We start from the raw sequence: 140,307 nt of genomic DNA on the forward strand, positions 1-140,307 counted from the left end.
CACAAGTCCCCAGGCTCCTCTCCCTCTCCACATTGGCCTTTCCACTTGCATGCCCTTGCTTTTTCCCCAGGGCCTCGGAGGCACTGCCCTATCTGCCCTGAGCAGGTATACCACACCAGCAGAGGCTTCCCTATCCTGCACCTGCTTTGTTTTGCCATATGGTCCTCCAACTGAGGCTCAATGCCAGCCAGGGCAGGAAAGACTTTGAGACTCTTACCTCTAGCTAACCACCAATAAGCTGGAAATGAAGCTATAGCTCAAATGGTAGAGCATCAGCCTTAAGTCAAAAAGCTAAGGGGTGGCCCAAGGACGTGAGCTCAAGACCTAGTAATGGCACTAGGAAAAAAAGAAACAGTCTGTCACATCAATGAGGGAAGTCATTGGCCCCACCCCTCCTGCCCCAGACACCTCCCAAAACAAGCATCCCAAATGCTCCTTGTCAGGAAAGGCTGGTGCCCGGCCCTGGCCTCACTGGACTGCCCCTCAACCTTCAGATCCTGGCCATAGTTCTCCAGGAGAAAGCAGGGCTTGCCCAGGTCCCAGGTGTGGAGGGAGGGACTTCTCACAGTCCCCTGGGGCAGCAGACTACTTGCTAGGACACCAGGTATCTGTGCACCTGTGCTCTGAGAGCCCGCTGGGCCAGGGACACTGAAGCTCCAGCTACTCCCCTGCAGAGGAGGCTCCACTCCCTTGCAGGGGAGCCTAGTTATATTGGTGGGCGGGGATGACCTGGTTGCCAGCAGCTTCCCTCCTCCCAGGGCTGGGACTCCAGTTCCACATGTTCCAGGAAATCCAGGCCACGTTTCCCTCCCAAAGCCCCCGCCCAGAGGGACCCCCTTGGGAAAGACACAGCATTTTTGAGGAAAAAGGGTGGGAGGGGTGTGGGAGAAAAAGTCACACACACACACACACACACACACACACACACACACACACACTCTGGTTTGGCCAGGAATGTGCTGGGGGTAAGTGAGAGTCAAGTGTCCTGTCACAGCACAGCTGTGTGAGCCAGAACTGGGCACACGGGGTAGGGTGGGGCTGGGACATACCATGGGCAGGACACCAGCTGCCAACCTGCTCTAGCTGGCAGGTGGGGAAAATTTGGAGAATGACCTGGCCAGGAGCCCAGGCACTGGGCTGTGTACTCTGCCACCAACCCCCATAGACTTGGAAAAGTTCCCCCATGGGGTTTTTTCTCAGTGGTCTGCTTGAATGAAGGGGGACAGCCAGAGGAAACCCCAAATCTCTATGTTTACTAGCCTCTAGCCAAACTGACAGCGTTCTTCAAGTATGACCGAGGGCCAAGAGCCATGGCAGGGTCTGCACTTCACATTAGTCCCCATTCTGTTACTTAATGTGCTATTAAAAAGGACGTTTGCCCGGTGCCCCATGACTCAGCCTCTAATCCTAGCTACTCATGAGGCTGACATCTGCGGATTGTGGTTCAAAGCTAGCCCAAATAAGACAGTCCGTAAGACTTTTTCTTTCCTTTTTTTGGCCAGTCTGGGGCTTGAACTCAGGGCCTGAGCACTGTCCTTGGACACTTTTGCTCAAGGCTAGCGCTCTGCCACTTGAGCCATAGTACCATTTCCAGCTTTTTCTTTGTATGTGGTACCGAGGAATCAAACCCAGGGCTTCGTGCATGCTAATCAAACACTCTACCACTAGGCCACAATCCTGGCCCCAGTCTGTAAGACTCTTATCTCTAATTAACCACAAAAAGCTAGAAGTAGAGCTGTGGTTCAAGTGGTAGAGCATGAGCCATGAGGACAAATGTTCAGGGAAGAGCCTAAACCAAGGTGAAGCCCCAGTACAGGCAAAAAATAAATAAATAAAATGGAAGCTCACGTGTCACTGCATAATATCTATGTAATAATAATGGTTAGGCGTATATTCAGTGTGGCGTACTGGGCCCTCGTTCCCTGACACCAAAATGAATGAATGCAAACAATAGTATAGCAAGAGAATTTCAGTATCATCGGCTTCCTTTGTAAACTTATGTACTTCATATGCTTACAAAAGATAAGCAATCTACCACCCATTCACCAGTGCCCCAGAAGTTCCTGGAACAAAACAATCCATATGGCCACTTTATTTATTTATTTATTCATTCATTCATTCAGTGCCAGTACTAAGGCTTGAACTCAGAGACTCTAACTCTTGCTCAGCTTTCTTCCTCAAGACTAGACAACCACTTGAGCCATGACTCCACTTACAACTTTTTTTTGCTTTTTTTAATTAAAGATAAGAAACTCTCAGATTTCACTGCCCAGGCTGACTCTGAACAGTAATTCTCAGATCTCAATCTCCTGAATAGAATATTTTTTCTCTTCGCTTATGTTTTCAGAAGAGTCATGGTTCTGGGATGATGGCATGGCTTCAGTAGACAACACTGTGTTTGCATCTTTTCAGGCCCTTGAGCTGGGTGCTGGTGGCTCACGCCTGTAATCCTAGCTGCTCAGGAGGCTGAGATTTGAGGATCACAGTTCAAAGCCAGCCAGGCACAAAAGTCCAGGAGACTTATCTCCAATTAACCACCATAAAACTGGAAGTGGCACTCTGGCTCCAGTGGTAGAATGCTAGCCTTGGGCTGAAGAGCACAGGGACAGCGTAGGCTGGAAAGTTCATATTCCAATTAACCACCAGAAAACTTGTGCTGTGGATCAAAGTGGTAGGGCACTAGGCCTGATCAAAAGAGCTCACAGGCAGCAACCAGGCCCTGAGTTCAAGCCCTACGACCACCAGCAAGAACAAACAAGCAGAGCTACTAGACAGCAAAACAAAAACTTCACAAACAAGATTCACAGCAGCACAGGGGACCAGTGTCCCCATAATGCCCCAAAATGAGGGTGCAGAAGCAAACCTGCAGGTTCTCAGGATGCATATGGAACAATGCGGGTATCTTATAGTATTTATTGTACCAGATTTCTAGTAAAGTCTCTACCCCAGTTCTGGAATCCAGTTAGTGGGGACACAGATAATTACACCAACATGTACCATTTCAGCTGTGACAAGAATAATTCTACAACTTCAAAATTCTGACTTAAAATCCATGCTTGAAATTTTTAGTTAAAAAATTAAAAAAAAAAAAAGACTAAAGCTAGGTGTATTGTGGTGTGCACAGGTAATCCCAGCTCTGAGGAGGCTGAGGCAGGAGGATTAAGAGGCCAAAAAAAAAAAGGAATGAGAAAGGCTGGCAGACAGATGTGCCACACTGGTATCCCAGGCCAGCCACCCCTCTGCCTCTAGACTCAGGCAGAGTAGGTAGCCAGATGGCCCCAGCCCAGGTCGCCACCTCCTGTGCAGCGCAGTCTTTCCTTTCCTGGTGAATGGTGAACTTGAGGTTGAAAACGCAGGGTTATCCCAGCCAGAAAGCCCTTGGAGCCACAGATGGAGGCAGCTACTCGAAGAAGGAAAAAAAAAAAAATTGCCTTTGGGGCTGGAAACACTGGTTCAAATACCAGCATGACCTCAAAATCCACATGTGAGCTAACAGATCTCAGAAAGTGGACGGCAGACATCCACCCAGCTTCACACAGATCTACAGCAGTCTGCTCCTCTGCTGGGTTAGGGCTAAGAGTCCTTGGCTCCCCCAGATGTGGGGATGAGGGTACAGATGTTTGTTAGGCTCTTTCTTTTTGGGGCCCTCAGGCAGCAACCATGGCCAGTCTTAACTGGCTCCCAGGAACAGCCTGGGCACTAGGTATCCTTAGTCTCATTTTACAATGGAGGAAACGGAGGCCTAGAGAGGAAAAAATCAGGGCCTAAGGTCAACAGCCCTCACACTGTGACCATGGTCACTAGAGAGGACACCTCAGTCCCCAGGGCAGCTCTATCCCAGCAACTCAGGGGTGGGGCCAGGCTCCCTGTGAACAGGCCTATTTTTAGACTAGCTACAGGGCCTAGGGGCTACAGCCAGGAGTGACAATGGGGGGAAGGAGGTGTGGCGGCTGGCGGCCACCCCCGCACCTAGCAGCCGCCCATTTCCTCGAGGAACCAGGCTGTGCACAATACAAGGAAAGCCAAAAGGGGAGCTACTGGGGGATCCTGGGGAGGGAGGACTGACCTGGCCCATTAGGGCAGCTGGGAGCCTGGAGGTCTCAAACCAGGGGAAATGGACTATTAGTCCAGCTGCCTCGCTGACCAGGATCACTCCTGCCTTATAAGCACGCACCCTCTCTCAACTTACCTGTGGAACTCTTGTCTCATCTCTCTGTCTCTCTCTCTCACACACAAAGATGTTGGATTCACTCTTCACCCAGGGCCTGGGTCACCTCCAGTCCTATAGCCTCATGGTGGTGGTGGGCAGGGCTTTGTGAAGTGAAGTCCTGTGCAGGCCAAGCATGACCAAATTTGGGGAAATAGACAAGAACATCTTACACTCTACTCTGCCAGATCCTGGCCCTCTGAAAAGGGGTGTCCTATCTAGGGAGCCTGTGACCCTGGAGCTTCCAAGAAAGAGTTCTAAAAGCTTAAAAGTGGTTCCTTATGGCCTTCCGTGACCTAGAGGGACAGGTCCAGTTGTGCAGAATAGAAGCCCACACGCACTGAATTTTCTGGGATTCTCAGGGGTTCTTGCCCTCCCACTTTGGCTTTGCCAGACATGACAGACCCAACTCTGGAGTATGTCTCCCCATCTTCCTTGTCTGTGTTTATGCCTTACCCCCGTCACGGAAGTCCTTCTTCACCTCTAGTTCTCCCATTCGTTTAAAGCACTCACAGCACAGATGGTGGCACTCTAATCCATTGTCACACCCCAACCAAGCCCCACATTTGTTTCCCAACACTTCTGGAGTGAAGTTTTACATTTTCCTTGGAGGGCTTCCCTCCTGGTACTGTGGTTGAGACCTCATCCCACCTTTCTGGTTGCTCTGCCCAGTGAAGCAGACACTTTCTAGAACTTGTCAGGAATGCGGATTTCTCAAGCTGCTTGGGTGCTGATGGTCCATGTCTATAATTCTAGCTACTCAGGAGACAGATCTGAGGATCGAGGTTTGAAGCCAGGTAGAAAAGCCCATGAGACGCTTATCTCCATTGAGCTGTGGCTCAAATGGTAGAGTGCCAGCCTTGAGTAAAAAGTTACAGGGCGGTGCTTAGGCCAAGTTCAAACCTAACACTGGCACAAAAACAACATAAAACAGAATAGGACTGGGAGTTTGGCCTAGTGGTAGAGTGTTTGCCTAGCCTGCACAAAGACCTGGGTTCGATTCCTCAGTACCATATACATAGAAAAAAGCCAGAAGTGGTGCTATGGCTAAAGTGGTAGAGCTCTAGCCTTGAGAAAGCCCAGGACTGGCAAAAAAAAAAGAAAAAGAAAAAGGAATATAGAATTCTTCCCCCTACGTCACTGGTACAGCACACACCAAGAGTGTGCACAGCACCTGTTAACTTCACACCTGGAGTCAACACCCTACAACATAGAAACATGACTCAGCATCGCCATCTGGTGGTGTTTCTCAGGAACTACATGATAGCCAGAGCTTTCACCAAAAGCCCTTTGACTTCAAGGTATCAAGAACTTTCTGCTCCAAGGGTATCATAAGCTTTCTACATGGACAACAGGTGGCTGTTAACAGTGTGTGACCTTGGCATATAGTAGTGAGTGACAAGGAAGCTGGTATCTTGAAATGGGCCTCAAATCCCCAAAACAAGAGGATGTGAGCCTAGGATTATATGCTGTGTTCCATGCAAACAGTGTTTAGGGTTTCTTGTTTCTTTTTTACTGTTACTATTTTTTTGTGCCAATACTAGGGCTTGAATTCAGGTTTTGGACACTATTCCCTGTTCCATGCAAACAGTGTTTAGGGTTTCTTGTTTCTTTTTTACTGTTACTATTTTTTGTGCCAGTACTAGGGCTTGAATTCAGGTTTTGGACACTATTCCTTAACTATTTCACTAAAGACTGGTGTTCTGCCATTTGAGCCACAGCTCTACTTCTAATTTTTTTGTGGTAGTGGTTAATTGGGGATAAGAGTCTCATAACTGGCCTCATGAATAGCTATAGAATTATAGGCATGAGTGCCGGGAGTTTAGCCTAGTGGTAGAGTGCTTGCCTAGCATGCATGAAGACCCGGGTTCGATTCCTTAGAACCACATACATAGAAAAAAGCTGGAAGTGGTGCTGAGGCTCAAGTGGTAGAGCTACAGCCTTGAGAAAGTCCAAGGACCGTGCTCAGGCCCTGAGCTCAAGTCCAGGTCTGGCAAAAAAAAAAAAAAGAATTATAGGCATGAGTCACCAGCACCTGGCTGTCCTGGGATTATTTACAATAACTTGCAGACATGACTCATGGATCAAAAGAGGACATAAATTTTCCTAAAGGCCAAGGTATTCTCTTATAACAACCACCTCAGGAGATTTTATGATGGTAAACTATTATGTAACCTATACATCTTATTCAAATTTCATTGATATTTTGAGATCGTACTGAGATTTGGATCAAGTCTCAATATCTACTATTTGAGCCATGTTCTTATCTCTTTCTGCTTTATTTTTTCAGATAGTATCTTTCCAGCTTTTACTGGAACCAGCCTTGGACAATTACCCTCGATTATAGGTGTATTTGCTGGAACTGTTTCAAATGCTGATCTCTTTGTGTGTGTGTGTGTTCTTTGTCCTACGGCTTGAATTCAGAGTCTGGGTGCTATCTCTGACCTTTTATGCTCAAGGACAACGTTCTACCACTTGAGCCATGGCCCTGCTTCTGGCTTTTTGGTGGTAAATTAGAATCTCACTTTTACAGGGCGTGGTGGCTCACATGTGTAATCCTAGTTACTCAGGAGGCTGACATCTGAGGATTGAGGTTCAAACCCAGCCTGGGCACTAAAGAACTAAGAAGGTGAGACTTTGTGTGTGTGTGTGTGGATCATGGGGCTTGAACTTGACCTGGGCACTGTTCCTGAGCTCTTCAGCTCAAGACAACTGCCCTACCCTTGAGCCACGCCCCACTTCCTGTTTTCTAGAAGTTAATTGGAGATAAGAGTCTCAGGTCTTTTTGTGCCCAGGCTGGCTTTGAACCTTGATCCTCAGATCTCAGTTTCTTGAGTAGCTAGGATTACAGGTGCGAGCCACTGTGCCTAACCAAGAACAGGAGACTCTTATCCCAATTAATCACTAGAAAATGAGAAGTGGGGCTATGGCTCAAGGGCAGGGCAGTAGTCTTGGGCTGAAGAGCTCAGGGACAGTGCCTAGGCCCAGAGTTCAAGCCCCATAACCCACTGGCTGGCTTTAAACTGATCCCCAGATCTTAGCCTTGTGAGTAGCTATGATTACAGGTGTGAGCCACTATTACCAGGAACACTGGTATCTTTGGCTGCAAGTGAAACTGACTTTTTCCTAGCCTAAAATCTTTTTTGGTGTTTTTTTTTTTTTTTGGCCTGTCCTGGGGCTTGAGCTCAGGGCCTGAGCACTGTCCTTGGGCTTTCTCAAGGCTGGAGCTCTACCACTTGAGCCTCAGCACCACTTCTGGCTTTTTTCTATGTATGTGGTACCAAGGAATTGAACCCGGGTCTTCTTGCATGCTAGGCAGGCACTCTACCACTAGGCCAGGCTCCCGGCCCCCAGTTTCCCCTTTCTACATGAAGCCAATGTCTGTACCCTGGGATAAGGCTGAAGATGCAAAGAAGTGCTGTCTTTCCATGGCATGCTCAAGTCACCTAATAAATCTCCTTTTTTGTCAGGCACCAGTGGCTTACACCTGTAATCCAAGATACTCAAGAAGCTAAAATCTGAGGATCACAGTTTGAAGCCAACACAGGCAGACAAATCTTACATCCACTTCAAGTGGCAACATGACAGCATTGAGTGAAAAAGCTAAGGAACAGTGCCTAGGCCCTTAGTTCAATCCCTAAAACTGGCACCCAAAAAATTGTTCTCATCCCTTCACCATGTCTCTGTATTTCACATATGGTGGGGGGGGGGAAGTAACTGAACTATGATATGGGACTCCCAGGGTTTAATCTAAATCCCTGGTTTCATCTAAGCCACCTAAAGTCTTGCCTGCCAGGAAGCCATGGCAGTCACTTGTTATGCAGGGCTTGGTTCCCAGTTTCCTCTGCTTCTCAGCACTCCCCCAGGAGAACTGAGATGCTTTCTTCACTAGGACTCTGGCTGGCTGCTTCTTCCCAGGCCCCTTGGCTGTCCTGGTCTCTTAAAGGCAGATTCCCAAGGGCTCAGTCTCTACAGCCTCCTCTCCTCCCCGCACCCCCCTCACTGTCCCCACTTCCTTCAATCTCAAGTCTTTAAAAGCCATTTTTGTGCAGATGATGTGTCATGACAAGACACCACGTCCCCATGGCTTCAGCACCAGCCACGCCATTCTCTCAACAGTTATGAAAGCTGGAGGTCAAGGTCCAGGCACAGTCCAAGGTCAAGTTTCAGTGAGGCCTCTCCTTCCTGACTGCTTGGCTGGCCTCCTCACTGTCTTTGCTCTCAGCTTTTATTGTATGCACTTCTTGGAGAAAGGGGATTTCAAGACTCTTCCTGGCCTTAAGGAGATGCCAGTACTAATGGTGTACGACTCTGCACTTAAGATTTCATTTAATGATATCTTCATCAAGGCCCCATCTTCAGTCATGTTGAGGATCAGAGCCTCAACACAGGAATGGGGGTGCATGATCTCAGGCCTGGACCTCTCTTCCAGGCTCAGACTCATGAACCTATTTTGTGTCTAAACATCTGTACTTGGAAAAATGAGACGCTCCCAAACTTAACAAACCCCAGATAGAACTAATTCTTCCCTGCTTTCCTGTTGCCCAAAAAATGTTATTGGAAAATTACTTCATTCGGTTTCTCAGACCAAACTTTTTTTTTCTTCCTGCTTTTGTCTCTTTCATAGTGCTCTACTCCTAAGCTACATCCCCAGCTTCTTTCTTTCTCTTCACCTCATAGCCAACCAACCAGTAAGTCCTGTGCTTTTACCATGAAAACTCTACCCAAGCTCTAACGAAGGTAAAACCATCACAATCTGTGCATTAGGGTAGCTGCCTCTTAGCTGCACAAACCTGTTAAGGGCACACATCTGTCACACACCCTCCGGCTCCTTTGTACCTGTGACATATCTTCTTCTCCTATACTTGGTATAGGTACAAACTAAGTATGATGGTACATGCCTATAAACCCAACTACTCTGGAAGCTGAGATAGGAGTATGGAAAATAAAGGCCAGCCTAACAATTTAGCAAGACCCTGCCTCACAATGAAATTAAAACATATCTAGGGTAGCTGGGAGTTTGGCCTAGTGGTAGAGTGCTTGCCTAGCATGCACGAAGACCCGGGTTTGATTCCTTGCTAAGACATACATAGAAAAAAGCCGGAAGTGGTGCTGTGGCTCAAGTGGTAGTAGAGCTCTAGCCTTGAGAAAGTCCAAGGACAGTGCTCAGGCCCTGAGCTCAAGCCCAGGACTGGTAAAAACAAACAAACAAACATATCTAAGGTAGAATACTTGCCCGACATAAATAAGGCCCTGGGCTCTAATCCAAGTACTATCAAGGATAGTGGCACCCTTTCTAGTAGAGGAAAAATTCCAAAGGAGGCTGTGGAAAACATGAGATCTCTAAGGCCTAGGCTAGAACTCACATACCTATATTCCACCGGGCCCAGCAAGTCCCTAGCCAAGTACAGGAGGGAGTTGGCAGGGGAAGGCACAAATATCTGTAATTAATATAACTTGCTACACAATACATAGCACTGTATCCTCTTTCCCTGTGTACTTTTTTCTTTGGGGGGGGGAAACAGAAGGAAGGAAACTGAACTCAGGTCCCTGAGCTCTCTGTCTCTTTTATTGTTTTTTTTGTTGTTGTTGTTATTTTGTTGCTGTTGTTCTTCACAGGGCTTGAACTCAGGGTCTGAGCTCTTTTATTCAAGGCAAGTTCTCTACTATTTTGATCCACAGTGCTATTTTCAGGTTTTTTGTTTTTGTTTTTGCCAGTCCTGGGGCCTGAACTCAGGGCTTGGGCACTGTCCTTGGGCTTTCTCAAGGCTAGAACTCTACCACTTAAGTCACCACAGCACTCCACTTCCGGCTTTTTTTGGATATGTAGTACTGAGGCATCGAACCCAGGGTTTCATGCATGCTAGGCAAGCACTCTGCCAGGCCATGGTCCTGGTCCTACTTTCAGTTTTTGAGTAGTTAATTGGAGATAAGAGTGTCACAGATACTTTTGTGCTCAGGCTGTCTTCAAACTATGGTCCTCAAATCTCAGCCTACTGGGTAGCTGGGATTACAAGGATGAGTCACCAGTACCTGGCTTCCTTTCATTCTTTTTACCATATGAGCAAACTGATGCTCAGAAACATCATATAAGTTGCCAAGTTTATATTGCTAATAAGTTAACAGGTAGAATACAACCAAGTTAGAAGCACCTGTATACCAGACCAAAGGGTTTGACCTTCTGTGCAGTTAATGCAGGGCATGACAAGTCTTAGAAAGGAACAGGTGGTTAGTAATGTTTCCTCCAGGACCATGTGCAGAGCAGAGACGAAATTGCAGGGCAGAGATAACAAGGGACTGGGCTGGTAAGGGGAAAAATAAACTAGTGAAAGCACAAACTAAATAGAAAAAGACAGAAGTGAGAGACAAGTTAAAGGAGATTTATAAAACATTTCTTTATGGAATATTGAAAATAAGATTCACATTTGCTTTATTCAAATCATACAGACAGAAATGTTGAAAGTTCCCTCCTTTTTTTCTCTGTGGGGACATGTCCTATTCATAGTTTGATAAGCCAAGGGTGGTAGCACACACTTATAAAATCCTAAGAACTCAGGATCTAGAGGCAGGAGGACTATGAGTTCAAGGCTAGCATTGAGTCCTATTTCAACATGCCAACCACCCCGCAAGAAAAATGATTGTCAAACCCTTCCTGAACTTTATCTAAAACTCTATGACACATAGTATTTGTGTGTGTGTGTGTGTGTGTGTGTGTGTGTGTGTGTGTGTGTGTGTGTGTGTATCTGTGAGTGTGAGTCTGCCTGTGTTTGCACATGCCAGTACAGTCTTGAAGTCAGGGCTTCACATGGTCTCTGAGCTTTTTTTTTTATTATCAGTTGTGGAATTTGAACTCTGGGCCTGGTCGCTGTCCCTAAGCTCTTCAGCTTAAGGCTACCAGCCTACCCCTGGACCTGGGTGTTGCCCCTGATCTCTTCAGCTCAAGGCTACTGCCCTACCCCTTGAGTCTCAGCCCTACTTCCCGTTTTCTAGTGGTTAATTGGAGATAAGAGTCTCATAGTCTTTAGTGCCCAGGTTTGAACAGAAATCCTCTAAGATTCCAGGCATGCGCCACCGTGCCCAGATCATAATTTTTTTGTTTTGTTTTGGTCAGTCCTGGGGCTTGAGCTCAGGGCCTGAGTACTGTCCTTGGGCTATCTCAAGGCTAGAACTCTATCACTTGAGCCACAGCACCACTGCTGGCTTTTTCTATGTATGTGGTACTGAGGAATTTATCCCGGGTCTTTGGGTATGCTAGGCAAGCACTGTGCCACAAGGCCAAACTCCATGTTGAACTCCATGTTGCTGGGCACTGATGGCTCACACCTATTTACTAAGGAGGCTGAGATATGGGGACCTGAGTTTAAAGCCAGCCCAGGCAGACAAATCTGTGAGACTCTTACCTCCAATTAGCCACCAAAAAGCCAAAAATGAAGCTGTGGCTCAAGTGGCAGAGCATCAGCCTTGAGCAAAAAAGCTAAAGGGCAGTGTCCAGGCCCTGAATTCAACCACCAGTACCAGAACACATGCGCACACACAAACCTACACATACACATACACACACACACACACTCCATGTTTAGTTGTACTGTTTATTTAGCCAGTTCCAAACTCATTTTTCTAATGATCATGAGTTTGAAGCCAGCCTCAAAAGTTTGAGATGCCCAAAAGAGAGAAAAGGGTGGGGCTGAGAGTTTGGCCTAGTAGTTAAAGTGCATGCATGAAGACCCGGGTTCGATTCCTTGGTACCACATACATAGAAAAAAGCCGGAAGTGGTGCTGAGGCTCAAGTGGTAGAGCTCTAGCCTTGAGAAAGACCAAGACAGGGCTCAGGCCCTGAGCTGAAGCCCAGGACTGGCAAAAAAAAAAAAAAAAAAAAAAAGAGAGAGAGAAAAGGGTATATGGCTCAAGTCTTGAATCATCTGCCTGGCAAGCACGAGGCCTGAATTCAAACCATAGCACCAGCAATGGAAAGAGAGTTTATTTCTAGTCTGTTGAATCTGAGCTGACTGGGCTCATAGACTGATTTTTTGTTGTTTTTATTTGTTAGTCATGGGGCTTGAATTCAGGCACTGTCCCTGAGCTTTTGTGCTGAAGGTTAGCACTCTGACACTTTAAGCCATCGCCCCACTATTAGTTTTTTGGTGGTTACTTGGAAAGTCACACAGACTTTCACGCCTGGACTGGCTTTGAACTAGCCATGATCCTCACATCTCAATCTCCAGAGTAGTTAGGATTATAGACGAGAGCCGCCTGTGCCTGGCTTTCTGGACTGGTTTTAGTGCCGTAGGGCTTCTGAGCCAAAATTTCAAGAAGCCTTCCTGTTTTTGTTCTTCATCATGTAATGAAGTCGGAGCTGGCTTACTGAAGAAGCCACATAGAGAACCAGTTGCACCCAGCCAATTGCCAGTCAAATGAATGAGGCCAAACAGAGTAGGCTAGCTTATGGATCTGCCTGACAGCAAATGCAGAAGCAGTTTCTCAGGAGAGCTTATGAGATCTTGCGGGACAGGAAAGAGTAGCCCTGGCAAAGACTGAGATGTGTCCCAACTGCAGATATGAATCCCCCCCCCCTCTGCCTCCCCGCCTCCTAGTCCTGGGCCTTGAACTCAGGGCCTGAGCACTGTCCTTGAGTTTTGTCAAGGCTACAGCTCTACCACTTGAGCTACAGCATCACCTCTGGCTTTTTCTATGTATGTGGTACCAAGGAATTAAACCCAGGTCTTTGTGCATACTAGGCAAGCACTCTACCACTAGGATAAACTCATGACCCAAGTGGTAGTTTCAAGCCACTGTTTTGGGTGACTTGTTAAGCAGCAATAGAAAGCTGACATACTTAGGGTGTTTTGTTTTGCTTGCTTGTTTTTGCTGATATTGGGGCTTCAGTGCCGTCACTTAGCTGTGTGTGCAAGGCTGGTGCTCTCTCACTTGAGCTACAACTCCATTTCTGGCTTTTTGGGTGATTAATTAGAGATAAACGTCTCCAATTAGTCTTTTTTAGGCTGGTCCCTGTGTCAATCACACCATATCCCTAGGTCCTACTATCTGCCTTGTAACAAGTGCTCAATAATTGTGAGTGGAATATACATGAATAAAAGCAAGGAAAAAGAAGCTTCAAGAGCAGGCACCTGTGGCTCATACCTGTAATCCCAGCTATTCAGGTTGCTGAGATCTGAGGACTGCAGTTTGAAGCTGAGGCAGGAAAGTCCATGAAACTTTTATCGCTAATTAATCAAAAAGCCATAAGTAGAGCTGTGGTTTAAGTTGCAAAGTGCTAGCCATGAGCAAAAATAAATAAATAAATAAAATAAACCTCAGGGACAGTACCCAGACCCCAAGTTCAAGCCCCAGGACCCTCATGAAAAAGCAGCCACAGCTCCAAAAGCCAAAAACAAAAAGTCCAAGGTCCACAAAATACATGGATGACCATTTCACAGAAATTTTGGGATTACCATATTTAACTTCTTCAGTTCACAATGGAGAAACTGAAACCAGGGAGGAGGAATGATATATACCCAGTTCGTGGACACTCAAGCATATTCAGAAATGTGGACACTCAAATATCACAGAACTGTCTAGCAGATCAGGTCTAGACAAAGTCACTGCCACCTTCCCATGGCCATCAATACATGTCTTCAGCCAACACCACTACTATCCCAAAGGGGAAAGAAGAGCTTGTCTCTTTGAGACCAGCAGTATAAGTCAGGTGACAAACTGTGAAAGAGCTGGAAAGGGTGGAGAGACCCACCCAGGAACAGGTAGTCATTCTGAGATAGCTGGGAAGAATGGCCGGTACAGAAATAACTGAACCTCCTAACCCCTCGGTTCAGCCCTCACACCTCTGCCCTAGTAGAGGTGAGGCTAACACTTAAATACATTTCTGTAACACCTACATCTGCCAGCTTTTAGAAGGGCCTGCAGGGGACAAGGTGACGATAACATCTAGCTTTGTCCACTGGAGGTTCACAATCTGGTGGAATAGGCAGACTGTGGACCTCAGATGGCTGAGTGTTGGTACCTAGGTCTGGCAGAGTACAAGATATCCCCAGAGGAAGACTTCTGAATTGTATCTGTTCAATGAACAGATACAAGTTATCTAATCCAGGAAGTTAGCAGTAACAAACGGACAGTCTAAAGGGAGCAAGGTAAATTGTTTTGTTTGGGGTGGCAGCGTTGAGAAGTTTAGAGGAATGTGACAGAAGAGTAGATTAGGAAGGAGGGGTTTGACCCCAAACTGGAGAGCCTTGATTGTCAAGCAAAAATGGTAGTACAAGAGAGAGCCACGGTAAAATTTTGACCAAGAGGAGTCCATGATCTAGTTTTCAAAGTAGAATGTGCAATGTGAGGTCCAGGAGTGTGGCCTAGCATGCACCAACAAACCCTAGGTTCCGTTCCTCGCTACCACATACACAGAAAAAGGTAGTGGTACTTTGGCTCAAGTGGTAGAGCAAGCTAGCCTTGAGAAAGCCCTGTGTTCAAGCCCCAGCGCTGGCAAGAAGGAAGGGATGGAGAGGGAGAGGGAGGGAGAGGGGGGGGAGAAAGAAAGAAAGAAGAAAAGAAAGAAGGAAAGAAAGAAAAGAAAGAAAGAAGAAAAAGAAAGAGAAAGAAAGAAAAGAAAAGAAAGAAAAAGCACTGTGATTGCTCGGAGGAGGTGACCCTGGAAAGGAGTGCGCGGATGAGAGGCGGATGGGAGGCGGATGAAAAGGCGGAAAACTCAGGGCAGGCAGCTCCAGATAGGGACCCGGAGGGAAGAAGGAGCTGGGCCTCCGGCTCTAGAGCGCTCTTACTGTCACTCCCCAGACCCCGGCGCCACGCCGCTCTCGGAACCCAACTTTCCTTCACTTGTGCCAAACTCCAGAGTTTGGTCCGAAAACAGGAAAAGTGCGGCTGGAACCTTAATCCTAGAAAGAGGGGTCAAAGCAGGAGGGACTTCAGCTCCCAGAATGCCTCGTTGCACAGCTCCGCCGGTCGCGTGGCCCCCCGGGCAGACGCAGCGCCTCGCGGCCGGGAGAGACGCCCCGGCAAGGGCGTAGTGCGGGAAACTAGGCACCGCCATCTTGGTTTGGGCCAAACCAACTGTAAGCCTAGTAGGAGGTCTGGTGTCCTCCGTCTCGTCCGTCACCGCAGTTACCACAGTAAAACGCTGTTCGTTTCTGGAAATCTTACCATTACGTTTTACGTTGAGAACTCCTTCCCTCTTGAGCCCAGTCTCTACCTGAACCCTCCGGGAGGCAATAGCCTGTCCCAGCATGGCCGCGCCCAGGTAGGTTCCGCCGAGGGGAGGCGGGACCGGAAGTCACTTCGCCCCGCCTCCTGGTATGTGGGGGCTTCCGCTTCCGGTAGCGCGGAGGCTGCAGCCTCGCTCTGGTCCCTGCGGCTGGCGGCCGAGCCGTGTGTCTCCTCCTCCGCCGCCGCCATATTGTCTGTGTGAAGAGAGGGGAGAGCGGCCACTGCCGCTGCCGCTTCCACCACAGGTACTGTGGGGGCCGCTAGACGAGGTCCTTAGGGGGGCGGCGGTGGGCCGAGATAGGTGGCGGGGCGCGGCCGCTGCTCACGCTCTCCGCGGGCTCCCGAGCGGCCTGTCGCCTTCCCCTGCCCCCCCTCCCCCCAGCCCAGGTCCCTGCAGTCCATCGGGGAGGCCCGGGGCCACCCCCGGGTGGTGGAGGGCCAGGAGGGGGGGCGCCGAGGCCGACGTGAGGGCGGGACCCCGCGATCGGACTCGGGCTTCTTGCAGGAGGGAGGCTGGACGGGGTGGAGACTGGGGGGGGGGGACCCACTTGGAGGTGGGGGCCGGCGGCGGGGCGGGGGAGGGAGTTTTAGGGGTGGGGTCTCTGGAGGGGGCGAGCGGGGCAGCTGGGGTGGGGGCCTCGCTAGGGTCTCTGGGCGGGGCTGAGCTTCCACTCGCAGGCTGAGTGCGAGGTGGAGGGGACAACCTCCACCCCCGGGCGGGATTGCTGGGGAGAAAGGAGTGGAGATCCGTGGAGTGGGGCGCCGCGGGTTGGAGCAAGGGTTGGAGCTACTTTGGAGTTTAGGTGGGGGGGGGGGGGAGAAAAAGCTATGGAGTATGAAAAGCTGGCCCAAGAGTATCCCGGTGTTGGTGACCTTTTGAAAGAGCCAGACTTTGGGATTTTGTTTCTTGTTTTATGTGGGTACACACATATAATTTTATTCACTTCTGGGCTCTATCTGGGTTAGGTAAGTGAGGGGTAAAGCTTCTGTAGTTTGTTTTGGGGAAGCAGAGTCAGGACGAGAAGAAACGCTTGTCGCCTTTCGCTTTTGTAGGGGAGGAAAGTTTGGAAAAAGGTGACAGGTTATTTGGGACGAGTTGGATGTCTTGTAATGGCTAAATTCTGTAGGAGGATGGTACGGAGAAAGGAAATGAGACTTCTTTCCCTCTGAAATGTGACAGTTTAGGCCAGTGGTTAAGAACTAGATTTCTGAGGGTCTCAATGTCACTGTTACTTAGCTGTGTGACCAAAATTCTGTAAGCCTCAGTTTTTCTATCTCTAAATTGTGGTTGGTGATCATTTTTAGCTCAGAAGTTTATAGCAATGAGTAAATATGGAAATTGTACCAGGTACTTACTACAGTGGTGGTCCTGCTCAATAGACTTATCTGTCAAGGTTGTTAAAGAGGCTAACCTGTGCATTTAGGATTTGTCTGGTCTAGGTAGTTTGTGGAGAATGGCATCAGAGCTGGTTGTGGTGGTTTACACCTGCAGTCTTAGCTACTCAGGAAGCTGCTAAGTGAGGATAGAGGTTTGAAGCCAGCCTAGGCTAGGAAAGTCTAAGAGACTCAGCTCCAATTAACCAGTAAAAAGCTGAGGAACAGTACTGGGGCCTGAGTTCAACCCCAGTATCAGTGTGTGGGTACACACATATACACCTTCAGAAATTATCTCTTACAGTAATTGCAAATCAGTTGGTTTAACTGGTTTGATAGGTCTGGTGATAACATCCGAGGACTGATACTAGTTCTTTTCCATGGCAATTTGAAAAGTTCACCTGTTGAAATTTTAGCAGAGCAGGTTTGTCCTTTGGTGACTCTCAAGCATTTGGCTTTCATTTACTATGGAGGATATGTAACTTTGAAGAAACAGGAAAAGGCTTTGCTATTTACTTAGATTGATTTTATAGTAGTGTCAAAGATAGGTTACCCTCTGGCTACCACCCTACATTTTTGAAAATAGAAGGGGAACATGGAGTAATTTTGAAGTTAATGGGGAATTGCCTTACTTTTTGAGGGTGAAATAGGTGACAACTACTTTTTTTTTTTTTTTTTTTTGCCGGTCCTGGTCTTGGGCTCAGAGCCTGAGTGAGCACTGTCCATGGACTTTCTCAAGGCTAGCACTCTACCACTTGAGCCTCAGCACCACTTCGGCTTTTTGCTATGTATGTGGGGTACCGAGGAATTGAACCCGGGTAAAAGCAGAAGATCTACCAGGCTCACTTACCAATTACAGAAAATGTGAGATAATAAATTTGTGGTATAAGCCTTTGTGGGAATTGGTTATGGCAGCAGTAGAGTACTTGTGTAAATTTTGGTACTAGGAGTGAGGTGCTGTTGCCTGAAAATGGAAAGAAAGTGGGTGGAGGCTAGAGTTTTGAGGGATATGGTAGAACATAAAAAGAACTAGAACTGATGGCTAGTAGGAATTTGAGTGTTAATGACTATGAGGTGAAAGTGAGGTGTTTGTTATGGGAAATTGACAGAAAGGGGGTCATTAGTACATTGTATCAAATAGGCTTAGAATTGTATGTTGTGGTTGTTTGGAAGGTAAAATTTCTGAGTGGTAAACTTGGATGTTTTGCTAGGGGGTATTTCCAGCAAAATGTTGAAAGTACAGCCTGATTTATTTGTGGATGTCTTTCTTCTTAAGGGAGTGAACCCCTGTGAAATTCATGCAAAGCCCATAGGCTCCTGGTAGTTTCATGCTCGCAGAGAAAAGGGAAAGAGAAAGTAAGAGTACTTATGTTGAGACGTTCCCAAGTTTTACTGAAAAGATGCAAACTTAGAAAACTACTCACATGTGAATGTGCTGGTTTTCATTAGAAAAAGAAAAAAAGAAAGGTGTCTTAGGTGGAATTGAGAGGTGGTTCCAAAACTAAAGTGAAGCCAAAAACTGCAGAGGATTTTTCTCAGACTATGAAATGAGATAGATTCTATAAGTTTAACATGAGAGTTTTAGATTTTGTGTCAACATTGTAGTGGATGAAACCTTTGGAAAACTTGGGATGGCATAAACCCATTTTTCATATAGGAACGATGTAGCTTTTTGGAGGTCAGAGGGTAGACTGTGGTAAGCAGAGTGTCTGGTCTCTTGAGTGTGTTTTTTGGCTGAAAGGACTTTGTAGGGACTTTAAGGTTGAGTATCTTGAAATACAAAGATTTAGTCAGGCGCAATGGCTCACACCTGTATTCCTAGCTACTCTGGAGTCTGAGAACTGAGGATCAGGGTTCAAAGCCAACCCGAGCACAAAAGGACCTGAGACTTATTTCCAATTAACCTCTAGAAAAAAGGAAGTGGGGCTTGGCTCAAGGGTAAGGTGGTAGCCTTGAGCTGAAGAGCTCCAGGACAGTGCCCAGGCTGAGTTCAAGCCCCATGACCCACCCACCCACCCCCCCCCCAAAAAAAAAATTCAAAGATTTGTCTGAATTTTTTGAGTGGGTCCTGTCTCATAATGTATGATCCTAAAAGAAAAAAAAATTCTGTTTGAAGTCAGAAGAGATTTGAAGCCTGAGCAGGATTCAACCTGCTATTCCTGGAGAGGGAACCATGAAAACTATAAACGCACAGTGTCTAGAAGCAAAGGTCAGGCCTCTTCCAGCAAAAAAAAAAAAAGAAGACTTCGGTGTTACACCATAGGAACTAAATTTGACCAATAGCTTGAATGAGCAGGAAGTTTCCAGTAAGAGATCCCCCTTGATTAGGTCTTGTTGTAATACCCTAAATAGAATCCAGCTAAGACCACCCACCTCTGGTCTGTAAAACTGAGATGATAAGTTTATGTTGTTTTGCTTGTGATAATTTGTTTTAGCAATGAGAAAACTAATATTAGTTTTTGCTGGTTTTATTTCAGAATCTGGGGGATTTTCTAGAGAACAAAAGCAACAACGATTGTTCTGTAAATAAGTCTTGGAAGACTTCACAGAAAATTGGTATTGAGTGGATCCTAAGCTTTTTCCTTGGTGCTTAAATATTTTCTCATTGTCTTTTGTCATAATTTGAAGGGGCTAGGTAAAACTAGTTTTAGTCATTAAAGTAGTATGTTTAGCCGTTTTTTGTAGCTTAAACATGGAAATGGGGCATATGTTTTTGTAAGTTGATGAGTTATATAGTTGTGTTTGCTCTGATGTCTTCCACTTCTCTCCAGGGTAAAGATCTTTTTTTTTTTTTCTGTCATTGTCATTTGAGGTTAGGAGTCAGATTTAGATATTGTAACCATGGAATGGAGTTTCTGGCTTTTAAGGTCTTTTTAGCCAGGTGCCAGTGGCTCACTTCTATAATCCTAACTACTCATGACACTGGGCACTAAAGTCCATGAATGAGACTCTATCTCCAATTAACTACTAGAAAACAGGAAGTGGTGCTGTGGCTCCAGGGGTAGGGCAGTAGCTTTGAGCTGAAGAGCTCAGGGACAGCATCTAGGCCCAGAGTTCAAGCCCCATGACTGGCAGGGGGGAAAAAAAGATATGAGGATCCTGGTACAAAGCTAGAGCAGGCAGGAAAGTTAAACTGGAGATTCTTGGTGCTCGAGTTAACTACTACAAAGTTAAAGTGAAAATGCGAAGTGACAGAGTGATAGCCTGGTTGGGGGGGGGGGGCACTAGCGATAAAGACAAGCCTAAATTCAAGCCCCAAGACCAGCACACACTTATAAAATGTGGTCTCACTCACCTTAAGTCAGAGCATGGCAAAAATAAGACTTTAAAGAACCAACATTTTAGAGTATGAAGGTCTTTTAAGATTATCTGTTTGACTAGAGTTTAGACTCTAAACTTTATAATGAAAATTGGGCTTTCTGAAAGGTTAGTGGATAATTGAGATATGAGTAGTTTTAGGTAGTGTAAGTCTGTGCTTTCCAGATCGATTAGCTCTGGTTTGGGTTGTGGGTTTTTTTTTTTTGTTGTTTGTTTGTTTGTTTTTGAGATAGTCTTGCTTTTTGTCTGGGCCAGCCTGAACTGTGATACTTCTGCTTTATGCTTCTCTCAGTAGCTGGAATGATAGACATGTGCCACTATGCTCAGATAGGTTGGGGGTGTGGGGGGTGTTTCATAAATTCTAATGATTCTTCTAATCATTCCAGTCTCTGCCTCCCAGGTAGCTAGAATTATGGATGGGAACCACCCATGCCTGCCCTTTAGCTGTTTCTTAATAGAAATCTAGGCCAGCTAGTTTTTCAAATAAAGAAATTCCTATGGGATTATTAAGGAAAATTAGCTTCTGTCATTGCAGCAGGATAATTTGCATTGTGGTTTAGATAAAAATATTGTACCAGATGGGGCCGGGAGTTTAGCCTAGTGGTAGAGTGCTTGCCTAGCATGCACAAAGATCCGGGTTCGATTCCTCGGTACCACGTACGTAGCAAAAAGCCGGAAGTGGTGCTGAGGCTCAAGTGATAGAGTGCTGGCCTTGAGAAAAGTCCAAGGACAGTGCTCAGGCCTTGAGCCCAAGCCCAGGACTGGCAAAAAAAAAAAAAAGAAAGAAAAGAAAAAGAAAACTCGGTAGACATAGTTGTTGACCAAGCATACTCTGTATTAGAGAAATCAAAGATTGAGTGTTTTTCTTTTTATTTGATTTTTGTTTTTGTCAGTCCCAGTGCTTGAACTCAGGCCCTGAGCACTGTCCTTGGACTTTCTCAAGGCTAGAGCTCTACTACTTGAGCCTCAGCACCACTTCCAGCTTTTTTCTATGAATGTGGTACCCAGGAATCGAACCAGGGTATTCGTGCATGCTAGGCAAGCACTCTACCACTAGGCCAAACTCCCAGCCCCTGGGCATTTCTTGATATAGCTGTCTCATTAATGTTCTATAAATTTTAAGAAAACCATCGTGTTAAAAATGAATGAAGGGACCAGGAGTGTAGTCTCGTGGTGAGATTTGTGCTTGCTCACACATGTGTATGTGTACCACATACACAGAAAAAGCTGGAAGTGGCGCTGTGGCTCAAAGCAAAAAATGTCCAAGGACAGTGCCCAAGGCCCTGAGTTTAAGCCCCAGGACTGGCCAAAAAAAAAAAAAATGGAGGTACATATTTGTAGTCTGTCACTTGGGAGGCTGGAGATGAAGAATGAGGAGTTTCTGGGCTCAGGTTAAACCTCAGAACTGACACCAAAGCAAACTTGTTTAGCAACTCCAGAATTATTGCTACATTTCTTTTCAGCAGGTTTTATATTATGGGCCTCCACATTTTTGTCATGGTAGATACACCAAACTGGTAGTTTTTGTTTATTTGTTTATAGTTTTTGCTTGTCTTGTTTTTGGTCATGGGGCTTGAACACCTTTCTGGGCGCTGTCCCTGAGTCTTCAGCTCAAGGCCACTGCCCTACCCTTGAGCCAAGCCCCACTTCCCATTTTCTAGAGGTTGTAGTTTTTGCTTGTCTTGTTTTTGGTCATGGGGCTTGAACACCTTTCTGGGCACTGTCCCTGAGTCTTCAGCTCAAGGCCACTGCCCTACCCTTGAGCCAAGCCCCACTTCCCATTTTCTAGAGGTTAATTGGAGATAAGAGTCGCAGGTCCTTTTGTGCCCTGGCTGTCTTTGAGCCTTAATCCTCAGATCTCAGCCTCCTGAGTAGCTAGACATGAGCCACCAGTGCCGGCCCAAAGCTCTTTTTTGTTCAAGGTTACTAGCATTCTTCCACTTTGAGCTTCTTGTTTTCTGGTTGTTAATTGGAGATTAGAGTCCACATGGAGGCCCATGATTGGTTCCTGGCCAATCCTCAGATTTTAGTCTCCAGAGTAGCTGGGATTACAGATGTGATCCACTGACACCCAGCATTGTCAGCGTTTTTATGCCAACTTTTGCTTCTTTTTATTTTAGATAATAATTTCTAAGAAAACAATGATTGTGGGTCTAGGAGCATGGCCTAGAGGTAGAGTGCTTGCCTAGCATGCACAAAACCCTGGGTTTGATTTCTTGGTACCACATATACAGAAAAAGCTGGAAGTGATGCTGTGGCTCAAGTGGTAGAGCACTAGCTTTGAGCACAAAGAGACCCAGCCCCTAAGCTTAAGCCCTAAGACTGGCAAAAATAAATAAATAAATATTGTAATTAAGGGGTAGGGGCTGAAGTGGAATTTAGAGTAGCCTGAAATTGTTAGCCAGGAGGTGAGGGCAGCAGGATGGTGGAAAAGAGCTCCACCTTTCCATGGAGAGTTGAACAGAAGGTTACTTACCCTCTCTTTTCTTTCTTTCTTTTCTTTTTTTTTTTGCCAGTCCTGGGCTTGAGCTCAGGGCCTGAGCGCTGTCCTTGGACTTTGTCAAGGCTAGAGCTCTACCACTTGAGCCTCAACACCACTTCCGGCTTTTCTGTATGTATGTAGTACCAAGGAATCGAACCAGGGTCTTTGTGCATGGTAGGCAAGCACTTTAACCACTAGCCCAAACTCCCGGCCCTACTTACCCTCTCTACCCTGGGTTTTCCTCATCTCTGCAGTTGGGATAAAAACTGCCATGAGGAACTTACTAATCTCCAGTTTCTTCATCTATAAAATGAGATTTAGTAGCTCCTAACTTCAGAGAATTCTTGGGAAGATGAACAACAAAAGCATCGGTGATGATATTATCAGGATTACTGTGAGGGTTTAAGGAGATAATTTATAAAGTGCTTAGTTTGAGTAACACTAATTCTTTTCCTTCCCTGTTGGTAGAGGTAATGTGTATTTTACTGGTTGTTTGTTTTTTAGTAAGACTTCTTGCTTCTGTATGGCTTGTTGGGTGGGTGAGGTACTGAGTTGCTATTTTAGGAGTGGATCGGTATGTAGGTCACTTTCAGTATAGATTGCCTCAGTTGCTTAAGTACATTACATATTGTTGGTTACTAGTCTTGGCAGATCTAGCTAGTATTCTCTTGCTTTTAGATAGTGATAATCCTGTCTCAGACCCAGGAAAAATTTTATGTTTTCTCATGTATGGACATGTGGACATGAATTAAACATCTCATTCTCAATGATGCTGTAATTGCAGTTTGGGAATTACTCAAAATTGTGTGTTAGAGGTGTATTTTCAGGAGGATTCTTTCTGTATTACATCATCTCTGTCTTGCTTTCTCAGTGAATCTACTGACTAGCTTTGTGTTTTTGTTTGCATTTTGTGGTTCTGGTTTGAACACAGGGACTTGGCTTATTTATGTGGGCTTTCTACAGTTGAATTATCATCCTGTCTTAACTCTGTATTCTTAAGTCATAAACCCCTTAGGCAGAGCACACACTTGTCTTTATTCCTACCTTAAAGCTGTGTGTTTACAGCTGGATGCTAGTGGTTCACGCCTGTTTTCCTAGCTACTCAGGAAGCTGAGATCTGAGGATCTTGATTTGACCATGAGACTCTTACCTCCAATGAATCACCAGAAAACTGAAAGTAAAGCTGTAGTTCAAAGTGGTAGAGCAAGTGGTAGAGCTCTAGCCTTGAGAAAGTCCAAGGACAGTGCTCAGGCCCTGAGCCCAAGCCCAGGACTGGCCAAAAAAAAAAAAAAGCTGGGGCTGGGAGTTTGGCCTAGTGGTTAAAGTGCTTGCCTAGCATGCATGAAGACCCCAGTTCAATTCCTCGGTACCACATACATAGAATAAAAGCCGGAAGTGGTGCTGAGGCTCAAGTGGTAGAGCATTAGCCTTGAGCACAAAAGTTCAGGGAAAGTGTCCAGGCCTTAGTTAAAACCCTATGACTGACCTACAAAAAAGTATATTTATAATTGTGTTGAGTAACTATAAATGAACCATCTATGTTGGGATTGCTTTCATCTCTTAAGTTATTTATTTTTGGTAGTACTGGTATTTGAATTCAGGCTCTTGAACATATTAGGTAAGTGTTCAACATATCCTAAACCTTTTTTTTTTTCTCCTTCCCTCCTTTTTCTTCCCTCTCTCTTTCCTTCCCTTCCTTTTTAGTAGACATAGGTTATGCAGAGGGATTTGTTATAACATTTTCATGCATGTTTACAGTATGTTCCACTCAGTCTTACTTCCTCTATTCTTTCCCTTCCCTGCTTTATAAAACAGTTACAACAGATTTCATTTTTCCATTTTGTTACATGCAGACAATCTAGTTCAGTCATATTCATCTCTTTGAGTTCCTTCTTAGCCCAGACTATTTGTCTTTCCCTGTCCCCAAATTCCTAAGGATCAACAGTTTTCATTGAGCTTCTTTATGGTGTCTTATAACTAGTTGCAGGGTATCTCAAAGCTACCTACCGGCTATCTCTCTTTTCCTCCTTCCCCTCCTAAGTAGTCCTTTAGTTAGATTCATGTTCTGTGTTTATTCATATATAATTATGCATATAGACTTTATGCATGTGTCCATAAATATGTAAGTCTTTTAGGTCTGGTTTCCATATATCTTGTTTTTTGAGCTTGTCTTGCTCAATATGGTTGGTATCTTCCAATTCCATCCATTGTCATTCAACTGATATGGTTTTTCTTTTATTAATAATTTTCAATTGTATATCAGTGAACTCTGTGCTGGTGTTGCTCTCATCTTTAAACAATAAAAAGAATATTGCCTAGTAATTACAATATAAGTATTCAGACATGTACTTTCTATATAATTTATGAGATTGTCAGTATCAAATAAAATATTTTATCACTGTAAACTTGCTTTCCTGACCCATTCATTTTCCTTCCAAAACTTGCATGTTATGCATTTGAGGTAGTGATGAATTTTCAAATATCACAGCTAAGGTACCACTCACTTCCTGTGTATATGCTCCTGTTCCATGCAGACTTGTTTCTCATATCCATCCTTTAAGACAGTTTTTGGAAAACATTTATCAGGTGACCTTGTTCAAAAGTCACTTGGAAAATTTTTCATACAGTTCTGCCTTGGTGACCATCTCATTTAGGTAAGAGAATAATGTTATTGGGTGCTACTGGATCATGCTTTTAATATTGGCTACTCTAAGGCAAGGCACTAGCGGCTCATGCCTGTAATCCTCACTACTCAGGAGGCTGAGATCTGAGGATTGTAGTTCAGAGCCAGCCGAGGCACAAAAGTCCATGAGACTCTTTTCTCCAATTAACCACTCAAGCAACTTCAGAGGCTGAGATTTGAGGATCATGATATAAAGGCAGCTTGAGCAGAAAAATCCACGAGACTTTATCTAGTTAACCAGCAAAAGATTGGAGTAGAGGCATGACTCAAGTGTAGAGCACCAGCCTTGGATAAAAAAGCAGAAGTGTGTGAGACTTTGTGTTCAAGTTCTGTTACTGGTAAATGCATGTGCACATACACATATACACATACAAATGACACCACTCTACTTTCTACACTTTGGAGAATTCCAGATATAGTGAATTTTATAAAGAGCTGTTTAGATATTGAATACACCTGGGCTTAAATTTGTCCTCCGGTTAGTAATCTCTGATTTTGGCAGATTTCTTTTGTTTGCTCTTTTGTTTAATTTTTACCAGTCTTAGGGTTTGAACTCAGGGCCAGGACTTTGTCTTTTGCTCAAGGCTAGGGCTCTGCCACTTGAGCCACAGCTCCACTTCTGGCTTTTTGGGATAATTTATTGGACATAAAAGTCTCAAAGAGCTTCCTACCCAGGGTGGCTTTAAATGGTGATCCTCAGATCTCAGTCTCCTGAGTAGCTATGATTACAGGCATGAGCCGCCAGCAGTTGGCATTTTGGTAGTTTTATTAACTAGTGAGCCTGTTGTCTTCTAATGTGGAGTGCATATCTCATCCTGTGGCTAGTTTTGAGAGATAGTAAAATGGTAGCAGTAACTGTTGTAGATGTAAGTGCTGGCTTCACTTTAGATTACTGTAGGTCTCAAAGTTTTCAATCTTTAGGTTCCAGAGGATGGTGGCTGGTGGAATAAAGTTTCACATTGTGACTTGTTTGTGTTGTGTGCAGATGCATAAATGGCCTTTTTTTTTTTTTTTTTTTTGCCAGTTCAGAACTCAGGGCTTGAGCACTGTCCTTGGGCTTTCCTCAAGGCTAGCGCTCTACCACTTTAACCACAGCACCACTTCTGGCTTTTTCTACGTGTGTGGTGCCAAGGAATAAAACTTGGGTCTTCATGTATGCTAGGCAAGCACTCTACCACTAGGCCAAACTTCTGGCTTATTAAATTGCCTTTTATTATTAGACTCCCACTATTGCTCCTGTAACCTCAATACTTTGATTCCTTATGGGGCCTAAAGATGGAAAAATGAAATTTACACAGATCAAAAGTTTTTTAATTTTGTTTTGCTGTATGTCTTAGTTTGTTGTGTGTTAGAAATACCTGTGTCTGTATTGGCTTTTAGAACAAGGATGTATCTTTTGTAGGTAGAAATAAAAGATCCTAGTAGTATGTTTGGAAGTAGAATCACCTGAAGTTGAATATCCTGCTGATTTAGGCAAGGATTAAGTCCATAAATCATTGGGAATTGTGTGTAGATTTTCTTTTTTAAAATTATCTTCAAATAATTGGGCAAGGGAATGTCAATTTAATATGTGTACAGTGTTTCTTGATCAGAACTGCCCCTTTGATGTTGCTTTTCTCCCGTCTCCCCCCCCCCCCCCCCCCCCCCCGTCGGTTTTGTTCGTTTGAGGCAGTGTTTCACAGTAGTCTAGGCTAGCTTTAAACTTGAGATCTTCTTGTCTCAGGCTCCTCAAGTATTGAGACCTTGTCTTTGCCTACTTTATGGAATTTCCCTGGGGATCGAACTCAGGGTGCTAATAAACAAGTACTACCACTTAAACTACACACCTAGCTTTAAAGCAAAACAAATTTTAATTCATTTACTTGTGGTGGTGCTGGAGATCAAACCCAGTCTTGTGCCTGTTAGGAAAATGCTATACTATTGAGCTGCATAATCCAACTGTTAGGGATATTTATAATTGGAATTTAGATCTTTAACAGATTTAAGGGGGGAGGGGGTAAATTTAATGTGCACTACTTAGAATACAACTGTCAATGAGAAAGGAACTACCATTTACTTTCCTTTAGTCCCTTTGTGGATATGTATATGGATGTGTTCACACGTGAGAGTGTACTGGAACTTGAACTCTTGGCCTAGGCACTGTCCCTGAGCTTTTGTGTTCAAGGTTAAACATTTTATCACTTGCTCTACAAAGCTCTACTTTCAAGTTTTGTGGGTGTGGTTAATTGGAGATCAGAGTCTCATGGACTTTTTTGTGTAGGATAGCTTTTGAACCAAGAGTCTCAGATCTTAGCCTTCTGAGTAGCTAGAATTAGAGCAGGCACCCTGTCTCTCTCTCTCTCTCTCTCTTTTTTTTTTTTTTTGCCAGTCCTGGGGCTTCAACTCAAGGCCTGAGCACTGTCTTTAGGCTTTTTTAAGGCTAGAGCTCTATCACTTGAGCCACAGCACCACTTCCAGCTTTTTCTATGTATGTGGTACTGAGGAATCAAATCCTGGTTTTTGTGCATGCTAAGCAAGCATACTACCACTAGGCCAAACTCCCAGCTGCCCTGGCTCCTTTTTTAAAACAAAACAACAGTCGGGTGCTGTGGCTCAAGTCTGTAATCCTAGCTACTCTGGAGGCTGAGATCTGAGGATCAAGATTCAAAGCCAGTCCAGGTACAAAAAGACCTGTGACTCTTTACCTCCAATTAACCCCTAGAAAATGGGAAGTGGGGCTTGGCTCAAGAGTAGGGCAGTAGCCTTTAGCTGAAGAGCTCAGGGATAGTACCCAGGCTAGTCCAAGCCCCATGATTCACCAAAACAAACTTATAAAGTGGTAATACCTTTGTACAACGCCTTAGTACTAAAAATGAAATTACATATATTGAGCTGTAGTTCAAGTGATAGAGAGCGCTAGCCTTGGGCCAAAAAAAAATCTTGGAGCTGGGAGTTTGGCCTAGTGGTAGAATGCTCGCCTAGCATGCACAAAAACCAGAGTTTGATTCCTCAGTACCATATACATAGGAAAGCTGGAAGTGATGCTGTGGCTCAAGTGGTAGAGCTCTAGCCTTGAGAAAGCCCAAGGACAGTGCTCAAGGCTTGAGTTGAAGCCCCAGGACTGGCAAAAAAAAAAAAAAAGCTTAGAGAGAGTACTCAGGCCCTGAGTTCAAGCCCCGGAATGCTTCCTCCTCTCCCCTCCTCCCCCATACCCCAGAAAAGAAAAAAGATAATTATCTTTTGCTCCTTTGTCAATACTGGGGATTTAACTACTCAAGGTCTTGCACTTAATAGGTGGGCACTATAACACTGAAGGCATGTCTCTAGCCCACTTGATATTCGTTTGATAAGTGAGAATGTTACTATGATCACAGTCTTGAATTGGTTTTGTTTTTTTTCCACTCCCCCCCACCCCCCACCCATTGTAGGGCTTGGGTACTGTCTGAGCTTTTATACTCAAGGCTAGTAGACCCCTTTGAGCCACAGTCCACTCCCACTTTCCTGGTGGTTGATTAGAGTCTCATGGACTTTGCTGCCCAGGCTAGCTTTAAACTGTGATCCTCGGGCTGGGAGTTTGGACTAGTGGTAGAGTGCTTGCCTAGCATGCACGAAGACCTGAGTTCAATTCCTGGGTACCACATACTTAGAAAAAGCCAGAAATGGTGCTGAAGCTCAAGTGGTAGAGCTCTAGCCTTGAGAAAAATCCAAGGACAGTGCTCAGGCCCTGAGCTTAAGCCCAGGACTGGCAAAAAAAAAAAAAAAAAAAAAAAAACTGTGATCCTCAAATCAACCTCCTGAGTAGCTAGGATTACAGGATTGAGCCATCAGCACCCAGTTAAATGAAAATTTTGTCTAGTCTTTTCTGGATTGAACCCAGAATGTTATACTTGCTAGGAAAGTGCTTTCCCATTGTACTACATTCCAGTCCGTGGTACTAATTTTGAACTCTGCAACCTAGGCAGGCCATCTACCATTTCGACATGCCTCCAGCAACACTGTGAATTGAGGCAGGAAAATGAGGTCAGTATAAAGTAAAGGAGGGAAATTTTATAATTAGCTATTGGGGGGGGCTTATTTTTGTGCTGGCAACAAGACCTCCTGAAGAAACTATATTAGTTATGTTTCTAGACAATACTTGACAACTGAAAGAGATGATTACATAGCTCTTAAAATAAGGGTGGTTGTGAAATGATTTTCTTACCCTAATGTACAGTTTTTTGTTGGTTATGGGACTTTGAACTCTAGACCTTGGCATTGTCCCTGAGCTCTTCAGTTGAAGGCTGAAAAGCACAGCACCCCTTCCAGTTAATTGAAGAGTCTCATGGACTGTAGTGCCTGGCTGGCTTTGAACTGAGATCCTCATATCTCAGTCTCCTGTGTATCTAGAATTACAGGTGTGAGCCACTGTGCCCAACTTAAGGTATAGATTTTTGACTACCAGGTCATGATTTTCTCACTTTTTTTTTTTCTTTTTGCCAGGCCTGGGGCTTTAACTTGGAACTTATGCTGTTCCTGAGCTGCTTTTGCTCAAGGCTATCACTCTACCACTTGAGCCACAGTGTCACTTGTGCCTTTTTTTCTTTATATGGTATGAGGAATGGAACCCAGGGCTTCATGCATGCTAGACAAGCCAAGCACTCTATCACTTAGCCACATTCCCAGCTTTAGATTAAACACTTTAGTATTGGATACTTAGGAAGCCTTTTAAAGGTTTTCCTGTTAGTTCGTTGGTGTTTGTGGTTCTGGAGGTGAACCTAATTTGGGTATACCAAATTATTTTGTTTTGTGATGTATGGTATAAACTGAGGGTCTCATGCTTGCTAGGCAGAGGCTCTGTGATTTGAACCGCATTCCCGGTCCTTGTATTTTCTTAAAGCAGTAAAATGAAGCACAAATCGGTTAGCTTCTATAAAAGTTACCCTCAGCTGACTAACTCTGAGTGCCACTGTTTCTTTTCTGAGGCTGACATTTTATAATTATTAATCAGACTTGAGGTTCACACTGGAATATAGCTTCAAGCCTACGCTACATTGCCTCTTCCTTTGAGGAAAGAATGAGATGTACTTAGTGTGAATAACTTAATTTTTAAACACTTTATTTAAATTACCAAATTAATCTGTTTAAGTGGAAAAGTTTTTTAAAATGTCCATTTCCAGTCTGTGTGTGTAGCTCTCAGTAGAGCATAAATTTGCCCTGAACAAGGCATTGGGTTCCATCACTTATCCAACATACACGCGCTACACTGCACAAAATATCAAATTAATAAATTTGCATACTTAGTGGAGAACAGGAATTGATCACTGAAAGGGCTTTAGGAGTTGGCAGTAAAATATGATAAATGAAGTTGCTTGGGCTTACAAGTAGCATTTCTAGTGTTTTTTTTTTTAAAGTTGGGGCTCTACCACATTGAGCCACAGTTCCTTGACTTTCCAGCCCAGGCTGGCTTTGAGCTATGATCCTCATATTTCAGTCTCTTGAAAAATTACTTTTTTTTTTTTTTAAAGAAATGCTTATAAAAAATTTAAGTTGGTAGCTCATACCTGTAGTCTTAGCTACTAAGGAAGTTGAAATCTAAAGATTGTGGTTCAAAGCTAGCCCAGGCAGGAATGTCTGAAACTTTTTGTTTTTTAGCTAGAACTAGGATTTGAACTCAGGGTTCTGGACACAGTCTTTGAGCTTTGTCAAGGCTAGCACTCTACCACTTGAGCCATTGCACCACTTCCAGCTTTTTATCTATCTATCTATCTATTTATCTATCTATCTACCTACCTACCTACCTATTTTTTTTAATCTATCTATCTTTATTTATTTTTGTGGCCTGGGCACTGGTCCTGAGCCCTTCAGTCAAGGCTATCATCCTACCCCTTGAGTCACAGTCCCACTTCCTCTTTTCTAATAATTAATTGGAGATAAGAGTCTCAGGGTTGTTAGTGCCTGGGCTGGCTTTGTACCACAGTCCTCAGATCTCAACCTCCTGAGTAGCTAGGATTACAGGCATGAGCCTACTGCACCCAGCTCCACTTCTAGCTTTTTCTCTGTATGTGGTACCAAGGAATTGAACCCACGGCTCTGTGCATACTAGGCAAACACTCTATCACTAGGCCACCCACCTGACGACTGAGCTTCTTTTACTAAAGGCTAGTGCTCTACCACTGGAGCCACAGTGCCACTTCAGACTTTTTCAGTGTATATAGTACTAAAGAATAGAACTCAGGGTTTCCTGCGTGCTAGGTAAGCACTATAATAACCTGTCAAGCTTAGCTGCCAAATTGTTTTTATTTTTTAAAAATGCTTAACCTGTTCAATCTCCCTGCGTGTGGTTATTGACTTAGGGTGAAGACATAGGGTGATGACCACTGCATGTGGTGTTCACCTTTAAAAACTCAGCCCCACTGAAACTCAGGGATGTACTCCTATCAGCCCCAAGGTGGAGAGCAGAAGCTCTGCAGCTATTAAAATGACTTCTTTTTTTTTTTTTTTTTTGCCAGTCCTGGGCTTGAGCACAGGGCCTGAGCACTGTCCTTGGACTTTCTCAAGGCTAGAGCTCTACCACTTGAGCCTCAGCACCACTTCCGGCTTTTTTCTATGTATGTGGTACCGAGGAATCGAACCCGGGTCTTCATGCATGCTAGGCAAGCACTTTAACCACTAGGCCAAACTCCCGGCCCCTAAAATGACTATTATTTTGGTTCACTGACAGTAACCAATTGGGCACAACTAAAAAGTAAGACCAGGTGCAGGTGGCTTACACCTATAAGTTATTCAAGAGACTGAGATATGAGGATCATAGCTCAAAGCCAACCTCGCCAGGGAAGTCCAGGAGCTGTGGCTCAAAGTGGTAGAGTGCTAAACCTGAGCAAAAAAGCTCAAGGACAGCACATAGGCCCTGAATTTAGGGCCTGGAAGCAGCACGCACACACGCACACACACACACCTGAAAATTTTATGCATAATTAAGAGCAGTCTCTGTGTGTGTGTGTGTGTGTATGTGTTTGATTTGGGTTTTGGTTTTGTGCTGATACTGGAACTTGAACTCATAGCACTTTACCACTTGAGCCACACCTCCACTTTTGGAGGTTATGCTTTACAGTTTCTTATTCTTTTTTTTTTTTTTTAATTTTAATTTTTATTATTTTAAGTAGTTGTTCAAAGGACTTACCATTCAACAAACTCAGCTTATAAATATACTATATCTTTATCTATGCCATCCTTTCATCTCTTTTCCCACATTCCAATACAATTTCTTTTTTGTATATGTTTGAGTATGTGTGGGTCCTAGGGTTTGAGCTCAAGGACTGGGTGCTGTGCTTGAGATTTTGTCTTTGTTAGTGCTCTGCTACTTGAGTCACTGCTCTGCTTCCGCCACCCCCCTCAGATTCTGGGGCTTGAACTCAGGGCCTGGGCACTGTCTCTAAGTTTCTTTTGCTCAATGCTAACACTCTACCACTTGAGCCACAGTACCACTTCTGGCCTTCTCTGTTTATGTGGTATTGAATAAGCCCACTTCTCTCTCTTTTTTTTTTTTTTTTTTTTTTTGCCAGTCCATGTGGTAACAAGGAATTGATCCCAGGGCTTTGTACATGCTAGGCCAGCACTCTACCACTAGGCCACACTTCCAGCCCTCTTCTGGCTGTTTTGATGGCCAATTGCAGGTAAGCGTGTTTCACAGACCTTCCTGCCCTTGCTGGTTTCAAATTCAATCCCCAGTTCTCAGCTAGCATTATATGTGTGAGCCACCAGTGTCTATCTGCCCAGTCCAATTTCTAGTTTTAGTGTTTTTCATCTGAATGGTTCTGAGGTAACCTTCAAAACTTTAATTCCAGGACTGGAGGCAAGGTTGAAGTGGTAGAGTAGCTGCCTAGCAAATGTTGAAGCCCTAGAGTTCAAATCCCAGTACTGGGGGGAAAAAAAAGCCAACAACCAAAACACACTAAGCTTAGATGTTAGTTTTTCTCTAATAGCTTTTTCTCAAGCACTTAAGATATTTTGTAAATAATTATTGAATGAACTATGATAATACCCTTCGGTTGTCTACAGATCACCATGACTTCTTGCCTTCCCTGAATTTGTCTGTGGATGTTTTTCATTCTCTGCAGCAGCCCTTTAAATATGTTTTCCTCATATAGCTTAGCTATTAGCCTCTAAACCAGATTGTGTTGTGCGGTCAGTGCATTGTTAACATATTACTTGTAGAAATCTTTGTACTATTTGGGTGATTATGAGATCTTGTTTATTTAGGGGTGAGAAGAGTTGCTTTGTTTGTGATGGAAACCAACAAACAGTTTTTAAAATAAAAAAACTGGGGTCGGGAATGTGGCCTAGTGGTAGCATGCTTACCTAGCATACATGAAGCTCTGGGTTCAATTCTCCGAAACTGCATACACAGAAAAAGCCAGACGCGGTGCTGTGGCTCAAGTTTTACCACTAGCTTTGGGCAAAAAGTGTCCAAGGACAGTACCCAGGCTCTTGACTTCAAGCCCCAGGACTGGCAGAAAAGAATAAAAATAAAACTGTGGCTGGGAGTGCTTGCCTAGCATGCATGAGTACAAAACCAGGAGTGGTGCAGTGGTAAACTGAAGAGCTCAGGGATAGTGCCTAAGCCCAGGATCCAAGCCCTAAAACTGACTCCCCTCACCCCCCCCCAAAAAAAATCTTTAACCTGTCTCAAACCTAATATACTTTGTTTACTCGATATTATACTTGACCCACATGCTTCTACACATTTTGCTTCTTCAGATTCACCCAGCCACTAGGTTGAATACTAAGCCATGGGGCCGGAAGTGTAGCCAAGTGGTAGGTAGAGTGTCACCTAGCATGCACAAAGCCCTAGGTTCGATTCCTGGGTACCACATATACAGAAAAAGCCAGAAGGGGCACTGTGGCTCAAGTGGCAAAGAACTAGCTTTGGGCAAAAAGTGTGTCCAAGGACAGTGCCCAGACCCTGAGTTCAAGCCACGGCTGGCAAGAAAAAAAAAATTTTAAGCCAGGCTCTACTGTCTCATACCTACAATCCTAGCTACTCAGGAAGATAAGATCTTAGATCAGAATCTCAGTGCAAAGCCAGTCTGGGTAATAGGAAAGTCCACTAGACTTTTATCTCCATTTAACTAAAAGAAGGCTGGAAATTGATGTATAACTCAAGTGGCAGATCACCATCCTCAATGACAAATCCAAACAAGTGCAAGGCCTTAAGGACAAACCCTAGTGTGCACACTTGCATGTGCGCGTGCACACACACACAGTGACCACAACTAACAGTTATTGGTGAAACCCTGTTTTATTTTGTGTATAATTAATGAAAGCCAGCCACTTGAAATTCATGTGAATGCCTTTCTTACTATAAGGAGTTTATTTTTATGCTTTAACAGTAAACAAAGTGCCTTAAGAGGATTAACTGCAAAACAACTAGCCCTCCCAGTGGAAAATCAGTTGTACTAGTTCACAAATTAGGTCCCAAGGTGATGAAAGCTAAAGGAGTAAGGGTCATTCAGGTTCTCAAGAGTTTCAGTAATTAGTCTTGGTCTGCTCTTCATAGAGAATAGCAAAGCCTTAAGAGAGCACAAAAAAACTAGGTGGGAAGTATGTGATAGATGCATGCACTAGTGAATACAATAAAAAAACTCAGTTGAGTTTTGCTTTGTTTTGTTGCAGATATGATTTAAATTCAGGGCCTTAGGCTTCCTTGGCTTGTTTGCCTCCAGCTTTTTTTTTTTTTTTTTTTGATTGGTCGTAGGACTTGAACTCTGGGCCTGAGCTTTTCCAGCTTGCTTCTTGCTGGTTACTTTAGAAATGGGATCTTCTGGTGGATTTTTCTGCTCAGACTGGCTTTGAACTGGGGTCCTCAGATTTATCTCAGTCTCCTGAGTATTTAGGATTACAGATGTGAGCCACCTACACCTATCCCTGGGCTTTATTTAAAATACAAAAAGCCAGGCACTGGAATTCACATCTGTAATCCTAGCGACTCAGGAGACTCAGGATCTGAGGATCCCAGTTCAAAGCCAGCTTCAGCAGGAAAAACCATGAGACTCTTATCTCCAGTTAACCACTACTGAAAGTGGCACTGTACCTCAAAAGTGGTAGAGTGCTAGCCTTGAGTAAGAAAGCTCACCCAAGCCGAGTTCAATCCCAGGATTGATGTAAAACAAACAGAAACAGTTAAATGCCAGTTGTTCATGCTTGTAATCCTAGCTAGTAAGGAGCTATGCCTTAATAGTTATTACAATATTGTGTTTGATATTTCTAAGCTTTTATTAGAGGGTCAGCTAACTTGATCATCTTCAGTCTCCCATATAATTGGATAGGTTTTTATAAGTGATGAGTTGAAACTAGAAGAAGCCCATAGAGGTTTGGCTGGGATTTGGAACCAGGATAAAACCACTTTATCATTTTCCTAGTGCATTTAATCCCAGTTACTAAATTTGTGTTAGTATTACATACTTTATAAGCTCTTAGGGAAAGGGTCTTTGAAATCCACAGATAAAAGGTAGGTAAAGGTATAAAATACCAACCAGCTAGAGGATAAGGCAGAAGAATCCACCTGGATCAAAGTGAGACTTCATCTTTAAAAAAACAGAACCAGGAGTATGGCCTAGTGGTATGTAGAGTGCTGGCCCCAGCATGCACAAAGCCCTGGATTCAATTCCTTGGTACCACATACACAAAAAAAGCTGGAAGTGGTGCTGTGGCTCAAGTGGTAGAATGCTAATCTTGAGAAAGCTCAATGACAGTACCTAGGCCCTGAATGCAAGCGTTAGGACTGGCAAAAGGAAAAAAAAAATCTAATTCATTACTCTCCTGTTTCCTAAGTGCTGAGATTTATAGACATGACCCACCACACGTGGCAAGTGTCTTAACTATTGTAGTTATGTTTCAATTTCCTACTTTCATATCAATATAGTACTTGCATTTTAAGTGCTAATCTGTTAGTATTTTTATAACATCCTCCCTCTTTTGCAGAACGGAATTTGTTTCTTTTGAGAAGAATGTCGCATTTGGTTGTCCTATCTCTTCTGTCTCATAGTAATTTATTCTTTTGATGAGTGTAGGGTTCCCACACATACACACACACACACACACCCTAGGACCAAAAGATAATTCTTCATTTTCTGTTTGTACAAATACTTCCCCATAATTAGATTGAGACAGTCCAGTTTTAACTAGGAAACTGCAAAAATGATTTCCACGTGTGAAGACTTACATTTTTAATTAAATGCATAACAGGGAGAATCAACTGTGCTGACTTCAGAGAATGAAAATGGAAGGATTGGCATAGTTGGGGAAGAAAGTCAATTTGATTTGATAAACTGAATTAATATATTCTTAAAATTTCACTACTTTCCCTTCAGGTTAAATTTTGGTGTGTGTGTGTGTGTGTGTGTATACATACATGTGTACACGTGTACACGTAGACTCTTTGAACCATGATTCTAGGTTGTAACCAAATATATGTATGTATTTGTAATATATACACATATATGTTACATATATTAAAGTTTGATGGAATCTAGGCTCTTAAATGTTCAAATGTCTGCTCTCTGCAGAATATGATTGGGACCAGTTTTAGGTATTTTTTAATTCCCCCCCACCTCTCTGCCCATGCCTGTCTTATAGGAAACTGTAACACAGTTGGGAACACAGTCTTAACGGGTAGGAAAGTGTATTTGGTATACTTGAGGTTGAGGCCATTATTATGAAAAGATTTTTTTTTCATTCCCACGTACTTTGAAAAAAATGATTTAATCTTTTTGCATTTTGTTTGTGCAGGTTGAAGAAAACAGGTCTGGAACAAGGTCTTATTCCCGGCTGCCTCTGAACAGTTGGACTGCCAGATCTTCAGACATCAAGTTCAGCTTTGTCTGCCAATCTGTCTGACATGTCGGGACCCGTGCCAAGCAGGGCCAGAGTTTACACAGATGTTAATACTCACAGACCCCGAGAGTACTGGGATTACGAGTCACATGTGGTGGAATGGGGGTAATTGTTTCTATTCCCTTTACTGTACTCACCTAAAGAGCTGAGTCTAAGGGATTTGTTGAGGAATGTATGTTTATAAACCCCTTCACGGTGCAACCTCAGGTTTAAAGCCAAACCAGTTTCTTCTTCTGAGCTGCAAGTTTGGTGCTGTAGAGAGAAGCAGAGTATTGCTTTGACAGGTTGATAGTTTTGATGGGCTTACCATTTAAAAGTCATTCAATGTCTTCTTTTTTCTGTGCTCTGTAGCTGCCTCTCAAGCTAAAAACATTGTAGATAAGTGAGAATTCATACTTGAGAGACTTGAAAAACACCAGGCTCTTACATAAACTATTAATTGAGGTCAGAAAAGGTTTTCCCATAGTATTAGTAAAGGTTGAAACAATTCTCCAGAAAAGTGTTCTCTTTTTGATGAGAAACAACATTAAATCCTTAGACAATTGCCATTATCATGAGACTAGGCATACAACTCTGGTTTCAACCCGAACAATTGTACTTCTCCTGGACAATTGTATTTGTTGCTGCCCTCCTAATTCCTTTTTTTTTCCCTGCCAGTCCTAGCTTGAACTCAGGGCTTGACCACTGTCTTTGGGCTTTCTCAAATCTAGAGCTCTACCACTTGAGTCACAGCACCATTTCTGGCTGTTTCTATGTATGTGGTACTACCTAGGAATCAAACTCAGGTCTTTGTGCATGCTAGGCAAGCACTCAAACACTAGACCAAACTCTTGGCTCCTGCCCTCCTAATCTTTTTATTTTTTGTTAGTCATGGGACTTGAACTCTGGGCCTAGGCGTTGTCCCTGACCTCTTCAGCTCAAGGCCACTGCCCTACCCCTTGAGTCGCAGCTCCACTTCTGGTTTTCTGGTGGTTAATTGGAGATAAAAGTCTCACAGACTTCAGTGCTCAGGTCAGCGATCCTCAGATCTCAACATCTGGAGTAGTTAGGATTGTAGGTGTGAGCCGCCACTCCTGTCTTTAGCTCTGTTTTTAAAAACTACAACAGAGCACTTACGTATGTCTTTGTTTAATTTATAAAAAAGCCTTACAGATAGGTGCAAACACTTAAGTCCTGTTTTGCAACCCAGGACTCATTGCTGAACATGAGATTTTCGTATATGTAAGAAGGAATGTAATTTTTTTAAAAATTCAAAATATCTCATTGTTATTCTGGCAAGTTTTTGTTTTATTTTGTAATATTAAGATTTGATTCAGGTATGTTTGCTAGACAAATGATTTGTCACTTGAGCTACAAGTGGTAATGGTTTTATAAGTTAATTTGGCGCTTGATAACATGGAAGTGTTAAATCAACATGACTTTGAATTTTTGTTCACAGCAATCAAGATGACTATCAGCTTGTTCGAAAATTAGGCAGAGGTAAATACAGTGAAGTATTTGAAGCTATCAACATCACAAATAATGAAAAAGTTGTTGTTAAAATTCTCAAGGTGAGTAGAAGAGAGAAAATTTCAGAGGGATTTGATATGTAGGGCTTAAAAGTTAATATAAATGCCCTTTCTTAGGGTTAGCTTTAAAGGTTGTTTAGCCCTTTATTATATCCTCTGAAATCACTAGAACAAATGATACCGTTTTTTGTTTGTTTCTTTTGTTTTGTTTTGCCAGTCCTGAGGCTTAGTGGTTAATTGGAGATAAGAGTCTCATAAACTTTGCTACCAGGCTTGTTTTAAACTGTGATCCTCAGATCTCAGACTCCTTAGTAGCTAATAGCTAGTAGCTAGGATTTACAGGCATGATTACTGCCACTGGCGCCCTGCAGATGACACTTGCTTGGCAGATGAGGAACTGTGAAGTAGGAGAGCTAGAAGTGGTTTGTCATCATTAGTTGTAGCAGGGTAGAGCAGTAAAAGGTGGTTACATCTCCTAAGCCTGATCTAGTGCTTGTTTTATGTACTTAGAGTTATATTTTATGACTTTATTTTCAACAAAAAAATAAGTCATTTGTATCTTCTAAGGATGAGGTATCACAAATACAGGCTTTAAGAGGGCAAGCAGAAGACATCGATGTAGCTAGGGTGGTGTGACTACTCACACTTAGATGATGTGAGCTGTAGGAAAGAACTGAGGAAAACCAGGAGGCACATACTTCTTCAGGAGGAGGTAGCTACTTCTCAGCACCACCCAGTATTGCCCTGTAGCAGAGCAAGTCTAGTATTGCTTGATAGTCTCACTTTGTGAAGAGAAGTCAGAAATTGATATTCGTATATAAATTCTGATGTATAAATGTTGGGTTAAGATTTGTTTTGTTAAAAAATTGTTTTTAGGGCCGGGAGTTTGGCCTAGTGGTTAAAGTGCTTGCCTAGCATGCATGAAGACCCGGGTTCGATTCCTCGGTACCACATATATAGAAAAAAAGCCAGAAGTGGTGCTGAGGCTCAAGTGGTAGAGCTCTAGCCTTGAGAAAGTCCAAGGACAGTGCTCAGGCCCTGTGCTCAAGCCCAGGACTGGCAAAAAAAAAAAAAAAAAAAAAAAAATTGTTTTTAACACTGCACAAATTAGATTTGGCAAATGAACTATCAGTACATAACTTGTAATTTTATTTTTGCTGTACTGCTTCCTATCATATACTGTATGCTTAGCTCATTGTTCCTTACCATGGAAACTTACCCATTGACACAAAGAAGTAGAACTTCCCAAACTTTTCTATATATAGCACTTTTCTCAGTAAGAGAAAATAGTCCTGTATATTAAGTAGTTCTATGTATTAAGTGGCTAGGTCCAAATAACTACTTATATTTAACAACTTAATAGCCATTTAACCAGTTATACACAGTCATTAAAAGTAAAAACAGCCCGGGGCAATGGCTCATGCCTGTAATGCTAGCTACTCAGAAGCTGAGATTTGAGGATCGAGGTTCAAAGCCAGCCTGGGCAATACATAGCTGCCAAGACACTCTTATCACCAATTAATCACTAGAAAATGGGAAGTGGAACTGTGGCTCAAGGGTAAAGTGGTAGCCTTGAGTTGAAGAGCTCAAGGACAGTGACCAGGCCAGAGTTAAGCTCCATGACCCCTCCCCCAAGAATGTAAAAACAATCTTATTAACCATAATTGCCATTGGCCTATGTACAACCTATTGGCTACTCATAGCGTTTCGTATATTAGAATGAGGTTAATACCTTGTACAGTACTTACTTTTTATCATATCAGCTGCTGAAAACCCAGGTTCACAAGATTCAAAACGAATATAGTACTGAAATGTCATGTTGAAACCAGGAACTGCTCTAAACTGGTAGTACTCCTGGTGTTTGGCAGGTTTCAGGTATTGATGAGTTTGTCCCCCAAATTTAAACTGTCTCACCATGCCCAAAGAGTTTAAGTATTTATATCTCTTATAACATCTAGAAAGAAAACTAGACTGGAAATCAGAACAGTTGTCTTTTAAATCCAGATCCTAATAAAATCAATTAACCATGATGAAAGTAGAGGTGATCTTGCCTTATCATATATGGAACTGTAATTTGGAGACTGCAGTTCTTAGTGTAGCTGACATTCATACGGAAAGGTATATGATAGAATGAAATCACATATTTAGAACCACACACCAATAGTGGTGTGATGGTTCACAATAGAATAAAAGATAGAGGAAGACAGAGTCTATATAGATGAATGAAAATCTTTCAAATACTATGAAGCTTTTTATTTATTTATTTATTTATTTATTTATTTATTTATTTATTTATTTATTTATTTTGCCAGTCCTGGGCTTGAGCTCAGGGCCTGAGCACTGTCCTTGGACTTTCTCAAGGCTAGAGCTCTACCACTTGAGCCTCAGCACCACTTCCAGCTTTTTCTATATATGTGGTACCAAGGAATGGAACCCGGGTCTTCGTGCATGCTAGGCAATCACTTTAACCACTAGGCCAAGTTCCTGGCCCCTATGAAGCTTTTTTTTTTATCTCCTTGTTTATCTGGGGAGATAGAAGTTACAATGAGCATTATTAAATTAGGATATATTCCACCTACCTAGTCAGCTTTACATAAAGTTTTGATCTGAAGGTTTTTTCCCTCCCTCCCTTCTTTCCTTCCTTCCTTCCTTCCTTCCTTCCTTCCTTCCTTCCTTCCTTCCTTCCTTCCTTCCTTCCTTCCTTCCTTCCGCCAGTCCTGAGCTTGAGCTCAGGACGTGAGCACTTGTCCTTGGACTTTCTCAAAGCTAGAGCTCTACCACTTGAGCCTCAGCACCACTTCTGGCTTTTTTCTATGTATGTGGTACCAAGGAATCGAACCCGGTCTTCGTGCATGCTACGCAAGCACTCTACCACTAGGCCAAACTCCCAGCCCCTGAAGGATTCTTTAGAGTCATTTAAAAATAGCTTTTGCAGGTGCTGGGAATTTAGCCTAGTGGTAGAGTGCTTGCCTAGCATGCATGAAGACCCAGGTTCAATTCCTTGGTACCACATACATAGAAAAAAGCCGAAAGTGGTGCTGAAGCTCAAGTGGTAGAGCTCTAGCCTTGAGAAAAGACCAAGGACAGTGCTCAGCCACTGACTGCAAGCCCAGGACTGACAAAAAAAAAATAGCTTTTGCAAAAATCAACTATTGGGAAATATTGTTAAAGTAGAGAACAGGAAGTAGATTGATGGGTTGGTCTATGGATAGGGAAATAGGCCTCTGTATGAGCTAGCAGATAAAAGAGATTCTGAAAGTTGAGGCAAGAAAATAAACGTGTCATTTAGTAGTATGTAATTTCAGCTATCTAAGAAGCAGAGATGGAAGGATCCCTGTCCAAGACCAACCAGCCAAAAGCTAATACCCTGTCTAAAAAGCTAAAAGGAAAAGGGCCAGGTGCTGGTGACTCACCTATAATTCTAGCTACTCAGTAATCTGAGGTCTGAAGAATCGTGGTTCAAGGTCAGTCTAGGCAGATAAATTCTGTAGGCTTTTCCATAATAATTAGCAAAAAGCAGGGCTGTGAGTTAGGCTCCGGTGGTGGAACACTTGCCTTCTAAGCACAGGACCCTGAAGTCAAATCCCCAGTTCTGCTACTAAAAGAGAGGCTGAAGCCACCTTGCCTCCCAGCCAGTCCATGTACTTAGTTCTAATAGAAGCAAGGGTAAGAAGCTATGGAATGAATTGAATGTCAGCTATACAGAATTCATTATTATTAAAGCACTTTCCATTTATTTTCTTTTTCATTGTGATATTCTGTGTTACATAAATGACAACTTTGGCTGAGAATATGACCTAGTGGTAGAGGCTTTTTTAGCATGCATGACGCCCTGGGATCAATTTCTAGGTACCACATACACTGAAAAGGCCAGAAGTGGCACTGTGGCTCAAGTGGTAGAGCGCCAACCTTGAGAAATATCAAGGACAGTGCCCAGACCCCAAGTTCAAGCTGAGGACTGGCAAAAAAAAAAAAAAAAAAAGCATTGTGAGGAATCTACATCCCTTTAAAGATAAACATTTAAATACTCCCAAGGGTTAGATAGCTACAGAGCTATGGTATGAAGGACTTCCCAAAATCTGTTTCATGCCATACTACGTGTTTAGTGATGAGACAAAGTTAAAGGAGTTCATATAGTATTCTTGGACCTAGATTACCTTGGGAATCAGGAAACCTTCAGAAGATTCTAATTTAGTATTTTTTTGTGGGTCCAGGGCTTGAACTCGGCCTGGGCACTGTTCCTGAGCTCTTCAGCTCAAGGCTAGCGCCCTATCCTTGAGCCAAGCCCCACTTCCCATTTTCTAGAGGTTAATTGGTGATAAGAGTCTCAGGTCCCTTAGTACCCAGGCTGGCTTGGACCTTGATCCTCAGATCTCAGCCTCCTGGGTAACTAGGAGGATTACAGGCGTGAGCCACCATGCCTGGCTTAATTTAGTATGTCTATGTGAATTTTGCACATCTCTGTATTTAAAAATTAGGTGATTGTTGCACCATCAAAGTTTAGAACCCATAATTTCCTTAAAACAACTTTGAAGAGTTGTGTGCAGTGCGTGAGCAAGCAGTCCTGAGTTGGCTGGCACCCTGGAAAGAAATCATTAGACTTTAAATATGACTTAAATATATTATTCAGATAATCATCTTTTTTGATGCGACTACTATAACATTTAAAAGAGCAAGTGACTTGCTTGTATTTCTCTTGGGCCAGCACTATTTTTTAAAAGACTATGCAGAAGGAAGTTTTGTGAAGGGAGCACAGTTGGACCAAGGCTCTCAGAAAAATAAAAAGGAGTTCTACATCAGAACAGATGGAAAGGATGGGTGAAGGCAAAGAATTATGCAGAGTATATTCTAAGGATTCTGCAGAGCACTATTTCTGAATGAATTTATAAGAATATTGATAGTAAGATTAGATACATATCATATATTATTTTCCAGACATACTCAGATCTTTTGAGGTATCTTATTTGATTCCTCACTGTGGCCTTAACTTTTAGAAGTTATATAGATTTCCTTATGGGTGTAGCTTACAGGTTCACAATAGGCAATTGACTTGAAGGCCTCAGTTTACCCACTGGTTATCTTACATGGGCTTTCTTAAGGCTAGAGCTCTACCACTGAGCCACAGCACCACTTCCGGCTTTTTCTATACGTGTGGTACTGAGGAATCAAACCCAGATCTTCATGTAAGCACTCTACCACTAGACAAAACTCCTGGCCCCATGAATAACTTTTCTTTCTGTTGACCCTTACCATCCTTTACTTTCTATAGGGCTGTAGAGTTAGAGAAAGGAATAAAAGAACCCATGTTGTACTCTGGTTTTTTAAATGCTTTTTTTTTTTTAAGATGTGTTTTGGTAGTCCTCTTCAAGATGCTACTTTTTAAAGTTTGAAATATAACATGCAGAGTGGCACAGAACTAGCAGAAAAGGATTCTGAGATGTCTGTTACATTTCCTTCCTTCCTTCCTTCCTTCCTTCCTTCCTTCCTTCCTTCCTTCCTTCCTTCCTTCCTTCCTTCCTTGAGTTCATAAGTAAGCCATTTATTGCAGAACCTGTTGAAAATACCCAGAGTAATGTTTTTCACGGATATATTTCTACCCTTTCAGCCAGTGAAAAAGAAGAAAATTAAGCGTGAAATAAAAATTTTGGAGAATTTGAGAGGTGGTCCCAACATCATCACCCTGGCAGACATTGTAAAAGACCCTGTGGTAAGTATAGTAGGCATTAGCAAGGCCCCCCAGGGCTGAGGTGGTGTTGGACACAGCACAACTGGCCTATTTCTTTTACCACCCCTTTCACTAAGGACTTAATTAGATATACGTTTTAACTAGCTTAGGTCTTCCTTTCAAAGAGACCTCCACCCACAGACTATTTCTTATTCTTCTAGGCTAAGAGACTGATAGCACTGGAAACTGAAATGTGTTAATCCATTTTGCAAACTCAGGTCCGATGCTGATGGGCGATGGGCGCATTGTCGGGCTGCCTAGAGCCTGGTGAGACTTCAGCTCCATGTCTTCTGTTTGAAATCCATCCCCAAAATGACCTCTAAGTGTGGTGATGAGAAGCGGGGTGGGCTATTAGTAGTAGAGGGATTTTGGCTTCTGAGGCGAGGACTACCAGACTCACCATGCAGCATCCACAAGCGTTGTGTCCAGAAAGCTATCAGAAACTACTAACATGTTTTCTTTTTCTTTCCCCTAGTCACGAACCCCTGCCTTGGTTTTTGAACACGTAAACAACACAGACTTCAAGGTATAATGTATAGCCTGCCTACCATTTCAAGCTATTGAATCTTTAGACTGCATAGAAAGTCATTTGAGGATAGCAGTTGAAGAACTTACTTTTTCACTTGTTCTAATCCTAAAAGAGCTTAACACAGAAAGACTCATATACAAGTAGTACCCACTTTACATATTTGGTACTTTGTCCTTTTTTGTTTTGTGCTCTGTAATGACGTTTATATCTCATTATCTTTGCCATGTACTCAACAATTTTTGCTCATATCCAACTTGATGACAAAGCAGTAGAACACATTTCTCCACAGCCGGTCTTAATGCCATGTTTTAAGGTAATAATGTTCAGGAGGGAATGTATTATGTATATGATAGTAGGGAACTAGATATTCCTTAGTGCTAGTTTGAATCAATACTTTTTATGAGAAAGTCAGAAGATAAATGAAGAGCAAACATTGTACTCATATATACCCAGATATGTATATATGTTATGTTACTAATAGTGGATTTAGCCTCAGCATCATGAGTTTATTTTTTTTATTTTTTATTTTTTTGCCAGTCCTGGGCTTGAGCTCAGGGCCTGAACACTGTCCTTGGACTTTCTCAAGGCTAGAGCTCTACCACTTGAGCCTCAGCACCACTTCTGGCTTTTTTTCTATATATGTGGTACCGAGGAATCGAACCCGGGTCTTCATGCATGCTAGGCAAGCACTTTAACCACTATGCCAAACTCCCGGCCCCGAGTTTATTCATTTTTTACATGGAGAATTAAACACAAAACTATTCCTTTAAATTAAATGTTATATTGTAATCGTGCCAAATGATTTCAAATCTTAGTTTACATTGTTATGAATGAGGATGAAGAATTATCCCTTTATATTATTTCATGACTCAATTGTTGCATTTGTCTTCAACAGCAATTGTACCAGACACTAACAGACTATGATATTCGATTTTACATGTATGAAATTCTGAAGGTAAGTTACCTCGGATATTAAATATCTTTAAATTGGTCTTAGTTGTATTCAGCAGTTCAACTAATGGTAGAAAAGCCAGAGATCAGGCTTCTCCATGGACAATATTTTTTTTTGCTTTTTGAAGATTAAGTAATGGTACAAAAAGGTTGAAATTTAAGTCATTAGAAGTACAACACTTCTTGATCAATATCATACCTTCCATTTACCCCCATTTTCCTCTCTCCCATCCCTACCCTCAAGTTACATAGTTCAGTTTTTACATAATGTACATAATATAATGATTACATTTTCTCAGCCACCATTCATGTGCTCTTTCCTCAGTGTTCTCTTCCCAAGACATGTTTCCACCTCCTGGTATTCATTTAATATGCTTCTATTAAAAATTCCATTATATATATGCACCAAATGTTCTTAATCTACTCATCTCTTATAGGGCATCTGTGCTGTATTTATAGCTAGTGTTTAACAAATTGATAATATTAGAACCTTTAGATTAATGTAAAGCTATGACTTGATATAGCCCATCTTTTTTTTTTGCCAGTCTTGGGGCTTGAACTCAGGGCTTGAGCACTGTCTTTGAGCTTTCTCAAGTTTAGTGGCCTGTCACTTGAGCCACAGCACCATTTCCGGCTTTTTCTATGTATGTGTTATCGAGGAATTGAATCTAGGCCTTCGTGCATGCTAGGCAAGCATTCCACCACTAGGCCAAACTCCCATCCCTTGACATTGTCTAGTAAGAATAGAATGCTTTCAAAATGGTACTTGGAGAACTGAAAATGGAAACTGTCAAAACTTGAAAGAAAAAAACCTGATATGCTCGAGTAACTTCTGATAGTTTTTTTACTTAAGATTCAACAAGTAAAATAGTAAACTTTAACTTGGCCTTCAAGGGATCATTGTTCTAAAACTGAGTAATATCAGCTTAAGATCAGTGAAAGAGAATAGACTTATATTTCTCAAATGGGATTACCAGGTATCTTCCTCCTAGTAATTAATAGATCAGCTTTGTGTAGTAGAGTTTATACCTACAGAGAAGTTTGTTCATCTTCCCTTTGGCTCAGGAGTCTTATAGCATGTAGGACTTCACAGAGTTACAAGTAGGCTTGCTTTGCCATGTGAACTGTAGGAATCTAGGTTGCCCTTCTGGATGGACAGGAACTTGGCTGGTGACTGAAAGGCATGGGTTAGTAAACCCAAAGGTTACGTCACTCAGTTGAGCTTAGTTTGAGGTTGGAAACTTCTAGGGGTTAGTATATTTTTTTGTTTGTTTGTTTGTTTGTCTTTGTGGGGCTTAAACTCTGGGCCTAAGCACTGTCCCTGAGCTCTTCAACTCAAGTCTACCACCCTACCCCTAGAGCACAGCCCCACTTCAGGTTTTCTACTGGTTACAAGGAGGTAAGAGTCTCACGACTTCAGTGCCTGGACTGGCTTTGAACCAAGATCCTCAGATCTCAGCCTCCTGAGTAGCTAGGATTATAGGCATGGGCTACCATGCCTGGCTGTAAGTTTCTTTTAGGAACAAATAATATTTTAGGCTTTGGTAGTTTCGTTTTAGATCTGATGCAATATGAAAGCACTTGTGCACAATACATAAACAGTGGCTGTGTGCTGATAAAGCATTATTCACTAAGCCACGTGGACATCAGGCTAGATTTGGCCCATGAGCCATACCATACTTGTAGATCTCTGTTGTAGACTCTTCAGTGCTAAAGAAATTATTCTTCTAGGGGGTTGGTGGCACAGGGCCTTGAGTTCAGTCTCCAGTACTGTACTACTGAGAGAGGGGGAAAAAGAGAAAGAGAGATAGATTCTTATTCAACTAGATGTGATAGCATACATCTGTAATCCAATCTACTTGGGAGGCATAGGTAGAAGAATAGAGACCTGAGTCTGGCCCGAGCAAAAAGCTTTGAAGACACTATCTGAAAACTTAAGGTGGAAAGGGCTGGGGACATGGCTCAAGTAGATGTCCTTACCATTAACCACTACTCCTCACCTCCCCACCCCCCAAAAAAGGAAATTACTTCAAAATGAGGTTCATATAGAGACCAGCTTTTTTCTTTTGTGAGGCTTTGTGTATGATCTAAGCTTTTCTTTTTCTTCCTTATATTTTTAAATTTTTATTGTCAGGGATAATGTATAGAGGGGTTACAGTTACATTTGTTGAACAATAGGTGCATTACTTCTGGCACATTGATACCCCTTCTCGTGTTTTTGGCCTCGTTTTCTTCCCCCACCCTCTCCCAGTAGTCTTAAGCTTTAAATGAGATAAGAATTTTCGAGTGGAGGACCAGGAGTGTGGCCTAGTGGTAAAGTGCTTGCCTAGCATATGCGAAGCCCTGGATTCAATTCCTAGATACTACATATATAGACAGAAAAAAACAGAAGTGGCACTATGGCTCAAGTGGTAGAGGGCTATCCTTGAGCAAAAAGTGTTCAAGGACAATGCCTAGGCCCTGAGTTAGAGCCCTAGGACTGGCAAAAAGAAAAGAAAAAAGCATTTGAATTTGCAAGTAGAACAGAATGGATATGGAAACCACTCTGAAGAACAGAACTTGAGCCGGGTGCTGGTGGCTCATGCCTATAATCCTAGCTACTCAAGAGGTTAAGATCTAAGGTTCAAAGCCAACCTCAGCACAAGAAAGTCTGCGAGACTTATCTCTAGTTAACCACCAGAAAACCAGAAGTGGCACGTGGCTCAAGTGGTTGAGCAATAACCTTGAACAGAAGAGCTCAGGGACAAGCCTAGGCCCAGAGTTCAAGCCCCACAACTGACCCACCCCTCCCCCCCCAAAACGAAACAAAAACTGTGGGAATGACTTTCTAGTCCTGATATCTAGCAATGTTTTGAAAATGAAGGAAAATTTCATGGAAGAAAAAAATAAATGTGAGCACTCTTAGGCACTTTTATGTTTTGTTTCCATGTTGAAACAAGGCCTGGGCAGTCTAGCTTGTGCGGGCTTCAAACTTCCTGTCTCAAACTGCTAGTGGTAGGATTCTAGGTGTGCACCACTACCAACCATTTCAGTATTTTAAGGCTTACTCTCTCTTGCTTTTTCCTCCCACAGGCCTTGGATTATTGTCATAGCATGGGAATTATGCACAGAGATGTGAAGCCCCATAATGTCATGATTGATCATGAGCACAGAAAGGTAATGTAACAGACAAATTTTATCTTTGTACATGATAGGATTATTTTGCAACTTATCTTCAGTACCACCCCTCATGCATGTTATAGTCCCTGGTACCTATTATATATTAGATAAATGTTTGGTAAATGACTAAATTAAATTAGCATGTTTAGACCATTCATTCTTATTGCTAAGAATACTTTTTTTTAAAGAAACAATGCAATGGACAAAACATTTATTTAGGTAAGAAAGCTTTGCTTTTGGTTTTATGGAATAGTTGGTTGTGAAATTCATTCTCATTTGCTGTTGTCATCTTACCTGTCAAATAGTTGATATCCCTGTGTGCTGGGAAACAGATAGGGAGAAGGAGCTTTGCGGTAAATCAGATGAGGTATGGTGGAATAGTTAACATGGACAGTGGAAATAAGATCACAATCAGAATTTTAGTAGGGTGAGCAGTTTTGTTAGACTAAATGTGAGGGGCATGGAACACAAGAGTACTGAATGGATCTTAAGTTTTGTTTGGAGTAGCAGGCTGATTGGGGTTACCTTTAACTGGGAAGTCTGTGAAGTTTTGTGCTTTTTTTGTTGTTGTTATTTGTTTTTGGTTTTTTTGCTGAGAATAATTGGAGAGATTTTATTTTAAGCATAAACAATGATAACCTTGGCACATAGTCATCCTTTAACTTTCAGCACATTTTTTTTATCTTTATTCACTAAGCAAACATTTACTATTTTTTTCTCTGATATTCCAGTGATAAAGTCTGAAAATTATGGAGGTGGATTAAGTAATCTTTACCCTCAAGCCCCATTACAGTTCATATTTTGAAAGAAGAAAAATATAGGAGGCAAACAAACACCTTATAAGATTCTGTTAAAGAAGCAGTGTCAGAAACCCAAGAGCCTGAAGGCAGTGGTTCATTCTATATGAATTATTAGAAAATACTTTATTATGAAAGATATCCATGAAAACCTTCACCAGTAGAAGTATTACATAGTAAGAATATTGTAGTTAAATGAGCAGTTTAAGAAACTGGCAGGGCTGGGAGTGTGGCCTAGTGGTAGAGTGCTTCCTTGGTATCACATCACAGAAAAAAGCCAGAAACGATGCTGTGGCTCAGGTGATAAGAGTGCTAGCCTTGAGAAAGCCCCAGGACTTCCAAAAAAAAAAAAAAGAAAGGGGGCGGGTAGGAAGGAAGGAAGGAAAGAAAAGAGAAGAAATGAAACTGGCAAAGCCAAGGATGAGATCTGAGGATCATTGTTAGAAGCCAGGCCAGGCAAAAAGTCTGTGAAAATCTTAACTTCAGTTAACTGCCATAAAGCCAGAAGTGGAGCTGTGACTTAAATGGTAGAGTATTATCCTTGAACACCCAAAAAAGGCATGAAATGGGGGCCGGGAGTTTGGCCTAGTGGTAGAGTGCTTGCCTAGCATGCACGAAGACCCGGGTTTGATTCCTCGGTACTACATACATAGAAAAAAGCTGGAAGTGGTGCTGAGGCTCAAGTGGTAGAGCTCTAGCCTTGAGAAAGACCAAGGACAGAGTTCAGGCCTTGAGCTCAATCCCAGGACTGGCCAAAAAAAAAAAAAAAAAAACATGAAATGAGAATGTCTTTCACAAACTAGATTGTAGATATATGTCAAGCTAAGATATCTGAATTTTGCAGGGGAGGGGAGGAGGAAAGGGAAGCAGTGAAATGAGGCTTGAACTCAGGGTCAGGGCGCTGTCCCTGAGCCTTTTTTTTTTTTAAAAACCAATCCTGTCCTGGGCCTTAAGCACAGGGCCTTGCGCACTGTCCTTGGGCTTTCTCAAGGCTAGAACTCTACCACAGCACCACTTCTGGCTTTTTTCTATGTATGTGGTACCGAGGAACTGACCTGGGTTTAAGTACATGCTGGGCAAGCACTCTACCACTAGGCCAAACTCCTGGCCCTGAGCTTTTTTATCTTTTTTGCTCAAGACTGTCTACCACTTGAGCTACAGTGTCATTTCCAGCTTTTTCTGTTTATGTGGTACTGAGGAATCAAACCTAGTGTTCCATACATGCTAAGCAAGCACTACCACTAAACCACAATCCTGGTCAGAAAAAGTTGCTAGTGGTTTCTCTTATGTGCTCTCTCTTCCTTTCAGCTACGGCTAATAGACTGGGGTTTGGCTGAGTTTTACCATCCTGGCCAAGAATATAATGTCCGAGTTGCTTCTCGGTACTTCAAAGGTCCTGAGCTACTTGTAGACTATCAGGTAAGAAGAGCAAGAGAGATTTCAAGCCTAGCTTTATTTTGTATGTCATCTGCAAAAATCTCACTTTGTTTTTTATTGGGGGGGGTTGCTTTTTTTTGGTAAATATCTGTATCACTAGCTTTTCCTTTTATGCAATATATAGCAGATAAATCACTTCAGTTTACCTACTAAAAGTTATGTTGCCATGCCAATAATATATGACAAATCTGTATTTGATGATTTTAAAGAAAAACCTAATAGGATTTTTTTTGTATTCAGTAACTTCAGAATTGAGAATTGTAACCTTTTACATTACACAACGTTTAAACAAGCTAAGTACCAGTGGCTCACACCAGTGATCCTAGCTACTTAGGAAGCTAAGATCTGGAGATTGGCATCTCAGGCCAGCCAAGACAGAAAGTCCATTCAACTCTATCTTCCATTGACTAGTAAAAATCTGGGCTTCGAGGCATGGTAGAGTGAGCTTGCCCAGTGAGCAAGCAAATGAGAAGAGTACATGAGGACCTGAATTCAAGCTCTGATATTGACACAAACCAAAAAAGATAAACTCGAGCTGGAGATATATCAGAAATTCTGAGTTTCTGGCAAACTGAAAGGCCCATATTCAATCCTTAGTACAGAAAAGAAAAAAGAAATAAATGGTAGTCATATCAGTGTACACCTGTATAATCTTATCACTCAAGTGTGTGGCAGGAAGATCTCAAGTTTGAAGCTAGTCCCGGTTATGCAGTAAGACTGGCTCAAAAAAAAAAGGAAAACAAAATGAATAACTCAAGCATGTTCTCCTAAATACAATTTTTTCTCAAAAAGGAAAAGAAGCCTAATAAAATTTTCCAAGCATTTAAAAATCCTTAAGTATACATTTTACATTCTGTTTTCTTATGTTCTTTTGTCTGATATCTTTTTAAAAAGTTTCAAACTGGGCACCAGTGGCTTATTTATGTAACTCAGGGAGCTAAGATACAAGGATCACAGCTTGGGCAGGAAAGTACATGAGACTCTCACCTGCATACAGCTACTCCCCTACACCCCCCCCCCCCAAAAAAAAAGCCAGAAGTAGAGCTGCTCAGTGATTCGTGCATTAGCCTTAAACAAAAAGAAACTCAGGGACAGCATTTAAGCCCTGAATTGAAGCCCTGGTACCAACAAACACAGTTTCAGCCCTTGACCTAAGAATTCCAGTTCTGGGATCTAAACAATGTGGTCCTGAGTTCATAAAAACTTTATTTGCTGGGCGCAGGTGGCTCATACCTGTAATCCTAGCTACTCAGGAGGCTGAGATCTGAGGATCGCCATTCAAAGCCAACCTGCCCACAGAAATCCTTGATAGTCTTATCTCCAGTTAACCACCAGAAAACTGAAAATGGTGCTATGGCTCAAAGAGATAGAGTGCTAGCTTTGAGCTGAAGAGCTCAGGGACAGTTCCCAGGCCCAGATTTGAAGTCCCACAACCAAGAACAAAAGAAAAGAAAAAAAATGGAAAATAAATACACAAAAATGTTACTATATTTAGCTTTGATTTAGAGTGATGACTTTTTCATTTAAATAGTAGAAACCTTTATTTTGAAGTGGGAAGCCTATAGATTCATGTATGATAACATTCTCCCTTATTTTAATGCAGATGTATGATTATAGTTTGGATATGTGGAGCTTGGGTTGTATGCTGGCAAGTATGATCTTCCGGAAGGAGCCATTTTTCCATGGACATGACAATTATGACCAGGTGATACTGTTCTTCCCATTAAGGAACTTACTGATCTAACATAACAATGGCCAGAGGTAACCCATACATTCAAAACCACAGTGGGTCTTACTAAAAGCAGGTGTGTTGGCACATTCCAAACTCCTAGCAGATATGGGATCGCAAGTTCAGTCAACCTAGGTTTCATATAGAGACCCTATCTCAAAAAGATAAAGTGACTGGGGTGGCTCATCCCTATAATCCTAACTATTCAGGAGGCTCCAGTTGACCATTAGAAAACTGGAAGTGCCACTATGGCTCCAGGGGTAGGGTGGTAGCCCTGAACTGAAGAGCTCAGGGACCACACCCAGGCTCAGAGTTCAAGCCCCACAACTGACAAAATAAAAATTCAGGTATTTGCTCCCTTTCCTGAAACCTTTTCAGAATCTCTGATAGTAGCAGATAATTCTCAAAAATTCACTATTTGTTCATTCAGCTTGACATTGATCCTCAGATGGGTATTTCCTGAATTACCTAGTTTAGTGTTGGAAAATTATTTTGATTGCTTGTTTTATTGTAGAACATAAAATACTTTATAAAATATTTTGAACAAACATATCTGTCTTCCAGATTAAAAATTGGGCCAAGTATTGGTGGTTCATGCCTATAATTCTAGCTGCTCAGAGTGTTGTGATCTAGCCTGCTTGCTAGGCTGATGCTATACTGCTAGAGCCACACCTCTAACTCAGATGGAATCTCATACTTTTCTGCTTAAGTTGGCTTTGAACTTGGGTCCTCTAGATCTCAACCTCTTGAATAATTAGGATTACAAGTGTTTACCACCAGTACCTGGCTGCAGTGACCATTTTTGGAGAGTCCAGGAGTACCACTTGAAATTAGTACACTAGACTGAGAGATATAGAAAAATAGTTTATAGATTATTTGTAAGGGGATCAAACATAAGGCAATAAATTATAGTCATTAAATGTAGACATAACAAGCTTTCAAAGGTGTTGACGAGATTCTAACTTCTTTGAGACTGTTAGAGGACATATCATGGAAAAAGAAGTAGGTTACAAAGCTGCTTATTTTTCTAACATTTTAACATTGAATTGGTTTAGGGAATTTTATGTGAAAATGAACCATTCCCACATGCTGAAATTTGAAGTTTTAAACCATTAGGTGTTACAGCAGGCATTGGTAACTCACTTCTGTAATCCTCACTACATAGGAGGCTAAGATCTAAGGATGGCAGTTCAAAGCAGCCTATGCAGAAATGTCTGTTCTTTCTTCTCTTCAATTAATAACCAAAAAGCTGGAAGTGGAGCTGTTGCTGAAGTGTTAGAACCACAAAAATCTCATGATCAATGCCCAGGCCCTGAGTTCAAACCCCAGGACCTGTGGCAAAAAGAAAGAATAACATTCAAATCAGTAGGCATGCTGATAATTTCTTTGTTCAGCTATGATTGTTGATTTGATCTTATAATTATGCTTGTACCATCTTTCTTCAATACTAGTTGGTGAGGATAGCCAAGGTTCTGGGGACAGAAGATTTATATGACTATATTGACAAGTACAACATTGAATTAGATCCACGTTTCAATGATATCTTGGGCAGGTAAGCTATAAAACAAAAACTTGTGCATTTATATCTTTAGCACTTTAGGTTTGAACTGTCACTTTAGATTGTCAACTCAGATTGATGGCCTGGTTCATGTGGCAAGACCTGAATTGAAACCCAATACCACCAGAAGGTTGGAGGGAAGGATTGAAGTCAAGTTCTCTTTGCTAGTAATGCTAAGATGTCTGGTCTGGTACTTCAAGACACTTTACTGAGATCTGTGATGAAAGAAATGGATTGGTCTGGGAATAGTGGCTCATCCCACTGACTTAGGAGGCAAGAGATAAGACTGCCATATAAGACAAGTTGTGTGTTGGGGGAAATTGGAGGTATTGCTTAAGTTCTTGAGTTCAAACCCCAATCTTCCCCTGCCAAATAAATATGATTGAATAAATAAATATGAATTCACTTAGAGGAGACCAAGTGTGAAACCAATAATAGAATTTATAATGAGTTAGGGTCAGCCAGTTTCTTCAGCTCTACTTAGAAGGGTTACAGTTGTGTCAAAATAAAAATTTATCTTGAAAAAAAAATTTACCTTGATTTATCTTGATTTCTTAAAAGGCAGAACCCTGTCCAAAAGAAAGGAATGGACTGATGTTCTAACTCTAATGATAGTGACTGGAAATTACTAAATATTCTAACTACCTAGCAGGAATTGACAGAATTAAATTATTTTGGTTGGCTTTTAACAATCAAGTACTTAGGGAGAGTAGAAATGTTGTGGTGGCTGGCATAGGCCTGCTTGGCTTAGATACTGGGTCCTCCTATCTGCACCGAAGAGTAACCTGTATACAGTACAGTTCTCAAAAGAGAAGACCTAGGATTCCCTTTTCTACAATACTGCAGTTTAGTGGCCAGTTCAAAACTTGTATATGTGTGTGCCTTTGTGCCTACTTCCTCCATATAACCTAGAATGATACAAGATTGCTCTTCATTTTTACCCCTTGGTTATTGGCTAAGCTACCACTGAAGAAGATAAAGGAATGAGCTATGGAGCTTCCTTGCCAATGTGATCCATTTCATTTTCCCTTTTCACCTTGCAGGCACTCTCGTAAGCGATGGGAACGCTTTGTCCACAGTGAAAACCAGCACCTTGTCAGCCCTGAAGCCTTGGATTTTCTAGACAAGTTGCTGCGATATGACCACCAATCACGGCTCACTGCAAGAGAAGCCATGGAACATCCCTATTTCTGTGAGTCCACTTGTATAGGCTCCTATCATTGCTCTGAAGACTGACTATATGACTAGGAGGAAGATATGTGGGGGAATGGGTTCTGGGCCTGAAGTAGTATGCATCCAGCTCTTGTTAGCTCACCTCAGTGTTACTCATCCACTCAAGCCTGGTTTTGGGTTTTTTGTTTCAAGGGGAATGGCAGAATGGTTTTAGAGCAAATACTATTTCTTGCCTGGTCTTCAGTTCTTAAAGCAGACAGGCTGATTGAGATGGAGAGTAATGTCTGTGGTCATAATGGTAGTCCTATCAAATCTGTAGCTTTGGCCTGTTGGGCAATGTCAGATGAGCTGAGAGCCACTAAAACTAGTACATTCTGACACTAAATTATTATTTTCCATTAAACCCTAACCTTACCAGCCTTGTTTTTAACTTCATCTTCCTACCACTTGATCTCACAGTCTACCTCAATTAGATAGGAAAGGTATATGTATTTTAAGCTACTGTATAATTCAAGGTGAAGGCAATTGCTACCCTAGGGCCCAGGAGTATGGAGTGTAAGCCAAATAAAAAAGATTCAGAGTAGCTACTCTAAAGGAACTTCCCCCTTTGTCCTTCACCCCAACAAATTTGTCTCTTTTGTTTCTTGTAGACACTGTTGTAAAGGATCAGGCTCGAATGGGTTCATCTAACATGCCGGGCGGCAGCACACCTGTCAGCAGCGCCAATATGATGTCAGGTCAGTAGACTGGTAGACTACTTTTAGGCCATGTGGATATCAGTTGCTCTTCCTAGTTTTATACCCACATTATGGGTACCCTCTTCTTGCTTGGAGACCAGGCAAGAAATAGGATGTTCCTTAGTGACATAGTGACCTGTATGGATGTTCTATATTTCACAGTGCTTTTAACACCTGGGATACTTTAGTGATACTATGTTGAGTAAAATATTAACCATCTCTTAAGAAACTTAAAAGTTCCCTCCAAAGAAACTTGAAGTTCCAGTAAGCCATGAATAATAAAGAGGTCCTTTCCTCAGTTTAGGGAAACAAGTTACGTGGACCTCAGAAACATGATTACGGGCCAGGAGCATGGCTTAGTGATAGTGTTTGCCTAGCATGCACAAAGCTTTGGGTTGAATTCCTCGTTACCACGCACAGAAAAAGCCAAAGTGGTGATATGGCTCAAGTGGCAGAGCTCTAGTTTTGAGAAAGCCCAAGGATGGTGGCCAGGCTCTGAGTTCAAGCCCCAGGACTAACAAACAAACAAAAAAAAAGATACAAGATTACAAAACTGAAGTGTGGAAGAATGGACACATGTGTAAGCAAAAAAGAAGTCCCCAAGAGCTTGTCACTGGTGGCTTATGCCTGTAATCCTAGCTACTCAGGAGGCTGAGATCTGTGCTTGCCTAGCTTGCAGAAAGCCCTGGGTTTGTTTCGTTGGTAACACATACATAGAAAAGACCAGAAGTACTACTGTGGCTTAAAGTGGTATAGAACATTAGCCTTGAGCAAAAGAACTCAGGAACAGTGCCTAGGTCCTTGAGTTCAAGCCTCACAACCAATAACAAAAAAGTCCCTGAGATTGTATCAAGATTTTCTCAGTGGCTGTATGCAGTGGCACAGGCCTGTCATCTGTAGAGACACAGGGAGCCACAGTAGCAAGATTGTATCCCAAACATGAAATGAGACCCTCACCTTGAAAATAACTGAAGCAGACCAGGCACCATCGATTCATGCTACCATAACTCAGGCCTGTGAGCCTCCAATTAACTATCAGAAAGTCAGAAGTGACAACAACAACAACAAAAAACACCTCAGGAACAGTGTCCAGGCCCTGAGTTTAAGCCCTGAGTTTAAGACTGTCAACAAAAAAAATAAGAACAAATAAGTTTAAAAAGCACTTCAAAAATGGGCTGAAGGTACCAGCCTAGAAAGCTCAATCTCTAGTGTCCCCCCACCCCCCAACAAAAAAAGGAAGGACTATTAAATGACCCGTTTATGTGTTTTTTTAGGTATGTATATATGTATGTATGTATATGTATACACATAAATGAAATTAACCTAACAGGGTAGTTGTGATAGAGAGGTGGAAGAAACCAAATGGAAGTAAATTTCAAAATACAATTTTAGCCTGATGCTAACGGTTCAAGAGGCCGGCATCTGGAGGATAATGGTTTAAAACCAGCCAGGGGCAAAAAATCCATGAAACATCATCTCAAAAAATAGCCAACTCCTCTTCCTGAAAGGGGCCTGAGGTGACCTGTTAAAATTGTTCGCTACTCTCTAGACCCAGAAAACCCCACAAAATCATGCAAGTCAGGAGGCTCAAATCTTCGTATTCACTTTAAGAACACCAGAGAAACTGCCTAGGCTATCAAGGGCATGCATATCCGGAAAGCTACAAAGTATTTGAAAGACGTAACATTAAAGAAGCAATGTGTGCCATTTCGACGTTACAATGGTGGAGTTGGCAGGTGTGCCCAGGCCAAACAGTGGGGTTGGACACAGGGTCGGGGGCCCAAAAAGAGTGCTGAGTTTCTGCTGCACATGCTTAAGGATGCAGAGAGCAGTGCTGAACTGAAGGGTTTAGATGTAGACTCCCTGGTCATTGAACACATCCAGGTGAACAAAGCACCCAAGATACACCGCCGAACTTACAGAGGCCATGGTAGAGCTCCCCGTGCCACATTGAGATGATCCTTACTGAGAAGGAGCAAATTGTTCCTAAACCAGAAGAGGAAGTTGCACAGAAGAAAAAGGTATCCCAAAAGAAACTGAAGAAACAAAATCTTATGGCACGAGAATAAATTTAGCATAAAATAAATGCAAATAAATGAATGTTGGTTTCATTATTTAAAAAAAAAATAGCCAACTGAAGCCGGGAGCAGTGGCTCACGCTTATAAGCCTAGCTACTCAGGAGGCTGAGATCTGAGAATCAAGGTTCAAAGCCAGCTCATGCACTAAAGTACAAGAGACGCTTATCTCCAATTAATCACTAGAAAAGGGTAAGTGGGGCTATGGATCAAGGGGTAGGGCCGTAGCCTTGAGCTGAAGAGCTCAGGGACAGAGTCTAAGCACATGACCTACCAAAAAAAAAAAAAAAAAAACAAAACAACAACTGAGCCAGGTGCCACTGTTTTTCACCTGTGATCCTTGGTACTCAGGAGGCTGAGGTCTGAAGACCATGGGTCAAAGCTAGTCCTGGCAGGAAAGTCTGTGCGACTCTTACCTCCAATTAATCTAATAGCTGGAAGTGGTGGTGTGACTCAAATGGTGCAAAAATGAGATCAGAAACAGCATCCAGAGTTCAGGCCACAGGACTGGCAAAAAACAATAATAATCAACAAAAAGTGGGGCTAGAAATGTGGCTAATGTGGTAAGAGTACCAGCCTAGTAAATACAAGGCTCTGAATTCAAATGTCAGTACCACTGAAAAAAGAGAAAAGCCGAAGCAGTTCTAGCATAGAGATGAGGAAAGGTCCTTTTCTTGCTCACAAAACTTAGTAGTTTTCACTGATACTGGCTATCAAAACAAAATGACATGTGAGCACTTATACTATCTAAAGTTCTGTGTGGTAGTGACTAGCTACATGTGTCTCTTTAATTTAAAAAAAAGAAAAAGAAAAGATTAAACCTTCTGGCTTCAACCTGAAATCCCAAGCTGTTGCATTTAGCTGGCTTGCCACCTTTTTTCTCTTTGCTTGGATTCAGAGCAGTGTATTGGTTTCATTGTATTATATGGTTTGTTTTTTGCTGCTGTTGTTTTTCAGCTTGTTTCACAGACTGCTTTCTTTTTTGTTTGGTTGGTCATGGGGCTTATACTCTGGGCCTGGGTACTGTCCCTGAGCTCTTCAGTGCAAGGCTAGCATTCTACCACTTGAGCCACAACGCTACTTCCTACAGTATGGTTTCGTGATAATGGGTTTTCTACAGAAAAAAAAAAAAGATTAAGTACCTCACTTGCTACACCAACATTTCAAGTGTTCTCTAGCCTCTTGTGACTGCCATTGGGGCACCATAGCAAAGCTCAGGGTGCTAGCTAAAGCTTCGATAGCACTGTACTTCCTTTGACAGGCTTACTATGGAATACAAGCATAGTTGCCAGTTATAGGCTCTGTCCTAGACAAACTGCCAAACTCACCAAGTTTAGATTTCTCTGCCTATCTGTGAAATTCATTAGACTTGCCATTTAAACTTGATTTGGGGAGAATTATACTTGAATTATGTTTACGAATATTGCTGGGCTGGGAGCGTAGCCTTGTGGCAGAGTGCTCACCTAGCATACACAAAGCCCTGGGTTCGATGCCCAGGAAACACCATAGACAGGAAAAAGCTGGAGGTGGAGCTGTGGCTCAAGTGGCAGAGCTCTAGCCTTTAGCAAAGAGGTTCAAGGACAGTGGCCAGGCCCTGAGTTCAAGCCCATGACTGGCAAAAAAAAAAAAAAAAGAATCTTGCCAAGAGGAAGCCTTTAATAAAGCATTTTCATAATGTTACTTTGAGATATGTCTAAGGTTTCCATTGTGGTGTCTCTGGCTCACCATCAGCTGTTCTGTTTTCTTTCAGGGATTTCTTCAGTGCCAACCCCTTCACCTCTTGGACCTCTGGCAGGCTCACCAGTGATTGCTGGTGCCAACCCCCTTGGGATGCCCGTTCCAGCTGCTGCGGGCGCTCAGCAGTAATGGCCCCATCTGTTTCCAGTTGCCTGAGCAGAGGTGGGGAAGTCCACTCTCTCCTTGATGCAGCCTGCGCCTGGCGGGGAGGGGTGAAATACTTCAGAAGCACCGTGTCTGAACCGTTGCTTGTGGATTTATAGTAGTTCAGTCATAAAAAAATATATAATAGGCTGATTTTTCTTTTTCTTTTTCTTTTTTTTTTAACTTGAACTTTTCATAACTCAGGGGATTCCCTGAAAAATTACCTGCAGGTGGAATATTTCACGGACAATTTTTTTTTTTCTCCCCTTCCAAATTCAGTTCTCATCACTAAAGAACAAAGATAAACCAGCCTCAATCCCAGCTGCTGCATTTGGGTGGAAATTTCTTCCCATTCCCACCATTACTCCCCCACCATCCTACGCTTTGGGGGCGTGTATCTTATGCTCTTCCCCAGAGATGATAAAAATGTAGCTTCTCAAGGGAGGTGGGAAGAAGGAGGCAGAGAAGACCCAGTTGATCTGCAAGAGCAATGCACAGCTAGTCTCCTCACTTGACTTCAGGAGTGCTTCAGTGTAATTGGCCTGGTGACTCTAGTAGAATGTCAAGATGTTAAAAATGTACCCAAAGTGCAGACAGATCCTAAAACCTTACATTCAGTATGAATCATGTTTTATTGACCTGATCCTAAATCCGGCTCACAATTCTAGTTAGTTCCGTGTTTTACTACCTTCCCTCCAGGATCCCATTTTGATCTTCCCTGTTCTTCTCCCGTCACCGTATGTTCCATAGCTGGCGGCAGAGGGAAGGGAAAAATCTTTGGACTTGGCCATTTAAAATCAGTTAGTTACTGGACATAACATTGCTTTTACAAAAAGAAACATTGTCTATATAGGTTTCTTGTGACGCTTAAGAGCTGATGGGAGATGTGGCCACACTGGGTTTCATTTTAAGCTCTCTACCTTCTCTTGCTCCTGCCTTCTCCTTCCCTCATGCCATCCAGTGAGCATGCCTGCTCCTTCACCTGGTATATGTATCTGAGAGGCGGGAGCAGAGCCACTGTCTCCAGTGAAATGGAAATGGTAGACCTGTAATTGTGGGAAACTATCAACTCTCTTGTTACAGCCCTGCCACCCCTTGCTGTGTGTATATATATAATACTTTGTCCTTCATATGTGAAAGATCCAGTGTTGGAATTCTTTGGTGTAAATAAACGTTTGGTTTTATTTATCAAGGTTAGATTTAAGTTCCCTGTGTAAAGGTCTTGCTGGGTGGGTGTCTCACATTCAAATCTGAGGGGCCTACAGCCCTGTACCATGGAGGCTTCCCAAAGCCCCAATTTTTATACACCCCTCATTTGACCATGGTACTGGGCAGGGCAGAGAGGCCTTAAAAAAAGTACCACAAGCCAAAGCGTCTCTGGGGATTAAGGATCCTTTGCCATAAACTCATTTTGTGTCTCAGCAGTGCAGGGATTGGGGAATGGAAATAGTCGCCAGTTTTTGTGTTTGTGTGTATGTATAAAGTGGACTTTCCACTGGAATCCAACCACCTAAGTTTATCAGGTGCTTCACTGAGGAAGCCTAGTTTTTTAAGCACAATAGTAAAACCATCAGCTCTGTATTTTCTCCTGTTACTTCATTACAGTAGCTGCTTGTGGGGACTAGGAAAAAATTCTTCCAACATTTTAAGACCTGAATCTTAGTTCCCCATTCTCCTACCTTTATAGATTGACCAGCCTTTCTCACCTGACATACAAGTAAAGGATTGTTTGGAGAGATGAATTGAATGAACCCATTTAACTTTGTAGCTCACCTTGGCTGACGGAATCTAATGGTAGACTCTGGAGGAATCTCCAGTCTCCTTTTATAAGGCTTCTCCCGCACAGGGAGAGCTGACAGGGAAGCATGCTCCAAGTGGCCATTTAACAGTGACTACTAACTGGACTTGGCCCTCGTGTCCTAGAATATTGTGCAGGTTTACTTACCATGTCGGATTTGTGTAGAATCTAAAACCACCAATGTGCCAGCGATATAGTTTGATTGCATTTGCACCAGGGTGTGATTTTTACTGGACTCTTAGGACTGATGAATTATCCCTTTTGAGGTGGAGAGAAAGGTTGTAAATTAAGACTCAGTCTTAACAGCTCAGAAACGTAGGTGTGGAGCAGGGGTGGAAAGCTGCAGATAGCCAGGCCTCCTTGCATCCCTCAGACTTGGCAAGGGCTGAAGGAGAATGCAGAGGACTCTGAAGTGCCACCCAAGAGCCTTTCAAAATGCTACTTAAGGAGTCACACTGCAGGAGGTGGAGACCCATTGGGTGGGGGGAGGGGCAGGGTTTACAGAGTAACAACTTGTGTGTGGTTGTAAATTACCTCATCTGTATACCTTGTATGGGACACTTTCTCAGCACTATCTGTGTCTGCATTGCTTAGATGGCAGGAAATAGATGCTAATGGAAAACAGCAGAATTGGCAGTTACTCTGAAAGGTTTTAAAATATTTTTTAACTTTGTTTGAAGTGCTCCCCTCTTTTTTTTTTCTTTTTTCTTTTTTTTAAGTTTAAACTCAGAAATCCCTCCTTGATTTATTGGTTGTAATTGTATTGTAATTGGTATAACTAAAACATAACTGTGCTGGGAAGAAGTTGTGCCATGAAGGTCTATAATTTTTTTTTAAATAAAAGCATTTAAATAAATGAAATGTCCCTGCAGCCTGAGCAATGATGCTTCTCCAACCGACACCGTGTGTGGTAAATGGCTTCATTTTCATGTGATTCAATACAGGTTTCTGGAGATGTCAGGGGGATGAATTGAGTTCCCCAAGGAGTGCTGTGATCTGGGAATTTTGACATGGAGGCAGGCGCACTATAGCTTCATGAAGATTATCTCAAGCATTAGAACCTTGCCCTTGGCTTTGTAGCTGTGATGTTAACAGCATACAGGCTAGATGGGTTGATAGGGGATTAAACCCATGGTCTTGCACTTGCAAGTGGCACTCTGCCACTTGAGCCATGCCTCCATCCCTTTTGGTTTTCATTTTCAAGTAGGATCTTAATTTTTATTTTTTTAAATCTGGGCTGGCCTTTGGGCCAGGATTCTCTTACACATGCCTCCCAAGAAGCCAGAATTACAATTACACATTTTTGTGCCCAGCAAGAAAAATATTAATGGCATGCCCCTAGTGCAGTTATAGGTGTTAAAGGCTTAGTGATGATTCTGGCCAATTTAGTAAAGTTAAATGCTGAGCTCTGTTTTCTCCCACTTGGGTGTAATAGGACATACATATCTCAGGGCCTGGGCACTGTCCCTGAGCTGCTTTTGCTCAAGGCTGGCACTCTTATCACTTGAACCACAGCTCAGCTCCAGCTTCGGGCTTTTTTGGTAGTTTGGTGAAGATAAGAATCACAGATTTTGCTGCCCCTGCTGACTTCAAACAACATTCCTTGTATCTCAGCCTCCTGATCAGTATTTTAAGTATTTTGTGGCCTTTGGAAACTTTAATGTGGTAGGTTTAACCACTTAAGAGAAACAGCTTAAGGAACTGTGAATTTTGTGCTTCTAATCAGAGTGCTTTGAATAACTTTTGGATGAGTTACTAAGTTTTTGTGAAACTTCACAGATAATTTAACTTCACAAGTGGCCCATGCCTGTAATCCTGACTAGTCAGGAGGCTGAGACTGAGGATAAGTTTAGAGCCAGCCTGCTCAGAAAAGTCTGAAAGTATTTCCAATCCAAGAGCCTAAGTGGAGGTGTAGTCAGGTGGTAGAGTGCTGGCCTAAGAATACAAATGGAGCCCTCAGTTTCCCCTTTCTTCCATACATATATCCTCTTCCTAACCACCCAAGAGCACCTAGGGCTTTCTTCATGTGAAACAGGTAAAAAATTGTTTTGTACATTGGTCTTTGAGATTAGATGAGAAATGTATGCAACTATATAAGATGAGAATGTTGGGTCGGTTGTTGTTGAAGAGATGGCACTTCTGTAGGGATTCTGTGGCCTTGGGACTTTGGAAAATTCCTGACAGCTTACTAGGAGATGGTAGTCACAGCCTCACTAGAAGAAAAGTCTGTGTATTAAGCATGACATGACATGTTTTTTACCAGAAAAAAAAATCAAGTTTCTGCATTGCACAAAAGCCAGCATTGTCCTATTTCCATCCTCTCCCATTCATTTCCTATAAGATTACTACCTTCTGGGGGCTTGAACTGTGGGCATGACTGCTGTTTATGTGGAACCCAGAGCCTCATGCATGCTCGGCAAGAACTCTACCACTTAAGCCACATTCCCAGCCCCACTCCTGGCTTCCTGGCTATTTGTGGTTAATTTGTGGTTAATTGGAAATAAGTGTCACAGAGACTTTCCTTCCTGGACTGGCTTTGAACCATGATCCTCAGAGCTCAGCCTCCTGAGGACCTAGGATTACAGACATGTGCTAACAATACCTAGCTTGAGATGCTACCTTAGTTCTCTGAATTCTTAGTTTCTCTACTCAGAGTCAAATGTTTTTACTGTAGCAAATTACAAACTGAATTTGTCTAGCTAAAGCCACTTGGAATCCTTGTGGACCACAGTAGAAGAGTCCCTCCTCCCCAGGTACCTCCAGAGGGGAACTTAAGAGGACAGCAGTCTCTTACGCCACCTGCTTTGAAAGAGTTGTCCTGCTTCTCTAATGAGGGGAGGGAAAAAGCAACAGCTAATGGTGAGTAGTTTAGGCATCCCACACTACAAGTCAAGAGAGTGGCCGACCTTCTGTGTTGTGAACTTAGGAAGAGGCCCAAGGCTCCTCAGCCCATGTGTTCCCTTCTCTGTGGGGTTTGTCCACCCTCTCAGTTGATCTTTAAGGGTGAGGTGAAGCTCCTTACCCTTGCTTAATGTGTACAAGCCTCTTAAGTTCAGCAACATCATTGTAAAAATAAGTTAGGAAAGTTGCACGTTTCTACCTAATATAATAGACTAATTCGTGTACCTGCTCCTTTCTTGCTCCAAATACATTTGGGTACTGACCGAAAATATAGATTCCTGTGTGCAGGGAATGGGTACCGAACTTTTTGGGGGGGAGGGGAGCAGGGGCTCTCAAGGTTGGCTCACAGCTCCACTTAGGCTTTTTGATATTAAATAAGAAATGAGTCTCAGGCTTTCCACTTGTGTGGGTTTCAAACTGCCATCCTTGACCTCCTATGTAGCTAGTTTACAAGTGTAGATTACCTGGCTCATACGTTATTTTAAGTAGCCTATTTCAAAGAAATAGAAATTCCTAGACAAGCACTTTAGCACTAGGTCAAAACCCCGGCCCTTTTTGTTTGTTTGTTTCCTGATGACTGTATTCTTTACCTCATATACAGTGTATTCATATGCACATCTGAGTGAAGATGGGGGAGGGCACAGAATCAGAGGGAAAGGGGTGAGAAGGTGCAGTAGTAGAGCTCATTGGCCTGCAGTGGACATTAATGAAAATGAACTATGTAGCTCAAGAGAGGGAGGGAATGGGAGAAACAGATAATACTGTGTAAAAGGAAAGAAATGTACTTATTACCTGGCATATGTAGAGGTAACCCTGCTGCATATCACCTATAAAACAACAATAAAATAATTTTAGGTGGCACAAAGAATTCATTCTGAAAGTAAGTGCTGAAGTAATTTATGGATGCCAGGCCTCAACACTGGCCAACCTCAGAAGCTAGGGCCTAGGGTTTCAGTGTCTTCCCTAGGGAGAGGAGAGACAGCTCAGGGCCTTTTGAGGGAAACTGTTCTCTGGTATGGGGCTGCCTTCAGGGAAGCAAAATGAGAACAAACAAAACATTAGGTGTAGTTGCCACTGGGAGACAAGGTAAGAGCAGATGTCACAGAAGAACTCTGAGCCCTTGGAGGAGGAGCTGCCTGCAAGAAGCCACACTCAGGACTCAAGAGCACAACACTGATTCCTTTCTGTTTCAGGAGCTGCATTTACACAGCTGTGCTTTGAGGGCTCTGACCAGCATCCTTGCTAGTCATAATAGATAAGCTCTTTCTCTTGCCTTTGCTCACATTCTACTCTGAGATTTCTAGGTCACTTGTAGTTTAAACTTGTCTAAACTGGTTTAGCCAAACAACTGTGCCTGAGGTCATGGGTCAGCCCAGCTGGCCTGCTCTGCTGTGGATTAGACTCACAGTTGTTTCGTGTGGTTCCTTTTGGGTTACATGGGTGCACAAAGGCCAAGTGAAATACACAAGCACATACCAAATCTGCTTGTCGTTTGCTACACCTCCTTTTGAGCAGAGCTAGTCACGTGGCCAAGCCCCTCCCTAGAATTATGTGACATTATATGACAAAGAATGCATGTACTCCTGTTACAGGGCAAATAAGAATTGAAATCAGTAATACAATCGGCAATGCTGTCTCAGTGCGAATGGAAGTCTGTGTGTGTGAAGATAATTGACCAGCTCATCACCTGCTTGTCAAAGGAGTGGGGATTATGGGTAGTTTCATTCATCTGCATTATTTCGTCCTCTTTTGGTGTCCATGGAGGACTGGCTTCAGGACCTCAAAAACCAAAACCCACAAAATGCTCAAGTGCGGTGTGGCTGTACAGGTCCTTCCACATACCATGAATCATCTGTGGGTTTTTGGGGTGCTGACACCTACAAATGATAGAGAGTGGTTACATTGTGTCATTTGGAAATAGTTACTTTTTTTCCTGCCAGTTCTTTTGGATTTTCCAGTGAATCTATGTTGTGGAACCCATAGTTACAGGTAAATAATTTTATACGTATACTTAATGGAAAAAATTGTTTTCAAGAGCAAAAGAAATCCAATCAGGATTTTAGTGTTGTATTTTATTTTAATTTCTAGTTGGTAACTATTGGTCATGTTACATGTTTTTGTTGGGTATATTAGGACTTCAAGTGTTTTAAAGTTTCTAAAATTAAAGAAAAAGATGAGTTGGGTGCTGGTGACTCATCCTGTAATCCTACCTACTCAGGAAGATGACATCTGAGGATCACAGTTGAAAGCCAGTTGGGACAGGAAAGTCCGTGAAACTCTTATCTCCAATAAACCACCAAAAAACTGGAAGTGGAGCTGTGGCTCAAGGTGGTAGAGTGCTAGCTTAAGCAAAAGCGATCAGGGACAGTGCCTAAGCCCTGAGTTCAAGCCTCATGACTGATCCCTCCACCCCCCAAGAAAGCACAAACTTAATTCACAAATGGTATCTCATCTTGGCCTTTCAGATGAAGATCAAGGTAAAATCAAATAAGGAATTATTAACTCTAAAGGGAGAAGTAAATAAATCACTGACTCAGATGTGAATAGACTTACAGAATTAGGATGGAAACTGAGTGTTGATGTAACAAAAAGTACAATATTATTCTAATGCGATCATAAAGGATGTGTGGGTCAATTAAATAAAAAACTCTGAGCTGAAGAGCTCAGGGACAGTTCCCAGACCCAGAGTTTAAGCCCCATGACTGACAATGATGACAACAAAAGTTGGAACTAATTAGTGACCTAAAATTCCCATTCAACACTACAACCCAAGTTTAACCCTGCTGGCTCCATCTAGTCCAAACCTGAGTATGATTTTACGAGGTCCTGTCTGTGCATGCTTACCTGTCTTCACCTCATGCCAAAGTTCACTTTACTTCCTACTGTGCCACCTTGGTTTCTAGACTTTGTTCTTCCCTGCATCCACTTTCCATCCCCATCCCCTCTAAAATGCTGTTACCCCCAGGAAACTCTCCATCCAGCTTGTATGTGGTTTAAAATTGCCCTCTTTGGCTTTCTGTGACCCTTGGGCTTCCCACCTTCTGTAAAGCTTGCCACTCCCATGCCAGTCTAGGCTATATTGGAAGGCACAGAATAAAGCTCATCCTGCAAGTTCCAGCCTAGGCTGGGTGTAGAGCAACATCATGAATATTGGTTGGGACAAATGAGTTGGGTGATGTCCATGTTTGCACTTCGAGCTCTTCAAGATATTCATGTTTCCGAGTCCTGTAGTATTTATAACAAATTCGTACTGCTCCTTTTCAAGAAGAGATGCATGGAAATTATGAGATAGAATAAGGTATTCGAGCCAGGCATGGTAATCCTAGCAGCTACTCAGGAGGCTGAGATCTGAGGATCAAGGTATAGCATCAGCCTGGGCACAAAAAGACCGGAGACTCTTATCTCCAATTAACCTCAAGAAAAAAGCAGAAGTGGGACTTGGCTCTGGAGTAGAGTGGTATCCTTGAGCTGAAGAGCTCAGGGATAGTACCTAGGCCGAGTTCAAGCCCCATGACCCACAAATAATAATAATAGTAATAAAATAACGTATCTGAGGTCTTGCTGTCATTAGCAGCTCCACAGTGGTGGAGTGCTGTCCAGAAGTTGGTGTGCAAAAAGCAATTTCTGCTCATTCTGCTCATAGAAGCTGTGTGTGTGTGTGTGTGTGTGTGCTGTCCAGAAGGTGGTGTGCAAAAAGCAACTTCTGCTCATTCTGCTCATGGAAGGTGTGTGTGTGTGTGTGTGTGTGTGTGTGTGTGTGTGAAGGGCTTTCCCTGACCATCTCCTAGAACATACATTGTAGCCATCAGCAGTGAATTCTGGAGTACACAGGATGTACCTGAAACCAGGATGGGCCCAGCAGTTGAGTTTCATGGGCTGGAGGTCTCAGAAGATTGTTATGGTAGGGTTAAAGAAGGGGCTGGTAGAGGTGGCTCAGGCCTGTAATCCTACCTTCTCAGGAGACTGAGAGCTGAGGATCCCGGTTCAAAGCCAGCACTAGCACTAAAAACTGTGTGACTCTTATTCCAATTAACCACTAGAAAAGCAGAAGTGGCACAGTGGCTCAAGGGGTAGGATAGTAATCCTGAGCTGAAGAGCTCAGGGACAGCTCCTGGGCCCAGGGTTAGGGCAGTAGTCTTGAGCTGAAGAGCTCAGGGACAGTGTCTAGGCCAAGAGTCCAAGCCCCAGGATGACAAAAATAAAAGTAGGGGTGGGAGGGGAGGCTTGTCGAGCTTCTAAAGCCATGAGAACATCTGCTTGAGCTCTTTCATTGGAGACCTAGGGGTTGAGGCACAAAAATATCTGAGAATTGCTGAGTGAACTGAAAGGAATGTCCCTGGAGATAAGGAGACTTCAGTCCTGATGGACAGATGCTATTTTGGATGAGGGCCTGCTGTGAGCTGTGAATCTCCTGGCAGTGTAAGCTGATGGAGGAAGGCCAAGGTCCTGCAGAATTCTGAAGCAAGTAAGTCTGGCAGGATCTCGAGGGAGGGGTGTGTGTGTGTGAAAGAGAATATAAAATAAATCCTGGGTAAGCAGAAATGAGGGCTCATTTCTGAGTACCGTAGTTGCCACAAGCTCAACAACTCTAAGATCAGCACTTTTACTACGCGACTATTTTACAGGGAGTAAAAGTGAAGCAAAGCAAGACAGGTTGTTTTGAGAAGGGCATGAGGAGAGGAACAGACAGAATGATAGAGATGGATTGGAGCACACTGTAAACGTGTAGAAATGTAACCTCGTAAACTTAAAGTAAGCTAATTACAAACAACAACAAAGTAACCGGTCCTGAACACAGAAGAGCGTCGCCCTCTACGGTTCGGATGGAACTATACGCACAAAGCCACGTCCACGCTTCTCCAGGCCACGCAGGTCGCCTGCGCGCATGCCTGGGCCCCGCCCCGTGGGCACTCACGTGGCTGTAAGGGGCGTGGCCGCGCGCGCGCCTGCGCATCGCGGGCCCTCGGAGCCCAGCCTGGCCCGGCGGAGCGGGCGCTGCGGCCGCGGCCGGAGCCGCGTCTGTACGGCTCCAACATCTGCCGGGGCTCGGGCTGGGGTCCGGGCCCCTAGGGCAGCCCGAGCCCCCGGGGCATGGCCCTCCGGAGTGCCCAGGGCGACGGCCCCACCTTCAGCCGCTGGAACGGCGGCGCCGAGAAGGCAGGTACGGAAGCCGGCCGGGGACGGCCTGCGAGGCGGGCCTGATAAGCAGGCGGAGGGGCCGGGACAGCTGACGGGGCGGCGGTCGGGCCGGGGGCCGCGGACGGGGCCGCCGGGACGCACACCGGGGAAGCGGAGAGGGCTGCGGGCCCCGGCGAGTCGTGTCTCTCCGAGGAGAGGGTCCGAGGCTGGGAATGAACCGCCGGAGGAAGGGCGCCCTGCCGCAGCGCGCCCGCGAGAGAAGGACCGGGGCGGGGGCCCGGGACACGGCCTCCTATCTGGAGCGGAGGACCGGGGCGCCTCGATAACCGAGCGGGGCCGCAGCCCCGCCCGGGGCGGCCGGCGGGCCACGTCCGCAGACGCGGGTGCCGCCTTCCCGCGGTTAGGCAGCTCCCCAACTTCACTTCCGTGTGGCTCCCACGCCGTTGGTGTTCCACCGACTTCTCTGAATTACCAGCCACGACCCGCCCTCTGGAAACGTGCACGGAGGCGACTCCGCGCGCACTCACAACCTTGTGCACACGTCGGCACCGTCCACTCCCGGCGCCCGCGCCACCTGCTTTCGGCCCCGACCCGTGCACCTCTGCCGGTGTGACTCAATGCTGTAACCAGCCATCCGCTGGCTTTGTGCGCTGCTGAGTCTGAATAATGTTGTTTTTGTGTGCGCCTGTGTGTGTGCGCGCGCGTGCATGTTCTAAGAGACATTTCCCGTGCAGTCAATACATGACAGTTAAAATTCTGAATGTGTTCCCCCTGCCAGGCAAAGTTACCTGCCCCTGCCCCGCCCCCCAGACTAAGGTACCATTCCACCTTGCCATCCTTTCCCAGGTGGTGCCCTAATAGAACCAACCTGGTATCCTCGTTTTGTTTCTCTTGGGCTTTTCTTGTTGTCGGTTGTGGGGCTTGAACTCAAGGTTTGGGCGCTGTCTCTGAGCTTTTTCGGTCAAGGCTAGCGCTCTACCCCTGAGCTACAGTTCTACTTCCTGTTTTCTGGTGCTTAATGGTAGATGAGAACCTCATGGACTGTCCGTGCCCAGGCTTCCTTCGAACCAGGAACCTCAGATCTCAAGTCTCCTGAATAGCTAGAGCCACCGTTCCCCAGCCCTGGGCAACTTTTAGGTTATAAATTGCCTCTTCTTTTTCTGAGACCAGCTGGAAGTTCAGCTCGTATAGTCTGGGCTCTTCATTCTTTTGCTGGGGTTTGTGTGACATCTGATCTCATGAAGTTGTCCTCAACGCCCAAGTTTTATGGGTCTTGTGACCTGTTGCTACAGCAAGGTTAATCTACTGGGTGAACTTCCCTTGATTTTGCTTCTCTGGATGACAAGGAATGAATTTAGAGGAGGAGCGGTTTCAGGTTTTCCCTTTAAACATACTGGGAAATTGCTGGCTAAGTTACTAGTGCTACAAGTCCTCTTCATAGAGTAGCACTTTTCTTTGAGTGTGTGGTTAGACTAGTTTACTCTGAGGACCATTTTTCTCCAGTGTTGGAGCAAAGCAACTTTTTTTTTTATTGGAGGGGAAATAAGCAATCTTTTTTTTTTTTTTAAGGGGAGAGTGGTAACTTGGAGAATAAGACCACTGAGCTGCATCTTACATCTTTTATTTTGAGACAAGGTCTTGAACTTTCCCACCTTCTGCTCAGTGTAGATAGTTAATGATTCTTCTAATTTTGGAACTATTTTGTAAGAACTAATTAGGACTGCCAAAGACAAAGGGTTACTTTTTTTTTCTTTTTTTTAATAAGACTCCTACCCAGAATACATTAAGATGTTCCTCTTCTGTTCTGTCCCTCAAAGACCTGAAGTTTAGGAATACATTTTCTAGTTTCTAATGTCAATTCAGGGGTAGTAATAGGGTATCTGTTGAAGAATCTCTCTGAATGACTGGAGTTGCTTTGCTTGTTTTGTTGTTGTTGGTGGTGGTGGTGGTGGTGGGTTTTTTATGGTTTTTGTTAGTTTTGTTGTTGTTTTTGTTTTTTTTTTGTCAGTTGGAGCTTGAACTCAGGGCCTGGGTGCTGTCCCTGAGCTCTTTTGCTCAAGAGGGCAAGCCTTGCACTCTTACCACTTTGACCCACTTTTGGTTTTCTGGTGGTTAAATGGACTTTCCTAGCCGGGCTGGCTTGAAACCATGATCCTCAGATCTCTGCCTCCTGAGTAGCTAGGATTACAGGCATAAGCTACTGGTGCCCAGATAAGACTATCATTTTGAATTTGAGTTTAACTTCTGTTTAAAAATGATAAGTGCAAGCCGAGAGTTTGGCCTACTGCTAGAATGCTTGCCTAGCATGAACAAAGACCCGGATTTGATTCCTTGGTACCACATACATAGGAAAAAAATGGTAGAGGGCCTGGAGTTTAGCCTAGTGGTAGAGTGCTTGCCTAGCATGCAGGAGGACCCAGGTTCAATTCCTTGGTACCACATACATAGAAAAAAGCCAGAAATGGTGCTGAGGCTCAAGTGGTAGAGCTCTAGCCTTGAGAAAGTCCAAGGACAGTCTCAGGCCCTGAGTTCATGGCCCAGGACTGGCCAAAAAAAAAAAAAAAAATGGTAGAGGTCTAGCCTTGAGAAAACCCAAGGACCCTGAACTAATGGGGATGGAATTTTGAACTCTCACTTAAGTGATAATGTAGCTCTAAATTATTTGGAGCTGTGGAGAAACTGAAAGGTGGCATAATTCTTTTCCAGGACAGATGCTTTTGGAGACACTGGTCTACTTTCTGGTAGTAGCTGTCTGCCTGGGTTCTAAACGGTTATGAACCACAGCTTTTTAAATAAGCAATTTAGGCTAGGATTGTAGCTCAGTTATAGAGGGCTTCCCAGTGTATACAATTGAGATCTTGGGTTCCATACCTAGCACTGCAAAGATCATTAGTGGGCAGTAGTAAAGCAGTACCCTTGCCCATCTCTTTGCCTTTTTCTTGTCAAATGAGTTATTTTTTCAGGCAGCAAGGCTGTGTTTATAGCAGGGTGTATTTTGCAGGCAGCTCTGGGAAATCATTTCATTCCACTGTGGTATGGTTTTGATAGCCAAGTTCTGTACTACAAAGGAATTTGGAAAGTGTCAGCTTTGGAACATAAAATACACTTCTCTTGTGCGGCAATAAAGGACTTGTAGAAGGAAAGACTCGAGAATAGAATGGCATTTCTGATTTCAGTAGAGAAAGTGTGGACCTTTCTTACTGAGCCCAGATACTTTCTTCTTCTTTTCTTTTTTCGTGTGTGTGTCACAGTTGTGGGACTTTCACTCTGGGCCTGGGTGTTGTCCCTGAGCTCTTCAGCTCAAGCCTACCGTCCTACCCTTGAGCCACAGCGCCACTTCCAGTTTTCTGGTGATTAAGTGGGGATAAGAGTCTCAGGGACTTTTTTAGTGCCTGGGCAGGCTTTGAACCTTGATCCTCGGATCTCAGCTTCCTAAGTATCTAGTAGGCTGAGCTACCGACCCTGGCGGTAGCAGTGGCTGCTGCTGCTGCTTCTGCTTCTGCTGCTGCTCCTCCTCCTCCTCCTTCTCCTCCTCCTCTTCCTCTTCTTCTTCTCTTTTATGTTGAAGTTTACGTCCTGCTCTAAAGTCCCTGTATAAAATTTATCTTAAAGTAGATAGTATGCATTTAGATCTTTCCCAGACCATCCAAGGGCAGCTGTGTGATTTTTCTCTTTCTGCATGTAAATTGGTTGTTCAGTGCAGACCTTGCTAAGCCTTTCTCTGCCCTGACTAGGCCAGCGCTTGACCTTCTCAAACTGTATAAATTTTTTTAATTAAAAAAAATTGTATTTTTCTTTTGCCAATCCTGGGGCTTGAACTCAGGGCCTGAGCCTTGTTCTTGGGCTTTTTCCTCAAGGCTAGAGCTCTACCACTTGAGTCACAGCACCACTTCTGGCTTTTTTCTATGTATGTGGTACTGAGGAATCAAACCCAGGTTTTTGTATTTGCTAGGCAAGCACTCTGCCTCTAGGGTAAACTCCCAGCCCTAAGCTACATAATCTACTCAATTGCATTCAAACTTACTGAATCCCACAGAAAACTAAAAGCAAGTTTGAAGTGCAAGAGTAAAAGAGAATTGGATCTCTCTTAAGAAAAAGCCAATATTGGAGCTATACCCTGGCTTCTCAGTGCGTTACTAATATTCAGGCCAATATTCTCCCAAATCCCATGGAAACCTTTCTGATTGCAAACCATGTCCTTCTTCCCCAAGATCCAGTGACAGTCTCCCTTCCCCCTACATTGCCAAATAGCTTACATGGAAACAGGAGCAGAATAGATATGTCTAAACAAATGGAGGAAAACATTCTGTATTCTCAGCAATGGGGTGACCAAATTTCTAAATATCAGCTTCCTTGAGCAAACCTGGGATTACCACATAACAGCTCTTAATCCTGGCTTGTGGAAGGAGCACAGATACTCAAAACAATGAAATACCTGCTCCTTGTTTTTTTGTGTTTTGTGCTAGTCTGAGGCTTGAACTCAGTGCCTGGGCCCTGTCCCTGAGCTTTTGTGACCAAGGCTAGCGCTCTGCCACTTGAGTCGCAACTCTACTTTCAGCTTGTTGGTGATTAGTTGGAGATAAGAGTCTCATAGACCACATACTTGATAGCCCAGCATGACTTTGAACCATTCCCCTTAGATCTCAGCCTCCTGTGTAGCTAGGATTATAGGCATGAGCCACTGGTAGCAGGCCTGCTCCTGTTTTATTTCAACCTATGCCACAGATAAAGTCTTCTCATGCTAGGAGCACAGCTCAGTGCTAGAGTACTTGCCTGGTATTTGCAAGGCCCTCACATCAGTCCCCAATCACTGCAGAAACCAAAATTGTCTTCTCTGTTTTCTGGTCTAGCAAGATGCGTCCAGCCCAAGCTTTGTGGGTTTTGGAGGGGTTGTTTTGTTTGCTTTTTTTGGTACTTGAGTTCGACTGAGGGCCTCACACTTGTTAGGTAGGGGCTCTACTGCTTGAACCACACCTGCAACCATTTTTCCTCTGGTTATTTTTTAGGTGATATTGCTCTTTAACTCCAGTTGGCTTATACTGCAATCCTATGTATGCTTCCCTTCATAGCTGAGATGACAGGTACTTGCCACCACACCCAGCTTTTTCTATTCTGATGGGAACTTGTGAATTTTTTTGCCCAGGCTGGCTTGGAACCGTGATCTTTGCAATCTCAACTTCCCTTGTAGCTGGGATGATAGGCATACACCAGTTCAGATGGGTTCTTGCAGAGGCTTTGTTTTGTTTTGTTTTGTTTTGTTGGTCAGTCATGGAGCTTAAACTCTGGTTCTGAGCTCTACAGCTCAAGGCCAACACTCTACCACTGGAGCCATAGTGCCATTTCCAGTTTTTTGGTAGTTAACTGGGGAAAAGAGTCTCGGGGATTTTCATGCCTGAGCTGGTTTTGAACTGTTCTGCTCAGATCTCAGCCCCCTGAGGAGCTAGGATTATAGGCATGAGCCACCAGCACCTGGCCCTGGATTGATCTTGAAGCACTGTCGGTTCTCCACCCTCCAATTAGCTAGGATTACTGGCATGAGCCACTAAGCCTAGATACAGCCCAGACTTTGACTTCCACTTCTGTTCTCTCTGCCTAATCCAGCTTTTCACAGAACTTGACTGTATTTCCTAGACATGGTGTTTCATTCATGTGACAAGGTTTTTGTACCTTCTCTTTCCCCTGTCAGGAACATTTTCCCTTTGACACACTCTTCCATGTAGCAATGTTTTCCAGAGGTACCAAAGAAGCTGTTGGGAAACTTTTCTTCCCATAGGTTTCATCACCCTTCATGAGTCTGCAGTATCTTCTCAAGGGCGGGGCGGAGTCAGTCTTACCTCTGCCCCAGTACAGTATGAGGTACAGAAGACTCATTAACTGGGTAATGACAGGTGGACAGATGGGCTGGTAGGTGGAAGGACACCTAAGACAAGAGCTTTATACACCTCAAAAAACATTTGAGGGCTGGGTGCTGTAATCCTAGCTATTCAGGAAGCTGAGGTCTGAGGATCTCAACTGGAATGTTCATGAGACTCTTTACTCCAATCAGTTACATAAAGCCAGAAGTAGAGCTGTAGCTCAAGTGGTAGAGTGCTAGCCTTGAGCAAAACAAGTTCAGGGAGGGGCTGGGAGTGTGGCCTAGTTGTAGAGTGGTAGCATGCACAAAGCCCTGGGTTCAATTCCCTAATACCACATGCATAGAAAAAACTGAAGTGGCGCTGTGGCTCAAATGGCAGAGCATTAGCCTTGAGCAAAAGTGCTCAAGAACAGTGCCCAGGCCCTGAGTTCAAGCCCCACAACTGGCAAAAAAAAAAAAATCACCTCAGGGACAATGTAACAATGTGTAGGCCCTGAATTCAAGCTCCAGGACTGGTACGAAAATCAATGAATTAGACAAGTACAGTGACTCACACCTGTAATCCTAGCCACTCAGGAGGCTAGATCTGAGGATTGCAGTTCAAAGCCAGCTCAGCACTAAAGTCCATGAGACTTTTATCTCCTTTTAACCACCAGAAAACCAGAAGTGGTGCTGTGGCTCAAGGGTAAGGTGGAAGCCTTGAGCTGAATGAAGAGTTCAGGAGTCCCACACCTGACCCCAAAAAAAAAAAAAATCAATTCGGGGCCAGGAGTTTGGCCTAGTGGTAGAGTGCTTGCCTAGCATGCAGAAAGACCTGGGTTTGATTCCTTGGTACCAAGTACATAGAAAAAGCCAGAAGTATCCAGGTGCAGTGGCTCAAGCCTGTAATCCTACCTACTCAGGAGGCTGAGATCTGAGGATCGTTGTTCAAAGCATCCCAGGCACTAAAGTCCATGAGGCTCTTATCTCCAATAAACCACCAGAAAACTTGAAGTGGTGCTGTGGCTCAAGGAGTAGAGTGGCAGCTGTGAGCTAAAGAGCTCAGGAACAGTCCCCAGGCCCAGAGTTTCAGTCCCACAACCAAGGAGAAAGAGAGAGAGAGGGAGGGAGGGAGGGAGGAAAGTGGTGCTGTGACTCAAGTCGGTAGAACTCTAGTCTTGAGAAAGCCCAGTGCTTTCTAATGCTCAGGCCCTGAGTTCAAGCCCCATGACTGGCCAAAAAAAAAAAAAAAATTAAGTAATTAACTTAGAAAATTAATTTTAAAAATTGAGGGTAGTGTTGTGCTGACAGGAATTGCTGGCTTGATTCTTCATGATTTCTAGGGAAAGCAACCATTTAACTTAGCATTCAAACTGGGTCTTTTTTTTTTTTTTTTTTTGTCAGCTCTGCCAGGAGGGTGTCTGCAATAAATAGTCTGAATGCCTGTGGCATTTTTCCATGTTAAAGTTTTCTCATTTTTAATTTTTAAATCTATTTTCTCAATAGTGCAGGCAAGAAGGAAAAAAATCCCTAAGTACATGTGTCACCATCAGACTTGAGGAGCTGTTCCTAAAAGCAGACATTGTTGTTGAGAACTCCGAGGGCCTTCGGCCCGTGATTTCATATAAGAAAGTGATCCTATAATTGGTAGGTGACAGTCACACACTTCCACCTGGTTCCTGCACTGCTGCTTGAGCAGCAGCATACTTGTAAATGATGCCTCCTCCTTGCATGCATGAAGACCCAGGTTTGATTCCTTGGTAACACATATATAGAAAAGGCCAGAAGTGGTACTATGGCCCAGGTGGAAGAGCTCTAGCCTTGAGATAGCTCAAGGACAGTGCTCAGGCCCTGAGTTCACGCCCCCAGGACTGGCAAAAAAAAAAAAAAAAAATATATATATATATATATATATATATATATATATATATATACACATATATATGCATGCTTACTTCTGGGAACTGGTGGCTCATATCTATAATCCTAGAGTGAGATCTGTCTAGATCAAGGTTCAAAGCCATTCTGGGCAGAAAAGTCTATGAGATTCCATCTCCAATTAGCCAGCAAAACAAGGCTGGCATGGCTAAAATGGTAGAGAGCCAATTGTGAACAAGAAAGTCAAGCAGTGGCTCATGCTTGGCTTCTCAGGAGGCTGAAGATCTGAAGATCCCAAGCCAGTCCAGGCAGGAAAGTCCATGAGACTCTTATCTCCAACTAACCACCAAAAAGCCAGAGAGGAACTATGGTTCAAGTGGTGGAGCATCAGCCTTGAGCAAAAGAAACTCAAAGACAGCTCTCAGGCCCTGAATTCAAGCCCAAATACTGGCAAAAACATAGGCCAGCCTGGTCTAAGTAATAACACCCTGTGTCAAAACCCACCATAAATTATTCTGGACTGGGGCCCGGAGTTTGGCCTAGTGGTTAAAGTGCTTGCCTAGCATGCACGAAGACCTGGGTTCGATTCCTTGGTACCACATACATACAAAAAAAAAAAAAACCCGGAAGTGGTGCTGAGGCTCAAGTGGTAGAGCTCTAGCCTTGAGGAAGTCCAAGGACAGTGCTCAGGCCCTGAGCTCAAGCCCAGGACTGGCAAAAAAAAAAAAAAAAAAAATTATTCTGGACTGTGCCTGTGGTCTTCGGTCTAGACCAGGAGGACAAGACCATCTTTTCAGGAGGCAGTTTGAAATTATTTCACCATGAGTGTGTATCCTGTCCTCATACCCGATTCAGCATGCTGCGGCTGAAGTTGGTAGTGCTGCTGGCCCTGAGCTGCGATGCCAGCTCATGCCCTCCAAGTTAAGACATTCCTGCCTAACCCGCCCCCCCCCAATAAGGAGATGGAGCCCAAACACAAAGCTAGTCCTGAAATGTGTACCTAATCCTCCATTCACTCTCACGTTTTCCTCCTCCAGATTTTAATGCCAAGAACAAAAAGAAAGTGGCAGAGATATACCAAGCCCTGAATAGTGACCCCACTGACATAGCTGCCCTCAGGCGCATGGCCATCAGTGAAGGAGGGCTTCTGACGGATGAGATCAGACGGGAAGTGTGGCCCAAACTCCTCAACGTCAACACCAGTGACCCACCTCCTGAGCCAGGTAAGGGGAACTTGCCTAAGAGCAAGGAGAGAGGCCTAAAAGCTTTGATTCTGAGGCTTGAGGCAGGAGTGGGTGACTTAGTGGAAACCTGAAGGAAATGTTTGTGCCCACATGCAAAGCACTGCGGTAAGCTCTCTTGGGGGTGAGGTACTGGCCAAGCAGGGTTTAGTTCAGTCCAGGATGGCTTGGTGGGAGGTAGGTTGTCTGAGTCCAGTCGAGCTCTGAGCAGTGGCAATACATTTTGAGAAACATCTAGCAAAAGCCTTATTGGGAAATAGAGCAGTCCTTTGGAATTATAGTATTTTGTAATGGCACTGAAAGCTGTTACTTAACTCATTTGCCGATTCAGGTATGAAAGAGCTCGCTGGGCTGCCGCTGGAAAGACAAAAGAAAGCTGTCTCCATACAGCCCTTCACCCTCACCTTGTTTCCTTTATTGCTTCCCTGCTCTTCTGGCAAAATTCCAGCTGCTGGGGATTCTGTCATTTACTTGGCATATCTTTGGGCTCCTGCTCTGTGCCAGGAGCTGGAGGTGATTCTGCCGCCTGCGGGTTCACAGTGGTGTGATGCCACATGTGGAGGCTTCAGTGTCACCAGCTCTGTCTTTAGAACTGGTTTCTTCAGAGGAGTCAGCTTTTTGTTGGGAGGCAAAGGCACTGTCATGCCCCACTTAGTCCCAGGGGATGCTCTACTGTTACCCTCCTGATGAGATGGGGGGAGGGGGGCATTGCAGGCACCTCTGCTGCCCTTTGGTATGGGCTGTGGAAAGCACCCAGGTGTATGTATTAGCAACAGCTCCCTCTTGCCATTAGTTCCAGCTCCGCTTCACAGTGCCTTACTGGTAGAATTTCAGAGCTGAGAGATGTTGGATTTGGGGACAGGATGCTGGGGATCAAACTCACAGCCTTGCATATACTAGACAAGTGCTCCACCACAGAGCTGTATTCATAGCCCAGTATCCCTTTGCTTCCCCTCCAGCTTCACAGACATTCCCTCAGTAACATGTTCCTCTCCCCTAGGGAAGGACCTGCGGCAGATAAGCAAGGACTACCAACAGGTGCTTCTTGACGTCAGACGATCTCTACGGCGCTTCCCTCCCGGTAAGAAGCTCTTCTGTCCTGCTCCATCTGGAGCAAAACTTCCTGTCCCCCTGTATTTGCTGTCCTCAAGTTTGCATCCCTCATCCAGTGACCTCATGCATTGAGACCGCCTGCCCCAGGTGATGATGAGAGAGCAGACGGCTGATCTTTGTGTTTCCTTCATACCACAGGATCTACTTAATAGGTATTATAGGGCTGTGGCCTGGCCTTGGGAGACAGATGGGTTTGGAAGTCAGTTTTTAAAATGTGACAGTAAGGGAACATTCTTACAGAGTCTGCTCCTAAAACTGCCTCCTGCTTCCCAAGGAGCAGGACAGAGGGAGCCGGCCTCAGACCTCATCTGTGCGATCTGTTCCTTCTGTGTCTTCACAGATGCTTCACCTGCCTGGCTTGATGCGTCCCTTACAGGCCTCTGTCCCTGCCCCGTCCTGGAAACATTCTGGGCTTCTCATGCCTCTCAACGACTGCTAACTTAGTTTTGATAAGACCTGGGCAATAGTCTCCTTTTCTTGCCCTGCTGCTCTGGACAGATGCATTCCCCTTTCCCTTTGTACCCCCTTTTCCCTCTCTCTGATTTTTGTCACATCCATGCCTCTGGTTCTTCCTGTTGTGTTTTCTTGCTCCATTCATGTCCTCCTCTGCTTTGTTGTTTTACCTGAGGGATTGTCAGTTGACTTCGTTTGGGTTCTTGTGTATCTTTGACTGACAGCTTTTGGGAGAAGGGCTCTTCTCCAGGGCCTGTGTTCCGTGTGACCTGGACCTTTGCCTGACTTTTGCTTTCTGGGGGTTTACCTATGAGAGTGGAGTCAGCATTGCAGGAAGGCCGGGCTCCCACCAAGTTCACAAGGCCTCAGGACTACAAAAGGGTGATTTCTTGCAACTCAAACTGGAAATTCAAAATGAACATCCTTGTCTTTCTCCTGGGTTGCATGTTGCTCTGTCATACTTTGTCCTCTTGAGCCCCTGCGAGCCAGCTGCCATCAGTGTGACTCTCTTGTGAAGCCCAGGTTCCCTTAGGCGCCAGTATGTGTGACTGTCAGCATGGGCCGCTGGGGACCGTTTTGCTTGTCTATCATGGGCTTTTCAAGTTGGTATAAACAGAACTCTCTGTGCTGATACTATTAAGATCACTCACTTCAGAGTGACATTTTTCCATCACATACTAGCTAGTTTCATCTTCTCAAAAGATTTTGGTAGAGGAGCTGGAACAAAATTTATAATTTACCTTTCTGGCCATTACCAAGATTAGTTAGCTGGACCTTGAGGTCCAAGTTCACCCCAGCTCCAGGAGTGCCTGGGAAAAACTGTGCTTGAACCCGATTGTCACTTTGCATCTTTGGCTCTCAGGCTGAGTGAGGCTTTGGCCTTAACATTCTTCTACACTGATTCAAGCAGAACAGGTTGGCCATGGCACAGAAAACCATAGGAGTGTGAGTAAACATAGTCACAGCATTCAGGGTACACTACGTGAAACATGAGGGAAAGTGAAGCATTGTCCTTATTCCCTGACATACGGAATTGTAACCCCTTGTTCATCTCCTTAATGAGAACAATAGGAAGGAAGGAAGGGAGGGAGGGAGGAAGGGAGGGAGGGAGGGAAGCCAGGTGAGCAGAGGAGCTGCCCTGCCCTGCCAGATTGGCAGCCTCTCACTCGGCACTCCTGAGACCTGTCCCCACTCTTGGCTGGGGGCAGATCAGGCCTTCCTGCAATAGTCTGTTTGTTTTAGAGGAAAACATGACTTTGGTAATTTATAATTTTATATATTTTAAAATATAATTTCATTCTAAGAAGTTGCAAGAAGGCCAAAGAATTCCTTTTCCCCAGGTTTCTTTGTGTGAACATTTTACCATATCTGCTTTACCTCTTTTCTTCTCCACACAGAAATTTTATTGTGTTCTGCCTAAGAGTAAGCAGACACAAACCCTTTACCCAAGACAGCACAGTTATCAAGATCAGTAAAAGGGTCCGGTAGAATGCTTACCTAGCATGCACTAAGCCCTGGGTTCGATTCCTCGGTACCACATACACAGGAGGAAAAAAAGCTGTGGCTCAAGTGGTAGAGTACTAGCCTTGAGAAAGCCCAAGGACCCTGCGCTTGAGTTGGAGCCCCAGGACTGGCAAAACAAACGAAAAGATCAGTGAAACACTGATAAGTACTCTTAACTAATCTGCAGAATTATTCAGCGTCCATTATTCATCCTAGTAATATCCTTTGTGTGAGGAAGAAATACAAATTCATGTATTGCCAGGTCAGTCATCATTTGTGTTTTCTGATGTATTGGAGGAATGGGTAATAGCACTGGGGTTTGAATTCAGGACTTTGACCTTGTTGGATAGGTGCTGTGCCATTTGAATCATATATCTGTCCCTTTTTGGCTTTAGTTATTTTTCAGAGATAGCCTCACCCTTTTTTGCCAAGAGCTGACCTCACTCTGCAGTAACCGTATGTATCTTTCCCACGTACCTAGGATTACAGCATAGACCTCCATACCTGGCTTATTGATTGAAGTGGGATCTCCCTAACTTTTTTGCCTGCTGTGGCCTCAAACCACACTCCTCTTGATTTCTGTCTACCAAGTAGCTGGGATTATAGGCACATGCCACTGCTCTTGGCCCTCAAATTTTCTTTTTCTTTGAGAGAGTCTAGGTAGTCTTAAGTTCCTGCCTCCACCTCCCAAGAGCTGTAATTTCCAAGCAGGCACCACCACACCCAGCAGTTGTTAGATCTCCTCAGCCTCCTTTATGGGTAACCATTCCTTTATATTTTATGGCAGAGCCGTTGTTCTAAACACCTCTTGCTTTGAGTTTGTCTTGCACTTCCTCATGCAATTCAGGATTATGTACCATGTAAATCTCACAAAGGTGTTCTCAACTTACATTCTCTTACTGGACACTTTTGCCAGAAATCACATCTTGTTACTGGTGGTATCCAGTGTTGACATGTCCCCTTCCCCCCAGGCATGCCAGATGAGGAGCGGGAAGGGCTCCAGGAAGAGCTGATCGACATCATCCTCCTGGTTTTGGAGCGCAACCCCCAGCTGCACTACTACCAGGGCTACCATGACATCGTGGTCACCTTCCTGCTGGTGGTGGGCGAGAGGCTGGCAACATCGCTGGTGGAAAAGCTGTCTACCCACCATCTCAGGTATGCATGCCCAGGGGTGGGGTGGGGGGGACTCCTGGCCCCTTTTGTTTTCTTTTTTTCCCATATATTTTTTATTGTAATTAATAGAAGGGTTATATTATATTCACCAGGCAGAAGGTACGTTACTTCACATACTTTGATAACTCTTTCTCATGTCTTGGTCCCCATTTCCCTCCCCTTCATTTTTTTGGTTGGTCATGGGGCTTGAACTCTGAACCTGGGCGCTGTCCCTGAGCTCTTCAGCTCAAGGCTACCGCCCTACCCCTAGAGCCACAGCACTACTTCTGGTTTTCTGGTGTGGTTAATTGGAGATAAGTATCTCACAAATTTTAGTGCCCACGCTGGCTTTGAACCTTGATCCTCAGATCTCGGCCTCCTGAGTAGCTAGGATGACAGGCGTGAGCCACTGCTCCTGGCCATTTTCTAGTCTAGGCATTCAAATGGTTTGGACACACACCACCCACCCACTCCCCTAGTGTGGGACTTGACCACACTCACTGGGTTGTCTCCCTCCAGGGATTTCATGGATCCCACGATGGACAACACCAAGCACATTTTAAACTATCTGATGCCCATCATCGACCAGGTGAACCCCGAACTCCATGACTTCATGCAGAGGTATGTCGGTCTCCGCACACACACACAGCTCCACAAGTCCAGTTCAGCTGCATTGCCATCTTTTCTTGATTGGTTTAGTTGCTCTGAGTTCTCCTTTCCAGTCTGAGTAGAGACTAGTTCAGGGCACAGTATTGGAGCCCTGTGGGCGTTCTGTGCTGTTTTGTTTTGGAGATGCAAAGGATGGCAGGGCCGTGGCTTGAGTTCACAGGTAGTGGGCAGAGGTGGACAGGCAAGTAGGCAAACACAGACTTTGACATTTCTGCCCTAACTTCCAAAGGCCTGAGGAGGAAGGAGAGAAAGATGGCCACTGTGGGCAAGTTCATCTTCCAAGTACTAAGGAAAAGAAATAGTTCTTTGCAGAAGTCATAGATTAAAGGGGAAGAAAAGATCCAGGTACCTGTGGCTCCCGTCTGTAATCCTAGCTACTCAGGAGACTGAGATCTGAGGATCACAATTCAAAGCCAGTGTGGACAAGAAGGTCAGAAGTGGTGCTTTGGCTTAAAGTGGTACAACACTGTTGCTCCTCTCTGGGGCAGCAACACAGGAACGGGGAGGGACACACAGGGCCAGCCTGTAGTCCCCCGGGAGCCGAGCGAGATGGTAAGTGTCGAAGACCCAGCCCTCCCCCAATCACCGGGGAAGAAAAAACCACGCTGAGTCAGAAGCAGTGTTAACCATGAAAGCGCATCAGATCTCTCTGCTGATCTCTGCTGATCTCTCGTTCTCTCTGATGCTCTCCTTCTTTATTGCGTCAGACAATTAGTTATATACTGTTAGGGTAGGAGAAGGTGGGCACTGGGAAGCTAGCCAATAGGAAGAGGGCCCCTGTGCTACCACTAAGGGTCTGGGTGGGGCTTTCAGGTAGTGGGCAGGACAGGTGCAGGAAAGCGCGCGAGACTTGAGCTGCTGCGAGACCCGCGAAACTGCGGGGGGTTCAATCGAGTCACGTACACAGCCTTAAGAGAGGTATGCAAAAGACCAAATGCCTGGACAAAGCCCTTTAATTGCAGCTGAGCCAGAATCAGGCCTCAGAGATGGAGGCTAGGCCCCAACACAACACTAGCCTTGAGCAGAAAAAGCTCAGGGACAGCACCCAGGCCCTGAGTTCAGGCCCATCGACAAACAAAAAAAAAAAGATAGGAGGAAGGAATTTATGATTTGGAGTTTTTGATTCTATGCTGCTGAAAAGGCCCAACAAGCCTGTACCATTGAGATTATGCTGCTCCAGATAGTTCAGTGGCCTCATACCACCAAAATTACTTTTAAACCTGGAAAGACTAAGTCTGGAAAGATGTGCCTATGCTGCCAAGAGCAGCCTCTCAAGGAAACCCCGGTATCTGTACACGTCAACTCCTTGTTCCTGTAGCTGAGCAATATGAGAGCACCCAGTAGCCAGGCTCTAGGGACTCCCCACGCCTGTAATCCTAGCTACTCAGGAGGCTGAGATCTGAGAATTATAGATGAAAGCCAGCCTGGGCAGGAAAGCCCTGAGATAGATTCTCCAATAAATTACCAAAAACCCTGGACGTGAAGCTGTGGCTCAAGTGTACAGTGCTCATCCGGAACAAAAGAAAGAAGCTCAGGAACAGAACCTAGGCTATGAACCAGCCAGAAACAAGGAGAGAGTACCGCGTGAGGTGAAATGAGATTTGTTTCATTTATGTGAATTTTTTATGTGTGTGATGCCGGGATCAAACCCAGGGCTACCAGTGCCATGTCCCCAACCTCGTGGTACTGGGTTTGTTGTTGTTTGTTTTTGTTGCAGTTGTGCTGGTACTGGGTTTTTAACTCAGGGCCTTGGGTTTTACTTTACTACTTGAGCCATGCTTCCACTCCCAGCTTTTGTTGACTGTTTGGAGGTAGGAGTTTAGACAATTTCTCTGCCTCCAAGTAGCTAGGATTATAGGTCTGAGCCACTGGTGCTCAGCCTTCGTGACACAGGATATTTTGTGAAGCGAAGATGCCGAATCCCTACATGGTGGAGTTTTCTAGAAATACTGCTTCCCGAATGCTTCTTTGTCATCAGTGCTAAGAACAAAGAAAGCCTAAGAGAGGGAGGGATGGCCCTGTGGAAAGCCTAACCTCTGCATTTCCTTCACTCCTAGTGCTGAAGTGGGGACCATCTTTGCCCTCAGCTGGCTCATCACCTGGTTTGGGCATGTGCTGATGGACTTCCGACACGTCGTGCGGTTATACGACTTCTTCCTGGCCTGCCACCCACTGATGCCCATTTACTTTGCAGCTGTGGTAGGTACCTGCTGCACGCTGGCACAAAACATGGGAAAGCAGTGTCTCCCCAGGCTGGGATCCCTCCACGCAGCTCTGGGTCGCGGGGTGATAAGCACCAACACCTTGCTGTCTTCCTTCCTTAGTGGACACAAAGTCTGCTGAGGCAGAGCTCACCTCCTATCAGTGAGCTGAAAGGCAGATGGTCGGACTCCCTGTGTCTAGCCTCTGAGGCAATCCCTTCCTCCCCGCAGATCGTGTTGTATCGTGAGCAAGAAGTCCTGGACTGTGACTGTGACATGGCCTCAGTCCACCACCTGTTGTCCCAGATCCCTCAGGACCTGCCCTACGAGATGCTCATCAGCAGAGCTGGAGACATCTTCCTTCAGTTTCCCCCCTCAGAACTCGCCCGTGAGGCAGCTGCCAAGCAGCAGGCTGAGAGGTGAGCGGCCCCGGAGTGGCTGGAGGAGGGGTGGGGGTGTCTGTGAAGGCGCAGGATGAGAGGGCTCGTTTCTGAGCCGGGAGGTCTCTGTGGGTCCTGTTTTTGGAAGAGTCTCCCGCGTAGAGGCCATGGCTCTGTGCACTTAGTGCTCTGCGCTCCAGCTCCTTCCTTGCCCACCAGTGCCCATGCTGCCTCCTCTCTTCCCTCCCTAGAATGGCGGCCTCTACCTTCAAAGACTTTGAGCTGGCATCAGCCCAGCAAAGGCCAGACATGGTGCTGAGGCAGCGCTTTCGGGGACCTCTGCGGCCTGAGGCTCGAACAAAAGATGTCCTGACCAAACCAAGGACCAACCGCTTTGTGAAACTAGCTGTGATGGGGCTCACAGTGGCCCTGGGGGCAGCAGCACTGGCTGTGGTAAAGAGTGCCCTGGAGTGGGCCCCGAAGTTCCAGCTGCAGCTGTTCCCCTGAATTTGGCCAGAAGAGCTACTTCCTCGCCCAGTACAGCAAAGGCCTCGCCCTCCCTGGGAGGACCGGAAGCTGAATTGCCTTGATTAAAAGGGTTTCTGCCCAGGGTGATCTGTTCGCGCACCCTTGCCTGCCTGTCCGTGTCTGCCTTGGCTTGGGTGGCAATGTGGCAACAGAGCCAGCCTGCAGCCCACAGTGGAGCTGGGTGCCCAGCTGCCTCTCCACCCTGGAGAAGGAGAGTTTTCCCTGGCTACTCAGAAGCTCTAGGCTGCCAGGTAGAAAGTGAGCTGGCACTGTTTGCTCCAACAGGAAAGTAGGGGCTGCTCAGGTGGAGCCTTGGAATGAAAGCAAAGGTGGGGGAGACCAGCCCAGGGCCCAGCCTCCAGCAGGGCCTCTCCAAAGAGCAGCCCCATTAGTTGGCTAGACCCAGAGTCAGATGGGAAGTAGATTACTAGCTGGATCCTGTGTCAGTCCAGGAATCATGTGGCATTCCCAGTCTAGTGAGGAGTAGGCTTGTTTGGACTGGTTTTGTCTGCCTTCTTCTCATTCTCCACAAGCGACTTTACTTAGAAAAGATACTTTTATTACGATTTTTAGAATTCTGTACACCTGACACACAAGGTAGTCCCACTTTAAAAATAATAGTTCCTTCATGGAAGAAATGATTCTCATCAGAAGGATGAGCTTCTGAGATCCTGAAGTTACTCTCTGCTCCTCTGTGTAACGTGTCACCTTCACCTTGGTGGCACTCCGTGTGCTGGCCCACCTCCTTTCTCTCCCCGTTTTCCAGTAGGTCCCGCTTCTTTCTCCTTGTCTTTGGTTTTGACTCAACGCAGTCTGCACCTAGTTGGGATTGTCACCGGAAACCTGGCCAGCACCCGGCAAAGGGCCGACAGTAGCCTGAAGAGCCAGCAGGAGCCCGTACGGCTGCCCTGCCCCGGGGTTCCCCAGGGTTGCGCAGTCTTTCTGGGACAGATCTCCTGGAAGCAAGGCCAGGTTGGTTTCTCCATGAACTGTGGCTTGGGGGGGAAAGTGCCTTTGCTGCTCTAGCGGAGGAGTGTGTGCGGAGCAGTTGTGCTTCTGACTCCCCGTTCTTTTCTGGGCACCGCTGTCATGGCAGGTGGTTTCTTAGTGAATGTGCCAGTAGCACTGTGCCCACCTTGGCCACAATTCCACTCTTCCCATGTGCCCATACCTGCCCTTTAACACGCCAGGCAGCTGGGCACCTGCCGAGTTACACAAAGCACTTTAAAGCCAAAATAAGTCACCATGGGCCATACCCCATGGTGGTCCTGCCCGGCCTAGCTAGGAAGTGGACAAAGGAAAATTCTTCAGGACTGAGTTGGCATGGCGGCAGGCATCCCGTGCTCTCCCATGGCAACCTTGTCCTCTCCGTAGTGCTAGGACAGGGTGGAAAGTGGTGGGGAGGAGAGGAGGCTCATGCTGGTATCCTAGGAAGCAGGTGGGGTTCATGCTATGGCCTAGGAAGCAGAGTTTTCCATGGCTTTGCTCATATCAGGCCTCTCCCCGCCACTGAGAAGAAAGTATTACCTACTTACCTTCAGGTGATTTCCTTATTCTGTAAAGAATGTGTAAATATTTTGTACAGAGCCCTGTATGAAATAAAGAGCCATGTGTGGTTAACTGATCCTTTGTCCTCTGACCAGCCGGAGCTTGCTGAGAACAGGCCTGCCCTCGGGCTCCTGGCCTGCCACCCTCCACTGCAGGCAGGCCCGAGCTGGGGTCTGTGCATTCCTGGTGGGCCTTGACTTTCCAGGAGACCTTGGGCGACCCTGCAGTCCTGTGGCATCTGTAAGAGTGCCGTGCCTACTACTGCTGTTGGGGCAATCCCCACTCCCAGTTTCCTGCTCTCGCCACCCACCGCTAGCCCTCGTGTCCCCTGTTACTGCAGCATGCCTGCTGGCCCCGCAGCCCAGTGAGGAATGTGTCGTCTTGGCGTGAAGGCCCAGGGCTGGCGGGACTCCTTGACTGTTACCTCCCCACCTAGCCATGCTGCCCCCTGATGTGGCAGCCGTGGGCAAGGGGCTGCCATGTACTCAGCCTGCCTCCGGCTCACCCCAGAAGCTGTGCAGGCAATGAGTAGTTGGGGGTGCAAATTGAAAGGGGTTGTGGTATAAGGTTTTGGTCACTGCTTCTGATTCCTTACCCCGCTGGCCCCACCTGAGATGGGCTAATGAGGTGACTGAAAGTGGGACCTTAAAGTGGGCAGCTTCAGGTGGGGCTGGTCACTAGAAAGACCAGGCAGATAGGTGACCTCTGTGGTGGGGCCCTAGGGAAAGGGAGCTGGTGGGGAGGGTTCAGGGAGAGCATGGAAGCCCCTACCCCACCCTCTCTCCTGTCTTGCTGCTCCCGAGTGGACCCTAAATAATGTACAAAGTCATTCCAGCAAGTTACTAAACCTGGCAATATGGAAGCCCCAGAATGTACGCAGGGCAGGCAGAGTGTGGGCCTGGGCGCCCTGTCTGGTGGGCGTCTGTGGCTGGGCAGCCTGTGGAACAGCCAGAGCTCCCCACACAACTCCAGCTAGTGCTAGGATTCAATGACTGGGTCCCAACTGGGTCAGCCCCACACATCCCGCAAGGTCGAGGGAAAGAGAACCCCTGACTAGAGCGTGAAGAGTGCCAGGGATGGCTCTGCCCCTTCCTCACGGTGTTAGGAGGTGAAGGCCCTCGGCCATGCATGCTGTCTCCACTGTCCTCTCACGGTGCCTGCGTCAGCTCTTCTGAGAGGGTGCCCCTTCCAGGGCGGGAGCAAGCACCTCCAGAGCAGCTTACGGGGACGGGCCATATCACAAGCAGACCAAGAACTGGTAACAAATGCCACATGGTGACAGGGTGGGCACCCGAGAACCATGCTTCATTAACCTCTGACCAGCAGAGTGGGGTCCAGTCCTCAATCTGGCTGAGATGGCTAAGTGGAATGGGCCCCACCACCAACCTCCTGCACTACCTCAGCTTCCCTCCCTTTACACAGCTGACCCCTGGCCCTTCACCAGACCTACATGCTGACCCTGCAAACCATGGGTCCATTCCCAGAGAACACCACACGGAGCCTGCGTGCAGAGCCCTGTCCCACGACAGTCCCCCTCTCAAGGACAGTCCACGCCCCCTCCTGGAAAACCATTTTAATTCACTGGGAGTGGCAGAATGGAAGGTGCAGGGCTGGGCCCCGTGCACTGCGCTTCAGCCGTGCCCAGTCTCCCTCTGGCTCTGAACAGGTTCACAGTAGCTCTAGGAAGCACCAGGCCTCCCACAACAGAAGGAGAGCAAAGTTACCCCCAAAACGGACAGGTGGGGGAGGTTAGGGGCTCTGTCCAGGGCACTGGTGGCACGGGAGGAGAATGGAGTTGCATGGAAGCTCACCGAGGCTCCAGCCAGTGAGACCTTTGGCTGTTTTTAAGGCCAGCATCAGGCAGCGGAGGGAGTTGCCAAGAACAATGAGAGGTCCGACCAGCAAACCCAGGGAGAGGCAAAGGCACTGGGGCAGATGTGACTGTGGACAACAGCTGACTCAGGCTAGGCCTTGCAAGACCTCTGGTGAACACACCACGCATACAGTTCAGGCCTGCGCCTTGCCAAGCACAGTGGCCTCTTATGGGCCAGAAATCAGGGCCAAAGCTCCAGACCCACACCTGCCCAGCAGCTGCCTACAGGTGTAAGGCTGGCTTGGTGTGGGGTCCCGCCACCTTCTGTTCAGTGACAATTCTGACAGCTGGGGTGGCAAGGAATTCCATTGACCCGACAGCGGCAGCCCCCACTGATGTCCCCTGGACCCTAAGAGACAGAGAGAAGAGGCCATCAAGTGGTGATCACTCTACCAGCTCAAACCAGGCACCTTCCCTCCCCCCACCCCCACTCCCCATTGCTCTGGACCCAAAGGTCCTTCCCCAAGGGCAGCCTCATCCTAACTGCTGGATGGGAATCACCATGGAGCCCTTTCTGGGCTTCTGCAGCTCCATCTGGCTGCACCGTTATCTCCCTGGCCAAGAGTAGAACCAAGAAGCTGGGCCTTTCATGTCACTCCATGTCAGGGACAGACAGCACGGGGGTGCTGGAGGGGATCCTGCCACCTCCCACAGAACACAAGTGGTGCCAGCCTCCATTTGTGGGGAGCTCCCAGGTGACAGACACTCGGCTGAGTACTTCTGCATGTTTCCCCCACGATTCTAACAAGCCTAAGACAGGCCTTGCAGGGATGTAATGTTTTCAAGGCCGAGGACATGGCTCAAGTGGGTAGAGTATTTGTCTAGTAATGGCCCTGTCATGAAATAGCATACCTTTTTATTTTTATTTTTGTCGGTTGTAGGACTTGAACTCTGGGCCTGGGTGCTGTCCCTGGGCTGTTCAGCTCAAGACTAGTGCTCTACCACTTGAGCCACAGCACCATGTCCACTTTTTCTGGTGGTTAACTGGAGATAAGTGTCTCATGGACTTCTGTGAGACTGGCTCTTCTGGAGACAAAGTCTCACAAATGCCTGTCCAAGCTGGCTTTGAACCTTGGCCCTCTAGATCTCAATTACTTGAGCTAGTATTATTGGCATAAGCCATTGGTGTTTGGCCTTTTGAAACTTCCAAATTATGTAATAAGCTGTAAAATACAGTCGGGGGTTTGGCTAGGGGCTGCAGTTTTCCCAGGTCCCTCTGAGGCTAACCCCAGCCCTCTGTTGCTAGGGCACTTACGCGGGGGCCCCAGCGCGGACCCTTGGTGACCCAGCAGATCTCCGTGTGGCACACTGTGCAGCGGATCCAGTCGCAGCCATCTTTTTTCTGCACCACAATCTGGCACTGCGGGCAGTGCATGGCCTCGCCCTGCTGCAGCATCACCTGGGGCAAGGCAGGTGCTGAGCAGGCCCATTCCCATGGGAGCCGGGCCACCCTCCCGGGTTTACCACCGGGCCTCTCTACCAGGCCCTCGTCTCACTCCCCCTCACCTTCTCTTGGCTGACACCCATCTCCAGATGTGAGTGTGACCAGGAGGGCTAGGCCTCCGGGAACTTGCAAACCCTGCCCTTCCTAAGCCCCAGCTCTCTGATCCCCAGGCCCTCAGCCCTGCCTCACCTTCAGCATCTCTGTTGTCTGCCGGGCAGCCATGTCATTCTGAGCCCGAATGGCCAGGTCATCCTGATACTCCCTGCAGTTCATATGCTCATGGATGGCCTGCAGGGGTGAGGGGCCCCAGGGGAGAAGCTTCCCCAAGGGCCCAAGTAAAAAGCTGGGAGAAGTGGCACTCACTAAACATGATATTGAAAATGAACTGTACAACTTGTGGGTGGGGACAGGAAGGAAAACTGGGACGGAGCAAGGGAGGGGGTGAGGATGTCCAAAAAGAAATCTACTTATTACCAGACTTACATAACTGTAACCCCAATGTGAATCACCTTTAGAGTAACAATTCTTTAAAAGTTCAAAAAAAGGAAGCTAGCAGAGAAGAGGAGAAGAGAGGGGAGGGCAGGGGAGGGGAGGGGAGGGCAGGCAGGGACACAAAGCTTTTTGTTTTGAGGCAGCTTCTCACTATGTAGCCCAGGCTGGCCTCAACTTCGTCATTGTCCAGAAGAGAGCAGAGAGAGCAGGGAAGTCCCAAGAGAGGGCTGGCCCTCAGGGGGTGGCTTCCACAGCCACACAGGCAGGAAGGCCTGCGGAGGACCAGGCAGGGCTGTCCAGGGTTGAGGTCAGAGCTCAGTTCAGATCAGGGTTGAAGTATGGGGATCAGGTTAAGCACTTAGTCCAGGGCCTGGGCAAAGGTTTAGATGGGGACTGGGGCCCAATCTGGGACCTGCACAGGGAGGTCGCTCAATGCGGACCAAGACCAAGTAGATGACCAGGGCTAAAGCTGAACTCAGTGCCCAACCAAGCCTCGGTCCAGGTTCAGAGCTCAGACGCGCTGAGTTAGTGCTCTGTCCTGGGTCAGGCCTGTGTAGAGCTGGGGCTCCTGCTGGGGTCAGAGCTTCCTTCCCAGGAGAACGAGCGGGAAGTGTGGTAGGCTGGGCTGGGCGAGGATATGGGGCAGCGGCCCCCGCCCACCTTGCAGAGCAGGCAGTTGACGTGGAGGCACACAGGGCAGGTGAACTGGTTGACATCGTCCTCAAAGAAGCACCAGCCCTTGCAATCGGGGGTCTTGCAGTGGTAGCTGAACGTGCTGCGGGTTTCTGCCAGGGAGACGCTGAGGTCCAGGAAGCGCTGGTATTCCTCAGGTGACAGGAGCTGCCAGGGACAGGCATGCTCCACTCATCGGAGCTCAGAACCCCCACCACCAAGCTCGTTCCAGCAAGCAGCAACCCCTGCAAGCCTAGGCCCTTAGTCCAGCCAGCCCACACTGGCTCTGCACCCAACCTTCCCATGCTTAAAAACGCCACCCAGAAAGGCTAACGCTCGAAAGACGCGGGAGGTGATGGCTCTGCAGCAGTGCTTTGACTGTACGCTTAAAATGGCTCTAATGGGGCTAGAGGTGGTGGTGCATAATCCTCCCCAACGGGAGAGCACGGAAGGTGCATCAAGCTCTCAGGACAGCCTGGACAAAAACTGATAGAAACAGAGCTGTGGCTCAAGTGGTAGAACACCAGCCTTGAGCAAAAAAAGCTCAGGGACAGCATGCAGCCTCTGAGTTCAAGCCCCGGGACAGAACAAAACAAAACAAAATAAACATAAAAAGCAAAATGAGGGCCGGGAGTTTGGCCAAGTGGTAGAGTGCTTGCCTAGCATGCACGAAGACCCGGGTTTGATTCCTCGGTACCACATATATAAAAAAAGCCGGAAGTGGTGCTGAGGCTCAAGTGGTAGAGCTCTAGCCTTGAGAAAGTCCAAGGACAGTGCTCAGGCCCTGAGCTCAAGACCAGGACTGGCAAAAAAAAAAAAAAAAAAAAAAAGCAAAATGAAAGCAAAAAGGAACACTTGCCTGGCATGTGTAAAGCCCAGAATTCAATCCCAGAACCAATAAAACACAACAAAAAACCCCAAGATTAAATATCATGCAAATCTGACCACAATACAAGGAAAATGAACAAAATTACAATGAGGACTGTGGTAATTCAGAACCCTGGCATGTCCACTCTGGGAGGGGAATGCTGCGGCTGAGACCATGCTAGCATCTCGGCCTTTCCTTCTCTCAGCTTATCCAAAGGCTGTCACACAGCAGAGGCGGCCACGCAGGCTCCCAGGAGCACCCTGACCTCTAGAAATGACCTCTGCAGAGGGTCTGCAGCCCAGCCACCTCAGGGAGGGCAGCCACACTGCTGGCTGCTAGGTAACTGTACTCTAACTTGTCTTGACTGGGTGGTGGGTATGAGGCATCCAACTGCACACTTAGGATGGGCGTATTTTATTGTGTGCAAAGTATGTTAATAGAGGACATTAAGATCAGACAGACACAGAAACATTGAAGGCCACGGGCCAAAATACAGTGGAAGGCTTCCTGGGGTGGCAGGGCTGTGGGCCATTTTTCTCTTTGATGTCAGATCTGATTCTCTGTGGTTTAGGTGTGTTTACTGTTGCTGACTCTCTAAAAAACCACAGCTGCATTAGTCTGTGATTCCTGCCTCCCTGCTCTCATGCTCCTCCACCATGCCGAGGCTCGGGACTGCTCCGGTGGCCCCTCAGGGAGTCTGCAGCCCTCAGTGAACTCTGGCCCATGGTGAGGCCCCTAGCAGGGACAAACTTCCCCAGAAAACCCGGAGACCTGTGACGACAGTACTGAGAATGGAAGGAACGTCCATCTCAGGGTCTCTCAGGTCACAGCTAACACACTTCAGCAGCAGCCAGCCCAAATTTAAGCGGAGCTTCTCTGATATCAGAGTGAGCCCTCCTTCTCCCCTGGGCCAGGCCCTGTTCCACCTCCAGGGCATACTTAGGAAAGAGTCAAAGAAGAGGCAGGAGTGATGGGAAAACCTGGGGCCTTGTGTATGTATCTGGGTGTTCCTTCTAAATCTATGCCACTTCTGGCCCCAGGCTCCATTTTTGGCCAGGGAACTCAAAATGTCCAGCTCTGGAACGGCCATTCCCCAGCAGTTTAAAGGCTGGAAATCATATCCAACACCCTTATTACAGTCAGAAAAGTGGAGGCCCAGAACAGGAGGAACTGTTCCAGGTACCAGTAGAGAGGAAGGGAGCCTGACAGTTAATGAGCTCAACCACAGGTTCACAGGCACACAGGTGCACCACAAGGCTGCTGCAGTGCCCACCACACCGACGGCGCCTGGCCACGTGATGTGTTTGGCCAGTGGGACTGCAGCAAACAAGTCAGAGCAGAGACTTGGAAAGCCTATGCTGGGTTCCCGTTCAACTGCTCCACAACAGAGACCCCGCCATGGGGGCAGGCCCTGGCCAGCGTGCAGGTGAGGGGACAGAAATGGGAAGAGGACCCACCCATCCCAGAGGAATCACTGACTTCTAATTCATGACCTAGGTTATCTTAAGCCACTGAGGCTGGAGTGATGGAGTGACTTGTTACACATTAAACACTAACTGGTACCAGGGCTCACTGCATGCGTTACTTTTTTTTTTTTGAGATAAGGTCTTGCCATGTAGCCAAGACCCCAAAAAAAGGTTTGGCCCGTTCCAAAACTTTCAATCCTACCTTAGCCTCTCAAGTGCTTGGATTTATAATCCCAGCAAATATGTGCTACCACAACCAGCTTCACTACTCTCCTTTTTTTTTTTCCTTTTTCTCTTTTTGGTACTCAGGGTTTGAATTCAGGATTCTGTGCTTATTCACAAGGACTCTACTGCTAAGTCACACTTTTTTGTTTTTGGTCCTACATTTACTTATTTTATGTCAATCCTGGGGCTTGAACTCTAGGTCTGGGTACCGTCCCTGAGCTTTTGTGTTCCAAACTAGTACTACACCAGACTTTCCTACCCAGGCCAGCTTCAAACTATGATCTTCAGATCTCAAACTCCTAAGTAGTTAGAATTTCAGGCATGAGCCACTCTGCCTGGCTGTCCTAACCAGGATACCATTTCTGAGGTACTGTGTCTTGCTTCCTGCCCAGGAACATGCCTGAATATTGAGCTGCTTATTTGAGCCTTCTCATCTTTGTAACTTGGATGACAAGCAGGTGCCACTGGATTCAGATATCAGTTAAGAAGATCTTACAAAAATTTTCCCAAGCTGGCCTTGATCCACAAGCCTCCGAGCAGCTAGGATTACGGGTGTGAGCCCCTGTACTGGGCTATTCAAAATCCTTTACCACCCTCTACGGCAATCTTTGTAACCCATAAAACAGAAGCTAGAACCCTAGCCTTGACACAGCGAGTTTCTCACTTAGATCATGTAAAGGGAAAGTTTTAGTTCGTAGCAAGTTTCTGCTACTTTTCAACTCCTGCCCTACTTGGGCTCAACACCCACACGGCAAAGCTCTTTGAAAATGTCTCCTGTCTGAGCCTCAAGCCCCCAGCCCCCAGGCAGGGCTGCCTGCCAGCTCCCAGCCTGCACACCTTCCCCTCCCATCCCTTCCTGCCCTTACCACTCGGATCTCCCTCTCCAGCAGCTTGCCGGGACAGGAGTAGGTGCTGTCAATGAAGGGGCAGGAGACCTCAGCTTCCTGGCTGTTGCGGATGGTGCCCTGCAGGCACTCCCTGGAAGGGGAAGGTGGGGTTAGCTCGGCTGACTGCCCAGGAACTCCGCTTGCTGGGCACAGCCTGACCAGGGTCTTTCCTCAAGCACCCCCAGTTGGGTTACTTTTCAATTCCCCCTTTCCCATGCCTGTCACCACAGCCTACCTTGGCCCAGGGGATCCTGCCCACCCCCCATCCCTCTGGTCTGACCTCCAGGGTCTCAAGCAGGCCTCCCGCCTCTGCTCCATGCACAGAGCAGGACAGTGGGTGCAGGGTTAAGGTGGCCTTCCCACTCAAGGGCAGCTCCAGGGAGCCTGGCACCCCAGCAACTCCACCACTGTTGTCTGTGGGGAGCCTGGGGGGAAGGAGGGGACGACTCCAGGGGAGACCTATGGGGGCCAACTGTCCCCCAGCAAAGGGCAGGGGGGAGCAGGTCTGCCAGGTGGGCCCTAACACCCTTACACAGACAGGCGACGGGCCGGGGTTTGGCCTAGTGGTAGAGTTTTGGCCTAGCATGCATGAAGACTTGGGCTTGATTCTTTGGTACCACATACATAGAAAAAAGCCGGAAGTGGTCCTGCGGCTCAAGTGGCAGAGCTCTAGCCTTGAAAAAGCCCAAGAACAGTGCTCAGGCCGTGAGTTCAAGCCCCAGGACTGGCAAAAAAAAAAAAAAAAAAAAAAAGACGGCAACAAGGGGCAGAGTGAGGGCAGTGGTTCTCACCTAGAAGGCCAATATCCCTCAAAACTGTGGCCCTGGCTAAGTTGCTGGGCCACTACACTGTACCTCTCCTTTTCCATCTGCAACTGAAGGGAAAAGAGCCCACAGGGCAGCCTCTCTGGGAATCCAATAAGAAGGGCAAGGGGCCAGGAATCGCACCTGCAGAAGGTGTGCAGACACTCCCGCAGCACCACGCCCTCGCCCGGAGCCAGCACCGAGTAGCACACGGGGCACTCGGTGGGCTCGAGGTTCAGCACCAGGCTCCGCTGCTCCAGCTGGACGTGCTGCTGGTAGTTCCCCTCCTGCTGCTGCTGCTTCCGCTGGGCACATGGGTGGGGCCACGGGAGGGAGGGGTCAGGGTCGGGGGATGGGGGGGAGGGGGGGAGGGGAGGCAGCCAGGAGCGTGCGAGGAGGAGGCCTGGGTTCTGAATGGTAAGTCAGGGGGCAGAGAAGGGAGGGCACACGGAGCCAGAATGGGGGCAAAGCCAGCGCAGAGCTGGGTCACTGATGGGAGCAGGCGTGGAGCTGAAGCGAGGGTTGGGCATGAGCTGAGCGCCACAGTTCTAGGGTAACACTCAGGGCGTCACCAGGGAACATGAGGAACCAGGTCACAGAAAGGCAGGCAGAAAGCAGTGTTAAGGATGGCCGGGGTAAGAGTGGAGTGCAGGGTGAGGTTTCACTAGGTAGAGAAGGAGCAAGGTCACAGACAACAGGGGTGAGGTCTTGGCTGACTGTAGCCAGGGTCACGGCTAGGGTGTTGAGTGACAGCCAGGAACGCAGGGGAGGGGAGGGATGAGAGGTAAGAGCAGAGATGCAGCCCACATGGGGCAGAGTAAGTAAAGAGCCTAAACATGCCCAGGTGACCTCAAAGAGGGTGGTTGGTCAGTGCAGGGTGTCAGCTGGCAGTGTGCTCAGAGGGGCGAGGCAGTAGGTGCAGCGGGCCCCCTTCCTGGCCCCTTCCTGGCCCGGGCCTCCCCGACCCGGTCTGTCCCAGGATGTGTGCCCACCTGCTGGTACTGGCGCAGAGCCTCCTCCTCACCAGCCAATCGCGCTCGCTCCTCCTCATCGGGCTGGTAGGATGCAGGGACCTGGTAGGCCTCAGGTCGGGCCCTGCAGCACATCTCACAGCCGGGTCTTGTGGGCTTGTTGATGAAAGTGCACCCTGGGCACTGCCAGCCCACCTAGAGGCAGTGGGCTGTGAGTGGAGTTGGTGGGGGGGTGGCTAGAGTAGGAAGACGGGTAAGAGGACCACAGAAGGGGACCACTCACCGGAGGAGGCTCTGAACCTGGCTGTCCTGGTTCCTGAGGGGCTCCAGGCTTGGGAAGGAGAGGCTCCAGAGGGCCACGTGGCTGCAGTGTGAGATCCTTGAAGCCCAGATCTGGGGGGGGGGAATCTGAGTCCATACCCTAAGCGGGCAGGCAGAGCCTTCCTTGCCATCCTTCCTTCCTGGGCCGACTCCAGCCTGTCCTGCCAAGCAGGCACCCTGAATCCCCCAGGGTCCAGCCCTGAAGGCCACCAGGAGAGGGACACTACTACACTGTGGTGGGCCTGACCAAACATGTACTTGCTCCATTCATGAGGGCATCCTGACAAAAAGACAGGAATCAGTTACATGCAGACTCACTCCAGTGATCCTAGCTACTCAGGAGACTGACATCTGAGGAGCAAGGCTCAAAGCCAACTGGAGTAGGAAAGTCCGTGAGACGCTTCCTTCCAATTAACCACCAAAATGCCAGAAATGGAGCAGTGGTTCAAGTGATAGAGTACCAGCCTTGAGTGCAAAAACTAAGGGGCAGTGCCCAGACCTGAGTTTAAGCCTCAGCACACACACACACACACACACACACACACACACACACACACACACACACAAAGTGCCGGAACTTTTTTTTTTTTTTTTTGCCAGTCCTGGGGCTTTGGCTCAGGGCCTGGACACTGTCATTAGGCTTTCTCAAGGCTAGCGCTCTACCACTTGAGCCACAGCACCACTTCTGGCTTTCTCTGGGTATGTCGTATTGAGGAATCAGACCCAGAGTAAGAGTCTCATGCCCTTTCCTGCCCAGGCTGGCTTCGAACCTTGATCTTCAGATCTCAGCCTCCTATTGAGTAGCAAGGATTAAGTATGAATCCCCAGTACTGGGGGGATGGGGGCTTGGGGCTTGAACTCAGGGCCTAGGCACTGTTTCTAAGCTAATGCTCTACCACTTGAACCACAGCTCCACTTTAGGCTTTTTCTGAGTGGTTTATTAGAGAGTCTCATAGACTTTCCTGCCTGGGCTGGCTTTGAACTGCCATCCTCAGATCTCAGCCTCCTGAATAGCCAGGATGATAGGCGTGAGCCACCAGTAACCAGCGGAGACCCTTCTTTTTAAGGAAATCCACATCAAAGCATTTTTTAGGGAAGAAGGACACAGAATGACTTATAACTTATTTTGTAGGAAGAGAATGATAAAACAAGAGAATGTTTGTAAAAGGTGCAGGGGAACTCTGCACTGTTCTTTGGACAATCCTTCAACTTTTCTGCAAATCTGAAATATTGCAGTAGTAACAAATTTAGAATGAAAAATAGTTGTAATTAGACTCAATTTACTAATAGAGAAAACAGGAAGCGACACAGGAATGAACTTGCCCAAGATCATGCAGCTGGTATTTTGACAGGAGGATACCATGCCAGCTGTTGTCCAAATGTAACACCCTATCTAACACCCACGTCCTCTCCTCCCCACGGGCAGTGTCCTCACCCTGCCCGTGGGCATGCAAGCTGCCAGGGTCTCACTGTGGACCAGGCCTCACCTTCCAGCATTCGCAGCTGCCGCTGGCGCTGCAGCTCCTGGGGGTTGAGCGAGGTGTTGCAGGCTGACAGCAGGTACAGGTAGGCACTGTCCCCATTCCGCCGCACCCCATGGGAATGTAGGGTCTCCTGGTCTCGTGCCAGCCGCTGTCCAATCACCCACTGCTGCAGGGTGGGTGGAAAGCCGTAATCCAGAAAGACCTGGGGGGTACCCCAAAATGGAGAGTGGGAATGGAAGGCCAGAGAGAGAGGAGGCACCTCAAAAGAAGAATAGCCCCACGTCCCTCCAGCGCTCTCACTCACCATGTCCTTGAGGGAGGCCACGGTCATGTCTGCTCTTACCGTGAGCCAGATGGTCACCGTGTGCATCTGCGCATCCTCCACGCTCACACACAACCTGCGGGGAAGGCAGGCCCAAGGCCCCAGGGGAGGGTCTCCCTGAATTCCTGTACCCCCCAACTTCCTCCTCTGTCTAATCACTGCATCCTCCCCTGACTGGCCACACTTTTCACATAAACCGGCTCTGTGCACCACAGGCTCCGGGGCCTATCTCCCCCCAGCTCGCAGCCAAACCAGCAGCAGCTGTTGCTAACCTCAAGCCAAGCTCTTCACTATCCTTGGAGCACGTTAAGTCATTTAATCTGCTCAACCACCCCAAGAAGCAGGAACTGTAGCTCTTTATTACAGACACACACATGCTACCCTGACTGCTAGCTACAGGCAGGATTTAAATCCAAGTCATGCTATTCCAAAGTGTTCGTCTACTTTTTTACAGCAATGAAATCAAACCCAGAGAATCCCACATGTGAGGGAGGTGGCTTATCGCTGCACTACAACCCCAGCCTGATTTAAACACCAACTTTGTGTGGGGGTATATACGTGTGGGCCAATATGTGGGCTTGAACTCAGGGCCTAGGCACTATACCTTATTAATCACCAACTTTCTCTAAAGTTCTCTGACATTTTTAGACGACCAAAAGCAAGAAAGGGAAGGGTCTTGATGCAAAAATAAAGCTGACTACAAAAGAAACAGATCTGGGGTGGAAAAGAACTAGATAGAGACACCGCAGAGAATTACAGGTGATGAGCATTGATGTAAAAACTCTCAATAAAATTCTTCCACGACGAATTCACCAACACATTAAAAGATCATATATCACACCAGGGGCCAGTGGCTCATGCTAGCTCCCAGGAGGCTAAGATCTGAAGGTTGCTGTTCAAAGCAGCCTGGGTAGGAAAATCTGCTCGACTCTTATCTCCAATTAACCACCAGAAAACTGGAAGTGGAGCTATGACTCAAAGTGGTAGAGTGCTAGCCTTGAGCAAAAAGATTATGGGCAGTGCCTAGGCCCTGAGTGCTAACCCCACAACTGACAAAATAAATTAAAGTAAGATTGTATAGTTAAGCCCGATAACTGGGGCCTCCTGCTGGCCAGAGCCTCGCAGAAGGCAGGTCTCAGGTGGGACCCAAAATTCTGCCCATGCTGCTGGTTCACAAGCCACACTTGGAAGCAGCAAAGTACTGGCTGCTTCATCCACAAGCTGTGGGCAACAGTTCAGCTCACAGAGCAAACTACTGTGCCACCTGCAAGTGAGCTGGGAGAGCTTTAAAGAAAAGTCAAGAAAAGATGGGCATGGTGGCACACATCTGGAAGAAGTCCCCTGTATACGTTCTCCCTTGTTTTCCTTGTCAAGCAGAGCCCCTAAGTTCTGGCTAGATGTCTGGCTAGCTTTCACAGCCTCCATTTAAACTGAGCCTAGTTTTGAGTATGTGAATTTAAGCTATATTTTTACCAAGTGTCTTCCCCAGTTCGCACCAGTGACTTACACCTGTAATCCTAGATACTCAAGAGTCTGAGATCTGAGGATTGTGGTTCCAAGCCAGACCGGGCAGGAAAGTCTCTGAGACTCTTTATCATTAACCGCTGGGGAGGAGAGGAGGAAGCCAGAAGTGGAGGTGTGGCTCTAGTGTTAGTGCACTAGCCTTAAGCAGACTGGCACACACAAAAGAAGCCTTAGCTGAGCACAGTGGCTCCCGCCTATAATCCTCACTACTCAGGAGACTGAGATCTGAGGATCGTGGTTCAAAGCTAAAATCCATGAGACTTATCTCCAATTAACCACCAAAAAACAGAAATGGTACTGTGGCTCAAGGGGTAGGGCAATAGCCCTGAGCTGAAAAGCTCAGGGAGAACACTCAGGCCCAGAGTTAAGTCCCACAACCAGAAAAAAAAGAATAAAGAAAACAAAAAAGTCCTCCTGTCCTTCTGATGAAGTGGCTGCAGCTGGAACAGCCATCTTGAATCATGATGTAATCTTCAGAAAGGAGGCCACGAATGGCAGGATGATGTGATGGAAGAGACACGAGCCTCCACTGAATCTGCTCATTTTTTTTTTCCTCTCCCATATCTTAAAATACCTCCTAGGTAGTTTTATCTCATTTTAAAAATGAGAAAACAAACAGAAATGGAAAATACTATCGTGTATCTCGTAATTGTTCAGTGACAGAACTGGAGTGTGAGGCCAAATCTTCTGACAGTACAATCTGCCAGCGAAGCCCCGGGTCGAATCCCCATGACTGCAGAAACAGAACAGAACACGGGCTTCCCACAGGGATCACAGTCTCTGCCGGCCATGCATTCCTCACCTGATGTCCTGTGTGGAAGAGACCTCAGGCTTCAGTTGTACTTGAAGGGGCACCCGCTGCTCTGCCAGCCAGATAGCACATTCCATAGCTACCTGCTCATCTCCGCCGGCCACTGCCCGAGCCAAGCTCAGGGCCATCTCCTCCGCTGAAAGCCAGCACAGAAGCAGTTAGGGTGAAAGGTGAGGGTGAGGGTGAAAGGTGAGGTGGTTCTGTCTCCCTAGTGAGCTCCTATATAGCCCACACCTAGATTAAAAGTCCTTTTCTGAGAGGTCTTCTCTCTGATACCACTCTCCTCTACCCCAGGGTTATTTGGTTCCATTTGTCCTTCATACTCAGAGTCCCCCACACTTCCCATCCGTTTATATGACAACATAAACAGCTCTTACGGTGTGACACTCGCTATTCCAGCAACTGGATTTAGATAGATAGACCCCCTTCCCTCAACTCCCAGTTCAGTATGGAAGACAGAAAAGAGGGAAAGTGGGAACCGCGGTTTAACAAGAGAAAATTAGAGCGTAATACAAGGTGGCAAGAAAGAAACAGGTGCCTGGTGCTGGAGGCTCATGTCTGCAATTCTAGCTACTGAGGAGGCTGAGATTTGAGGATCCAAGTTGGAAGCAAGCCTGGGCAAGAAGATCTCTGAGATTCTTTTTTTTTTTTTTTTTTTGCCAGTCCTGGGCTTAAACTCAGGGCCTGAGCACTGTCCTTGGACTTTCTCAAGGCTAGAGCTCTACCACTTGAGCCTCAGCACCACTTCTGGCTTTTTTCTATGTATGTGGTACCGAGGAATCGAACCCAGGTCTTCATGCATGCTAGGTAAGCACCTTAACCACTAGGCCAAACTCCCGGCCATCTCTGAGACTCTTATCTCCAATTAACAATCATTAAAACAAAACAAAACAAAAAAGCCTGGTCTCCATGGCTCACTCCTGTAATACTGGCTACTGGGGAGGCTGAGATCTGAAGATTGAGTGGTTCAAAGCCAGCCCAGGTAGCCAAGTCCATGAGAACCTCATTGCTTATTAACTACTAAAATGGCAGAGATAGAGCTGAAGTTCAAAGTGGTAGAGCACAAAAGTTCAGGGATGGCACCCAGGCCCTGAGTTTAAGCCCCAGGTCCAGCACCAAAAAAAAAAAGAAAAAAAAAGGAAAGGAAACGAATGGAAAGGAAAGGAAGAAAGAAAGGAAAGAAGAAAGAAAGGAAGGAAGGAAGGAAGGAAGAGAGGGAGGGAGGGTTTCTGGGGCGAGGTCACACAGGCTGAGAGCTCAAGGAGGCAGGCCTTGCAGGCCTCCCCAGGGTTCTGGGCTTGGTTCAGAGATGCATTTCCAGCAGCAAGTCCAGGGCACCCCAATGAGCTCCCTTGTTCTACAAGGCGGGTGGAAGGCCAGGGGCAGAGGTAAGAACCTGTGCTCCTCCGATGCCCTCGGGTCTGTCCCCCCACCAGCCCGGGAAGTCCCAGCTCAGAGCCCTGTGTCCTCCGGGAGTGGTCCACCAGCCCCCCCGTCCCCCCGCCCTTCGCGGGCCCCCACGGGTCACCGGAGGGGGCACTGTAGGGGTGCCCACCTTTCTTGGTCTTCTCGTCCATCTGGGCTGGCTGCGCCCATCCCCTCGGGGGGCTGCGGCTCGGGGTGAAGTCTACCTCCGGGTCACCTGGAGGAGAGCGCACGGCCGGGGCAGACTCAGCCCTGGCCCGCGGCCCCCACCGTGCCTCGGGGTCCCGGGCAGCAAGCGGGCGGCATCAGACCAGCCGGGGCCCAAGCGCCATCGGGACCGGACAGGCGGGGTGGGGAGCCGAGGGGGTGGCCCGGCGCCACGCGGCGGGGTGCTGGGGATCCCCGCGGCGTCCCGAGTCCCTGCGTCCGGGGAGGCCCCGGTCATTCGGAAGAGAAAGCGAAAGTACCGGCCCCGGAAGTGGGGAAGGGGGGGCGGGAAAACTGTGTCCTCCTCGGGAGCCCCCCCCCCCGCAGTCCCCCGGAGTCCCCGGCCTCCGCGCGGCCTCCCGGAGGCCCCACCCCGGCCCTCCCGCGGACCACCCACTCCCGGGCCCGCTCACCCGCGCGCAGCGCCCCAGCGGGAGGGGCGGGCCTGGCGGACGGGAAGGGGCGGGGCGGGCGGGGCGGGGCCTGGGGCGGGGAGGAGCCTGCGGTGTGGTGAGACTTTAGGTTAGGGGAGGAGTTTGTGTGCAGGGGCGGGGTCTGGGCCAGGGCGGGGTTTGCGTCGGAGGGGCGGGATCTAGGTTAGAGTAGGGTTTGTGATAGGGGGCGGGATCTGGGTTGCAGGTGGAGTTTGAGGGAAAGTGGGGACCGGGCCGTTAGACTTACCCTGGAAGCCAGGCTCATGCCTTGCACTCCTAGTTACTCTGGAGGCTGAGAGCTGAGGATTGCAGTTTAAAGCCACTTAACCACCAGAAAGCCGGAAATGCCCCTGTGGCTCAAAGTGGTAAAAGCTGAGAGACAGTACCCAGCCCTTGAGTTCAAGCCCCAGACCAAGAGACAGGTGGGGGGGAGGAGAGAGAGGAAAAGGAAACAGGTTCTGATTATGAACTGCTCCAGGCTACTCAACTAGGATAGGGTGTTTGGGGTACAGGGATTTGAACTCTGGGCATCAAGCTTGCTAGGCAAACATGCTACTACTTGAAAGTTGCTGTGGATGACTGGGAGTGTGGCCTAGTGGTAGAGTGCTTGCCTAGCATGCATGAAGCCCTGGGCTTGATTCATTAGTACCACATAAACAGAAAAAGCCAGAAGTGGTGCTGTGGCTCAAGTGGTAGAGTACTACCCTTGAACAAAAGAAACTCAGGGACAGTGCCCAGGCTCTGAGTTCCAGCCCTTAGGACTGGCAAAAAAAAAAAAAAAGTCTTAAGTACTTCCCTGCCCATGCTGGCTTTGAACTTTAATCCTCAGATCTCAGCCTTCACAGTAGCAAGGATTGTTAGCATGAACTACTAGCACTCAGCCCGTGTGAGTGTATTTTAAAGACCATGTATTTTTAGCAACTCCTGTCAAAAGTCTTTTACTGCCAGCTGAGGTGAGCTTTGTAATATGTGATATGCTCTGCCGTTTGCTGTTGCAATGCAAGCATACATTTGAAACCTGAAGACCACTTCATGGAGTGGGGACTGAACCCCTGGAGTATATGACAGGCTGAGTGAATTAGTGGGAGTACCTACCCCTCACTGGTGATTGTAACCCATCCTGGCATGAATGCTTCTTGCAGGGTTAAGCCAGGCGCTGCTTGTTCCATATGTTTGAACTCACTTGTCTTGTTTGAGTTAGGTACTATTATCCCAGCTCTTACTGATGAAGAATCAGAGGCAGAGTGGTTAGGAATCTTGCTGATGGTGTTGGAGGCAAGGAATTAGTGCTGTGTAGCCTAACTCTATGGCGCTACGTGCTCAGCTTCAGCAAGGTCCTTCTCATCCATCTAAGGTGACATCTGGTACCTCTCTCATCATATAACTGCAGAGCCAGGGACAGAAGACGCTAGCAGATGAGGCATTCTTGCCCAAATGGCTCTGTGAGCTGAATCAACCATTTCACCCCATTCACTACAGTCTACCCCATTTGCTTTATGCAAAATAGATTTGCTTAAGCCCCTTGCTTGTTTATCTCCATGCTTTCAGTACACAAGGCAAGTTTTCTATCACTGACCTATACTCCAATCTTTCTTTTCTGAGAAGGGCTCCCCCACCTCAGACCCTGTTACATCTAGAAGAAGCAGTGGGCATTCTGGAAGAGCAACAGGGTTGTGAGGAATCTGTTTTCATAAACCTCAGTGGAGGTTGAGACATGTCTGGCCTTCATTGTGGGGTGAGGGTTGAAGGCAGGACATGATCAGGGAGGGTAGAAGAAATTCCCTAGAGAAACAAGTATTTTGTTACTCTTTTTATTAAGGCACAAGGTGGAAATGTATACCCTGATCATCAAAGCATGGCAATGACTGTGGTCCTGGATCCTAGATGTCCCCAGAACAGTGTCTGTATGAACACAGGAGTGGGCAGGCCTGGACCCCTACTCCAAACCATGCCCTTAGTAGCAGGAGAAGCAGTCTCATGGGGGATTCTTGTCTTCTGACCCACATTCTTGGCTAGGACTTCAAGGAGACTGTTTTTGTGCTGGCCCTAGGGCTTGAATTCAGAGCTTAGGCACAGCCTGAGCTTTCTTCTCTCAAGGATAGCACTCTACCACTCTGCTTGCAGCATTTGCTAGTTAACTGGAGAGAAGAGTCTTATGGACTTTCTTGCCCAGGCTGGCTTCCAATGTTGATCTTCAGATCTCAACCTCATAAATAGCTAGGATTACAGGTGTGAGTTCCCAGTGCATGGTTGAAACTCTTCTTTTCTTATAGTGCTGGAAATCCAGGGCTTTCCACATGCTACACAGGGACTCAACCCAACCACTAAGCTATACCCCCCCCCCAAAAAAGACTTTTTTTTTGGCAGCAGAGGAGGTTTGGACTTAGGACCTTGAAGTTTCTAGGCAAGTGCTCTCCTATGTGAGGCATGCACTCAGCTCCAAAGAAAGTCATTTTTGCTTTTTTTTTTTTTTTAGCTGATCCTGAGATCCTGGGGCTTGAACTCAGAGCCTGAGCACTTAACCTGAACGTCTTTGTGCTCAAGGCTAGCACTCTGCCACTTGAGCCACAGCACCAAATAATAGTTTATTGACCTTTTCTTTTCCTGAGTAGTTTATTAAAGGTAAGAGTCTCATGGACTTTTCTGCCTGAGCTGGCTTTGAACTTCAATCCTCATGCGCACCGGTGCCCATCTCCAAAGAAAGTCTTGAGGGGAAGCCGGAACTGAAGGAGCCCAGTTCCAGCCTGACCCAGGTTTACAGTATTGAGGTGCAGAATCAGGCCTGCAGCCTTTGGCACAGAGCTGTTCCCTTTCTCTGAAAGCTGCAAGATCTCAGGCAGCTTGCTTGTCATGGGAGGGTTGTCCTATGGTCAGCAGCATCTGGCACAGCACAAATGAAGGATAACCCTGGTATAAAGTGTGCCAGGCCAGATTTGTGCCAGCTGGGAGAGTCTTGTCTTCCTTGCTTACCGCTGCTTTCCCAGTACACACAACAAGCCAGAGGCGCACACAAAGCATCTCAGCTGACACACGGTGGGAAGAACACAGATGTGCCCATAGCACACCTGTCCTCCTTCATCCCTTCTACAAGGCACTCAGGTTTGGTTCATTCCGAAGAGGCAAAGGGAAGCTCGGAGACCCCCAAACTCAGCCTGCTGTTTGAAGCTAAGAGTCTACTAGTGTGGCCCTAGCCGTAGAGACTCAACTCCCCTTCTCCCACCTCTTCCTCCTCCTCCTCAGCTTCCTCCAGCCCTGGTCCATTAGGGACCACCTGATCAGGCTCCCAGTGGTGGGATCGGGATGGGATTGGGGGGCTGGGGTCCTCTCGCAGCCAGGGGTGCAACAGGATGCCAGTGGCTGGGAGCCGTTCTGCTGGCTCCCGCCGCAAGAGGCAGCGGACCAGGCAGCGGGCCTGGGCGGAGAGGTCCTCGGGCAGAGCAAAGGCCCCACGGCGGATCTTGCCAAAAAGCAGGACAGGCTCCGAGTCTTGGAAGGGGTAGTGGCCAGCCAGCATGGTGAAGAGGGCCACACCCAGGCTCCAGATATCTGCTGCCTTTCCGGAGTAGGATGCCCTGGAGCTGAGGATCTCAGGTCCCACGTAGGCTGGACACGCATGCTTGTCCCACAGAGAGTCGTCTGGCCCGGTCAGCACACAGGCATCTTCCAGGTTCTCCAAAACCAGCTTAGTCCTAGGACAGACACAGAGGAGTCAGGTCCCCACTGGAATCCCCAAGCCAGCGTCCACACCATCACTTCACTGGCACCCACCTGCCCAGGACCTAACTGGCAGGGAAGAGTTCTGAGCCACTAGATGGCTTATCCTGACTCAGACAAGGAAGCCCAGGCTCAGAGTGGTTAAATCATCTCTCAAGTCACAGAGCAGTTATATATCCCAGTAAGGGAGCTGAAGTTTTTCTTCCACCAGATGCACTGTGCCCTGGTGGCTGTTCAACAGGGGAGAAACAGGATGGGTGCCAAACAGCTGGGTACTGCCTGAAAAGGTCCAAATAATAACACGGTGGCCCAATATTTACTCTGTAGCCTCTATGTACTTGGCCCGGAGCTCAACTAAGTTCATGGCTCATTTCATTCCTGGCTACAACCTGTATGCTAGACAGGTTGACACAGCTCCAGAACACCGGCCTGGGATGGGAGCCCTGAGTCTCACCCAGGGCCAAGGCTGCAAACCACTTGTCATTCTCAGGCTCCCACTCCCATTTTGTCCAAAGAGAAGCCAGAAATATTGACTTACGCTGGGCTCTGCCACTCCTAGTCTGTCTGTATTTCTAGCTACTCAGGAGGCTGAGAGCTGGGAATCAAAATTCAAAGCCAACATGGGCAGAAAAGTCTGTGAGACTCTTATCTCCAATTATCCAGCAAAATTATCCAGCCAGAGTGAAGGCATGGTTCAAGCAGTAGAGTGCAGGCGTCAGCAAAAAGCCACGTGCAAATGCAAGGCTCTGAGTTCAAGCCTCTAGTACAAGAGTGCACATAAAAATTAATTTTATTTTTATTATTTTTATTTTTTATTTTTGCAGCGCTGCTGATACAACCACAGGCATCGCTCATGCTAAGCAAGTACTCTACCACTAAGCAATATCCCCAGTCCCAGAAATCATATTTTAATGAAAAGAAATCCTGTTTTTGGGGCCGGGAGTTTGGCCTTGTGGTTAAAGTGCTTGCCTAGCATGCATGAAGACCCGGGTTCGATTCCTTGGTACCACATACATAGAAAAAAGCCGGAAGTGGTGCTGAGGCTCAAGTGGTAGAGCTCTAGCCTTGAGAAAATCCAAGGACAGGGCTCAGGGCCTGAGCTCAAGCCCTAGGACTGGCAAAAAAAAAAAAGAAATCCTGTTTTTAAGATGTTGGCAGCTGATGTCAATTGAAGAAAAAAAAAAAAAGAAAGAAAAACTTGGGTGCCAGTGGCTCACACCTGTAATCCCAGCTACTCAAGAGGCTGAGATCTGAGGATCTCAGGTCAAAGCCAGCCTGGGCACTAAAGTCCATGAGACTCTTATCTCTTATCTTAACCACCAGAAAACTGGTGCTGTGGCTCAAGTGGTAGAGCGCCAGCCTTGGGATGAATTGCTTAGGAACAGTGCCTCACAGCAGACCAAAAAAAAAAAAAAAAAAAAAAGCCTGATACCAGGTGCTATGCTGATGACTCATACCTGAAATTCTAGCTACTCGGGAGGCCAAGATCAGAGGCCAACTTAGGCCAGAAAGTCCATTAGACTTTTGTCTTCAGTTAACCACCAGAAAAGGGGAAATGGAGCTGTGGCTCAAAGTGATAGAGCACTAGCCTTGAACACAAAAGCTCAGGGACAGTGCTCGGGCCCTGAGTTCAAGCTCCAAAATAATTTTTAAAAAGAAAGGAAGAAAAAAGGAAGAAGGAAGAAAACATGCGTGTAGCCCTCTCCAAAAAAAAGAAAAATAAAAAGTATGCATACCCTGCTTTTTGCAACTTCTACTTTCATGTTTTCTAGTGCTAGCAGGGGATGGGAGATGTCAGAACCTAGAGCTTTTTGTTTTGTTTTGTTTTTGCCAATCCTGAGGCTTGAACTCAGGGCCTGAACATTGTCTTTGGGCTTTTTCAAGGCTAGAGCTCTACCACTTGAGCCACAGCACCACTTCTGGCTATTTTTATGTATGTGGTACTGAGGAATCAAACCCCAGTCTTCATGCATACTAAGCAAGCACTCTTCCACTCGGCCAAACTCCTAGCCCCAACCCAGAGCTTCTTTTTTTTTTTTTTGTGGGTCATGGGGCTTGAACTCTGCCTAGGCGCTGCCCCTGAGCTCTTCAGCTCAAAACTACTGCCTTACCCTTGAGCCAAGCCCCACTTCCCGTTTTCTAGAGGTTACTTGGAAATAAGAGTCTCAGGTCCTTTTGTGCCTGGGCTGGCTTTGAACCTTGATCCTCAGATCTCAGCCTCCTGAGTAGCTAGGATTACAGGTGTGAGCCACCACGCTCGCCCAACCCAGAGCTTCTTAAAGGCAACAAACACTACCACTGAGTCAGACAACCAGCTCTGCAACATCTCCTGTAAACAACCCACAGAGCTCTCCTGATGTGCCAGCTGTTCAAGGCTGAGCATTTCCTGAGTGTCTCCTGGCATTGCACCAATGCTAACACAGCTTGGGGGAACTGAGTCTCCACTATTGCTAAGAAACAAAGGCTCGGGCACATAATGCCACCAGACAAGGCCAAAAAGCAGGTGAGAAGCAGCAGCAGGATTTAAAACAGGATGGAGCTGGGGCTGCAGCTCTATAGCTAGCAGAGCAATTCCTAGCAATGCACAAGACCCTGGGTTCAATCCTGAGCACCATAACAATAAATACATGCAGTTCTGTGTCTGTAGTATCCTTTCTATCAACTCTTCCAACTAATGCCTTGAAAAAACTTGAGAACATTCTAAAGCTATGCTTACATATACTAGATTAAAAAAAAAAACAAATTATCCATTCTGCTTCTTATTGAGAGGCACAGTTGTCTTAAAAGAAAATGTAGAATGAGCCTGGGGTTATGGCTTAAGTGGTAGAGTACCTGCCTACTGTACAAGGTTAAGGCCTGAGTTCAAAGCCCAGTAGGACAGTCCTTCCCCTTCCACCCCTCCCCCGCTCCCGCAAGGAGAAGGAAATAGAAATTCAGCCTTTGGCAAACATCAGGGTACAGTAACTGCTCCAGGCAAGATGGATAATCTGGAGATTATTGGGTGAAAGTTTAAGGACAAACAAGATGTTCATATGCGTCTCTAAATTCCTTGCCCCCCCACATCCAGCTCAAGATATATGTTACAAAAGGACCATTTAAGAATTTTACAAGCCAGGTGTACACACTGCAGTCCTGGTTTGATTAGCATTGGGAGAATGATTTCAAATCGAGGACGTGATTATTATTACTGGTGGAAGCAGGATTTGTATGCAGTGCCCTTTAAGTGCCTCTTGCTTGCTAGGCAGGCACTCAGTCTATGGCTGAGCCACAGCTCCACAAAGGAATATAAAGTAAAAACTTTACATGGCAGATGCCACGTTTACCTCAGGACCAGAACAACTAACACATTAAGCACACATCAACTTAAGCCTCCCGCCATACAATTCATGATGAAAAGGGCCTCTTGATTCTGTGGTATTCTTTGGGTGTGAGAGAGAGAGCTAATACTGAGAAGAACTCAGAGCCAGGGCATTGTCCCTTACTTCTTCACTTAGCTGTGCTCTACCACTTGAATTACAACTCCACTTCTGGCCTTGGCTTTTTTTTGCCAGTCCTGGGGCATGAACTCAAGGCCTGAGCACTGTCCCTGGATTTTCTCAAGGCTAGTGCTCTACCACTTAAGCCACAGCACCACTTCTGGCTTTTCTATGTAGGAATTGAACCCAGGTCTTTGTGCATGCTAGGCAAGCACTCTACCACTAGGCCAAACCCCCAGCCCTGCCACTTCTGGCTTTTTGTGCTGCTTTAATTGGAGATGAGAATCTCATGGCCTTTCCTGCCTTTCGAACTGTGATCCTCAGATTTCAGTCTTCCAAGTAGGTAAGATTACAGATTGGAGCCACTTGTAATGCCCAGCTCGTAATATCCCAGTACGCTACCACTGAACTATATCCTAGACCAACTTCTTTGATAAGTTTGCCCCAAACAATCATAAGCCTCAGATCTACAGAGCACATCAGTCCAATCAAAACGGAAGAATCTGCAGAGAGCAGACACTGACCTGTGCTCTTTAGAAGGGACAAGGTCGGGCAGACACAGGTGATTCATGACTGAGTTACCCCCAGCTCCCTTCCTGGGCCTCAGTTTCCCCACTCATCTCCTGGGTGCCTCTCCCAGCCTCGGTGTGCACACTCACCTCTCACAGTTGGCGAAGACAAAGCGCCGCAGCTTGAGGTCACGCAGGACCAGGCCGTGCTGGTGACAGTAGACCACCATGGCAGCCATCTGACGGAAAAGCACAGCAGCCTCGGGCTCGGGGATGCGGCGGCGCTGGCGCACCAGGCTGTGCAGGTCCCCATGGGTCCGAGAGAAAAAGACGTAGAGCTGAGAGCCCAGCAGGACCTCAACAGGCCGGGCCACAAGCTGGCTGGGCGGCAGCCGAGTGTAGGGCTCCAGCACGGCCCGGGCCTCGTGGACCGGGTACACCTGTGGGCAGAGGACAAGGTGAGCGCCACTGGGGACCCAGGCCTGCTGGTAAACAGGTACAGCCTTTGCCTGCTCACCCAACCCTGCCAACAGCACTGCAAAGGCAGGGGACTCGCTCCACATTTTACAGTGAAGGAAGCCGAGAGGCCACAGGGTCACCAGCAGCTCAGCCAGGCCTTGCAACCCAGGCCCTTCTTCATCTGTGCTTTTAACTCCTACCCTCTCTGAGGCCTAGAGCTGCAAATCATTTCATACAGAAAAACAACCCTCGAAAGACCCAGATCAGAGATGGGGTGTGCTTATCATCATCCAGGCATCCAGCTGTGATGCAAATCTGTAATTCCAACATGCAGAAGGCTAGGGGATTGCAAGATGGAGGCCAGCCTGGATAACACAGCCAGACTCTGCCTAGAAATGAATGAATGAGCCAGGCACTGGTGGCTTACACCTGTAATCCCAGCTACTCAGGAGGCTGAGATCTGAGAATTGCAGTTCAAAGTCAGCCAGGGCAGAAAAATCGCTAAGACTCTTATATCCAGTAAATTACTCAGAAAAAGCTGAAAGTGGCATCATGGCTCAAGTGGTAGAGCACTAGTTTAAAGCATACAGAGGCCCAAGGACAGTGCCCAGGCCCCAAGTTCAAGCCCCAGGACTGGCACAAAGAAAAAAAAAGCATGAAGGAATGATCTACAAAGCCACCCTCTCTCAAGTCACAGTGACTGCCTTTCACTCACCCAACCAGCTCACAACCCACTTATGCCAGGCACAAGAGGCTAAGTGGATTGACAATCATGGGTCCTACTCTCTTTTGTGAGGAGAATGGGGCTGAGATTCCCAAAGTACCAGGTGCTAAGTCCTTTTGGGCCTTTGTATTAGTCCCCTGGACCTCCCTTCTGCCACTTCTACCTAGCTAATTCCGCCTCAGCCTTTGTCAACACCCCCTTAAACACTAGCATCCCCACTGCGTCTCCTAAAGCAGTTACCATGCTGTGGGCTGGGTGGATAAGCTGCAGATGCCCTGGGGCTGGGCACAGGCCTGCTTCACTTCTTTGGCTGCAGCCCAGTGAAGGGCTCACTGGTTGCTTCTCTAATGCACACGTCAATAAAGGAGTACTGTCTCTGCACTCCAGCAATCCTCTAGTGCCCAGACTCTTTGGAGCCTCGGGGGATGCTCCAGGAGAGAATCCCCAGGACTTACCTTGCAGGTGTACTCCAGGCCTGTGGGGCGATGCAGGGCCCGGTAGGCCTGCCCACCCTCCTTAGGCTCCAGGAGGACATAAGGTCCCAGCTGAGAGCCAGGGGCTGCTGCAGATGCACTGTCTAGAGCAGGTGGTGGGCTCAGGGGCAGTGGGCAGGTTGGTGGGCCAGGCTGAGGTCTACTCCGAGCTCGTTTCAAGATAGGACAATCAGCATCGAAGTCCTCACTGGACTCCAATCCCTTCTTTCTGGAATGAGTACCTCCAGGAGCAGCCAGAGGGGTGGCTCGCATCTAGAAAGAAGGGAAGAAAAGCATTATGGAAGGCTGTAAGTGGCTACTTTCTTTCCGCTCTGGTGAGAGAGTGCATGGACACAACCTTGGGAAGACCTTCTAAACAGTGGGAGCAATAAAGTGGTCTGTAAGGTGGCATATAGGTGATTACTGGGTTCTAATCCTGGCTTTGGCTCTTCCTGAATGGGTGGGAAAGTTCTTCCTTTCTTCCCTGGTTTTTGTGAAGTGGAAACAGGATGTAACACTCCAGGATTTGGGGAACAGAGGCTCACATATGTAATCCCAGTTACAGAGGAGGGCACGCGATTGAGAGGATTGAGGTTCAAGGCCAGTCCCAGAAAAAAGGTAGTAAAACCCACCTCATGAAGCAAGCCAGGGGTCGGGAGTTTGACCTAGTGGTAGAGTGCTTGCCTAGCATACATGAAAACCCAGGTTTGATTCCTTGGTATCACATACAAAAAGCCGGAAGTGGTATTGTGGCTTCAGTGGTAGAACACTAGCCTTGAGAAAGCCCAAGGACAGTGGTCAGGCCCTAAATTCAAGCCCAGGACTGGCAAAAAAAAAAAAAAAAAAGCAGGGCGAGCCTATAATCCTATCTAATCAGGAGGCTGAGATCTGAGGATCAAGGATCAAGGTTCAAAGCCAGCCCCTGCACTAAAGTTCAAGAGATGCTTATCTCTAATTAACCAGGAGAAAACCTGGAAGTAGTGCTGTGGCTCAGAGCTCAGGGACAGCACCCCGGCTAGGAGTTCAAGCCTCATGATCAACAACAAAAAAAGAAAGAAAAGAAAAGAAAGAAAGCCAGGCTGTAATCCCAGCTACAGGTGAAGTATAATGAGGATTAACCAGGCCCTGTTGGATCACGCTCAAAGCCAGCCAAGACCCAAGACAAGGAAGTCTGTGAGGCTCTTATCTCCAATTAACTAGAAAATCAGAAGTGGTACTGTGTCTCAAGTGGTAGAGCACTAGAAAAGAGCTCAGGGACAGCGTCCAGGCCCAGAGTTCAAGCCCCATGATCAACAACAACAAAAAAAAAGAAGAAAAAAGAAAAAAGGAAGGGGATTACAGTCCCATTTCCCCCACACCAAACTAGAGCAAAAAGGGTTGAGTATGGCTCCAGTGCTAGAGCACAGAAAACCTAAGGATCTACCTTCAAACCTCAGTACCCCTCAAAATGAACTTAAAACACAAAGTATGTAAACTCTTGTACAGCAGGATAGGGAAAGACAAAGAGGCATCACGATTGCTCCGTTATTATTATTATTACTGATGTGATTAGTAGTATTTTGGTGATCCCAGAAATCAAGCTCAGAGCCTCACTATTTGAAATTTTAGGTGTTTTTCATTTTGTTTTGTTTTGTTTTTCTCCTTGGGCTGGGGATTGTTATTTGTTTCTTCCAATGTGGATCTTAGCAAAAGGGCCTTGATCCTCCTAACTGGCTTACAGGCAAGTATCTGGGATCACAAGCGTGCCCTACCACACCTTTTTCTTTATGTCGTCATGGGGCTTGAACTCCGCACGTGGGTGAGCGCCACTGTGAGACTGGACATGTTAGATTCCGGGCTGTCTGGTCCCGACCCTCGCCAAGCTCCTGGGGGGATCGGGTGTGCCCTGCTCTGGGCAGGTGGCGTGACGCTTCTTACATGAGCTGCAGCTCAAGCGTGGAGGCGGTGGGCAGGAAGGCGTGCAGGCCAGGCAACCCCGACTCCAGGGCAGACAGGTGCACACACACCTGTCAAGTGTGCACACAAAGAAGTGCACACTCTTCTTCCGGGTGACACACCTGCTGTCCACACACGAGTGCACACGCAGACGCACGCGTGCCTACGGGCGCGGCTCTGGCGGCCCCCAGGCTCCTCCCGTGGGAGCAGACGCGGCGGCAGCGGTGTTTGGGGGTCACCGAGCTCAGTGGACGCCCTGAGACTGGGGAAGGACCAGCCGCGGGAAGCAGGCTGGGGCAAGCAGCAGGGGAACTGCGCACCCCGAAGTCCGAAGGTGCACCCCACGCCGTCTGTGGACGGGGCAGCCCTGAGGCCTCTGGACCCCGAGACCCACGCGACCTCTCTCCACTCCACTCCCCGCAGCGCCCAACGCTGCACCGGGCGCCCCGCCCTTCCCACGGCAGGAGCCCCGCCCGCACCCGCCATCACCCCGACCGCTGCCCCGCACCGGCTCCCCACGGGCGCTGCACAGCCCGCAAAGCCCCGCACTCGCAGGCTCTCCGCGCCGCCGTCCGATGCCCGCCCGGGACCTCAGGGACCTCAGGCCCCGAGCCCTCGGAGCCCCGCCTGCCGCCATCCCCCTCCCCCAGCCGGGTACCTCGTCCTGACCCCGCGCGGGTCCCGGGAACTGGCAGGGCAGGGGGAGCGCACGCGGTCCGCTTGGCTCAGCCGATCTGGTACCCCACGTCCAGGTGGTGCCGGCGGACGCGTGCGGAGCCTCCGCCGCTTCCGCTGCGAGTGTCTCGGGGCCGCGGCGGTGCCGGGCTCTGGCTGTGAGCCTGGGTGATGCAAACCTGAGCTAATCCGCGGCTGCCGGCCGCCCGCGGCGCAGGATTGCGCCGTGCCCGCCCTCCGGCCCCCGGCCCTCCGCCCCGCCCCGGGGCCCGCCCGCCACCGCCCGCCACCGCCCGGCCGCCGCAGCCAGCTCCGCCCTCACACCCCCCGCGAGCGGGCCCGCCGGGATCTGAGCGCCCCTCTTCCTCGGGCAGGGCCTGGGTCTGCGGTGCAGATGTGTACTATCTAAACCTCCGCTTCCCCGGCCTACGAAGTGGAAAGGACATCCCTCCTCCTCCTCAGTGTGCAGGTACTGGGTTTAACTCTAAACTGTTTATCAGTCCTGGGGCTTGAACTCAGGGCCTGGTCGCTGTCCCTGAGCCTCTCTGAGCTCAAGCCCTCTATCATTTGAGCCACAGCGCCACTTCTGGCTTTTTCTGTGTATGTGGTACCAAGGAATCGATCTCAGGCTTTGTGCATGCTAGGCAAGCACTCTACCACTAAGTCACACTTCTGGCCCTAAACTGGCTTCTTCAGTTCAAACAAATACAAAAAAAATAGATAAAATTTTAAAAATCAATAAACAAAACAAGAGCTGGGTGCTGGTGGCTCACTCAGGTAATCCGGCTCCATTACTGGCTGAGATCTGAAGACCAAGGTTACAGGATCAAGGATCTGTCTACATGCTTGCTGGAGGGACCAGGCCAGCGGAAAAACCGAGAAACTCGTCTCCAAGAAATGGAAATGGAGGTGTGGCTCGTGTTGTATCATGCCAACCCTGAGCAAAAATGCTAAAGGAGAGTGTTGAGTACCAGCCTCAGTACCAATGCAAAACTAAGTCATTCCAGCTCTGAAGCCACCCAAGAGCTTTCCTAAGATTTAAGACTTTAAACTCAGCTGACTGAAAAGAGCCAGTGCCTGAGCTTGGATGAGCAGCTTCTTAGCATTCATTTGACAGAGACATACCATCTGCCCCAGAAAAGCCTCTTAAAATCCTGCCTTGGCCTGGGAGCAGAGGGGGGGGGTAGATAGCTCAATGGTACTCACCTAGCCTGTGCCTGCCCTTAGTTCCATGCAAAATGCCTAGAACAGCTGGAGGTATGCCCCTCCTAGCAAGGCTCTACATTTAAACTCCAGTACCACCAACAAAAAAAAAAAAAAAAGAGGGAGGAGGGGGAGCAGGAGCATGGCCTAATGGTAGAGTGCTTGTCTAGCATGCACGAAGCCCTGGGTTTGATTCCTTGATACCACAAATACAGAGGGAAAAAGCTGAAAGTGGAAGAGTGCTAGCCTTGAGAAAGCTCAAAAACAGTACCCAGGCCCTGAGTTCAAGCCCAAGGACTGGCAAAAATAAAAGGGGTGGGGAGAACTGGAGAAAGAGAGGAGAAGGCATTTAACAGACCTGAGTCCCAGGCCTAGGAGGCACTAGAGCCTCAAGTTTGGAGCGCCGCTGTGAAGCCACCTGGGTCCAGCAGCTTTCTTGAAAATCCTTTCAGGTCCTGATATGGGAATTCACCAGTTCCAAAGCCAGGCTCACCTTTCTTTTCCTGAGCTCCAGGAATCAGCTCCTCCCAGGTACACCAAGGGATCCTGGGAACGCATCTAATCCTGGCTACTCTTCTGCTGTGGGAAGTAAGTAATCAATGAGTTTTGGGGTTATTATTTTTTTTTTTGCCATTGCTGGGGCTTGAACTCAGGGCCTGAGCACTGTTTTGGGGCTTTCTCAATGCTAGCACTTTTCCACTTGAGCCACAGCACAACTTCTGGCTTTTTCTGTGTATGTGGTACTGAGGAATCAAACCCAGGGCTTCCAGCATACTAGGCAAGCACTCTTGCCACTAGCCAGCTCCCTGCCCCTGACCTTACTTTTTATAGTAGTCAAAGACGCAGGAATGCTTGCTTCCTTTTTCTTTCTTTGTGTCAGTCCTGGGCTTGCACTCTGGGCTTGCGTGCTGTCCTTGAGCATTCTCCAACTTGAGCCAAAGTACCACTTCTGCCTTTTTTTGTGTGTGATTAATTGGAGATAAGAGTCTCACACACTTTCCTACCTGTGCTGGCTTTGAACCATGATCCTCAGATCTCAGCCTCCTGAGTAACTAGGATTACAGGTGTGAGTCACTAGCGCCTCGCTATGATTGGATGTTTTCACTGTACCTGTCTAAACCGATCCTATGCTGAATTTGCTTGGACATTCAAGCTTTATTGTGTGCTATATATCAGGCCTTGTTCTAAATGCCTGGTATAAACCCCAGCCATTTTGGGGTCCTAGGGCTACCCAGCAATAGAGTCACCAGCACTCAGTAAACAGAACTAGGAGTCAGTTTAATAACAGCGCAGCAACTACCCTCCACCTTTAGACAGAGAGAGCAACCCCGACCTTCCATGGGGCTGAGCTTTTAAAGGAGAGCACCACACACAGGTGGTCAAGCAGATGAAGTAATTTTACAAAACAAAACAGAATTAGACAGCTAATCCTGACAGGTTACTATACCTGGTACCTGGGGTAAACTGACTGACCCAAACATGACATGACAACTTCAAATTCGGTAGGAAGATAAACAAGTGGCTCACATCTGTAATCCAAGTTACTCAGAAGGCTGAAGGATTAAAGTTCAAAGCCAGTCCAAGTAGAAACATCTGTGAGCCTCTTATCCACAATTAACCACAAAAAGCCAGACGAAAGAAGACCAGCAAAAAATAAATAATAAAATGTAATTGCAATATTGCACTTTGGAGTGGGAGTCTGAACCCCCAGCAACAGTCACCAGCACTCAATGAACTGAGCCAGGAGTCAGTTTAATAGCCGTGCAGCAGCTACTCTTTATCCTTGGGCTGATAGAGAGCAGCCCGACCTTCAGACCTTCAGTGGAGGCTGAGCTTTTAAAGGTAAACATCACATGCAGGTGGTAAGGACTGCATGACATCACCTTACCATGCCCACAGTCAATAACCACAAGGATGAAACCACACATAGGTGGTTGCGCACGTTAAGCACTTTTACAAAAACAAAAACAATTTAGCAACTAAGCTTGCCAGGTTATAACAGTAATCAGTATAATATAAAAAGTGTTTTATGTGTCGTGTTCGGTGGCTCACCAAGGAGGCTTCTCAGGAGGCTGAGATCTGAGGATCGTGGTTCAAAGCCATCCCGGGCACCAAAGAATAGATTCTTATCTCTCATTAATCACTAGAAAATGGAAGTTGGGCTGAAGCTTAAAGGGTAGGGCAGTAGCCTTGAGCTGAAGAGCTTAGAGACAATGCCCAGGCCCAGAGTTCAAGTCCCATGACCCACCAAAAAAAAAAGTGTTTTACGTTCCCTTGAAAACATAGAATAAACAAGTAAGATGTACATCTGTCTTTGTCATGACTGAGGGCAAAAGAGTAGGATTTATTAGAAAGGTGACATTTAAGGTTTTTTGTTTTTATTTTTGCTTTTATGCGTGTGTATGCGTACTGGTCCTGGGGCTTGAACTTGGTCTGAGTGCTGTCCCTGAGCTTAAGTACTCAAGGCTAGCACTCTACCACTTTGGCCATAGTTCTACTTCTGGCTTTTTGGTAGTTAACTGGAGATGAGTCTCACAGACTTTTCTGCCTAAGCAGGTTTTGAACCATGATTCTCAGCTAGGCACCTGCCAAATTGATTTTGTAAAAAATAAATGCTTAACCAGACAGGCATGGTGTCTCACGCCTGTGATCCTAGCTACTCAGGTGTTGGGAGCCAGAGTGGAATCAAACTGTACCTTGACTTGCATCAGACGATGGCTTTATTGTCTTATTGTTTTCTGGCCCTATTCTATGTAAATGACCTGAGAATTACCATATGAATGTAACACCTGGAGGTTCCCTGGGTCTGGAGGAGGGGAGAAGGGGGAGTGGAAAATAAACGGGGCAGTCTCGGCACTCTTTACCTGGACTGCGGACATCCCGGACCCGGTGTGTCTGTCTCTCTTCTATTTCTTGCTAGTCCTTGCCCCCGATTTTAGGAACCACAATCTGCGAACCCTGGTTTGCTGCCGGTTGGCCCCGGCACTCAGGAGGCTGAGATCTGAGGATCAAGGTTCAAAGCCAGCCTGGCACAAAAGAACCTGAGACTCTCATCTCCAATTAACCTCTAGAAAACAGGGAATGGGGCTTGGCTCAAGGGTAGGGCAGTAGCCTTGAGCTGAAGAGCTCGGGGACAGCGCCCAGGCTGAGTTCAAGCCCCATGACCCATGGGGGGGAAAAATGTCTAACCTACTTGACTACCTGTATGTTGTCCCATCCTTGTGGTTATTGACTGTGGGCATCATAATGAGGTGACGTCACATGCTGACGTAGGTACGATCACCTGTGTGTGGTGTTTACCTTTAGAAGCTCAGCCTTGCTGAAGCACAGGGCTGCTCTATCAGCCCGAAGGTGGAGAATAGCCACTGCACTGCTATTAAACTAACTCCTAGCTGGTTCACTGAGTTCTGGTGACTTTATTATTGGGCAGAGGTGTGGGAGGGGGTGGTTCAGGGCCCTGCAAGTGGCTGGGACATTACACTAAATAGTTTACAACCCTAAGCGGTGTAGGATCTCTGAGATCCTGCATGAACTAACAGTGTAATGTGTGGGTTTCCTTGCCATGTAATCCTCCTGTTTGTCGACTGTCTTGGGCTCCTGCAAGGGTGGCTGCCCAATTCAGTGCCTGCATAGCAGGTACAAGGCCCCTCATTTAAACTCTAGCACCACCAATGTCTTGAGAAAGACTCCCTTCCTAGCTCCTCTGCTTTTCACACCTCTTTTACTTCTCGGGGGAGGGGTACACTGAGGTTTGATCTAGGGCTTAGTGCTTATTAGTCAGATGCTCTACTGCTTGAGCCACCCCTCCAGCCTAACACCTGTCTCCCTAATGGGAAGACGAAGCTCATTCCAGAGCCTTCAGCCAGTAACAGGATTGAGGGAGAATTGCATAATCTTGTTTTGCTCTCCTTGTATTTGATGTTATGGTCCCTTCTACAGAGCCAGTGATAGTTTTCCATGTGAGATCAGTGATTTCAAATTTCCATTTCTAATTAATGTGGAGGAGGTTTTAGTTTTCTTTTGATTTCGTTTAAATTGAGCTGGGTAAAAAGAAAACATGGAATTGTCATACAAATAAATGTCTTGGGGCCAATCAGTTGGGAGAGATGGCAGGTGACTCAAGACTTGCAGCTGGGCCTGTGCTCTCCTGGGAGGAAGAGAGTAGACTAGGAGACAGGGCAATTCCCCTTTCTCTGGAATCTCCCAGACACTTTGCACAAGCCTCTCATCATCTAGACCTCGCTAGAGGCTAAGCCCGGGAGACGCAGGGAATACCAATGCAAGTCGCCTAGGAGCTACAAAGACTGTGATTCCTGGCCCTGTGTGGCTGCTGCCCTTACATCACGCCTATCACCCTCCCACTCCCCACTGCATTGCTGCCTTCACCCCTGGTGGCAGACTCAGAGAAGTGGCATCATTATCCTGAGGGGGAAGGAGCTGGAGGGATCTAATCAATGGGCCTGGCTTGAAACTCAGCTCAGCCAGCTACCTTGTACTCATAAGAAATTGGACAAGCCAGGCACTGGCGTCTCACATCACCTTTCATCCTAGCTACTCAGGAGGATCACAATTTGGAGATTCTAATCTCCAGTTAACCACCCAAAAGCCAGAAGTGGAGCTGCAGCTCAAGGGGTAGAGCAGCAGCTTTGAGCAAAGCAGCCATGGGAGAGTGCTGTGGCCCTGAGTTCAAGCCTTCATGTGCACACACACACCCTCAGTGCACATGAGCACATGCGGTTCCTGGGTGGAGAAGTAAGGGGAAGGTGGGCCTCATTTCCTGAGCATGCTCCTGTAGCAGGCTGGTTTGGGCCTTCTCTCTCCTTTCCAGTGATCCAAGCCACAGTCTGTGAGCCCAGGATGGATTTCTGCTCACAATCACCAGGGAGCCATCCGGAAGTCAGGGAGTATAAGTCATCTGCTCTAGGCCACACAGCACACAAACAAGGTTCAAACCCAGCCTGGAGTGACTCCAAAACATTGATCCACTATTTCAGAAGCCTCAGTAGGACTGAAGGAAAGTTCCAGAGGAAGCCCCATGCTTTCCTCAAGGGTGAAGGATCTTTTTTTTTTCATTCCTGAAAGGAGGTAGAAGGTGGCAGAACTGCTGGTCTGGGCTCTGCGCTTGCCTCTGATTTCGGGTGAGTTTGGGCAGCTAGCTACCAGTTCCTCCCTGAGCTACGCCACATAATTACTGCTTTGTATGGCTGTGGGGGTGGTATGGAATCTCCAAATTTCCAGGGAGCCTCCACCAGGCTCCCTTCCTGAACTGGGCATATTGCTGAGTCATCTGGGCCCTGCTTATCTGACTCCTGGCACCCTACAGGTCCCGAGGCCACAGAGCCAGGGAAGGAAGAGATTTCCCAGGATAGGTCCAGGCCACTGTCCAGCCCTCACCTTTCTAAGAAAAGCAGGAGGGGTAGGGCAGGGTGGGGGAGGAGAATGATGCACAATGTTCGGCCAGTTGCATCAGAAAGTCTTATGCAAGACACTCTCCCAGGCAGAAACCATCCTGCCCTTAGCCTCTGCTCGCACCCTGCTGCCCTGTCAGGCCACTGGGAAACCAGGAAACCAGGGTGACTCTTCTGGAACTACTGAAGAGAAAATGGGAACTGGTGCTGAGGTTAGAATTCCTCCTTGGAGAAAGAAGAATCCAGAGCAGGGTACTGGACCTGAACCCTCTAAGCCCTTATGACACAGGCTATACACCGAGCCCTCTTGCCTGACATGGGGCTATAGCTACACTCTGATCTGAAACCTTGCACACAATCTAGGCCCTAGTCTACCAATCCCCTAGCAATAAGCAACTCCATACTCTGCCCTCACTGAGCATGAGCTTTGGTCACTGATTGGGTACTTATCCTGAGCCATGTTTTGAATTCCATTTTGAGTTCCTGTCAGAGTTACAAGCCTGGGACAGATGTAGCTCTGTCTAATCTACTATTTGTGACCTCAGTCTCTAGATTAACCTTGACTCAAGCCCAGACACCTGGGTGGGAGATGTCTTCTTGCTGAGGCGCAAGCACTGTTATTGAGCTCTGACTAGATCTTACACATACTGAAACAAGGTAAGTTATACAGGTACTGAATCCAGTGAGTCCAAAGAAAAGAGTATGCTTAGGCAAGGAGCACAAAGGCACCATGCCAATGTGTATCTGATCATATAAAAATAATATTTATCAGCCGGAGGTGGTGGTTCATGCCTGTAATCCTAGCTACTCAGGAGATCTGAGGATCAAGGTTCAAAGCCAGCCTGGGCACAAAAGGGCCTGAAACTCTTATCTCCAATTAACCTCTAGAAAATGAGAAGTGGAGCATGGCAAGGGTAGGGCTGTAGCCTTGAGCTGAAGATCTCAGGGACAGTGCCCAGGCCGAGTTCAAGCCCCATGATCCACAAAATAAATAAATAAATAAATAAATAAATAAATAAATAAATAAATAAAATAATATTTATCAGGGCAGAAAGTGTGGCTCAGGTGGTAGAGTGCTAGCTTTGAACTCAGAGAGACTCAAGGACAGTGTCCAGGCCCTGAGTTCAAGCCCCAGGACAGGCAAAAAAAGAAAAGGGGGAGGGGACATTGTCCAAAAAGAAATGTGTACTCTTTACTTGACTTAGGTAACTGTTACCCTTCAGCACATCACATCACCCTTATAATAAGGGGGGGTGGGGAGAGAGAGTTGGAGTGCAAGCTGGGCACCTACTATCTTCTCTCCTAGCCAGGAAGCCTTCCCTTATCTATAGGCTACGCTTTGGTCTTGGGCCACACCTTGCCTGCAAACCACACCTTCCGTACAGGCCACGCCTTCAAAGATCACACCAATCCCTAGGTTATACCTGGCCTCCAGACCATCCCATTTGCAGGCCATGCCCCATCCATAGGTGATGCTCTGTCTGTAGACCACCCTGGCCAGGCCTTGTCCATGAGGTATTTCACATTTCCAGTCTTTGTGTTTCCCACAGAGTTCGGAGGACTTCTGAGCCATTTCCCTTGAAATGGGATTTCTTTCTTTTTTTGTTGTTGTTGCCAGTCTTGGAACTTGAACTCAAGGCCTGAGCGCTGTTCCTGAACTTTTTTTTTTTTTTACTTTTTTGTTTATTTGTTCATGTCTTGTATTTGAATTGCTGTTCAGTGGCATCCTTGGCCTGAGACTCTGCCATAGTCCTTAACCACTTACACAGCTGCAACCAACCACTTTACAGGGTTTTCCCTCTCAATCCATTTTGCAGAGGCCTACTCACTCCTCCAGTTTTTTGTTGTCATCAACCTTAATAAGGTTGATTTGGGGGCTGGGAGCATAGCCTAGTGGTAGAATGTTTACCTAGCATGCATGAAGCCCTAGGTTCGACTCCTCTGTACCACATACTCAGAAAAAGCCAGAAGTGGTGCTGTGGCTCAAGTGGCAGAGCACTAGCCTAGAGCAAAAGTGGCCAACAGAGCCCCAGGCCCTGAATTCAAGCCCTAGGCCTGGCAAAAAAATAAATAAGGTTGATTTAGTGCTGAGCACAAAGGGCCTCCACTAACTTGACATACATGAGCTCAATGCATTGGATGTGAGCACACAAAGACGTGCTTGGCGCTTGTCTAAGGACTCTACGTGCTAGATCATCACGGACGAGGGCGTCCGTTACACCTCAGGGAAAGAGCCCCTGAGCTTCTTTCGCTCAAGGCTAGTGCGCTACTACTGAGTCACAGTTCCACTTCCAGTTTTTCTCTCTTTTTTGTATTTAATTGGACATAAAAGTCTCACAAACTTTCCTTCCTTGACTGGCTTTGACCCGTGGTCCTCAGAGCTCAGCCTCCTGAATAGCTAGGATTACAGGCATGAGCCACTGGTGCCGGCTAGAAATAGGATTTATAAGTGAGGTTTGTGCATGTGTACTATTCCTAGAGATCTCCCCACGGACACTGAACCCGTCAGCCCCAGCAGCAGAGCCCAGGGGCCCAGCGCTCCACACAACTCCCGCAGCACCGGGAGCTTTCTCATCCTGGCCAGCGTAGACACATGCGTGTGTACTTGGCTAGCCTCTTGGGGTTTCTCTGGTTGTTACAGGTGAAACGCAGCTTACTGCCACCAAGGCAGGTGAGTGAGAGGTACTCCTCGCCTTTCCCTTTCTGCAGCGTCTCCCCTGAGCCTCAGGACCTGGTGCAGCAGGATGAGAGGAGGGGAGGTACTGATTTAGCAGGGCCTGGGGTCACCATGCAGACCCTGACCTGAGAACAGTCTCTGTCTCTCTGTCTGTCTCTGTCTCTCTGTCTGTCTGTCTCTCTCTCCCCCCCCTCTCGTTCTTGTGCCTGACTCTCTCTTCCTCACCCCAGATAGGATGTGCTCCCAGCCCACTTCTCCATTATCTCCAGCTCTGCACCCCACAGACCACCTGGGCTCCACTCCATTACTTAGCCTTTTCCCTCTTCCCGTCCTGTAATCTTTCCTTGGTCTAGGAAGTCTGGGCTGGGCTGATAGCCCACAAGATACACAGGAAGACACTAGAATCTTAGCCCAGGGCTGGGGGTGGGGTTCACTTTGGAGAGCACTTTTCAGTCTTGTGAAGGTAATGGCCTGAGTTCAAACTCACTACTGCCAAAAGTAAACACATAAACAAAAAGTAGAATCTTAGAACCTGGTAATGATGGCTCATGGCCTATAATTGTAGCTACTCTGGAGTATGAGACCTGAGGATTCTGGCCCAAAGCCAGTCTGGGACAGGGAAGTATTTGAGACTTTTATCTCCAATTAACTACCAAGAAGCCAGAAATGGAGCTGTGACTCAAGTGGTAGAACACTAGCCTTGAGCATAAAAGCTGAGAGACAGCAGCCAGGTCCCAAGTTCAAGTCTCAGGATTGGCATTAAAAAAGAAAAGAAGAGAAAAAAGAATCTTAGATTATCATAACTGATCCTACTCTTAATTTTGGGTTAGGGTACAGAGTATCTGTGCACAAATGTGCATATTTGTGGCTGATGTACATATATTGGTGTGCAGGAAGGAATGCATGTCTCTGAGAAAGCTTGGAGTGAGGTCAGGCTCTGAGGGAAGGCTTAAATCTCTGCCTACCTTGAATTCTCCATGCAACTTCGACCAGCCTACGAAGTTGGGGCAACAATAAAGAAACCCAGGACTGGTTTAAAAAAAAAAAAAACTTATCTGATGTATAGGGAGCACAGTTACAAAACTGAGCTAGAGAGTACCTGGACAATGTCACTCCTGTGACAGTTTGTTAAGTAAAAGAATGTGAAGCCGGCACAGGTGGCCAAGGCCTGTAATCCTGTCTACTCAGGAGGCAGATCTGAGGATCCAGACTCAAAGTGAGCCCAGGCAGACAAATCTGTGAGGCTTCTGCCTCCAATTATCCACGAGAAAATGGGAAGTGGCACTGTGGTTCCAAATGGTAGAGTGCTAGCCTTGAGTAAAAGAAATTCAGAACAGCACCTGGGCCCTGAGTTCAAACCCCATGACAGACAAAAAAAAAGGAACTTCACTCAGACATTCGCATAGCAAATGTTTCATTCCTGTGCAAGGAAGAATGGGAGAATTAGGAGGAAAGACTCAGCAAGGGATGGAGGGAGGGAAACTAGTTTAGCCTGAGGGTCATTGGTGTCACTGAATAACTTTTTTCCTCTTATTGTACGGGTAGTTAAACTCAGAGCTTGGGCACTGTCGGCTTTTTCAGTCAAGAATGGTGCTCTACCATTTTTGGTGGTTATTTGGGCTAAAAGTTTCATGGTCTTTTTTGCCCAGGTTGGCTTTGAACCTTAATCCTCAGATCTCAGCCTCCTGAGTAGCTAGGAGTATAGGTGTGAGCCACCACCGGTTTCTGGCTCAGACAGTAATGTTTTTAAACAAAAGCCTAGCTTAGGTCTTAGTTCTGCAGCCAGAGAAGTCCTGAAGCACTGATAGGTGAGTCCAGCTCTCAGCCATGTGGCAAGAATCCACAGGGCCCCTCCAGAGCCATTCTAGAGTAGCCATTGGAGGTTCATGCAAAATTGGATTCACCCTTCCCTTATTCCTTCATTCCTTTGCTTGGCTTCCGTGCCTCCCTTCTCTTATGCTCTCCCTGACTCCCTCCCTCTCTTTCTCCCTGCTCCCCCATGGAACCAGCAGAGCTGCCATGCTCCCTCCACCTTCTCATACACAGTGCTGCCTGGGAGCTAATCCCCCAGCTCCTCCCTTGTGGAACATCTGGCAAGTCCACACCCCAGAGGACATCCTGTTTTCCTCCCTCCTTTTCCCTGACCCTGTGTCCCAGGGCTGGATGTTTATGAAACCCTCTGAGCTCCTCCCTCACCAGGTTCCTGATGGCCTAGTGCCCACTTGGCTCTGGAGAGGCCAGGCCAGGAAGCTCCCAGCTCTGTTGACACTAAGCCAGGCAGGGACTTGGAGCAAAGCCAGGGACCTAAGGCCATGCACAGCAGGAGGCACACCTGAGTCAGACTCACACAAAGCTGTGGCTCCTACAAGGACCTGACCTGCCTGTGGCCACAGGGAATGACCTGTGCTAGGGTACGTACGTCCCTCATGGGAACATCCCATGTGGCAGTGAGGGTGCATGTCACTCCTACTACAGTAGACCTCAGCAACTTGACACTCCACTTCTCTGAACCTGGTCTTTATCTGGGGATAGTAAGTGCTCAATAAACGCAACTGCTCAACATAGAGGAATTGCAAATACACAACAGATCTGTCCTTTCCACTGCAGACGTGTCTACCTCTACCGACCTTATCCTAATTGTGTGCATGCGTGTGTGTATACACGTGCATGCATGTGTGCTGAGGCTGGGGCTTGAACCCAGGGCCCAGGAGCTGTCCCTGAGCTTCTTTTGCTCAAGGCCAGCGTTCTATCACTTGACAGCTTTACTTCTGGCTTTTAGAGTAGTTTATTAGAAATAAAAGTCTTATGGACTTTCCTGCTAGGAGCTGGCTTCAAACCACAATCCTCAGATCTCAGCCTCCTGAGTAGTGGAGCCACTGATGCCTGACTTTTCTTTTCCCCCAGTGCATGTTGGTGTGCATCCAGGCATATAATGTGCTTATTCTAGAACTTGTGCATGAATACACTGCTTCACACATGGTTACGTGAACAGTAATATTCCTCTCTATTTGCTCCCAGCCATGTACCCTTTTCCCATCGTGACCTCCCTTGCTTTCTCCAGGAGCAACGTTCCTGCAACTGATACCCTCAGAGGTCCCCTCCCAGCTCCACTCCCCCCCCCCCTTTCATTCCAGCAGGGATGAGGAAGAAAGTTATCTCCTGGATCAGTACCCTAGAAGGCGCCACAGGGGGAGAGGCAGTGTCGGATGATGTAAAGCTGGGTGCACAGGCTCTCGCATTAAAGATGTAGAACAGAAGGTGACTCCTCAGAGGCCCGGCTGTCTATTTAAACAGCCTGCTCACAGAGAAGATCATCTCTAAGTCCTGGAGGAGGTCAGGGACCTGACTGCTGGCTCACTATGAGGGAAGATGCCAGCAGGAGGAGCGCCAGGGGGCCGGACTGGTCAGAGGGAACAGGTGTGTGGGAAATGGGTGACGGGACAGTCGGGGACCATGAAACCAGCCTTCGAGTTCATACAGTTGAAAAACATGCCTGGAATTTAGGAGCCCATAGACCTCATCAGCTGATGTCAGAGTTGAGAGAATTCAAATACTAAGAATATGGCCTGGGGGCCAGGAGTGTGGCCTAGTGGTAGAGTGCGTGCCTGACATGCACCAAGTCCTGGGTTACACACACAAAAAAAGCCTGAAGTGGTGCTGTGGCTCAAGTGGGTAGAGAGCCAGCCTTGAGAAAGCCCAAGGACAGTATTCAGGCCTTGAGTTCAAGCCCCAGGACTGGCATGAAAAGAACATGGTCTGGTCCATGTTAATAGAGGTCAGTTGTTTTAGTCCTGAGCACCTCTTCTCCACATTCCTCTAGGTGAGAGACTTCCTTCCCACAGGGACCAGACCAGCCAGCATGGAACTCCGTCCCACAGAAGCCTGGAAAAAGGTCACCATCGATTCATCATTAGTTTCAAACCTGGAAATGGAAGAAAATAACCCTCTTCCTAAAGGGTTATCCTGTGGGGTATAGTGGCTTACTCTTGTAATCTCAGCCTTTCAAAAGGCAGAGATCAGGAAGATTGTAACTCAAGGTGAGCCCCCAGCAAAAACTCAGTGAGAGCCCGATATCAATAAGCTGAATGTAGTGGCTCACCTGACATCCTGTAAGTAAGTAGCTCAGGCAAGCCTAGGCAGGGACATGAAATGCTATCTCTAAAGTAACCTAAGGTTAAAAAAAAAAGGCAGGGGTAGAGGAGTGGCTCTGTGGTAGAGTGCTAATCCAAGCATGCAGCCTTGTGTTCAAACCTCAGTACCACAGAGGGGCAAATGAGAAGCAATGAGCTTCTGCACACAGTCTGTCATTGTTTTGTGTATGTGTCTGTTACAGGGCTTAATCTCAGGACCTGAGTTTTGTCACTCTACTATACAGGTCCACTTCTGGTTTTCTAGTGGTTAGTTGGAGACACTCACAGACTTTCTTGCCCAGACTGGCTTTGAACCACATTCCTCAGATCTCAGCCTCCTGCATAACTAGGATTATAGGCATGAGCCACAGGCAGCCAGCAAATCACCCTTAAGAGTCTGTTTCTTTCCCAGCCTTTTCCATACCCCAGGAGGAAGGAAGGAAACAAGTCCATCCCAGCTGTTTATTGAGAGAAGTGGGATGGGAGGAGTCACAGGGCTCAAGGACAATGGGATCTGGCCTGGTGGGGAAGACCTTCCTAGAAGCCCCAGGGAATGAGACTGGGAGGGATGAGAGCCTGCAGCAGTCCCTCCTGCTGTGTCGGTGCACCCCCTAGTGGCAGAGAAAGGAGGTGCTGTCTCTGTAGACCGACAGGTTGGGCCTCCAAGGACTACACATTTGTCAAGGTCGGGGTCAAGGTCAGAGACAAAAGTATCCCACTTCTTATATTCCCTGCCTCTTAGAGATTATTTATTTTCACACTCAAAGTATCTCTGGAGTCACCTGGGACCATTAGGTTCATCTCTCTGACCAAACTAGTCCCTGCCCCCTAGGGACCCCTAGCAGATTCTGTCCCCATGGCAGAACCAGTGATGGGTAGTACTTGCTGTGTGAACCTGGGACCCTGCCCCCTACCTGTAAGCCTCCAAGAGCCTCTCATCTGTACACTGAGTGGTCAGGGAGCGGAGTAATTGCCCACAATGCACTGGACTGTGGGGCTCCATGTCACAGTGCAGGAGAAAACACCATGAGGAGGTCAACGTTTTCACTCTGTGCTGGAGGGCAAGTCCAAGTGGACATCCTAGGCCTGTCCTGCGTGGTGGCATGCTGGTAGATGAGAGCACCACCGCCATCTTTGTCTATGGAGGTCACTGTTTATATCACGGGGAGACAGGAATGTCACAGACACAGGAATGCGGTCCAGACCCCTCACAGTAGAGAAGAAGGGAGGAACTGATCAGAAAGGGCAGGGGTTCAATCAAGGTCATAGATGAGAAAGAGAGGGGAGAGGCTGAGGGAAATGTTCTCTGCCCCTGGAAGGGCTTGGGGCAGGGTAGATCTGGGAAGGCATTGAGCCCAGGATGGTACATGGATGGTTGGGACCCTGTTCTTGGGGAAGGGGCTGGGATTGGGGCTCCAGAACTGATTCAGAGTTGGGCCTTCTGGGGGCTTGGATAGAAGGGTCTGGCAAAAGGAGAAGTTGGGGGACAGGGTGGGGGTGAGGTGTTCTCGGGAGGAGGCTTCGGGCTCCTCTTCAAGCGTCTGTGCTCAAGAGTCCCGCTTGGGCTGGATGGTCTGGACAGAAGATGACCCAAAGGGGTTGGCGGGCGTGGAAAACCAAGACTGACCGCTGGTATCACGGAAGATGGGGGATAGCTGCTCAGGCTCATCCCTGAAGACTTCCACATGGCTGTCGACCTCAGTGTCCAAGGGTTCTGCCTTGGTGTCCTGGCTCATCCAGCCTGTCATGGCCCAGAAGAAGCAGGCAGCCAGCAGGATTCCAGCCGCCCCGCAGAGCGCCGTGCCTGCCAGACGGCACATGCTCAGGGCCCGGTTGTAGTCGGCTGCCCGGGCATCCAGTGTGGGAAACCTGCCATCGCTGACCGTCTCCATCTTGGGGGGCACAGCATAGCCAGTGGTGAGGGCTGCTATACCCAGCAGCAGGAGTAGAGTCCCTGAGGACAGGCTGATCTGGGGAGAGGCAGACAGAACAGGAGGCAGCCGGGGTCAGCTGGGGTCCCTGCCAAGGATCACTTGCTATGAAAGGCTGAAAGGTAAACTCTTGACCTAACCATAAGAGATGGGAATGGGAGCTGGGCGTGGTGGCTCACACCTGTAATCCTATCTACTCAGGAGGCTGAGACATGAGGATCAAAGCCAGCCCTGGCACTAAAGTCTGTGAGACTCTTATCTGCAAGTAACTACTAACAAACCGGAAGTGGTGCTGTTGCTCAAGGGGTAGGGCAGTAGTCTTGAACTGAAGAGCTCAGGAACAAAGCCCAGGCTCCGAGTTCAAGCTCCACGACTGACCCTCACAGAGAGAGGCAGGGGGAGGAGGGAGAGAGGGAGGGAGGGAGGGAGAGAGAGGAAGGGAGGAAGGGAGAGAGGGAGAGGCAGAGAGAGGGGGGGAGAGATGGGATGGGGCTGGGAGTGTAGCCTAGTGGTAGAGTGCTTGCCTAGCATGCAGGAAGCCCTGGGTTTGATTCCTCAGTGCCACATACTCAGAAAAAGCCAGAAGTGGTGCCATGGCTCAAGTGGCAGAGCACTAGCTTTGAGCAAAAAGTGTCTAAGAGCTGGATGTGGTGGTTCACGCCTGTAATCCTAGCCACTCAGGAGGCTGAGATCTGAGGATCAAGGTTCAAAGACAGCCTGGGCACAAAAGGACCTGAGACTCTTATCTCCAATTAACCTCTAGAAAACAGGAAGTGGGGCTTGGCTCAAGGGTAGGGTGGTATCCTTGAGCTGAATAGCTCAGGGACAGCATCCAGGCCGAGTTCAAGCCCCATAACACCCCCCACAGACACACACACACAAATGTTCAAGGACAGTGCCCAGGCCCTGAGTTCGAGGCACCAGGATTGGGGAGGGAAAGGGAAGGAGAAAGAGAGAGAGGGAGGGAGGAAATCAAGCTGAGTGCTGGTGGCTCACTCCTGTAATCCTAACTACTCAGGATGCTGAGATCTGAGGATTACCGTTCAGAAACAGGAACGTCCATGAGACCCTTATTTCCAATTAACTGCCAGAAAACCCGAAGTGGAGCTGTGGCTCCAAGTGGTAGAGCTCTAGCCTGCAGCAAAAAAGCTTAGGGACAGTGCCCTTGCCCAGAGTTCAAGTCCCATGACTGACCAAAAGAGACAGACAGTCAGACAGAAACCAGAGAACACACCTATGGGAACTGACTGGCAGGAAACAGAAACAGTTATGGACTCCTTCCTTGTTGGTTTGTTCTGGTTTGGTTTCTGAAGCAGGATCTTGCTATGTCACCTAGGCTGCCCTTGAACTCACATCCACCTGCTTCAGTTTCCCAGTCCGGGCTGGGATTACAGGTGTATACCTGAGGCCTCTTTAATTTACTTTTCATTTCCCATCTAGCAGTGGCTTTCTTCCAGCTGACATTGTCTACCATTATTTGAGTGCTATCTTATCTCCTTGTCCTTTCTTCTCCCTGCCTCCCTCCCCCACTCTCAAACTAATATCCTCAGATCTCATCCCAAACACCTCTCCTTAGGGAGTCCTTCAGGACACCTCCAGTCTGGGCATGTGTCCCACTTTGTTCCCACCTATCCTTCAGGCTCCCACCTCACAGCACATTTGGACAAGCATTTTACTTCCTGGGAACATAATGTTTGTTCCAATAGACAGAGAGCCCTAAGAGTGCAGAGGCTTAACTGTCTGGGCTTATCTGTTGTCTGCACATTCTTTTTTTTTTATGTTTTTGTGGGTCAAGGGCTGGAACTCAGCCTGGGCGTTGTCCCTGAGCTCTTCAGCTCAAGACTACCACCTACCCTGGAGCCAAGCCCCACTTCCCATTTTCTATATGTTAATTGGAGATAAGAGTCTCAGGTCCTTTTGTGCCCAGGCTGGCTTTGAACCTTGATCCTCAGATCTCAGCCTCCTGAGTGGCTAGGATTGTGGGAGTGAGACATCACACCCATCTGTACATGCCTTCTTAATGCTTAGACCACAGCTAAGAGTTCCTCAAGGACCAGGTCTTCCTAAATTCTGTGCTCCAAAGAGCCTAGCACTGTGCCCAGACATAAGATATAGATTTTTTTCTATATTTTCCTATATGAATCAGCTGGCCTCAAAGATCCTCTGGAGTGCCCCTTAGAACATATAAATACAAACTCTGTCCCAGAAGTCTTTTTTTTTTTTTTTGGTTATGTGGCTTGAGCTCGGGACCTGAGCTTTGTCCCTTAGCTTATGTGCTCAAGGCTAATGCTCTGCCACTTTGCATATAAATATATAAATACAAACTTTGTCCTAGAAATCTTTTTTTTTGGGGGGGGGTTATGTGGCTTGAACTGAGTATCTGAGCATTGTCCTTTAGCTTATGTGCTCAGGGCTAACTTTCTACTACTTTGCACCAGAGATACTTCCGGCTTCTTGGTGGTTAATAGGAGATAAAAGAATCTTCCTGACTTTCCTGCCCAGGCTGGCTTTGAACTGCAATCCCCAGCTTTCAGCCTCCTGACCATCTAGGATTACAGGCATGAGGCATCAGCACCCAGCTCGGAAGTCCTTCTTGAGACCATCTCCCTCCTCTAGCTTCTACACACCAGATCTGGTGGTGTAACCCAGGCTGTCCTAGAATTCCTGATCTTCTGATCTCAGCCTCTGGGAATGTTGGCATTGTAGGTGTGTACCACTCTATCTGCCTGGTGATGTGTGTTTAATTTCTTCCATATCTTTTCCCTCTCTATACCAACTATAAAACTAGTTCATTGATATTCACAAAGCAATTTGCTGGGAGGCTGGGTGTTTGGCCTAGTGGTAAGCGTGCTTGCCTAGCATGCACGAAGACCTGGGTTCAATTCCTCAGCACCCCACATACATAGAAAAAGCCAGAAGTGGTGCTGGGGCTCAAGTGGTAGAGTGCTAGCCTTGAGAAAGCCCAAGGACAGTGCTCAGGCCCTGAGCCCAGGCCACAGGACTGGCAAAAAAAAAAAAAAAGCAATTTGCTGGGATTCTGACTGGAATTGTGTGAAATTTATGGATCAGGTTGAGAAGAAGTGACTGGACAATATTGAGTCTTCTTACCCAGCTAGGAACATGGACTATCTCTCCTTCATTTAATCCTAGGTTTGAGCAAAAGAGCTCGGCAACATCACCCAGGCTCTGAGTTAAAGCACCACAACTGACCAAAATAGGTTGAATTTCTGGATCAAACTTTGCCTGAAGGCTCCTCAACCTCTGACCAATTCTAGAAAAGAAGCTTTACTGTTAGAACTGGTTTGAGTTTGGTTTTCTGTCATTTCAATATGCAGGACTTCTTACTACTACATTATCTGTTGTCTTGTCTTCTGAGCCCTAAATCCAGTCTCATTTCCTCTATGAAGAAAACTGCAGGAATCCCTCTGGCCTTACCTTCCAGCACAGCGAGGGCCAGGGTTGGCGGGGACACAGGACTGGGGGTCCTTCAGGGTCATCGCTGAGAGCAGTACCTGCGCAGTCTTCATAGAAGAGGTGCAGATAGGAGCGGACGCCATACCACTTGCTCTCCTCAGTATTACTGCCATGGCTACAAGCACAGGCACGGCTGCAGCTCGGCATCATGGGTCCCTGTGGACACAGGTGCAGCTGGCAGAGGGTCAGTCAGTAGGAGCCCTATTTTCCTCTCACCCCGGATGCCTCGCCCTCCTGGGCCAGCCTGGCCTTCCAGGTCCCTCACTCCATTTCCTGGAGTACTCTGGATGAACAAGATCACTGAGTGCTTAATCCGGTGACCAGCGATCCTTGTGTGCGCTTACTGTGGAGGCCACCCAGATTAGATTGGAGGCCCAAGCCAACCACTTTCCCACTCTGTAACCTGTGGCAAGGACTTTCACAACCCTTAGCTTCAGTTTCCTTATCTTCAAAGCAGGGTTCACAGCGATTTCTATTTCTTCAGTGACTGTGTTTAGGACTGAATAAGGGTAGCTCCTGTAATTATTACTGCTAATTCTTTGCCATCATTTTCATTCTGAACTCTTTGTGGCTCCATATCCCAAAAGTGAGAGATCCTATATCTTCTTCCCCTCAAAGCCTCACTCCCTTCTCCAGCCTCTCCTGGGGGTATTGTCATGGCTGACTCTTGCCCAGTGGGCTGAAGTCTCCAAAGCCCAAAATGATTTCCCTCCATATCCTCCAAGGATTTGTGATTCCACATGAGGTGAAATTTAAGGGCCCTCAGAATTAAGGGATGCTAGATTTCCAGAAAACCCTACTCTGGAACCTTTTTTTCACAGACCACAAGACTGAAGCCTGAGGGATGGGAGATCTGCATTGATAGGGCTCAAACCAAAGCCAGGGGAAGGGACTGGGCTTGGTGCCCTCTCTCCTGTATCAGGGCCACAGCTTTGCTGAAAAGATTCCAACAAAATAAAAAGTGTACTTGCTCTGAAGGGTAAGAGGCATCCCAGCCCCTCTCCCTTCCAATCAGTGTGGCTTTCATTTCTGCAGACACCAGCACAGCAGTACAGTGACCCAACACCCCCCCCCACATACACACACACACACAAGCACCATAAGAGACAAAGGCAGGCACAAAGACACATCCCACAGATCCATATATAATGCACAGATGTCCACACACACATTAGACACACACACACACACACACACACACGTTTGGGAGTATTTCTTGGAGACTCTGCGAAGTCAGAGAAGTACACAGCCTTCCTTGGCTTGTCAAAAAAGCCCATCCACCGATCGAGGCTCTCCAGACTCCCCTTAGTTGAGGAAGAGGAAAGGGGAATATACCCACACATAATGATAGAGTGGGAAATGTCAGGGGCCAAAAGGAAAAGAATGAAAGGAAGGAGGGGGCCGAGGGTTGGAGCGGAGATCAGGCGGGGTGGGGGGCGTGGCCACTGAGATGGAGAGGGCGTGGCCTGCGCGGGGCCGGCCTCCGAGCAGAAGGGGATGCCGGGTGTCTCAGGGGCGATCTGGGAGGGAGCAGGGAGCTTTAATGGGAGACCCCAGGTTTAGGGGGTGGGGAAGGGACGGGGGGGCGGGGTGCGGAGGCCGTGGGCGCGAGACAGGCGTTCTCCTTGAATTTGCAGCTCACCCGCCCCAAATGCACGTCATCGCTCGTTCCTGCGGGCCACGCGAGAGGGAAGGTGACCTTGAGGACAATCCCCTCGGCCGGGTCCCGCCCCCTTCGTCTGGGCCCTCCCCCTCCATTTCAGGGCTGCGGGGAGGAGTCTCTGGGGCGAGGAGGGAGAGGATGCTGAAGATCCCGCGGGTTGCCATGGGAACCGCAGGGGAGGTGTCCCTCCCCGCAGCGGGGGAAGGGCTGGGTGGAAAGGGAGCAGGAAGAGGAGGGGGCTGCGGCGTCCGGGTGGGGGTGCACTGCGGAGGAGGAGCAGGGGAGAGGTGACGAGCCCGAGGGCCTGAAGATGGCTGGAATCGGTCCTCTCTGCACCGCTTCATGTGGCCATCCCCAGACCCCCCCCAGACCCGCCCACCCCAGAACCCGGCGCTGCCCGGGCGGGGAGAAGGGAGTCTTCCCCCCCGACCCGGAGGGGGGGCTGCGACAGCACCATTTTTTCCCCCTAATCTGAACACTCCTCCCTTAGACGAAATTAATTACGACCCTTCCCTGGGGGGAAACTGAGTCAGGGCAAAGTAGAAATGGGGTTTTGACAGGCAGGCGTAGGGGGATCTGGCCTTGGAGGCCTCCGCCTGGCTCCGTTAACCCTGCGGTGCCGCCGAGGGGCGGCGCTAGGCCCCCTCTACTTCCCCGGGACCCCCCCTCACCCACCACCTCCCAGACCCCCGGCTGCGGCGCACACGTCCTGCTCCAGGCGGGCCGGCGGGGCTGGGGCCCTGGGAGGAGGTGGGGCGCGCCGGAGCCACAGACCCCACGGCGTAGGGGGCTGGCGTGGAGCGGGGGCTTGGGCTCACCTATCCGATCCGCCTGCTGTCTCCGGCGAGCGAGCAGGAGCTGGGGCTGGAGCCGGAGCAGAGCAAAAGTGGGTTTGCTTCGCGCCTGCGCCGCAGTTCGGGGCGGGGGGGGGGTGATACGGAGGCGGGAGAAGGAGGGGGCGCCCGCCTCCCGCCAGGGGCTGGCTTTGCAGATGGCTTTCCCAGCCAGCAACGTGAACCCTTCCTGGGCGCCCCCCCACCCCGGTCTCTCTCTGAGACCCCAGCTTCTCATGGAGACATCCTATCTCTTACTTCCTCGGGTAGGGCCTGGAAACCCCCCCCCCATCCAGGCTCCCACCGCTCCGTTGGCCCCCACCATGTTACCCCCTCCTGAGCTTCCTGAGCCTCCCTGCATCTCCCACCCTACTATAGAAACCCGCACCTCCTTTCAGAACCCCCTGCCATCAGGCCTCCCATCTGAGCACCTGTTCTCACAGCCTGACCTCCTGAGGGACCCCCCCAGCCTGGGACCTCACCCCTTTCAGCCCCACTCACATCTTCCGGAAATCCCCTTCCCCTGTAGGAGGGGAGCCCCTCATCCCTCACTGAGGGCTCTCAACAGTCCCCATTTCTTTTCCTCTGAGTCCCCAAGGTGGGAGTGGGAATGTGGGGCGATGAGGGGAGGTCTTAGGGAGTCTCACCCTGTCCCCTTTGGGAAAAGCCAATATAGTCACTGGCTGTATATCCCAGCTTACCCCAAGTCTTCCTTTGGACAGTGTCTGCCAACTGCCGTCTCTGTGGAGAGGCAGCCTTGGTCAGGCAGCAGCAGCAGCTTCACCCCTGTCTAGTTGCTCGCACATCTGCTGTGTGATCTTAGGAAAGCCACTGTGTCTCTCTGGAATCTCATCAGAGACCACGGTGCACAAGCAAGCTTGCATGCTTGAGCATCTTCTCTGCCTGTCCCAGTCCCGAAGGGTGGGGGCACAGAGATGAAGAGGCCTACAACTCCTTCTAGGCTACCTCTTTCTTCCATAGTGCTTGGAACCAAGTAGATGGCTCAGGACATATTTACTGAACACCACCACAAATGCATGATGCTCCTTCTGTATCAAAGTGCCTTATGTATACTACCATGCTTATTGAATCACATGTGTTGGAAGAGGCCATTCCATGCACTGGGGTGGAATGAGTTTCTAGAAGTGATGGAGAGAAACGAGGTCAAGTGTACAGGGGGATGGGCTGACCTTGAGCCAGTGAAAGAAGCTTCTGTATCCTCTGGGAAGAAGGGAAGGTGGCCACTGGGAAGAGATACAGCATGACAGTTGTGGGCTGAACTCTGGAGGTGAAGAGACCCAGGTGTTCATCTTGGTTCTGTCACTTACAGCTGTGATTTATACACTCAGAGCCTCAGCCTCTTCTATAAAACGGAGACAAGTAATTCATCTCTCAAAGGAGTTGAATAGGCCGGGAGTTTGGCCTAGTGGTAGAATGCTTGCCTGGCATGCATGGAGACCTGGGTTTGATTCATTGGTCCCACATACATAGAAAAAGCTAGAAGTGGTAATGCACAAGCCTTGAGGAAAGTCCAAGGACAGTGCTCAGGCCTTGAGTTCAAGCCCCAGGACTGGCAAAAAAAGGCAGGGGGTTGAACAAATGAAATGACATGTGTATGTATTGAAGGTTCAAGGCTCTGGGCATGGACTCAAATTATTGCAGTCATTACTATTATTGTTCATTCTTTTATCCATTAATAACACAGAAAGCTGAGTGAGCTGGCATCTGATAACATGCTGTAGAGACAAACAAGAGGGGTTGTCTATTTAGAGGATGGTTGTGGCTCACAGCAGTCATCAAAGGGTAGGGTAGAAGAGATACAGAAGCCCAGGCTAGATCTGTGCCACCTGCAGCCCCAGCTCTTTAGGAGGCTGAGACAAGAAGATCATTTGAATCCCAGAGTCCAAGACCAGCCTGAGCAACCTACTAAGAGTTTCTCCCCCCAGCCAAAAAATCCACATAGATGATTCTACTTAAATAAGATGCCTAGTTGGTAAGTCCAACTGGAGAAGAGAAAGCTGGGTGAGCTCCTGTTTATAAGGTTTGTTTGGGTG

General features: G+C 47.0%; 5 protein-coding genes and 1 non-coding gene across 8 annotated transcripts; 3 read left to right on the forward strand and 3 right to left on the reverse strand.

Moving 5' to 3' along the window:
• The first annotated feature begins 15,570 nt into the window (after positions 1–15,570).
• Csnk2a1 (casein kinase 2 alpha 1) lies at positions 15,571–61,592 on the forward strand. Its single transcript, XM_090352115.1, has 13 exons — positions 15,571–15,678; positions 37,036–37,245; positions 38,579–38,690; positions 44,254–44,355; positions 44,849–44,899; positions 45,798–45,857; positions 48,926–49,009; positions 51,118–51,228; positions 52,850–52,951; positions 54,427–54,527; positions 55,577–55,725; positions 56,357–56,443; positions 60,270–61,592. Exons 2-13 carry the CDS (start codon positions 37,145–37,147, stop codon positions 60,383–60,385), a joined length of 1,176 nt encoding a protein of 391 aa, XP_090208241.1. The 5' UTR covers positions 15,571–15,678; positions 37,036–37,144; the 3' UTR covers positions 60,386–61,592.
• Positions 38,248–38,376, forward strand: LOC150050321 (small nucleolar RNA SNORA40). Its single transcript, XR_016538754.1, has one exon. It is a non-coding gene; the product is annotated as a small nucleolar RNA SNORA40 (small nucleolar RNA).
• Positions 61,593–70,066: 8,474 nt separating the features above from the next.
• Tbc1d20 (TBC1 domain family member 20) lies at positions 70,067–88,816 on the forward strand. Of its 2 annotated transcripts, none has more exons than XM_090352116.1 (8): positions 70,067–70,260; positions 78,987–79,172; positions 80,191–80,271; positions 83,231–83,417; positions 83,934–84,035; positions 86,141–86,282; positions 86,516–86,703; positions 86,916–88,816. In XM_090352116.1, exons 1-8 carry the CDS (start codon positions 70,191–70,193, stop codon positions 87,169–87,171), a joined length of 1,212 nt encoding a protein of 403 aa, XP_090208242.1. In that variant the 5' UTR covers positions 70,067–70,190; the 3' UTR covers positions 87,172–88,816. The 2 variants fall into 2 exon arrangements, with proteins under 2 accessions (XP_090208242.1, XP_090208243.1); XM_090352117.1 differs by lacking the exon at positions 70,067–70,260 and adding an exon at positions 75,298–75,319.
• A 1,482-nt stretch (positions 88,817–90,298) lies between these two features.
• Positions 90,299–104,993, reverse strand: Rbck1 (RANBP2-type and C3HC4-type zinc finger containing 1). 2 transcript variants are annotated; one of them, XM_090352118.1, is made up of 13 exons: positions 104,949–104,993; positions 104,459–104,545; positions 102,895–103,039; positions 100,551–100,644; positions 100,250–100,448; positions 98,725–98,834; positions 98,463–98,636; positions 97,615–97,775; positions 96,647–96,758; positions 93,210–93,389; positions 92,247–92,345; positions 91,869–92,012; positions 90,299–90,962 (listed from the first exon to the last, which is right to left on the reverse strand). In XM_090352118.1, exons 2-13 carry the CDS (start codon positions 104,478–104,480, stop codon positions 90,882–90,884), a joined length of 1,521 nt encoding a protein of 506 aa, XP_090208244.1. In that variant the 5' UTR covers positions 104,481–104,545; positions 104,949–104,993; the 3' UTR covers positions 90,299–90,881. The 2 variants fall into 2 exon arrangements, with proteins under 2 accessions (XP_090208244.1, XP_090208245.1); XM_090352119.1 differs by lacking the exons at positions 97,615–97,775; positions 100,551–100,644; positions 102,895–103,039; positions 104,459–104,545; positions 104,949–104,993 and having other exon boundaries at positions 100,250–100,442.
• Positions 104,994–106,790: 1,797 nt separating this feature from the next.
• Trib3 (tribbles pseudokinase 3) lies at positions 106,791–117,091 on the reverse strand. Its single transcript, XM_090352813.1, has 4 exons — positions 116,918–117,091; positions 114,307–114,597; positions 112,819–113,108; positions 106,791–108,658 (listed from the first exon to the last, which is right to left on the reverse strand). Exons 2-4 carry the CDS (start codon positions 114,595–114,597, stop codon positions 108,157–108,159), a joined length of 1,083 nt encoding a protein of 360 aa, XP_090208939.1. The 5' UTR covers positions 116,918–117,091; the 3' UTR covers positions 106,791–108,156.
• Positions 117,092–130,800: 13,709 nt separating this feature from the next.
• Positions 130,801–138,326, reverse strand: Nrsn2 (neurensin 2). Its single transcript, XM_090352120.1, has 3 exons — positions 138,239–138,326; positions 135,719–135,913; positions 130,801–132,322 (listed from the first exon to the last, which is right to left on the reverse strand). The coding sequence occupies exons 2-3, from the start codon at positions 135,905–135,907 to the stop codon at positions 131,900–131,902; spliced, it is 612 nt and encodes a 203-aa protein (XP_090208246.1). The 5' UTR covers positions 135,908–135,913; positions 138,239–138,326; the 3' UTR covers positions 130,801–131,899.
• Between the last annotated feature and the right edge of the window lie 1,981 nt (positions 138,327–140,307).

Source organism: Megascapheus bottae, chromosome 18, assembly GCF_031878675.1.
Source record: "Megascapheus bottae isolate mThoBot1 chromosome 18, mThoBot2.hap1, whole genome shotgun sequence".
In the NCBI taxonomy this organism is placed as follows: domain Eukaryota; kingdom Metazoa; phylum Chordata; class Mammalia; order Rodentia; family Geomyidae; genus Megascapheus; species Megascapheus bottae.

Coding starts and splice junctions, on each gene's coding strand:
- Csnk2a1 (XM_090352115.1), top strand. CDS start 37,145: ATGTCGGGACCCGTGCCAAGCAGGGCCAGAGTTTACACAGATGTTAAT. Junction 44,356..44,848: donor ACATTGTAAAAGACCCTGTG/GTAAGTATAGTA, acceptor TCTTTCCCCTAG/TCACGAACCCCTGCCTTGGT. Junction 56,444..60,269: donor CAGCGCCAATATGATGTCAG/GTCAGTAGACTG, acceptor GTTTTCTTTCAG/GGATTTCTTCAGTGCCAACC.
- Tbc1d20 (XM_090352116.1), top strand. CDS start 70,191: ATGGCCCTCCGGAGTGCCCAGGGCGACGGCCCCACCTTCAGCCGCTGG. Junction 80,272..83,230: donor TCTACGGCGCTTCCCTCCCG/GTAAGAAGCTCT, acceptor CCTTCCCCCCAG/GCATGCCAGATGAGGAGCGG. Junction 86,283..86,515: donor CCATTTACTTTGCAGCTGTG/GTAGGTACCTGC, acceptor TCCTCCCCGCAG/ATCGTGTTGTATCGTGAGCA.
- Rbck1 (XM_090352118.1), bottom strand. CDS start 104,480: ATGGACGAGAAGACCAAGAAAG. Junction 96,759..97,614: donor TGTCTGCACACCTTCTGCAG/GTGCGATTCCTG, acceptor TTCCCCTTCCAG/GGAGTGCCTGCAGGGCACCA. Junction 90,963..91,868: donor GTCCGCGCTGGGGCCCCCGC/GTAAGTGCCCTA, acceptor TCTGTCTCTTAG/GGTCCAGGGGACATCAGTGG.
- Trib3 (XM_090352813.1), bottom strand. CDS start 114,597: ATGCGAGCCACCCCTCTGGCTGCTCCTGGAGGTACTCATTCCAGAAAG. Junction 113,109..114,306: donor GCCTGGAGTACACCTGCAAG/GTAAGTCCTGGG, acceptor CTCTGCCCACAG/GTGTACCCGGTCCACGAGGC. Junction 108,659..112,818: donor GTCTTCGCCAACTGTGAGAG/GTGAGTGTGCAC, acceptor TGTCTGTCCTAG/GACTAAGCTGGTTTTGGAGA.
- Nrsn2 (XM_090352120.1), bottom strand. CDS start 135,907: ATGATGCCGAGCTGCAGCCGTGCCTGTGCTTGTAGCCATGGCAGTAAT. Junction 132,323..135,718: donor GGCCCTCGCTGTGCTGGAAG/GTAAGGCCAGAG, acceptor GCCTCTCCCCAG/ATCAGCCTGTCCTCAGGGAC.